At 38.4% G+C, this 144,179-nt stretch overlaps 6 protein-coding genes and 1 long non-coding RNA gene across 7 annotated transcripts; 3 read left to right on the forward strand and 4 right to left on the reverse strand.

The window, feature by feature from the left end:
* Nucleotides 1-2,341: 2,341 nt before the first annotated feature.
* LOC124155205 (cytoskeleton-associated protein 4-like) lies at nt 2,342-13,309 on the reverse strand. The gene is made up of 2 exons (XM_046528922.1): nt 13,291-13,309; nt 2,342-2,982 (listed from the first exon to the last, which is right to left on the reverse strand). Exons 1-2 carry the CDS (start codon nt 13,307-13,309, stop codon nt 2,342-2,344), a joined length of 660 nt encoding a protein of 219 aa, XP_046384878.1.
* A 21,925-nt stretch (nt 13,310-35,234) lies between these two features.
* On the reverse strand, nt 35,235-67,930 carry LOC124156039 (organic cation transporter protein-like). The gene is made up of 12 exons (XM_046530337.1): nt 67,634-67,930; nt 48,562-48,839; nt 47,417-47,539; nt 46,416-46,519; nt 45,338-45,492; nt 40,851-41,019; nt 38,909-39,143; nt 37,730-37,907; nt 37,241-37,369; nt 36,476-36,657; nt 35,872-36,011; nt 35,235-35,457 (listed from the first exon to the last, which is right to left on the reverse strand). Coding segments are annotated over exons 1-12 (1,755 nt in total). The 5' UTR covers nt 67,635-67,930; the 3' UTR covers nt 35,235-35,396.
* Nucleotides 45,452-50,144, forward strand: LOC124156041. Its single transcript, XR_006864256.1, has 2 exons — nt 45,452-45,538; nt 49,847-50,144. It is a non-coding gene; the product is annotated as an uncharacterized LOC124156041 (long non-coding RNA).
* A 6,890-nt stretch (nt 67,931-74,820) lies between the features above and the next one.
* Nucleotides 74,821-94,155, reverse strand: LOC124155042 (organic cation transporter protein-like). The gene is made up of 11 exons (XM_046528787.1): nt 94,079-94,155; nt 92,795-93,081; nt 92,233-92,364; nt 91,609-91,712; nt 90,062-90,216; nt 84,783-84,951; nt 81,909-82,140; nt 79,874-80,051; nt 76,709-76,837; nt 75,502-75,683; nt 74,821-75,082 (listed from the first exon to the last, which is right to left on the reverse strand). Exons 4-11 carry the CDS (start codon nt 91,656-91,658, stop codon nt 74,933-74,935), a joined length of 1,245 nt encoding a protein of 414 aa, XP_046384743.1. The 5' UTR covers nt 91,659-91,712; nt 92,233-92,364; nt 92,795-93,081; nt 94,079-94,155; the 3' UTR covers nt 74,821-74,932.
* Nucleotides 94,156-98,149: 3,994 nt separating this feature from the next.
* LOC124156042 (immunoglobulin-binding protein 1) lies at nt 98,150-111,408 on the forward strand. Its single transcript, XM_046530338.1, has 5 exons — nt 98,150-98,434; nt 98,516-98,798; nt 99,333-99,604; nt 99,895-100,094; nt 110,800-111,408. Exons 1-5 carry the CDS (start codon nt 98,312-98,314, stop codon nt 110,999-111,001), a joined length of 1,080 nt encoding a protein of 359 aa, XP_046386294.1. The 5' UTR covers nt 98,150-98,311; the 3' UTR covers nt 111,002-111,408.
* Nucleotides 111,409-113,422: 2,014 nt separating this feature from the next.
* LOC124155206 lies at nt 113,423-116,408 on the forward strand. The gene is made up of 3 exons (XM_046528923.1): nt 113,423-113,505; nt 113,655-114,267; nt 116,334-116,408. Exons 1-3 carry the CDS (start codon nt 113,423-113,425, stop codon nt 116,406-116,408), a joined length of 771 nt encoding a protein of 256 aa, XP_046384879.1.
* Nucleotides 116,409-120,481: 4,073 nt separating this feature from the next.
* LOC124155043 (endocuticle structural glycoprotein SgAbd-8-like) lies at nt 120,482-126,102 on the reverse strand. Its single transcript, XM_046528788.1, has 3 exons — nt 126,000-126,102; nt 124,728-124,837; nt 120,482-120,897 (listed from the first exon to the last, which is right to left on the reverse strand). The coding sequence occupies exons 1-3, from the start codon at nt 126,012-126,014 to the stop codon at nt 120,633-120,635; spliced, it is 390 nt and encodes a 129-aa protein (XP_046384744.1). The 5' UTR covers nt 126,015-126,102; the 3' UTR covers nt 120,482-120,632.
* Between the last annotated feature and the right edge of the window lie 18,077 nt (nt 126,103-144,179).

A 144,179-nucleotide genomic window follows, 5' to 3' on the forward strand; every position in this document is an offset into this window, starting at 1 on the left:
AGATAAGGCCGTCGGTTTTCCGCTGCAAAAAGATCGAGAAACAGGCACCGGATCAAAACAAAAAAAATTAAAAAGGCGGGTCTCTTTATTTTACGAACTCTATTACATGCGACCGTAAAGAAAAATTGGTGAACGAGCTAAGTTGAAGGGGAGGCAACGCCCATTACCGCTGCGAGTACAGTGGAAGAGTGGAGTAGCGATGAGGTGAGGAGAGAGAGAGGGAGGGAACAAACTAAGAAGAAGAGGAGAGGGAGGCAAACGAAGAGGAGCGAGCCGATCATAACGGGACTAAATATTTACCCAAGTATTCGGTGATATAGCATCGAACATGGGAGGGCTCGTCATGTCAAGACTTTTACGGTACGCGCGCGTTCCTCGAAGACGTATTTGCTGATCTACATCGGGCAAGTGAAAATCTACCACGAGGCTCAAACCACATTCTCAGAACGACAACTTAACTAAATATTTTACCAATGATAACAAAACGGTCCTTATCGGAGAAAAGAATTCCTACACTATGGACCGATGTTCCTCAACCACGTGAAAACAGTTCGATAATAGCCATCCTAAGTGTGACAGCGATTTTTCGAAGAAAGTAGGAATAAAATTTCAATTCGATCACTCAGACAGAATGAAGCCTCCCCTCTTCTTGAAAAATGGCAAAATCTTTCAGAAACAAAAAAATTAGGCGGTCAAAAATGATAACGAAATGATAATGAAATTAATATGTAGAAGAACAATTGGATCTCAAAGGACCTGACTAAATTGTTTCAAAATAGATAAATTCATCTCTTTCGTCAGTACTGCAAGAACAATGCATGGATTAATTTTCAGAATGGGTTTCTCTGATAAAAGTTAGGAATCGCCTCCAAAGCAAACCTATTATCTTCAATTAGGATGTTGCCGCCTCCTCTCGTTGGCGAGCCACACCTCGTTGGAGCTCTTCCATTCCAGTTAGCCCTGTGATTTCGGATAACCATGTTATCGCATTGAATACAGCACACTGAAAAGTATACTTTATAACAATTCGTAAAAGATAAGTACGTATCAATTAGTGGATTACCCCTCAAAGACAGGGGAAATCGTTACACGATCCCCGTAATTTCATAATACTTAATCCTCATGCATTCATATTTTTTAACCGAAGAAAATCTTCCATTCTTCTATAAATATTTATGCAGCCAAAAAGTGCCCTCAATTTTATAGAAAAAATAACGAATATGCATTCTGATCATCTGTTTCTCAATATGTAGATCACACGCAACGACAAGGGACTGAGTTATTCAATACAACCAAACCAACAAGAATATTGAAGTGTGTTCACTGAGCAAGAATCAGTAGCCAGTCATTTCCACATAAGTCTCGAGAATGGTTGCAAAACGTAGAGCTGTCATAAGCACCCATTTCAGGTTTACTGACAAAAAAATGTTTACTATGTACTCCGCTTAGTAACTTCAAAACTCATTCGGAAGGTAGTTTTCCCCGAAGGATTGCGGAGTAGGTATCAGAAACGATTATTCTACATTTTCGCAATCTTAATGTTCGTGATCTAAATTGTTTCGGGTTTACAAATTTATATCAAAGGAAGGAAGTAAGTAATTAAATATTTTGCACCTATTTAGGTCGTCACAGTATGTAATTTCAAATCCTTGTCTAATGTACGCAAAACACATAATCCATTATTTTGTGAGTGGTGCATTATGAATATAACATATCCATAATACGATCTGGGAGAACACATGCGCCTCCTCATTCCGATTGTATTCAACATCGTACGCAAACGAAAAAGTGGTGATTGCTCGCACGTCGTTACTTGGACAGTACTTGGACAACTTTGGATGGTCATGTTTTTAGCACCATCACTTCGTGTGCGCTTATGCGAATGGTAAAATAACTAAGGGAAACATAATTTGATGTCATTTGATTTGAACCATTCATGCGATTTTGGACTTAATAGCTGTAAAACTTACAACACCGCAAATGAGAAACTGCGATTAACACAATGTCTAAAAGTATAACGGCTGTTTAAGTTTCCACAAAAATATTTATTAACCAAACGGACTATGATTTATTGTTTTATTGTTTTTTATTGCCTTTCCTTTTATTGATTTATTGTTTTTATTGCCTTGACAATGGCGCACATAGGAGAAAGGCAGAGGTACTCGTCGGGTGTTTCATCAAATATTTAGTTCGGCTAAGTTACACCATTTTTTACTTTTTTAAATTTGTATTAAACAAATTTTCTCTAAGTGAAGCTTGATACGATTGCATACGGTGCTCAAGATTCCCTAAAAACTTCGAGACGGAACGAGGAAGGGGAGATGAGCAGAAAAATCCCGACTCACATTCTTTCCGCCTCCGGTGGGAGATTCCTGGGCACCTGTGCGAGTCCCCTGTGCGAGCAGTCGACGGAGAGATGAGAGCAGGAACAAGGCCAAGGGCAGCGGGACAGCCTCGGCATGGAGGCGACCGCGGGCGCTAAGGCGACCGCCGAGGAGGGCGGGGCCGGGGGCACGGGGACTGACGGGGCGCCGCCCCCGCCGCTGCCGCCGCCGCTCCCGCCGCGGCACAGCCAGGCGGCGACGGCCAGCCATGCTAACACGGCCGCCGCGCCCATCTCTGCCCTGCCCGACCGACGACGGCAGGTGGGTGAGGATGTCGTCCTATGCGCCGCAGCCGCCACAGCCGCCGAAGGACCGGGAACCGCCGAGACGACGGAACAGCAAGTGCACGGACCGTCCGCCCGCACCACCAAGACGCTCTGCTGATGGGACGAGGGCGCTGACGAAGGGTGCAGGGACGGATGGGGAGGTGGCGGCGGTGGTAATACGGTGGGGATGTGTTGTTGGTGGGGGGCAGGGAACGGGGTGTAAGGGGGAGGTCTGGCTGAGGAGAACTCGGCCGAGGAGGTCACCAACTCTTCTTCCCCGCCCCCCGCTGAGCCCGCGGTGGCCCTGGACAGAAGAGACCCAATCCTCGCGGCTAAGAGCCGGGTGGGGGCGCGTGGGTGAGACAGCGCGGCACTTGGACCGATGCCGCGGCCCGGCCTCCCCGCTCACAGGGGAGGCGGACGGCTTCTCGCTCAAGTCGCTCGCCGAGGGGTGGAAGGGCCGTCGGCGGCCGGGACGACTCCAGCCCGCGGAGTCGACTTTCCCGCGGCGGAGAGAACGAGGGAGGAAGGCGGTGATGATGATCTCTCTCCGCGAAAGACTGAGCGGTCGGTATCCTTTCCTCCAACTTTGATTACTTAATGGTTGGGAGGAGTAAAGGTGGACACAACCGAGTACAGATGCGAAGAAGTAAGTTATCACCACTCGAGCATTGGCCGGGGTTGCGTTTCTCACCCTCAAGTATTCAATTTAGTAAGAGGTGTCACGTGACTTTGGTCCTCCACGCAGATTATGGTTCATTTGATAAGCCTCTTACTGCGAAATTTATCTCCTTTTTTCAAATTTAAATCTAAGGAGCAAGGGTAGCTGCAGGGCGCGATCGTGTTATTTTCATCCACTTTTAAATGCCGCCAAAGTATCTCTTTACTTCTTGCAATGAAGTTACTCGATTCTATGAAAAGATTCTATGATCATCAGATGATTACTTTGATAATTGGCGTTTTTTCCTTCTCAAGAAGTGTTTTCCAAGATTAAATGGGGTGTTATTCCCTCGAGATCAAGAGTAGCGTCACAGCCTGGCGGGAGATGCCTGTTGATCGGCCGGTAGGTACTTCTCGACTCCACGCTGTTTCAAGCGCGTAATTTTCTTCTCCGATCGGAAGCTGCCTTCAGCATAGGACAGGGGAACTTACGACGTTTTATTATAAACATACGTCACCGTATCGAGATTTTTGCTCCGGAAAAAGTTTTCTCACGATGACAATGGAAATTCAGCTTCCGATTTTATTATAATTTCGATGGCAAGAAAGAGAGATTTCGTATTTAATTCAACTTCTCTTTTTTTCATCCGCTGTTTGCGGAGATTAATGAAGTTTAATCTGTTTCCTTGTCTCAAGTTTGTGTCAGTTTCAAATTAAGTTTTCGTGAATGTGTGCGTGAGTGTTTGGCTGTTTCCGATTTTGTTTTGGTTTTTGTGGCACAGGATATTCAGCATACACGTCACTTAGGTCACAAATTTCACTTTTCAGCACGGAAAATTTTCCAGCGGTCGCTTTTCACGATTTATCTTAGCACGTAAACAACTCAAATCGCGTATGCGAGAAATTATTAATCAAGCACAGGGGTGTCCTAAGAATTCCTGGAGATGTTAAGACAATGTATCCTTCTCTAGGAATAAGCACTGTAAAGAAAATTTTCAAATTCCTCTCCGACTGACACACTGTAAACACAGCAGAATTCGGGAGAAAATTTTCCTCGAATCACCACAAAGGTATCCTGCCTCTAGAATATGACGAGTCACAAAGACTTGTCAAGCATCTTGTTGACAGCTGAACAAGCTGACCACTGGACATAAACAAGGGAATATGAGACCGGGGAAGACGAGCCTAATATTCTTCCAAACAGACGTGCACCTCACAATTAAACACACACTAGACGTACAGCAAATATGCCGATTGTTTTCCGGATTAATTATTATTTTCCTGGCACGAACACGCGGGCGTTAGTACGGGCAGACATACACCCAAACACACCAGCAACACACAATCATTCACTCACGCACTCACACACAAAGCACTCGGTCTCGTGTCGACCGTCACTAATGGTTCGGCGTAATCCATCCACTGTCACCTTTGAAAAAAGATCTTACAATTTTCGATCAAACGGAGGAAAAATTCGACGTCCATCCAAAAAAAAGAGACTGAATTCTTCCTGTCACCCTAGGAGTACACTGACACACGTATTTGGAGTTTTTCCCTGAAAATCACTGCCCGGCAAAATTGGTCTTTTACAATCCAAAAGACCGCCAGTCGGAGAAAATACACGGGAGATAAGAGAGAAAGAGAAGGAAGGGTATGATAGCGGCCCGGAGAGAGATCGCGCAGACCTTGCCCCTCGCTTCGGCTTTAGGAGACTGAAGTCCACTTCAGCGTTCGCTCGCTCCGTTCCCTCGCTTGAACGTTCCCTTGCCTCCCCTTCTTTACCGCCCCTTCCTCCACAACCAAGTCGCCCACTTACCCCCACTCCAACCCCCTGTGCTTTTTTTCCTACCGACTCGGGTGTACCACGGCGGCGCGCACCGAGTTCTGAAATTCGCCGCTTGGTGGCGCAACCTACCTCGCGCCCTACAGTTCGGGAGTCCAAGAGGGAACGAAAGCCCCTTCTCGCGAGCTGGAAGGTTCAAGCTTCGGTCAATCGTCCCCGTCGCTCACGCAGACGTCGCGCCGCCTTGGGCGAACCACCACCGATGCCAGACAAAACGCGTGGCTAATTACAAACCTGCGAGTATCGATAGCATAATCAATGCTGCTTTGTATCGATGCGAACAATTGATACCCTTGCGTATATGATTCTCAATACTCATTCTGTACTTATATCATTCCAAACGGTTACATTAAAATAAACAAACGTTAATCTCGTTGTTTTTTTAATATCCATATTTTCACAATCGTTGCCAACCGGCAAACTAAAATGAAACTTTCAATCAGGTAGTTTTTTTACTCCCTATGTATTCACAAAAGTTTAGGAAATCAACACTCTTACCGCCCACCTACTTGAGCGATCTAACGGTACCACGCAATAGGGTGGTTTCCTATTATTTTTTATTGCCTAAATCGAAAGATTATTACTCCTGGAGTACGTATTTCACGCTTTTGATTTTTAAATTACGATATCTATTTTTTGCGATTAAATGAAAAGTGAAAAATTTCAAGCGCGCGAAAACGCGACGCGTAAGTATGAATGCCGGGAAAAGTCCGTGTGACGTCGTTCTGGTTCCCGCTGCCGCAAGTGAGGTGACCTTGGGGCGAGGCATTGAGCGCTGATAAGACGCAGGATGCTAGCAGGTAGCAGAGTACCCTGCTAGCTGGTAGCGCTTGACTTAAACAAGGATTATTAATACCTTATCAAACGAAGGACACTTTCCGACCATAGGCAATTTTAATAGGCGATTATTAAGAAATGTTTCCCTGAGCTCTGTGCCACATGCATGCATTGGTAATCTCAGATGATATAAAACTCCTATCTACTCGTATAGCATCTAAGTCCCTGTGACGTAACGTGGAGTGGCATCGCATGGGCGCCAATCTGGCCTTTTTCTAATGAGGATAAAATTGACCATTGCAATTCGTCTAAACTGGTATTTCTAAAACCAAATAATTTTTATATTATCAATACACTAATGGTGGGTAACGAATCGCAATCAATGCCTTTCGTTTTATTTGATGAAGGAAACTACCCTATTACACATCCATGAGTAAAGATGCGAAATCCGCAATTAATATATTTTTTTAAATCTTCTTCATAAACTGTTAACTACTCAAAATTGTCACAAAATTTGACAACAAAATTAAATTTTACCTCTATTACCGCTAAAATTAGAAAACAAAAATTATATTAACAACCCCGGCTGTCACCGAATTATCGTCATAATTAGGTTCTCATTGATTACATCTCGATTAATTTAGTACAGACAAGATACAATGAGATATTGCCTATATAATTTTGACGCTTCGCTACATTTTTAAGCATGAGAGAACCACTAAACAGTTTATAAATACATAGAACCCGATGAATATTAAACTACGAATTATTGGCGTGTACAGCCAATTTGAGGTGCAAGTGATTTTTGCCCGCATGTAATGCTTCCCAGTGCTGGAATATTTTTAAAGGGTATAATTTTAATCGTTTCGGTAACATACATAATGACATCATTGAATCGACAAAGAGATTTTTTTTCACTCATTAATAACCAATTTGCTAGGACAATAGGTCAAGCGAGTCCTATAGCGGGATTCCCTTACAGCAAGGGAATCTGAATTGCATTAAAATAAGCGACATAAAATAGGCGAATAAAAGACAGTGAGTCTTAAATTAAATTCATCACTCTAGCTAACAATAAGAGGAAAATCAATAATCCTTGATCCATTTCATTGCCCATAAGAATAATCCACCGACTCGCAGATTGCATTCATCGATGCCAATACTATATATCTAAGTCTATTTTCAGTTCCAATACCCTCCTCCGAACAATCGTGCATCGCAATCTATAGCTTATGTTATAACCCATGGAAAATGAAATTTAATCTCTATAGGTTCCTCGTGAAGTTCAAATTTTATAGGATCACTGCCAATACGAGATCGTATGCATTGTAAAAATATACGCTGAAAAAACAAAAAACTTTATTATGCAAAAAAGTGTCTTCATCTCATATTGCCGGAAATCTCTGAAAATTTTGATTTCATATGATCACCACTTCATATTCCCTTCCAAGAATCAACATTAAAATTATTTGAGTTAAAAACTTGGTGTCTTCGTGATAAATTAATTACTGGATTAGAAGATATTTTTCGCATTTAAGGAAGCCGGATGGGAAAAATAATTGTCTTGATAATACACCTTCACCCACAATTCAAAAAAGATCTTCAGGAGATAAGTTCGCGGATGTATTATTCAAGTACTTTTCACCTCCATCATTTAGAAAAATGTTTTATCATCATAGACGTCATCCATCCAGGGTAAAATTAAGGGCATAAGGGTAAAGAATTGGAAAATTTCAACCCGACTATCTATCATTTAACACATTTTCATGAAATTTGAGGCAACCTTACAGCCATTTTAATGTAACTAAAATGACTTTACTTCAATTTATGCACAAATTTGCGAACAACTCAACAAGTAGTCAAGTGACGAGCCTAAATTTCATTTTTATCATCATCCTGTGGTAATATACACCAAGGATGAAGTTTGTCATGAAAACATATTTGGCATTCCGGTATGGTATTCCGGAAGACAAATATTATTCACGGCGAAGTTTATCCTTAGTGTACATAACTTCGCACCCGTGCGCGTGAGTGCGTATAAAGTCACTTGTTTCATGCAATGCTTTGACTATCCTTAAGATAAAACACACATTATATCAGTTTTTGTGAGCACTCCAAATAAATTCCAGCATTAATAAACATTTGTCGTATGCTAAGACAAGAATTTCCATAATAACCTGTGTATAATTCTCATTTTCAAACCAATTATCCAGAAAATAAAGCTAGGAAAGCCTATTTATTGTCGTCGTCAGTCGATGAAGCTGAGTAAGTGGTGAATATGTTGACGTTTTCATGGATATGACAAACTTTGTTCCAGGAATGGGCTTCATTAAACGATGGTGATCCAACTGCTAATTACTTATCGTCATAAGCAATGGAAACCGTCGAATATTGCAAGATTATATTCATCTCGGTGTTTCGAAAGTATCGACGCCCTGGAAACGATGGCGGAATCAGCCAATGAAACGTTGGCAAAGAAGTCCAGACCCGGTTGGAAACCCGAGATGAATTCATCTCTCTCTTTCGCCGAGAAAGAACTAAATTCTATTTTTCGTTATTATTTCAGAACAGCAAATGTATGTCTTACAAACAAAAATAAATTATACATTTATTATACCATCTGGAGTAATTCAAACCTTTACCCATAGAAATAATACCAAAAACGGATGGAAAACTTGAATTTCATTTAGCAAAGAATATCAATGGGTTTTACCGCAGAGGGAGGGATTGACAGACTGGCAGGGAAAAATATGAGGCGACTGACAGCCGTCTATCTGAGTCACTGAGAAAAGGGAATAAAGGGTGGATCAAAACCAGGATAAATTAGCCTCATCTCCACGAAATTGCTAAGAAGAGCTGTAGCCTGAACCTTGACTCTTGAATCGTAACGCTGCAACGAATAAAATACCTCACTATGATGACGAATTTTGTAACTACTTATTCATTGGCCCGCCAGTTGGAGCCCAGATTAATGTCCCATCCGAAGGACATCGGTCGCATTTGTAGAGCCCTCCACATAACATTTATTCAGGCAGTAATAATTAACGCCCATCATCATCACTGATGAACAACCCTAAGATTTGTTTGACGCTCTCCAGTCAATTCTCTAAATAGCAAATCTTTTTACAACTATGTATTTCTTCTATTTCCCATCCTTCTTTACCTGTTCCATGAATTTCATTCGATGTATTCCTTTGCCGTTCTTGCCATTTACTTGTCCCTCGACGATTGTTTTCATCGGGCCATCATGTCTCGAGATGTAATTATCGTTACCAACGAAATTTTAACCGTGGCCTTCAAGATTGGAAGCACTCTTTCACGACAGACAAAAAAAGTTTCGTGACCCTGAATAGTAGACATGAACTTCTTCCGCTATGACGAAAAATAAAAATTCGAGCAGGTAATTGCAAGATACCCGGAATCATCATGGATGAATGGAATGATTTATTTTTCCAAAATTTAATCGTATCCTGGCCGGGCGGTTCGTAATATACTTCCTTCTCAATCTCTCGGCGCACGGGAATTCCTCAACTAGTTCCCCATTCCGCGCGGAGTCCCACTGCCTAATGCCCGAATCTCTGTAATCCTCTTTCAATTTCCCAGCTTCCTTTTCCGCACCACCCCCGTCATGTATTCAAAATCTCGACCCCAACTCCTCATAGTATCCCACCAACTACATCCCTCTCCCTACACCTCTTCCTCTTGCCAAGTCACTCACACTCGCTTGGACGAGATATAAAAAAATATATATGTATAAAAGCTTCGTAATCCTCCAACGGGTTTACTCGACACGCCACCGAAACCCTTTTACTCTCTCCCTCCATCCCCAGCTCTCATCTTCCAACCCCTGCCTCATACAGGGAGCAGGCCTACCCACACATGCACACGGAACCACTCTTTGTTGACCCCTCCTCCTCCCGCGTTTACCCCTTTTAACCCCCCCCCCCAAAAAAAATTCTCCTCTCCCCACCACCTCCAAGTTAATTCTCTCGCCATCCTCCCACCTGGACATCAGAATAGATGGAGGGGAGGAATTGAGAGTAGGAACGTGGAGAGGGGAGAAAGATGTGTCTTTTTTTCTAGAGAATAGTACTCGAGAGAGGAGGGGGACATGCTAAAGAGATGAAGGATGGTGAGAAAAAGTGCTCAAAACCCAAAGGAAGCCATCGCAGAGTAATATTTAGATGCATATATCCTTTTAAACTAGGTACTCATTAATGGAATTAAAAAAAAACTTCAAAACTATCAATAGGCTGTAGGACCTCAGGACACAGGACTTGCATTAAGTTACTGAACGATTCGTAATGAGTACACTTAAAGCCCTCAAAAAACAAATCACAAAATAGGGGAGTGACAATGTTAGTCGCATAAGCTCTTTCAAGCTTGCAAGAAAGAATATTTAAACGGATTCGATAAATTAAATATACTAAAAACACATGGCTTCCGAAGTCAGAAATTAATATGCACATTCAAAATGTTAAAAAAAAACTATGGCTCCCAACAAATAAATCATTAGGGGAGAGAGTTGCGATAATAAAGAAAATAAACAAAATGTACGGCACAACCGATACGTCTAACTTCTTCCCTCGAAATTCGAAAGAACATGACGCCTGTCTTGTAATAAGGACAAAAATTGAATGATTAACGGAGATAATTTAGTTTACACTAGTTTCCAACGGGGTGAAGGCGTGAAACGTTCTTCAACGCCTTCAACCAGTCGGAAACCCATGAAAAACTCATCGTCAAAATTCTCCACGAAAGTGTACGAATTTTAACGAGTGAATCGATGGAGATTTGTGAGTAACTCATGAATAAGTTCAAAAGAAAAATCATAAAATGAATGACATAACTGAAGGACATAATTTTTTTAATGAACGTTTCCACCAAGTGTTACCAAATACGGTTAGCCCCAAGATTTTATTACTGCCCTTCACATCTTCTTCCAATTCATACTCTCCGATCCCTCCCACCTCGCTGCAGGGTAAGTATAAATGGAAAGTGAAATATGACACGCCTACAAAGGGGTCGAGGAGGACTAATGTAGAGACACTACCCCGCCGGCCTCGATGGCGGTGGATTAAAGTCCCTGCCTGCCACATAAAAGGTCACGGATTCGAGTCTCATCTGGGTAGCTTGCCCCTACCCAGGGCATGGATTTTCGAGTACGTTTGATTGTTAAGTTAAAGAACAAGATGTAAAACGGCCAATGGTGTGGTATTCGGTGACAGTGGCGCAGCGAGGGGGGGTTTTGGGGGTTAAACCCCCCCCCCCCAGAGCTCAGAGAAATTTTTAAGTTTAATCCATTTTACTTATTTGGATCAGTATTACTTATAGAATAGTGTAAGGATTAATCAAATATCCATCAGAAGGCCGTAAAACTCGCCATTTTGAACCATTATTCTTAAAAATTTTCTAAAGGATGGCCTTCGCCACTCCTGCTTACCCTGGCGAGTATGCAATACCCCCACACCCTTAAGTATTATTTGTGCCTAAAACCCCTCCTAGCCTTAATACTTCGCTGCGCCCCTGCTCGGTGGTGCAGGAATAAATAAATAAATGGTCATTTGAGGCAACGGCAAGCACACAACGATGAGCATATTACTATAACGGGTATACCACAGGTTAAGGTAGGTAGAGCATGGTATATTTCCCATGTCAGCCCCGCCTGTTCCTTGTCCCACATTGAATTTCCTTCTTCGATACGGCATAACATCATATCCTATCCTTTGAATATCCATTTTATTAGTAAACAGGTGGTGTCTTGACATTGCCGCCACACGCTCATTGAGGCAGCTTGGGGGGGTAGTATGTAGATGTAAGACATGTCTACATTCTATTGATGAGCCCTGTCAGGGGCGATCTGGGGTGATTGGGGGCCCTCGACTGGGGCTCATGATGGGGCCCTCATTACGGTGGGCATTCGGAAAATTTAAGGAAATGCATGCCCAGCAATTAATGGATTTTGATGCTATTCAGTCTCTTAAAAACTAGATAAAGGTTTTTTTTAAATAGCAATTTCGTAATAAAAATAAAATTTAAAAAATTAGAATTTCGCAGCTTATTAAATTTTCATAATTTATTATGGTGCTATTATCTTTTTAGCGATTTGTTTTCCTTAAAATTTCACTGAAATCTAAAAAAAAACTCTAAAATAACCTTTTTCGAATACTTAACCCTTTTAATAAAGCATCAGCCTCTCTTTTATCTTCTGAGAGCATTATTTTGTTTATATTTTATGTGTTTTTTTACACTGAGTATGTTGTAACTAAAGCAAATTAATGAAAACGCAGAATTTTATAATTGAAAAAATACTTTGGCTTAAGTACTCTGAGTCTTCTTTTATTACACACGAGCGTGCTGCGCCCTCTCCAAGCGGGCTTCCCCCGCTCTTTTCAATGCAGATCCACAGAGGGATAGGCGCGTTTCTAATTTTAAAATGTAGAAAAAAAGGCAGGGTCTTATGTACAAATTTAATTGGAATGTTCATGTACAAATTGAGGTCAGAGGACCTCTTTAAACACAACATTGAAAGTAATTACACTATCCTCTGTTAAACGCACATGATGACTCATACTAACGTATCAACAGGAGACTTGAATGTGGAATCAGCCGCATTTTGATAAAAGTTATTTAAAGAATGCGAGATATTGTTGCAAATGAATAAATGTATCAGTTTGTGCGCCGTTAATGTCAGGAATATTTACCGGTTTTTGTTTTTTTTGTTTCTTTTTATTATTTAAAAACCAATTTTAGGAAACAATAGCAATATTTAGGAAGTAAGATGTGCGGTCGCATGTTCTCTGATAAATTCTGTGCATTTTGGTAGCTCATTTGTAGAGTTTGGTTGCGTATAAGTTGAGAAAAAGGTATCTATACAGTAGAAATAATATAGAAGATTTCACATGCGCTTCACGATAGACACGAGCGTAGTGAGGACCCTCTAAATAAGCTAGGGAATCGCAGACCAGCCGATATGGCCAGACCGCCCCTGACCCCTGCCCTCTTCTTCCTCTTCCCTCGACTATCCAACATCCTTGGCTACAATAGAGTAAACAGGAATTACGTTCGGAGAGGGGGGTTCAAAACCAGGGGGTGGAAATTTTTTAAAACCGTAATACTAACAAGAGGGTTTCAACTAATTTTAACATTCATAATCGAAAAAACTTCATTTGTCAAAGAAATGTTTTGTAAATGCATGTTTTTCAATATTTTGTTTTTTCTAATGAAGGAAACTAATTGTGCTTTTATACTCCGGGGGGGTCCGGACCCCCTCTGATCAAACTTTCTGCATTATCCGAAATTTTCTATCCTCTACCTCCATGACTAGAGCCTCCTCAACTGTCTTTATCCCCATCTTTACCTTCCTTATCCTCCTCCATACCCCCATCTCAAACGCTTCCATCCTCTTATCGTTTAGTAGTGGAAAAATTCAGCTTTAATAGACGCAGATCGAGGAAATCGAGCCATAATCATCGAATTTCGATCCATACTCGATTTTTCAACTTCGACCTTAAACATTTCGCTTCATCTCAGCAGCATCACTACCGGCCTATGAAAAATTCCCGAGTGAAAGACTTTCATCATAGGCCAGCAAAAATTGAAAAGGCACGCCCTCGATCAACAAGAGATAATCTTCATCCGTTGATCTTTCACAAAAATTTTAGTGAAGCATAATGGTTCCAAGCGTTGATCCCCAAAACTTTTATTTGCGTGTACTTGTAAATATTTATTGCTAAAAATTCAAGCATGCACTCTAGGCAGATTTTTACAAGCAGCTGAACTGTGTATTTACAGTCTTTATCTAATGAATAATATATATATTTTTACTAGCTGACCCGACAGACTTCGTCCTGTCAAAAAAATTTGTAATGTGGCAGTGTTTTGTTCCTACCTTTTTTATATTCTTTGCAAAAAATTATCCTGAACAGAACCGTCACCCTGGTAATAATTCGGTGTGAATTAAAAATAATTAAATAAAACACTATAAGCATTTAAAAGTAAGTAATTTTAATCATGTAAATCATAATTATTAACAAAAAAAATCAGTTCTATTTTCATTGTAGTGCTTTGTGATAAACGATGTTTTTTGTTTGATTACCTGGCGCATAGACAAACAAATCTGATGGTTTTCCAATACGGGAACAGGCAACATACAATTGACCATGTGAGAATCATGGGTTTTCCAAATTAATACCACAAACACTTAATGATTGCCCCTGGGACTTGTTTATGGTCATAGCAAAAGCAAGCCGCACTGGAAACTGTAGTCGTTTAAACTCAAATGGCACATCAGTCGGAATCATTGGGATGCGCGGTATGAGAACATCTTCTCCTTTATACTTTCCTTTCAATATAGTTGCTTCTATCACGTTGTTTAGTAGTTTTTTATCGCTAATCGTGTGCCGTTGCAAAGGCGCGGTTGGTTGATATTTCGCAACATTATAATTACCGATCCAACCTTTAATTGAAGATTGTGAGGTGGCAATCCTGGCAAATCCAGCGAGTTTAAAAATTCCGGTGGATAGTTAACTACATCGTCTTGGTTAGTTGCCGAATCAACTGATTTATATATCCTCGATTCGCCTGTAATTTGTTCTTGAATTTTGAAATTTAATTCATTTACATCAATGTTTTTGGCTGCCAATATAGCTCGTTCGCTTAACCAATCATGGTTTCTGTAATTTTGAGCAACATCTGGAAATACCTTCTGAATGAGTTCTTCTTTTGATTGAGTTAAATGACAAAAACTTTGAGGAAAGTTAATGCATCCAGTCAACATGTCAATAGGAAAATTGCCATTACCAATGTCAATGAGTCGTTTAGAGAATATGTTTCCAGATTGGTCATTTTGCAACTCAACACGCATATTCTTGCTTAAATGAAGTACTTTGACATATTTCCACAAATTGGATGACTTTAGACATGCGTTGAGTTCATCAGCTGGCGTTGATCGTGGAATCACTGGCAATGTTTGACGAAAATCTCCTGCTAATAAAATCATTGCACCACCAAATCGGTTCTGATTGCTCCGTAGATCTTTTAAGGTTCTGTCTAAAGCCTCCAAAAATTTTTTATGTGCCATCGTGCATTCATCCCAAATGATCAATTGACATTGCTGCAAAACCTTTGCCATTGCAGAGTTCTTCGAAATGTTGCAAGTTGGAGTTTCATTGCTTTGCATATTTAATGGCAATTTTAGTGCTGAATGGGCTGTTCGACCACCTTCAAGCAAAGTTGCTGCGATTCCCGACGAAGCGAGTGCTAGTGCAATTTTATTTTGTGAGCGAATTGTTGCTAATATTAATGAAATCAAAAACGTTTTTCCTGTACCACCAGGTGCATCTAAGAAGTAAATCCCCCCAGTTTCATCATTTGTTACTTTCATAAGAGTATCAAATACATACCTCTGTTGTTCATTCAACAGTGGAAGATTTGTTTGAATTAATTCTTTCAAAGTGTTGAGATCATACAGTTTTTCTCGGTGCAACTCTTGGTTAAAAGATTCATGCATTGGACGATTGGGCGCGGCCAGGCCTAATTGAATTAATAGTTTGTTTGACATCATCAAGCACATGTCTTCAATTGAAATCAATGCTTCGTTGTAAATTTCTTCACTGATTTGCATATTTGGATTTCCCATTCTATTCCGTATTTGACACAAAATATCATCACACATATAATCTTTGTACTTGATCCACAAATCAATTGGGTTTGATGGGAAGCATGTAGATATGATTATAGAAAACAATGTTCGTATTTGATGAGCGTGTGAAGATATTACAGCATCACTGAGAGTTTGGTCCCAATGAGCGTCATTTTCTAGCAATTGTAAACGTTGACAGGCTTCTCTGTAGGATCCACACAATTCACCATCAACAGTTCGTAAATATTGGAATGATGTTGGGCCACGTACATTGACTAATAGCAGTCGTAAATAAAAACATTCATCATTGCTTGGATGTACTGAATAAATTCGACCAATCGCATCGGTGGAATATCTGGGTATCCTGGTACTGGTTTTCCTTGTTTCCGTCGTATAAATCTCCTTGAGGATTGATTCCAAGTATAATATTTTGGCATTTCAGAGTATAGCAATGTTTGTGCAAAATTATCGTTTTGACATGTCTCAAAAAAACTTGTTAATGTAGTAGATGGTGGCTGAGCAGCTCTTTGCCCTGCGTTCTCTGCTGTAAAACACACTCTTTGTCCATTTTCTAAATGCACAGCTAAGTGAATAACAGAAGGGTGTCTCTCATGAATTGGAAAAGAAAATATTCGCCAAATTGCTTCATTACTACTAACATAGCGGCCTATTAGGTATTGAGTAACTTCATCATTGGAATTCTCTGCACCAATTCCAATCACAGCCATATCACTCCCTTTGGTTACATATTTGCAAATGTATTTAATAGATTTCACTGAATGGCAAGATTCAACATTGATGTGTGCTTTGAAGGTCTTTGATAAAATGGGTGAATATGGAACAATCTAGCGATTATCTATCTCAATATCTTGTTGATTTATTTTTACAATTGTTGATCTTCCATTGTCTGCTGTCGATCGGCGACGATACAGTGGATAACCGTCATTACCAGTAATTGTTTCCGATATTAATGTCCGTGGATATCGTTTCGAACATTTACCATCCATCATACACGGTGAATTTTGATTAAGAGTTCCACAGGGACCATGTATCATGTTTTTGATAACTACCTCATGCAATCCAGGATCTACTTGTACATTAGGGATTTCAGCTGATATCACTGCATCAACTTCATTTGGCCTTATCTTTTCAACCAACCAAATCAAAATGTGTGCATGTGGAAATCCTCGTTTCTGCCACTCCACAGAATACATCCAGCAGCGTGTCTCACCAAACACATGATGTTTTACGATGAAATCCATCAAAGATTTCAACTTTTGTCTAAAGACTCTGGCTGTAATATCATGACGATCAATGGGTGATTGCCCAGGGAATAACTCCTGCTTGATTTCTATCCAGATACCTTGAAAGTTGGCATAAAATTTTCCCGAACCACATTTGTTGCCCCAAATGAAGTCATTTGAAAGCAATTGTTATATTGTTGGATATTTTTCAAAAAGTGTATGGAATCTGTTCCTATTCCTGAAACCAATGAGTACAATGGCTCTGGTGGTGGATTCAATGGTATTAATTTCACTTTACCATTTGTGCAATACAATCCATTGGCTTCGTTTTTGTATTTTAATGCTTTACAATGTGAGCAAACCGAGTTCATAGAACCAATAACAACACATTGGTAGTTACTGTAGTCAATTGACACATCGTAACTGAAAGCAGCTCGATTCAAATTTGCGCGATTATTAGTTGAAAGTCGTGCTCGCGCTTCACGTGTTTGTGATATCCTAATTCTTTCATGTTCATTTCGGTCGTCACGTTCTTGTGCAGTACGATTAGATCGGTAATTAGCTTGGTTTGTAGCATTTCGTGTTCTTCTACTTAAATTGCCTCGTCTTATAGGAGGCATTATTAAAATATTGTGTCACATGCAATAACTTTTTTTTTCATAGGCAGATAACAAAACACTGCAAACAAAACAAAAGCACACTCAGTAGAGTATAACAGAAAATCCAAGAAAAACAACACCGGCAAAGGCGGCAAATCGACATTGACAGTTGTTTTTTTAATTTGTTTTTTTTTTTTAATCTGATATGACTTGAAGTCAAATCCTTTAAAGCCATACCAATGTTTTATTTTTTTTGTCGCCTGCCGAAAGTAAAACAAAAGAAATAATATCGCGAAGCCAACCAAGTTGTTATTATTATATTTTGTGACTATTCAATTTGGTCGGGTCCGCGATCACTTTTTTTTAGTTTCGGAACGCGACATTAAATCCTCCAACGACGTATTCTGTGCTCCAACGCACACACGCACACTGTTTTGATAGATATGATTGAATTTGAACTTTGTATAGCGGTAAGAAAGTGCAAATTTACTTTTTGACGTTAGGAACACACCTACATTTCTTAGATAACAGTGAGTGCTTGTAATTTAATATGAACTTTATATAATAGCAATAAAGCTCAAATTGATTCTACGTTTTAGTTAGAAAACGTTTGTATGTGAAAAAGAAAAGGGCTGTTTTTAGGGTTTTCCCGGCAATTATTCGATTTTTTCTCGCCGTAAGAACCATCCTTGGACTTCAACGAACATTTTAAAAAAAGAATTGGCCAAATTGGTCCAGGCGTTGTTGAGTTATGCGCTTACCAACACATTTTGCGATTCATTTTTATATATAAGAAGATGTACATACCGTATTTTTTTAATAATCGTCAGTTTTTTTCTTTAAATCGATCTTCTTGTTCGTATTTCAACTTTTTTTCAATTCGCGATTTTCATTTCGACGGAAAATCGATCACTCGAAAAATCGATTCTAACCGACACTTTTCCATCCCTATTCTCGTCATCCTCCCCCATCTCCACGTTCTTCCTCCCCGTTGGTTTAAATGTCATACACCGAGTAATCAGCGGTGGACGAAGCAAGAAACGAAAGAAATAGTCTTAGGAGATGGTCTTGCGACGGTCAAACTCTAAAAAATGAGCTATCGATTGTTAACAGGTATAAATGCATGCTTTATTGTAAGGAAACAATTCATTAGAACTAACGCCTGGCCTCTTGGCATTGAAGGAAGGGAATTTACATTAGAAGAGGAATATAGGGTGGAAGCATTCGAAATACGATGCCTAAGACGGATGATGAAGATCAAAAGGACTTACCGATTAGGTATAAAGGAATTCTTATGAAGAATGGGAGAAAATAAAAGACAGAGAGTATTCTGAAGACTTCAAAAAGTTACAACTTAATCGGCCACGGTCATGGTAGAGAGGGCGCGAGAAGGCACCGGGCTTCTCGAATTTAATTCACAAATGGGTAGATGACAGAAAAGAAATGTTCGCAGGATATGTATCCTTCCAAATACTGCCAAAAAGAATAAAATAAGAGTGTAAGTGGACTGCCATATCATATGGGATTAAACGCATATATTTCCTAATAATCAGGTCCTAAAAAGATTCACAAACCATTGAAGTTTCACGTAAAATATCACCGTTCATTAAGTAACAATAGTTTGATTAAACGCTATCATTTCATCCAGGAGATTTCATGAAATCAAGAAATAACCACGTTCTAGAAAATGCGATTTCTACGAGTACACATCTTGATTTTTCACCATACTGCTTGCAATAATGCATGCAATTTCAGACATTGGTTACTACTAACTGTGAACTGTGACAAGGTATACTTTACGTATTCCTCAAATTCGAAGTATTGGACCAACGCGAACTCGACCCCATAATACCTGTATCTTTACAAACAATCTCCTGCGGATGCCTTCAAAAATATCCTCAATACGTACGTTTTAATCTTATTTTCTCAGAAAGTTGCACTCATTTAGTTCTTCCACTAAGGCCTTCAATTATGTGGACTTTTTCCCTATATCTGGCGATTTAGAAAACTTTCTTTCGCTACTTTAGGCCCAGTAGGTACAATTGGTTTGCCGGGATAAGGTAGAAAAAAATATAATACCAAAACAAAAATTGGATACCATAAGTTTTTACTGAGAAAAACTCAATCAAAAACTCCAAAAAATATCATCCCATCCATTGTGCAATATTTACAAGGCCTTCCCCTGCCTGAGGGGAGTTTATTAGAGCACGAGCAACAGCTTTACAATTGACTGGCATTTTAGCAAACAGGAATAACGCAACAAAATTTTAGCTCCCCCTAGGAAAATTAATAATTCAAAACTTAAAGGAACTATTCTACATAGGTCGTATGAGGCCTAACTGTTTTTATCACAGCTTCTCCCTTCCCTCATACTAAAAATCAGCTTCTTCGCTAACCAAAATAGTTCAACAAAAATCTCTCCTCTTTAAAATTCACTTAATTTTTTGTTATGGCACGATGAATTCAATAAATAACAGATACTCGAGCATTAAAAAAAAGAACAGTGTGAAGCACAAAGCAAAAATGTGACGCAAAATTACAATGCCAGCGGCAGACAGCAATAATGTATCACATTTTAATTAAAATTCATCATAATGTAGGCTTCATTATTGTATCACTTAATGAAGATTTACTTACAAAAATACCTCTCGCGCCGACACATAATCGGAATTGGCGCCCAGGCGCGCCCATCGCATCTGCTACGGACACAGCCTGTCACCCTCTTTAATTATTTCAGATAATTTTAATCGGTTGAATTCCATAAGCTGGACCTTCGTTTTCCCTTAATGAAGGAAAAATTCTTTTTTCGTAATGAAAACTGAAATACTATTAAAATAACGAGTATCCGAAAAAGAATCTGCAAGGCCCAGTTCTTTATTATAATTAGAAAAATCACGGAATTAACTCACTTTAATAATACATTTAACACACTGGAATAATACATTTAGCAATACCGCACTCAAGCAATACGGTTATAGCTAGGATAAAAAATATTTCAAGTTGGGAACCATATAAAGGTAGGATTCATTTCTAGTGCAGTGCAATACAGGATATCCGGCGATGAAAATTATTAACAGACCATGAAAATTCAAACTGTTCATAAGGGAAATATACCTAGCGTGGTGGAGTAACGGGACTACGATTTATTCCCATTCAAATTTAGGATAATGGACAACTACGCCCCACTGTTGCTCCCTTTCCTTCGCTTTTATAGATTCGAGTCTCTGATGATATCAAACACACGGCAATAGTATCAAAATATGGAAGCTTGGAAACTTTATAATGGACTTACACGATTTGTTGTTTTATAACCATTAGTGCGTGTTGGACTGTAGATTTTTTGTCGCTATCTTATTCACCATTACTCCAGTTTTTTTTAGCGAATGAATTTTATAACCTAGGTCTAAAGTGAAGGGCACCATTTTAACCCCGGAAAACCATAATAACCATGGCTTATGTTAAATAATGCGTATGTAGTGGAGTCATCGAACGTAAAATATAGAAAAAATCGCGTTATAACCAAGTTTCACACAGGGGCAGGGGCCGTGGCTCACAATCAGTGAAAGGATCCCCAAATTCGCGCAGAATCCTCCAATCATCTAGGATATCAAGGCATTTTTTTCTTAGCATTAATAATGACACAAGAAGTCAAGTTACTACATGGTACCGGAAATACAATGCCATAAGGTAACAAGTGCACATGCGCATAGCGGCACAACGCCAATGCTAAAGCCGAACCTAGAACACTATCATGTCAGTAATGAAAGACAATTTGTTTCTTCCACAAGTTTACAAAAATTTCTATTTTATTACCGGTTTCGGCTATTACACGATTATCAAACACCTGCAATAATAAAAATAATAATGGTGTAATAGCCGACACCGGCAAAAAATATAAATTTTTATAAACTTGTGGAAGAAACAAAGTGTCTTTCATTATTAATTTGGAGCCCTTCCACCACGTACGTGCTTCAAGTTTCGATTTAACTATGATGTTATATGAAGAGTGAATGGTTGAAAATAACATATAATCCATGATTTCAACGGTAACATGGATATCACGGCTTCAGTTCGTTCACGAAAAACCTAAAATCACGACCGAAAAATGGCCCCTCTTAATAGTTAATACGCGCTCCCCTCGGTTTCAGGGAAGGAGCGAGAAATAGGCGTTATTTGTGAGTTGTTTATGGGGATCGGGTTGGTGCGATGGCTAGAGTGTCGGCTTCCCACTCTGTAGACACGTGCTCAAATCCAGGGGGAGGCGGAGATTTTTTCACAAATTTCCCGATCGTTGCCAGAGTGCTTTGTAGAGGACGCAAAAATCACAGCACTCCGTCCGTCAGATGAGACGTTATGCTGTGGTTACCTTTTGTTAAGAGCAGGCTCACGCCGACACTGGGTTTCTCTCCTACTTTTCCTCCAAGGCGCAAATGACCTTAGCTGTCAGTCGCCTCCTCCAAATACCTCAACATACCTTGTGGGTTATTGATCATGAGGCTCAATCATACCACTGCACAAAACTTTGCGACTACTTACACAATTTTTCCTCATTTCGGTCATTTTCGTGTTGCTCGTTGATTGAATGGACCAAAAGCGTCGGTTCCCCCTTAATTGGAATATGAACACCACCATTTGGAGACCGGGGTGGCCGTAAAAAATACCGCGGGCATATCGCAAACTCATCAAAGAACGGCAATCGCAGATGGAAAAGAAGTTCCGCCCGTATGATACAAGCGGTCATTCCACTCCAGAAGGAAGAGCAAAAAAAATAATAATAAAGCACACACCCTCAATCCGTGGGATTTCCTATGATGACTCAATCGATGAATCACACCGCGGACGCCAATTCTTTCACTTGCGTCTCCACGACGTCCGACGCCAGTAAATTACGTCACGCGCCCCGAATGATCTTTTGTGGACAAGGTATTTAATCTCCGCTGAGGACGTATTAACTTTCCCACGTCCCTAATGGCGAGCGCGCTGTTCATTCATGCAAGGCCTCATCCCCCTCATCCCGTCTCCTAAGCTTATCCTTGAGTTCCCTTTCCTGTTCCTCCTCAATGGGGATCCGCCACACACGCCGAACTCTCACATCTTGCCCCCCAACCTCTCTCATTCCCTTTCAGAAGTTTAAACACATCGCTTTCCTGTCCTTTGTTGGGTCACGTCGAGTCCACTAAGGAGAGATGCTGCTGCCCTTCTATTCCTTGGGTGACCAAGAATCCGATTCAACTCGAGCGGGAAAATATCCAGCGCGTCTTCCTGGTCTGTCTCGAACGCCAACCCGAAAGAAGACAGGAACGGGACTAGACGCACCCACACAACCAGCCCTAGAACATTCTATCAACATCTCGCGGCCTCTTTTCTATCACTTCCTCCAGGTTCTACATCTTAAAGGAAAGATCCGTCCGATACCACGGCGTGCGGATATGCTTAGAGGCCACGCATTTGCTAACATGAATAGCAAGTAGGGGATGTAAGTTAGGGGGGACTGTGGGAGGGAGATAGTGAGGCAACAGTCGGCCACCATGTCGTCTAATGAAATTATTTTTTTTAATGGCATCAGAAAAAAATCAATGTTTTGAGGGCTTGACACTTAAGTCCATTTTATTACGGCAGATTCCATTAATTTTCAAACATTGAACTATTACACAAGAATTGCCTTGAGACAAAATTCCCTGGTCCGGGAATCGAACCACGGACCTTTGGCTTCCCGGGCCAATGCGCAGACCACTACGCTATCCAGGTTCTTTATTTCTCATGGCAATTATACCGAGGCTCATGGCACTAGTTGTTAGGCCCTCGCGGTCCATCAAGGATAACAACGCGAGGGAGAAAGGACTTCCAAGAAGTGCCATCAGGATTCCCGGTCCAGGGGAATTTTTTCTCATGGCAATTCTTGTATATTTTACCGCCGTTCACGCGGCAGGGTTTGAAATATTACACATTGAACTATTAAATTACTTTATTTCGTATGAATAAGAAAACACATTCATACCGAAAAATTGGTTGGATACACACTACACGGGCGTATTTGAAGGAGGATTTATAGCACAAGAAGACGCCGAAGACATTATTTTTTTTATAAAAGAGAGTAGTAAATGTATTAACGGCAAAAGATCACGAAATATAACTTTTCTTGTATAGGAAAAATATAGCTGTAGGGATTTCCTAAGAAGTGGTCTGAAATAGTATTTTCATGAAGGAACTTGTTGAAGAGAACTCAGTCTAAACTAAAATATATAACGTATATATTACCTAAAAGTTATAAATAAATATACCGTTGAGACGCGAATTATAGCGGTGTATTGAATAGTGATGAAAACAGAAACAAAGAAAAGATTTCGAGAACGGAAAATTCAAAATTTCATATTTCACATGAGCGATAGAAGAAAATAGAATACAATTTTAGTTTACTCTCCCCCCGATTGATTATCGAATACAATGTCCTCCGAAATTACCTTCCCGAAATTTATGGATGATAGCAGTTGGGTAATGTGAACCTACCTAAGCAGCTCAAATAATCGGTGATGTAATTAAATTTAGTAGCTCACCAAATACAGCCGTCGTTCCTCCAGCGATGGATGACTGCGTTTCCTGGAGGTCGAACAGCAATAGGGTAGTTTCCTTCATCAAAGAAAACGAAAGGCATTGATTGCGATTCGTTGCCCACCATTAGTGTATTCATAACATACAAATTATTTGGTTTTAGAAATACCGGTTTAGACGAATGGCAATGGTCAATTTTATCCTCATTTGAAAAAGGCCAGATTGGCGCCCATGCGATGCCACTCCACGTTACGTCACAGGGACTTAGATGCTATACGAGTAGATAGGAGTTTTATATCATCTGAGATTACGAATGCATGCATGTGGCACAGAGCTCAGGGAAACATGTCTTAATAATCACTTATTAAAACTACCTATGGTCGGAAAGTTTCCTTCGTTTGATAAGGTATTAATAATCCTTATTTAAGCCAAGCGCTACCAGCTAGCATGGTACTCTGCTATAGAGCGTTCCACATTTAGTTGACAGTATGGGCTCTTATGGAGAATCGTTTCCCATGTTAATCTCCATAAGGCCAGGAGCGCGGTGTTGTCAATAGCAGCACGAAAATTAATGTTGCGTTATGCACTGATTAAAAATTGCATTCTTATGTAGAAAGAGATGCTGCATTCGTTGGTGCCAATAGTTTTTCGATAAAAATTATAACAAAGGCTATAAAAAACATTTCCTTAAATTTCCGTCAGAAACGTATATTTTTTTACTTTATCTTCTTCTCGCAATTTCTGCCTGACCGTTGTCCGTATTGAATTGAATCTTCTGCACAAAATTCTTCACACTATTTTCTCTTTGAAGGTCTTCACCAATTGTACAAATATTGAGTTAAAAAGTTGTTATGCCGACGTAACACCCTTTAGGACAAGAAAATTTTGATTTTTGCAAGGTAAAAAGTAGTCGCTTACTAACTTACGTTTCTTACGTGGTAGGTCCCTATATGCTGCGTATCAAATGTGAAGAAAACTAAAAAGTTACTTTTGGTGAAAAAATCATTAACTTACATCAATTCTGAAGCGAGTTACAAGGTTTTGATTTTAAGAAAAAATATTACGGCCCCGCTGGGCCGGGCTTCTTGCTTTTTCTTGCGCGCAGAGGGAAAATTCTCGGGCGGAAAAGGAGTTTTTTGTCAATGCATACTATGAAATGTATTTATCTATTCGTTTGATATCCTAAACAGAGAATACTCATACGCCGTAACAGCAGTGTTTTTATCTGAATACATTGATACACGAAAGTAAGCAAGCGGCTTGGAAATAAGACGCTTTCGCCTTGGGTGTTTCGGTCCCATCGCGGAAACCAAGAAAGAGAATATCTCATAATCTGTGCGAAACACAACCCCATCCAGTGCACGCCTTTTACAAAAGGGGGCTTGGGTTTTTTTCTGAGTTCCTTTCATAGGGTGCCATAAAACCAGCACAAGAATTGACCCTAGCCGAAGGGGGCGTTGGAAGAATTTACGAAGGCGTTCAGTTTGTCATTGCATTTTTTTGGAGTGAACAAGTGTTGTGTGGTCTGCTGAATTTGAGAATTGTGAAGTGTTTTACACTAATCTCTGCTGTAACACGCCCAATCAATATGTCCGATTCAAAGAAGAGGACAAAAGGTGAGAAGCTCATAAGCCGCGAAATACAGTTGGTGCTCAAAGTCTTCTCGTACCTACTTAAGGAAATCTCTCAGCATTAGTGAGACATGCCGAGAAGCTTCGAAGGCTACAGGGTGCTAGGAGTCCACTATTTACAGAGCGAGAAAGGAAATCTCCGTGGTCCATTGGTAACTCATTCAAAAACTAAAGAAATTAGACAGCCTTACAAAAATTCGAAGGCAGTGATTTTCGACGATTTTGTGAGATCGGGAATTAGAAGGAAGGTACATGAATCCTTCGTGAAAAATATTCCTCCGACTTTAAAATCCATCTTAAACCCGGTAAATATGGATAGTATTCTCCCATATTACAAAAGGACAACACTATATCGTCTTCTTTTGGACATAGGCTTCGTGTACGAACGCAGAGGGAAAAGATTCATCCTTATCGAAAGGGATGATATTATTCGCTGGTGGCACAATTTATTATTTAAGACAGCTAAAAAAAATATCGTCGCGAACACAGGACGAATGTATTCACAGGCGAAAGTTGGATCAATGTTGGACAAATAGTGAACATTAGTTTGCGAAACAAACAATTAGAAAATCCGTGTCAAGCTTTCCTTGCTGGACTAAATACTGGGTTTGGCCCCCACTTTCCGAGGAGGACGATTCGCAATTTACACGCAGGAACGTAAAATGGGTTCATAAAAGGAGCATCGCATGTTTATGTACAAAAAGAACTCAATGGATGATCATGAAGAAGTGGGTGGCGAGTGTTACGAGAGATGTTTTGAGCACTCACTTCTTGCAAACTTACCCGAAGGATCAATTATAGTGGTAGGTAATGCCTCTTGTTATTCAAGGAAATTCGAATCCTTGCCTACTACAAGGTGGAGGAAAGAGAACATTAAGGAAATTAGCTTTGAAGATGTCAGCTTGAAAAGAGATCTTTAATAAATCAAGTACGGGAAAATTTTGAAAAATTAAAGATTGATGATGCCTTATACATACAACATTGCCTTTCATGTAATACTAGCCAGAGCCCAAAAATATTGCGTAATATGGAAGGAATAGAAATTTTGTCTCATTCAGGAGTGGCGATAATTTTTATTATCCTTCAATTTATTGTTATTTTTTATATTACAGATTATTCATTATTCAGCTTGTGCATTGAATAAGTACATACATAAAATAACAAAAGACTTTTCCTTTTATATTGCAGCAAAGGTATTGTAATTTACGCTAAAAAATTCCTTATTTTACGCCGTCTTTCGTGCGATCCCTAACTCCTTTTTGAACTAAACCATTTTGGCGCTCTATTATGTGTGGTTGCATACGCTGTTAGGATGCCTGCCGACGGAGCGGAAGCTTGGCAACACTGTTATCCATAAGGCCCGTACTGTCAACTAAATGTGGAACGTTTTATACCTGCCAGCATCCTGCGTCGTATCAGCGCTCAGAACCTCGCCCCAAGGTCACCTCACTTGCGGCAGCGGGAACCAGAACGACGTCACACGGGAGTTTTCCCGGCATTCATACTTACCCGTCGCGTTTTCGCGCGCTTGAAATTTTTCACTTTTCATTTAATCGCGACAAATAGATATCGTCGTTTAAAAATCTAAAAGAGTGAAATACGTACTCCAGGAGTAATAATCTTTCGATTTAGGCAATAAAAAAATAATAGGAAACCACCCTATTTTTGAAGTCCTGCACATTACCCAACAACGCGCATCATCCCTGCGATACATGACTGTTTCCCGATGGTCAAAATGCAAGCTTTGAGGAGTCGCAGATATGCAATCCGTCAAAACGTAACATCTAGGTGTAAATAAGAAATCTACTGTCATGCCACTACATTCACTTAAAATACCATTTCAAAGTAGATAATACAAGTGAACGATGAACTTGAGGCATTCAACCATCACTTTTCCACCACTATCACAGAGAGGGAATTACAAAAAATTAACATTGTTTATTGCTATTTTCTAATCTAGTGAACGAGGAGACAATCGTGAGAATCCAAATCCTTAAATATCCTACCGTGACAACACCAACAAAACAGGATTTTAGATTCAAATGCATAACCATAATTATACGAAATGTACGCAGAAATATTTGAAATGCTATGCTTACTGTCAAATTAATGACCGCAGCACAGTGGCGTAGCCAGGGGGCGATCCGGGGGGTCCGGACCCCCTGCCCGTAATATAAAAACACAATTATTTTCCTTCATAAAAGAAACCAAAATATTGAAAAATCATAACTTTACAAAATATTTCTTTAAAAAATGAAGTTTTTTCGATTATGAAAAGTGTAAAATTAGTTTAAAACCAATTACTTAGTACCCTGTTCTTCAAAAAATAGCCCCCCTGGTTTTGGACCCCCCCCCCCTCGAATGAAATTCCTGGCTACGCCACTGCCGCAGCAAGAAAATTTTCAAGAACAAATGGAAATGTCGTAGGTAGGTCATAAAAAAATAAAATATTCTTCACTACTCTTCAGATCAATTATATACAAATTTCAGCAAGGAGAAACAAATCGGAATTAAATATCCATCAACCGTCGGTTACTAATAATCTATGAATGAAGAACTTGTTACGTGATACTTGAGAGAGAGTGAAATACTGTATAAAGAGTAATTGGATTGATAATTAGAACGCGATAAGTTTAAAAAAATAATATCTCTCGGAATCGGTGAACGACCGCACCTTCCCCAAACGAATACATCAACCCCAAAAAATCAACAGATCGAGTGCACCTCAGCCCGAAGACACCTTGCATCAAGGCCAAGGTCAAAACAATTTCGGGGGGACCTAATGAAGGGGATAACTCCCAAAAATTTCGGGTGGAGGTTTCCTTCTTTGCCTTTATATCGATCAGACAGCGGTTTCTATGAAATAGTGTAACATTAAAATTGCTTTGAATGACGAACCATATTTTCTGTATTTGATTTATTGGTCTAGAGTGATCTAGAAGATACCTAAATTTACTTGAGCACATTGCATCTTAAATGCAGCGTGACTAATTTTCTCCAAGAAAGTGATTGAGTACTTTGGGATAAAAATACCCGTATTCAATGACATTCCGTGGACCACATGTACCACCCTTACGGCTGATTATAATCGCCGATCAAAATCAACGAACAAACCTGATGGGACAACCGCAATGAACTATGGGAGTTGAAGAAATAAGTGAACTATTAGGAAGAACAATGTATCAATGGGTGCTTTCCAATCACCTTGCGCAGATTAGCTCACATCGCAACAGATTGAAACACATTAGCGCACAAAGAAACAGACGATTGGAACGCATCTGCGCTGATGTGTTTACAAATGGTGGACCGATCGGCGGCAAAAGTTGAATGTTCAAATGACCTGTAGCTTTTGAACTGACCTTCGCCACATGATCAATCAAGAAGGATGATAAATGTTCGTCTATATCATTTTGTATTTATATAAGCACTAGTAAGTATTAATTGAAATAAAATACTATGGAACTATCGCTACTTAATAATTACCTCTCCCGAACCGCTACTGTGCCGGCAGTTATACCAGTTATACTTCATTTCGCATTTCTGGATTGAGATACACATACAATAATAATTAATAATCCATATCACGCAGGTAAAGCCGTAAAAAATGTTAACACTGCATTATAAATCTGCCGATTCTATAGTTATTTTGCGGTACTGAATTTAAATTAATGGAATGCAATTAACGCCACATGAACGTTAAAGGAAATTTGGTATATAATACGTCCGCTATCCATGTAAGCTAATGAAATAAATCTGCTTAGAATCTAAGCAATATAACATTTTAGTTTAATAGCTTACATTCTCCATTTCTAATTTTTTTGAAAAGGACAATTTCTCTAGAAAATCGACTAGCCTCCTCTTGCTATCGTCCTTTGCTCATGTTATATCAATCATTACGTTTGACGAAGATAATATTATATTTCCCAAATTACGAGCTTAATTAAACTTATGTAAGACATATACAGATCAAATTATAGTTGATTATTCTCAAATGATCATCATACTTATCTTTGAGATGGTGGAATTCATTTTCCGTCAGCAATATATTTTCCCGCCATCATTAGTTTTGTCTGCTAGCGCAGACGAACAACGGTGCAGGATGTGTTCCCATCTGTTTAGCGCAGATGACGTCACAGGTGCGATTGGAACACGCTCTGAGCTAAACAGTTTCAAACAGATCAGCGCAGATACGTGATTGGAAAGCACCCAATATTATAAAAGTACGAACGTAATCATTGCCTGAAGCAAATATTACAATGTAGGACTATTGCCGTTGAGAAAATGCGCCTAGAATAAGCAAAAACTCTAGCTTGATTTCTAGGTACATAATATTTCAAAAAAGAGCCAAAATTCCACAACTGACATTTTACGCCATTTTGCCTTCTATACCTTGCTGACGGCATGACTCCATTAAACGATAATATTATAATTTCCCCTTCTTAAATAAGATAATACTAATCGCCGTTATCGGATGTAAATAATTTCAAATTACACCGGATAGTACATATTCCATATCTAGAATGCCACAGCCATGACAGTGGCGGATACAGATGGGGGGCGCAGGGGGCGCGCGCCCCCCCCTTGCGGGTCCGCCTGTATTACCGAACATTGCAAAACCACTATTGTAACATTTTTATATCATAAGACGGCATTGTCTTAACATGTTTATAATCACTTTAAATAAAATTTTCATATACTTTGCCTGTGATTTGATCATCTTTTATTACGATAAAAGTAAAGACAACTCAAGATATGTTGCGCCCCCCCCTTGAGTTTTTTCTGTATCCGCCACTGAGCCATGATAATACTTACTAATGCCAATGTCGACTGGTGACAGCGACGGTAGAGTCAGTCATAGAAATCTCCTTATTGGATTGAATGAATACCAGCTCTTATCCAATGCAAATTTCCGAGCAAATCTTGAGGAAAAAACAATGCTACCATTACCACAAAGAGAAAATATCAACCACGATCTTTAAACGTACCTAATATACCGTTTCCTGACTGCAAAATCAATTGCATACCCACGGAAAAATGCCTGCGCCGAAATCTCAAGTCCGTCATTCAAATACAGGACAGCCAAAGCAGTTACACAAATCTCAGAATCATATAAAAGAACGTAGCTCCAACTCTTGCGTTAGTTACCAATCAGAACTAAAAAAATTATATCCACTTAAAACAATTACTGAAGAAAAATAAGTAGCATAGTGAAATCAAGAAAAATCAAACCTTATAACAGCAGATATCAAAATCTCGTCGAATCACGATAAAAGACAATTGAAATTACTGAAACCATACACTTTAGCGATGTCGCGGTGTCCATTGCTTATAAGAGGTCCGCATGGGTCCGCATAGGGACCTCTATGGTCCATCGCATGGGTAGCAATTAACTTTTGTCACTGCGCATGCGTCCCCCGCATACCGTCGATCCGCCGTCCCGCCGTCGCGACGCGTCGAAAGCAGACAGCCTTCAAGCTGATGACGCTACGGTTGCTGATATATTTGTGAATTCTGAGGGACCTTCATTACTGTAATCCTCATTTGCCTTGGAAATCCTTTCTCCAGGTGCGTCAATACGAGGATGATGAACCGACATTTGTCTGTAATCGTAAATTTGTTATGTTTTCTTGTTACGCTTCCCGATAGAGTTAACGATTCTCGCTCTATTTGTTCTTTATTGCAAACTTTGTGCCTGCCTCTCTTCTGCAGTTTACATCTGCTTTATCTTTAATAGCAGTAGACTATATGGATGGACAGTCATGTGCCTATTAATTTACTGGAACCTCAATTAATGAACTCGGTTCCATAACGAACGTGCGAACAGTAAATTGGCAACAATTAAGGTAAATTAAGTATGTCTTAACCGATTTTTCAACTTAACAACATCTTATGTATTGAATCTAAAATGTTCCAATTAGATGGATTGTAATTACGCTGGATACGGGGGAAGAGCCACGGAAAGGGAGTACCAATAGGCACTTAAGAGATGACAGCCCTTGCACTAGGCCCTCAGGGGGTCTGCCAAACACTCATTCTTATACAAAGGCTTGCGAAAACCATATTTCATACTTTTCAAAATTTTTGTTCGATACATTTAATTCACGGCGATGTTTTTGAAATTATATTCGACATTTCTCATAATTTAAATGAATCATTGACTCTATATTCTTATAAGAGTGTATTATTAGGTATACCCTGACCAAGAACCTTACAATGGGTAGTTAAAACCTTATAGGGTTCTTGACCCTAACCATCAACCTCCCTTAGCCAAGAAATGGATTCAGTCAGGAGCTTTCCCTCAATCCCTTTGGCTCACTTTCCACTTGATTAATCTTAACATTGCTATCCCCTGTCAATATTTCCAGATGGAACCCCCTACTCAAAAAATATCCACCCCAATTTTGTTGTTATTATAATGGCCCACCTTCATCATCCCTCTCTCCAAATTGATTGTTGGGTATCTGGTGGTCAAGTGATTGTTGATTCCTTCCTAAAACCAAAAAACTAATGCCTTTGTATTACAATGGTATTATTCACCTCCACATGAACTTTACCTGTATGATTATTGTCAAATGTATAAATCATCTTGTTCTTCAATAGTTTCGTCAATTTTTAGACCGTTTGAGTTGGATTTCACATGATTCCTGTGCCGCTGTATGGTTGACCATTCCTTCGAATTTCTCCACTATCTACCTATGCTGGGTAACATGAAAAAGAGCTTATAGTGAGAAATAGCAATTCATTAATAATAAAATGGCAAATAAGGTAATGAATCTGTAGCTGACGTGAACAAATCACTTATCGGCCAAGATAATTGCTTCAGCATTCCACTTCTGAAAGAACGTTGTTAACATGCTTTAAGTATCACTCAATCCTGTGAAAAAATTTTAAGCAATGGTGAATCTTTCTCTGGGATGTTTTTGTCTTTCACTTTTGCTTGTCTTTCATTCAATTTATTCTCTTCATTCTTCATAGGGCATATCATGTTTTGGACTTATGAAAATTTGATATTTCCTCAGGACACTAATTTATGTATAACTGCTCTGAAGATCATCTGATGACAATCTAGCGAGATGTAGTGAGAAATGGCACTAGAATCATCATATTATTGGCTAATTTCGTACTTTTCTACTCCCTCGTAAGTCAGTTCAAAATTACAGAATCTAAGTATTTAATGGTGCTACAGTGCACTTCCACCACCTTTGCCTAAGATTTTATCATAAATCATGGATATATGGTGGAATCATATAAGTATTCAACTGATTACGGTAGGTTTTCTGTGGAGTACTTGAGATGCATTCTTGCAGTTTCCCTTTCCTTTATGGACTCCCCTCTTAAAATCACAATAAGGCCTACTCCCTTCCATTCCATCTAAAAAATCCTGTTCTCTCCCATCCCATCCCTCATTTACCTGGCATTCTACCTTTTCACCTTGTTTTCAACATCCCCTCCATCTCTTCTCTACTCTAAGTACTCACATCCATAACTTCTGTCTCCTCCAAATCTCATCCAGAATCTGCGACTCCTCACCCACCATATGCAAGACTTCTTTGTTCCTCCTCCTCTCCATCCACTTTCTCCATTCTTCTCTTCTCCCACATCTTGAATGCCTCCAGTCATCTCTCGACCTCCTTCCAACGATGCTTTAACAAAACAGCATGACCTTGGTCTTCTTGTGAGTAATTCTCATTCCATACTCCTCGCAACGCTTGTATAGCGAATCCACTAGAGTCTGAAACCCCCTCACAGACTGGCTAATCAACGCCTGATCATACGCTAACCTCACTGATTTTAACATCATCTCAACCACTTTAAAACAGCTTCCAACTTATGCCACGCTTCTCTTACCATCTCTTCAGCATATACATTAAAAATCAGCAGTGATAGAGGACAACCTTGCCTCTCTCCTTAGCTAATGCTTTCCCACCCAGATTCTCCTGCCACCCTCACTTGTACAGTCTGGGCAACATACCAATTATCAATGAGTCGCATATCCCTGTAATCTATGACTATTTTCTTTAGTATATTCATTTACTTCACCCAGTCCACTCTAGCAAGTGCTTTTTCAAAATCCACGAAGCAGCCAATCATGCCCTGGTCATTTTCTAGGTTCATCTCCATGAGGGACCTTATTAATGTATTCTGTACATATTTTTACTTCTGGTCTATCATTAATAATCATAGAAAATATCATTAGAAAGTTTCTATCAACTTTTTTAAATTGTAAAAACCAATATTAGACCCCTGGATTACTCATGATATAACTCCAAACTAAGGGTTAAAGTATTCATGACTACCTAACTCTATTCACACTAGGGATTCAAATCATTGAAACGTGAAAAAATTCTTTACTCATCTATTCAAATTATATAGCAAGTTTGTGTAGTGTTAGCAATGTGTGTATAAATTGATGGAGGGAGTGAATAAGTGATTATAAATAATGTTTCTGTGACAGTTTGTATTTGGAAATCATGGATAAGAACTGGCTATTTACCAATGATACTTGTGCTTTGAAGAACTGCAGCACAGTAAATATTTGAAAACAAGACACTCATGATCCTCTTGAAATGCAACCCAAGTGATTTTTTTGTATTGATCCGTTTGCTCATATGTCAAGTGTTTAGAACTCTCCTCCAGATGTGAGGTAGCACACTGCATGCCACTGTGTGTGCTAGTGGGTTTACAATTTGCATTAATTCATAGGGTGTCTCCTGAAATGATAGAAGAGTAGAATAGTTAATGTGGTTGTCATCTTGGGCATGCTGAGGTCACTGTGTGCATCACTGAACTCTACCCCTTCACTAGAGGTTTTTTATCGCTCCAGCAGACTGTGCCCCCTTCCTACAGAATATGTAGTACCATGTCACAGGAAATTTCTAAATGCACTGGCAATCCTCTCCATTGGGAAGTAGATAGTATCCAAAATTCAAGAATTCAATGCCGTGGCAATTGATAAATTCCATAGCAAGAAGGAGCAGCCAGTAGATTTCATCCTACTGTAATGAGGTAGTAAATTTTACATCTCGACACATTTAATCGTCGGGGTGGAAGTGAGTAGGGGAGGTGGTGGGTAGTAAAGGGAGGGTGATGGAAGGGGGAGAAGCTCATTAAATGATATTACCCACGTTGTTTAAAAATTTTCTATTCCTGCATCCAATATCCATAGTGAATTTAGATGACAATGGAAGGTATAGGCTATGGTATTTCAAAGGGAATAGTATAGGACCTCTAACAAGCAAGGAAAAGAATAGTTTGGGCAAGATGGGAGGTGTTGTTAATTGTCCCATCAATGAAAGAAAGTGTGGGCCATAAAAATAGGAAGGGTGTGGAAGAGCAGGTCAGAAGAGAGGGTCATAAGTTCTTGCATGTTTTTCCTACAGTTTCCAGTACACTTACACGTATACCTTTCCTACAGCTTAAAAGGTTAACTCATAGAAGAAAATATTGGGGATGACTTTGGGCTAATTTTGCTGTATTCTAATCATTTTTAGGGTGTGTTAAAAAACCTCAATTTGTCTACTGTTACTACAGATACATTGGATGCTTTATCTCAATTTCTCATTTTGTGTTCTTTCCATAATCTTTATTCATCATCTTTCTTGTTGTAAGGAGATGTTGTTTTATTGAATAAGACCCACTAGAATTTTAACGTTATATTAATAAATAATGTGTAATCACAGTTTATTACTTTACACATTTTTTGTGATATCAACTAGACTGATTCATTTCCAGTTCTGAATTTTTACATGTTTTCTTCATGTATGAGGATGGATCTCCATGTGTTAAGCCGATCAAAAATTTTACTGAAGACCATCATTTTCAATCTTTTCTGCTGGTGTTATGCTGGCTCCATTCTTATGCCTGGAAAAAGATATATGGACTTTAATTTTTATGTGGCATAATAACCTCAACAGCACCTACTCTAATTAAAACTGATTTTATTTTATACATACTTGGACCTTACTAAGTTTTAAGCACCTATATTCAATATTCTAAGGTATTATTGCTCTCATTCATTACTGAAATAGAATTCCATGTACATAATGGCTGTGAGCAAACAGGTTGTTTGAGGAACTTTCCTTTGGTACAGCTTTGAAAACCATTTCTTAATTTTCTAAGTCATTCGTAATGGTTAAATGAAAATGCATCCTTCAATGAAATACTAGTTACCTACCTTATTAGTAATTCCAGTTCACGACTGTGTTGGTTCTTTACTCTTTTTATTCTAAGTTTACTCTTAATTTAGGTATTCTTACTCCTATTTTGAAGACTTACTTTTTCCCAAATTCTTCTCCTTCCTCAATAGTGTCAGGTAAATGCTGATTAATAGTTTCAGGCAGGAGCAAAGCTAATATCCCCGCTAACAAGGGAAATATTCCATATATAATCGGTGGTATAATTGGGCTGAAAACATCCTGAAATTATGAAAAATAAATGGAAATCTATTGGCTAACTTTTTCATGGAAACAGCCTAAACCTGAAAGTTGATCTACCATTATTTTTTTTAATACTTCATGATCAACTTTAATCCTCATCGATAAAAAATATTTCAATTAGCTGAAATAATACCCTGTTGACGAAATACTTATGAAATAATGAGAATATGAATTTAATTTTTAGTACCTATGATGCTATGTTTGAGAAAACTTAGCAAAATCCAAATTTGCAGCAAAAAAAGTCCCATAGTAGTGCTTCAGTGATTACATTTTTTCCACTATGACTGGGGATGAAATTGATCAGATTCTCTTTGAAACTTCTTTTTAATTATTACCCTTAAATAAGTCATCTGGATAGCCTCTGCTTTAAGACTTTTATTGGAAGCTAAAGCTGATATTCTATTACGTCATCAGTCAAGAGATTTGACAAGAATATTACTTACTAAGGTGGTAATAAATGGAGCAATTAGTGAACCTATCCTGGCACACATTGATGCTGCTCCTACTCCTGCATTCCTCACCACAGTAGGGAAGAGCTCAGCTGAGTACAAGTAGTTTGTTGGAAAAGCACTGGACATTCCAATTAATCCTGCTGCTGAAAAGGCCACTACCAACCATTCCATTCCTAATGTTTTGGAGACAGAAAGAATAGTGAATGACGTTACAAAAAATAGACTAATATATGAGTTCAAAGGATGAGAAAAATATATTTTGCCTTTAATTTCTAGCTCATATGATTTTGTTCTTTTACTATTTTCTTTTCATTCATGTTGGTCTGTGTGAATACATGTGAATGCTATAGAACTACATTTTTCCAGTTCAATTTTTTGATGGTTAATTGATGAACTCAATGCTCATAGCACTACAAAACATGATTTAGCAAACATCTCTAGTCCCACTGACAGTAATAATTAATGAGCAGGTGTACAATGTGAATATCCTTGTGAAGAGTTTCAGTAAGCCTAAATTGACTACAGAGATGTAAGTTTTGAAATTTTTTACATATCTCAGTTTCTATAAGGTGTTTTCAGAGGAAAAAATAGAAATGTGAAAGGTCAGTGCAGCAGTACTTAGGGTGATGAAATTCCCTAACAATATGTACTAAATTTTAATAAAATCAGTGATAGGAAAAAAATGGAGACAAAATACCAACCCAGAATTTCAAAAGCACATCAAAATTACATAGACTCCAATATAAATTAAATTACCAAGTGGAGCACATGTGATGAGGAGGCAGGATATTCCTGCTAAGAACTGAGATGATGTAAGGGTGATACGACGGCCGAGGTGGAACATAGCATACATGCATCCTATTGTACCTGGTATCTGTATGGCACCTGTGATTTTAAAAAAATAATAATTTTATGACATATTCTGTCATAACATGTTGTTTCTAATTCTATGAAAGTATCATGCAAAATCTAGATCTAATGTAAAACGAGAGAGGTTAAATTAAAAATATAATTTACCTCTTAAATTTTAAAATGAAACTATGTGCAGATGCATTGCCACTTTTTATTTATTTCTAATATTCAGATTTATCTTGAGATTCTTTGCTAAAACTGAAGGTAATGCATTTTCAAAGACAATTGTTACCTTTGAAGTTAATCTTTCACTTTCAAAATTATTAGAAAGCCAAGTTTGGGTTGTTCATATGGAGTTTATTCTCATTTCGTCAGAATTGGATGATCTCTCACCTGATATAGCCACATTGATGAATATGTTTCCTGCTAGACGCCCCATATACTGAGCTATTCCAAAGAAACCCAGTCCACATACCAGCCAGTTATACATGATGACCAATGTTTTCCGTCTCAAGTTAGGCGTTTTGAATAGATGAAGCACATTTCCTCCACTTTGTTTTTCGTCTTGTTCCTTCCACACAAAATTTATTCAATACCATGGAAGTGAATTGGTCACAATGAAATTGTTTAATATTTGTAAGCATTAGATATATCTAATACTAGAATGGATATCAAAAGCATACCTAGTACTCATAAAATTGACCATTTAAAGGGTTCATTTTCTTCTCAATCTCAGAGTATTATTTTAAAAATATATTCTGTATAAATGGATAGGTTGCAAATGGAGACAAAATAAGTTGTGATACATAACTGCACAGGTATTTGGCAGGGTTGGGAAATCAATTGATTTTGTCATCCTTGGTCCTAAAATCTAAAGATCAACAAGCTAGCCAGCAGTGGCAGAATCATGAAATCTTCCATCTCATTGAGTTATTGTAATGATTTTTGGCTTGAATTCTACCATTTATATTAGATAAATATGTTCATTTGATCTTTTGAAATTTAGAGCAAAAAACTTCTGACAATGACATATAGGTACCCTCTTTCCACTAGCATTCTTCCTGGGATATAAGAGAGAAATTATGAGGGCAGTGCAATAAAAATAACATTTTAGGAAAAATTAACATTACAGAGCTATGTTTTCATATATGAAAGATTTTTTTTCACATGATTTGAGTTGAACTTTCTGATAATTATTTTAAAATTGTTGGAAAAATAAATATTAATTTTGCAATAGATACTATAAAACTTATTAATTTTGGCATAGTGAATTAGTCAGCATGCTACTTTTTTGTGAGAGATGAGAAATACAATGCATTAGCCTGCCATATGAAGAGAGTTGAATATTTTTGCAAGAGCATGTCTGTAATTTCAAAATTGCTTGGCATATTGCCTGGTACTCCAAGTACCTCAAAGAGAACTCTTACTAATAGGCTGCAGCACTCTTGAGTCCCCCTTATTTTTCCTTGTACTCACTCAAGGTAGAGAAAACCATTTGGCAATCTCACAAATTAATTCAGCTCTCACAGCTTCTGGATTTTGACACCAGCTACTTTTCTCTTTTTTACTTACTTTATTTATAATCTCGTGTACTTCTTTCGCTGATTTAATTTCTTTTGAATGCATTTCCCCTTTTTCTATGCATTTATTCTCCTTCTCTCTCTTTTTAGAATATTTTTCTTCTAAATTGGATAACGTTGAGCTATTCCATTTTCTGCCATTAGTAGCTGCAGCAGCAGTAAGTAATTTCTTAGCTTCTTTGTGGTGGCCCATTGCTAGCAGCCAACGAGGTGATTCAGGAATCAGCCTAAAAATATTAAATCAGTTGAGAAACCTAAAAGTTGAGATGATCAGCTTATTTCCACATTTTCACTATTTCATTCATTTAACAAGGAACTCCGATGAAACGAGGTGTTACCATATAGTTTAAGGTCTTCCTTAGTGGGCTGAATTAGGGGATATCGTTTTTAATTTTAATCTCAAATATTCTGTAACTGTGGCCAAGTTTAGACTATGCAAATTTTTTATAGAGCAAACAACATTAGCTAATCTAATAAATTCATAACATGCAGTATTCACACTGCATAAATACTTTTTAAAATATTGCTGCGAGAAATTTATTTAAATGCCTTTGAAGATATTTTTTTCTGAACAGATGAAAACAATCAGCAACCACCATTTACTCTGTCATTGCTGTGAGCATACTCATCTGCCCATTCATTTTAGGGAATGTATTCCTTTAGGATTGCAGTAGTTAGCTGCATTTCCCACTACCCGGAGCTTGAATTCATCCCCCTTTTTTTTCCTTTGCTTTCACTAGTGTCTCTCCTCTTCATCAACTAGAGGGTCTCAACTGGTGGTATGCAAACCAACCAAACAAGGTGGGCAATAACGTCAGTATTGGAGCGAAAATAGAAAATTTACTACGTACAATCGTACATACATAATAGGTGAATGGGAATCTTAAATGAGAAGGGGCAAATGTGAGCCTGAATATGTATTAATCTGTTCTAAAAATTATTTTCTCAATCAAATTAAATTGGGTGATGAACAAGGCACTTAGCAAGGGTTAGAACTGCATAATAGGAGGTGTAGTCTGGTATTCCTAGTGCTTGTAGGTAAAAATACATTCGTATAACCTCTATGGCCACCGGATCATGTTAAAGATTCCATGGAAGGGGATGATTTCCATATAGAATATTATTTGATGATGCTGTACCCCACTAGCTCTCTGAATTTGATATCCACAGTCAACTGATGGTTATTCCATTACATTTGTGGTAGCCAAATGTTTTTTCACTACAATTTTTGAAAAAATTTACCTTAGAACTCCATCCTCAAATTTTTCACCCTCAGAAATAGTGCAGTGAATGGGCACTTAGATAGCCCATCCTCTCAATTACCTCTAACCCTCATCAGCTCAAATTCATTGGTAGGAACAGGCGAACCCTTAGACTCTATGGGATGTTGGTAGTCTGGTAAATTCACCCCCAATAAGAATTTGAAATCACATCTCTTTGCTCCTTCACTTCCACCAGTCTCTCCCCCTCACCTTTCATCTTTGGGTCAGGGTGGCCACATGAAATCATAGCTTCATTTACATTTTGTTGTATGACTCACTGCAGACATTGTACATGTGTCTAGCCCCTTTCCTCTTTCCTTTGAGTCTCTAACAAGCTTTAAGTTACTTTTGATCATGAGTAATGGGGGAACTCAAGAGTATGTAGTGTAAATAATATTTTCCCAGAGCTGAACTAAATTTTTTTTGGACATGAAAATAGTTCTTTTACTTGTAATTATAGCTAACATTCAAATCAGATACATTCATAACTGATAATATTCATTTCTCATGTAGACTTTCCCAAACAATTTGTACATAATTGAATTTGTTTTTAAAAGTAGCCAATGCAATGTCTTGTGAGATATCATTGGCTGAATCTTTAATATCAAATAAAAAAAGTGTTTTACTAAATTCTTTTCCAAAAATTCATTACAATATTAAATTTTAACTCACCACCAATAAGACAGAAGCAGGATTGACGGAAGAGAGATAGCCAACTGAAAATGCCTCCAGTGACGAAATTTATAAGAAAATGCTGCAAGTGATGAGTGTCCAATACTGAATGGTAGGTGATAGAGTATTGGTGCTGCAGTTCTCCACCATCCTCCGACAACTTCCATACCTAAAAAGAATGCATTAAATTTTCAGATCCTTGTCTTGGACATATAAATTGCATTCTTGGAAAAGTCTACGGGGTTATACAAACAATTTCTTCCTTTTAACTTGGTTTCCTTAATCAAGTTTGCTGGCACTAAAGATAATCACTAATTGTAAGGGACAATTCCCTCCAAAGTTTCTTACGATGCTAATAGATGATGAATAGGTTAGATAACGGAAAAGTTAAGTTCTCCAACTTGTGGACCCAGACAGAACAAGGTTTGCCTGGAATAACTTCCTGTAAAGGCTGGAGCGAGGGGGGACAAAATATTCAAAGGGTCCAAAGCACTTCAGAAATTTTAAGTATAACTGCAGACTGGTGAGCAAAATACCTTCAAAGAGTCACCCACAAGTGTACATAAAGTGTAGAATTTATGCAGAGGAAAAATGGTTAGCCTTGGTTGGAATCTCCTGAAATCGTGGATGGTGTCCTACTGCTAGAACTACCGAGGCATCATAATCCTCTCTAGCAGAGTTTTTTCTGCTTTCGAGGACGAGATTGTTTATGCTGTCTGACATATAATGTCTGACAAGGTTCATGCATACAGTAATTTAGTCTGTAGAGGCTAAAGCCACAACTTTCTGCTCTAGGATATTCACAAATACATTATTCACGGAAACCACTAACTAGTCAGCAACCTACTTTTAAAGAGTCACCTGAAAGTTTACATCCGCACGAAAATTTCACGGAGGATAAATCATTCCCAAGTAACATTGACCGTTGGGCCTCGGTTGGGGAACCGTAGTCACGGTTGGCTCATTGTGGGTGGATATGCCTACCAAATTCCACTGTTGGCCCAACGCAGATATTGTTCGTCGGCCCAACGAAACGGTTTATGCTGTTGGCCCAACGGAAATCCCCAACAATGGCCCTACGAAATAGATTATCATTGGGCCACCGTTGGGACATCATACCATTTCCTCAATTTACGCCATGAGAGCTGCAAACAAAATTCCGACAAGATCTTCAACGTAGATATGGGCAAAATTCCATTGTAATCGATTTATCGTATCAAATGGTTATCGGATCGGTAGCATCTATTCATTAAAAAATAGGGATGGCATAATCGCTTGCTTTGACAGTCAGTGCTAACGACTATGTGGAGGCAGAATAATTATTTTAAGTTAATTTTTTAAGAATATATTATAAGATAATTTTTGGAAATTATGTATAACTCTTTTTTAAGTAATGTTCTGCTAATTTTCTGGTGTTTTCAGCATGGTATTTGACATAAATGGTTCCAAGAAGCGGAGGCTTCTTTAGTGCGACTTGTTGGTATATATATACCCCGGAGGGCACATGAAAAATTGTAGACTTATAAGATCTGTCTGTTTCGAGTCTAACTTAACCGATGGAAGTTCGATATGGGCCGTGAATATGCACGATGTATACCTCGATTGCATACGTTGCAGGATACGGTTCACATGTTTCCCTAGCAACCTAACAACCAAGACTTGTTTGGTTGTAAGGGCTTTGTCTTTGTGATAGCAGTTAAATAAAATAAGTCGAGTGCTTCTAACAAAAATAAGGCATTGACCTCATTTGGTAAGTCTTACAAAACTGGCATTCCTAAAATCATGTTACCTTAAACAGATAGTTTCGTGGAATTTTAAACTTTTCATCATTAATTTAGATAGATCGATATGTATATTTTTTCAGATTGTGGCATATCTAGTATAAGTGGAAGTTTTAATGAAAACAGTGTTTCAATGGACAAAGTGAGTGATTTAGTCCTCTCTGAAGAGAATGAGATTGAATTTGTAGGAGTAAACCTAAATAACAACTGCACAATTATTATTTTATGGAAAATACATCAACTATTATACTCAATCAGTGTTTCTGTGATTCCTATAAATATCCCTAAATCTTGCACTTATTAATCCAAAAAGTAAAATGGACTAAACTTAACAATTTCGTTACCGAAGACCAGAGAATAGGAATTGTGAAGGCAATTGAATCAAATAACTCAGGGGTGTACATCTTGCAGTGTGACATGTTTGAAATTAAAGAGGATTTCTTTGAATTACCTCTTAGAAGTGGTATTGGTATATTTGTAGTAAAAAAATTAGTACCTGGATGCAAATTGCAGTCCACCCAGATTTTATCTAAGTGTGTTTTGTTGCCCTACAAAGAAGATGGACAGTTTTTGTGTGTGCCATATTGTAATAGGGAAAGGTGCTGTTGAAATTTTCCTAATTTTGTCCTAATAAAAATTGTCCTAATTTGTGAAAATAAAAGTTGGGGACCTTCTGAACTGTTATTGATTTTTTGTTTTCCACTTTTAACCACTGTAACCTTACTTTGTCCTATAGCATTGATTGTTAATGTATTTAATTTCATTTTGATTTATAGGGAGTTAAAGGTAAAGATTCTATCTACCGGTATCATATCAAGTGAGAAGGTAAATTAATTTAACTCTCATTCTATAAAAATGAGAAATGCCAGTAAAATATAGCTTTTGTTGGGAAACGGATGGCAGAATTTAAAAGGGCCAACGGTGTATCGTTGGAGATTTGTTGGCGTTGGGTTGGGAATACGAAGGCCCGACTGTAATGCTCTGTTGGCCCATCGTTGGGGAATCGTTAGTTGGGATACGGTTGGCGAGGTGGCCAAATCATACCATGGGCCAACCGCTGTGTCCCACCATCTGCCAACAGAGGGCCAACCAAAAATGTTACTTGGGTTTGCCTTGGCCGGGATTCGAATCCGAATCTCCCCACTTAGTGCAAGGAATTCCACCACTTGAACTACCAAGGGCTTTTCTTCCCCTTCAGAGTTTTCTCCCTCAAGCCAGCAACACTGCAAGGAGAAGAAGATGCCTTGATGGTTCTGTGGTAGAACACCTGGCACAAATTTGGGAGATCAAAGTTTGAGCCCCATCAAAGGCAAATGATTTTCTTCTGTGAAATTTTCTCACCCCAGATTTTGTTAAGGGAACCCTCTCCCCTGGAAATACACTACCGCTCAAATTGTCTCCCACCCCCAAAAAGCAGTATCTCATCACTGCCTTGATTCCAATGCATCATTGCAAAAGAAACCATTATTCACTGAAATTTGACAGTTTTAAATTCTTTCTTGTCAAATATTATTTTAGTTTGGTTTACTATCATCGATTGATGGATTTGAAAATTTCTATGCATCATTAATGAGTCCAGCATCTCCATTTAATTCCTACAAAATTCGTGTAATGTTGCATCAACTGTCTACAAAAAAAAGCAAGGCAAGAAAAGAAGAAATAATAACAACCGGAGCTCAAAACAATGAAAAATATCAAATGATATTGAATATACGTCTGACATTTAACCTGTGTAATTTACATACCAGCATTTCTTATATCTATGGCACACAACAGTACCATTTAATTTTCAATTGAGCCATTGGTTCCGAAGTTAGCAGAGATTTGTGTTATGTTTGGTTTGGTTTAGGTTTTACAGGGGCACAAAAATGGTAGTTTTGAATAATTTGACTGGTGCGCAGAATTTTTGTGTGTGCCTCATTGACTTCAAACACTCATATCTTGGAAAATACTTGCAATGGGTCTTTAATATTTTGGATTTTTCTTAACTAAGGTTGAAACTAAAAACAGGGAAAAAATGATCAAAATCTGAGATGGTGGGCGTGGGAGCCCCCAAAAATTGGTTGAGTTGACATGGAATGACCCTAACATCAAATCAATCAATTTTAATGGTCTAAAAAAACTGTTTTCTGAAAACTGTATACAGAATACTAGATTTGGCTTTCATACATCAAAATTGCAAGTTACTGGAACAAAAACTAAGGGAATACAAAGTGCATAAAGTTGGGGAACGTGATTTTACATGCAAAAAAAAACGGGTACTTTTTTGAGAAGAAATTAAGTACAGGAAATACTATGGAGCTGAAGAGTTTTAAAATTATATGATCTAGCGTAGAAAGAAATTCTCTTTTGTATGCTTTTTGCTGCATTGAAATTGATTCGTTCAGACGCTAGAGCTCCTCAAACTTGGGTATCATGATTTTTTTTTCAGATAGTAGCAGTCTGTATCTCTTTTAATAATTAATTCTTAATTTTTTATCATCTATTGGAAGTAGAATTTAACTCTTTTATTGTTAAGCAGTGGTGTGCAATATTCAACATTTAATGTCTATTTCATCTTTTTCTAACTCATTTTTTAAACTTATGACTTTTAAATTGATCTGTCCTCCTAAGCTTAGGTCAAATGCATTGTTTTTACCCTTGTTAAGCTTTATTTCTTTTTATTTATCCATTCAGAAAGATTATATGATGAACCAGTTTACTTACAGATAACAAAGCTTGTCATCATAGTCCCTCCTGTTGCAAAGGCCAAGAGAAACCGAAGGAGAAGAAAACCTTCAAACCATGGAATGTATGCAGTCCCAATTCCTGCCACCATCTGAAGTACTATTGCTGCCAGTAAAGGCTTTTTTCGGCCAAACCTTGGAGTAATGGAAAAAGAGTATTCAGTGGTTCAAAATCAATGAGGTACAGAGATTTGATTTTTTTGCATGAAAAAAAATTCACTACAGTGTTGTATTTTGTAAAGAAGAGATCTATTTTTGCACTTTCTTTGTTCCCTGTTATAAAGGCTGTTATTTCCTGCCTGATTTATAAAAAAATGTTTTACATAGACTGCGATTTGCTATTATTGGCCCTAAAGGTCAAGATAGGTAAATAGTATTTCTGGGCAGGGAACTCTCAAGATACCTACCTATATGGTAAGCCAATGGGTTAGGTGGTTATAGATGTTCATGGTCACTTATGTGAATTCTCTGTTGGCCTTTTCACTAGGATCTGCATGAAGAACCATGACAGGAATTTCCCAGCATGGTTACAAAATTTCTGCCGAGCTATAAGATTTGACTCAGTGACAAGCCAAATTGAAATTTTTCAATTTTTATACCCAAGGAAATGCTCGTATCACTTATTTACTGCTCACAAAACTCATAAATCAAGAATCTTCTTTTAGCTCCTATGAAATGCCTGTAATGTTGTATCTGGCAGTCTGTGACACTTTTAATAATGAATTCGTAATTAATTTGTGTCAAATTCTTCTTAGTGTGGATTTGAAACAAAAATCTGCTGAAGTGATGGAGCTTCTCCAGTTACCCAGTGCAATGATTGTGAATATGATGTTTAGTTATTTATGAATTAGATAGTATTTAACTGTTGTATTTTATAAGCTCAAAATGGATTTTCTACTGTAAGCAAAAACTTTTTACACATCTTACGACTGAAAACATAGGAAAATTTTGCTGAATTGACCTGTGCTATGGTGTAATTCATGATATATATAAATTCATGATATAATAAATTGATCTCCCTTCAACAAAAGGAAATTGAGAGGCATCATAGGACTTACCTGTCAGATATCATGCCAAACAAAAAATTTCCAAGCAGAATTCCCAGCATGAAGGATGTCTGGGCAATATTAGCTGATTGAGAACGATGACAAACAAGATCCCACTATGTAAAAGAAATTTTCAATCAGTATTTTAAGTTGTAGGAAATTGAAACAAAATCTTGAGGTAATGTAGAGTTTACTTGACCATATTAGTGGTGTCTAGAGATTGAAATATGCTTTTTTTGTTGGGGAAATATTTGTTCTACCTCCTTTGAAATAAAGTTTCACTATGTACCAACTTTGAAGTAAATTATTCATTCTCAGTTACCAAAGTGGGAGACTGTATGGTACACTAAAATTTAACCTTCTCCACAGATTTATTAGTGTGCAATCCTAAAAACTGAACCAGTGTTTCTGCCATATGAAATGCAGTAACCTAAATGAGTATCATTTAAATGATCCTAAATAGCAATGGCTATTTAGGATCATTTTAATTTGCATTTGTGTCATTCAGGTAGAAGGTATCATATGGATTCACATTGCTATTTGGTACAAATTTCTTCTGTTATCAGAAAATTCTATTTTACAATTTTTCATGCCTCTCATGGTTACAATAATTTCACCTAGTGGAGAAAATATTACAAGTGTCACCCAAGGAAACAGTATCGTGAGCCAAGGAATATTTCTGTTTTCCTTCATTGATACTTCCAAAAACAATGAAATTCCCTAATTTGATTTGTATGAATTGACCAACACTCAAGAATGTATGTCAAACTCAGGTGTCAAGAGATGTGTTAATATATATAATAATTAATTGACAGTTATAAATATTTTTTAACAATGAATATCATGAAGAATCTCATTAATTTCCTTGATTAAAAACCCATTTCAGTTAAGGGAATTATTAAAATCCACAAAACTCCTACAGCTTTGCCACTGAACAGGTATTATCATTATACCTGTATTACCATGTAAAATTATGACATTTCAGTTATCATAACTGCTTAAAGAGCACTTACCTCTGATATTATAGTCTCTTCAAAAATGGAATGGTCGTAGATCCATTTCTGGCATGGAGCCTGCGTAGTAGAATTTTCTGCTCCATCCTCTACTCCCATTTTATGCCAATGGCATTTGTCTATCTATAATAATGAAATATGATATGTTCAACCTCATGAAAATTTGTCAATGCTTAAGTATTTAGAAGCCATTGATGATGCTTCTTTCCGAATTAGTTTAATATGCCCTTAATCATTACTTTTTCAGCCATTTTTATCAAAACTGCATGGTATAATAACTGACGATCAATGATAAATAAAATTAGACATAATTAAGTTTAATGGTAGGTACCGATAAATGCCTATATCAAAATATTAATTGTTCATTAAAGTTTCATCCATAACTTACCCATGGACAGAATAGAAACAAAGGTTTTCAATGCATATGATGGTAGTACAGGGGTTTTTTCTTATACAAATAACCACCAAAGCAGTAACCTGTATTTTACCAATGGCAGAGAACATTAATGTGTACAAATACTATGTTGTTTTGTCTAGCTGCAATGAGATCAATTAAAGTATCCTGGAATCTATACCACGTCTTTAATGGAGATTGATTTTCCTATTAGTCCAATTGCTCTACTAATTCATTCTTTTCTTTCCCTGTATGTCCTGCTGTTGGGACTCTTCCTATTTATTCCTACTCCCTCGTAGGCATTTGGTCTTTATACAAATGGTCTTACAATATATGTCATTTCTTTTGGCTTTTATGTGGAGTAGATACCTACCTCTCTTAATCCATTTTTAGTGGAAATATTTAGTAATGAAATGCATGAGGCACCTCTATTTTTGTTACACTCCTAGTATAGTTATCTATCCTCCCCAAAAATTTCAATTTTGTACTGTCCACCCTCTCCTCACCCATTGCCACCGTAGGCTAAGCAAATATTTATTGGTACTTTTGCTTCATTAAAATGTAGGCATTTTAATGAAGCAAAATTTTAATCGCAATGATGTCGCTGATGTCAGCTAACCCTCTGTATTTTGTAGTTGATTAATTATTTATCTCAGAGATACTCCTTAAATCCTCAGGGCTTAGAATAAACTTTAATCTCAGTAGCTGAGAAAAAGCTGTTGACGAACAATTAACTTAGTCAAGCTCTTACCTGTGATAAGGATGCATTTGATGGAAAGTGTGTATTGTTGTCATTGATGCCATCAGCACAATAGAAGTCCCCTGGGGGTGGGGCTAGAAAAACTATTGACAACTGATGCCAGGCAACTGGGAGCTTTAATAATGAAAGACAAATGCAGACACGAGCTTGCCACCACCCAAAATCTCCCAGGGCATCTCCAACTATGTCTTCCTTCTTTTTGTCATTGCATGGATCTAATGTATCAACAGGTTTTTCCTTCTTATCCGCATTTCTTGCATCATCACCCACTGAAAAAAATAAAAATCATTGTTATTTAGTCTATTCAGAATTTTTTCCGTCACAGTGATGATACCATGATTCATAGAAGTAAATTGTTTCAATGAAGGAACATTTTTCATTGTAAGTTGCTTTTTCTTGTTATTGAGTTGTTCGGGTAGGATTGAAATCACATTTAGTTTAAGAAGTTCAGTATGTATTTGGAAGGAAAAGATATGTTTACAGCAAATAATAAATTCACTCATTCAGCGATTCCTTTGAAATTTGATTATAAAAAAATCACAAAATTTGCTGCCCACTTTTCAGGAGTGGTTGATAGTTTAGGCTCATTTATTCATTTAGGCAGAACCAATGATTGAAAGAAGGCATCACTCACGAGAGTGTAAATATCAAAGAACTATGTGAGATCAATGAGCAAGGTAAAAAAGCAGCAGAGACATAGATGCAGAGCTATATAGTCAGGTCAGTCAGGTTGTCAATTCTTCTCAATAAATAGGAATTTGATGAGACATTGATTAACTGAGAAACATGGGTTTCCTTTTGTTTTTTACTCTATCGCAATTGACAATGTCAAAACTGGTGAGTCAGGCCATTAGATGTGGTGTGCTCATAATTTTTGTGATTAAACTTTTTGCCCATTGGTATTTTTAGGCCATGTTCCAAAATTTTTAAATTAATTCATTTCACTCAAAAATAATCTTAAGTCTCCTTTATTCTCTAATCTTTAATTTTTCAATAATGCACCTTAATAATCTGTTATTTCATTTAATTGAAGATTTAGTGACATAGTGATACCTTAGTGAAAGGGCTTTCACCTCATCCATTCATTTCATGGAGCACAGTGATGAAATTCATCTCTTCAGGGATCTCATGGGGATTTTAGTCGTATTAACATTAGATGTGACAATTTTCAATATCTATTTGCACCTAGATTTCAGGTTTACACTAATCATAACTAAGTAAAAAATTGTAATCTTAAAAATAATTTTTACTGGGATTTTATGTTTTTATTTTGAAGGTGTATATTTGGCAAAATACAAACAATGATGTAGCGTTCAAACCATTGTGTGCTACTGCCGAAAGGCAGCACCGCCTGGAGGGAAATAGGCGGAGGACCCTTGGCGCCAGCAGGGTAACAGTACCCTGGGAATTTGGCACCCTTCTCCAAGATTAGCGTCCCAGAGCCCACGCGAGTGAGACCTGCCCGCAGTAGTGCGACACCGTGACTGAATCCGCTGCCATCGTGATTCACCGATTCTCTGAGTGCCACTCAGTTGTATTCGTAACGCAATAAATTGATACATTGTTCATTATTATATAGGGCGTAGTTATTTTGCACGAAATAACCCTCAGAGACCCTAAAAATGACAATATGAAATCCTCTAATGGCCCAAAATTGGGATTACAATATGTTTTCTCTCCGTAAGATTTTGCCTGCAGGTTGGTTTGCCAGGTGAGGGTAGGGCTTATCCAGTGTAAATTATTTTTTAATTTTATGATAAATTTTTGCACTCTTAAGTTAAGGTCATATCTAATTATAGCCTATCATGTACTAGGCCACAAACAATTCCTCAGGAAGATTACCCTTTGAGCATTCAAGAGAGCCATATTTATGGAAGTGTTATGTAGTCACCTCGTGCTCAGATCTGGCTGCCAGGAGGCCCCCCTGCTCATTTGAAAACATAATATTATACTTGCAGTGTTTCATAAATGTTTTCTACTGCATTGAAGGTTCTTCAAAACTTTGAGGGTTATGTACAAAATCAGTCTGCAAAGGGAGTCCAACATATTTACATAGTTGGCACCTACATGTATAAGGCCCATAAAAAAATCGATTTTTTGTTCCATACCATACCTACATGATTTATTTTATAGTGTGTTATTAACCTCTCCCCAGGGCAGAATGGAAGGCTGATTAGGCCCAGGTCCTGAAGTATTATTGAACCTACTATGTCTACTAGTAAACTGACCTTTTGGTCAATATTTCAGCACGCAGCCTTCTGCTGGAATAAGACATAATGCATCACAAGTATTATCTGATGGTTAGTTTGCATTATAGTACACAAAGACTATGCCATTGGCTTGTGAATGTCATATGCATAGTTATGGATGTATGACCAGCTTCTTTCCCTAGACCGCTTTTGGCTATTTTTAAAAATGAATTTCTGGCCTCCAAAACATTTTATACTGAATTGAGAAATTTGCCAAACTCCTCAACAGAATGTATGCACTTGCAAAAGCTTTTTTGTTTAAATTTTAAAATTTTGTGTTGGGAATCACATTATTCCCCTGCAAATTTCAAATCATGCAACCCCCATTGCATTATTGGGCTTTTCTTTTAGTACAACTCATCGCCATCTGCGAAACTAGCTAATTACAAATACCAAGGTACTTATTAAATACTTTTTTTAAAGGCCTGGTTACACGGTACATTAGAATGTACAAGAATCTGTACATTTTTCTGAATGGTTTTCTGAACAGATTCTTGTACATTCTCATGGACAAGATCCACGAGTAGGTGGTTACACGGTACATTTTTTCGGACATTTTTTCGTACATTTTTAAATGCGCAACAAATTATTTCAACTTCAAATATAAACCAATGGGGAACATGCAAACTTTTTTAAATTTACTAGAATAATAAGACCCTTACCTCAAATGTACTTGCCGAAAATTTCGCGGATGAATAATGTTTTATAGCTGAGATATGAGTCTTTAAAAATAATCTTCATCGACTGTTTAAAAACACGTGACGGAGCGTGCGCGCGTTACATCACGGCCTGGAATCCACTGATGGCAGACTGAGGAAGTGGATAGAAAAACTGTCTATGTAGGGACTCAAACGCAAATTTGGCGAATATAATTGCTGCTTTAATGTCAAACTTCGGATTGTGAATATATTGGGTTGCCAAGGCGTTGTTGAAATAAATAAAGGCGATTGTTTGGGGGGCTTTGGAAAGATTAAATTAAAATAAGTTGATTGCAGATTGTGATCTACGTTACACGCCTACATCGTTTGCTTAATTCAGTAAGTATATTGCAGCAAGGACATTCAATAGAAAAACGTGTGAAAATCATATAAATCGTGTATCCCATGAAACCATATAAAGTGCCCCGACGTCTAGTACCTCTATTTACTTGCCGGAGAAGTTTTTTGCTTGTGTCCGAAGGGACAAAAATAAGAGGAATAAGTGGTTGATGATCCACAGAATGGAGTCAAATACATTATCTATATTGTCAACGGGATATCCTCAACGTAAGTACACTCTTAAATCAGGGTTACCGCAGGATTTTATCAAGTTACTTATTTCACTTTGTAAACAACTCTATAAATGTACCTATTATTCTACCCATTGTAGGATCAAATTATAAGGAAAGTGGCTGTTTACGAGAATAAATACTGATTACGATTAAACCACGGTGAAAAATAAGGAATGTAATGGGCGGCCGGCCTCTCGTCACAAGGAGCCCCTAACAAGGAATATATTCACGAAGTGTCTTTCGCCGATATCGTTAAAATTTTGTTGGATAGTAGTATTCCATAATGAAAACACATTTTCAAAATGTCTCGTGCCCTTAAGCCTTGTCATACAATAAACAGGACATAATAAAGGCAGTTGAATTTTAGACTTGAAAGCGAGTGTGTCGTGATTTCTCTCCATCCTTCTCCTGTGAATCGGCGCACGCTACAGGAATATACGAGAAATATGAGGCTTTTGGCAAGGTAAATTCAATATTTATTACTACGATGCCCATAACGTTTGCTGCATGTCAACGCAACACCTAAAATTTCGACTCGTTTTGCAGTCGGTCTCGATGCAAAAACAGGAACTCGAGTAAATACAGCGTAAATAGTACTTGAATCTTATTTCTTTGCCTATCACATGCTTTTTTATGACCTTTTAACGATCATTTGGATCTCAATCTTGGACAAATCTCGGGGTTCATACATTCAGCGCCTTTCCATCTGATCCTTCCTTTTACCCATCCCCTTTTCTTGTGTTCCATTCTTTCGCTACCCATATCCAATCAGTGAGAAATCCAAGTCAAGCAAGATCATATCAAATCGAAATAACCATCGGGGCCCTACGTAAACAAAGAAGTCGCCTATACAAGCCAGATGAAATGAATGTGTAGTTTTCGTAGTCTGCCACCAGGTGACTCTGAGTTCAAATTGTATGATTGTCTGAACGAAATTAGAGCAGGCGTTCAGAAATTCATACATTCTTACATTTTGCGTGGTTACACGGTGCATTTTCGCGTTCATTCTGAGATTCAGACATTCTCACATTTTCTTGTACATTCTCATGTACCGTGTAACCAGGCCTTAACACTACAATAGTCGGTGTTGGAAATTGGGGTGGGGGGGTTGGATGGGGCAGCACCTCCCCTCTACAATTTATCCTAGGCTCCTTCCGGTGAAGTGGTGGGCTCCTTTTGAGGCTCTTGAAGAGGATCTCACTGTATTCGCAACTTTGAAGGTATCTTAAATGACATCTTTTGTTATCTCTGTCAAATCTAGCAAACAATACTGTTTCTATGTAAGCTTACGACGACCAATTTGCTACTACGTATACTGAAGATAGAAGCTGATTTACTGATGAGGTGATTGAGAGAAATTCGCATCCCAAACTGTAAAATTTGTGGATATGGGGTTTTTAGAGGTAAATGTAAAAAAATCATCGGCAGGAAAAATCTGAAAACTCAAAAAAAAAAAAAAAAATCTGGAGGTAGGTATATCAATTTGAATTAACATGGGAGCCTTACGGAACTAAAACTTTTTCATTTAAATCGACGTTTTATAAAAATGTACGAGAAGAATAATTCTCCATTAACGGAAACTTATAATATTTACTCAATCTTTTTGGAGTTCTTACTTTAGGAAAAAATGACTCGCATATTTTATACGACTTTTCGAAAAATTTCGATGCTTTTTTCTAATGTCACTAAATTTGGAATTTTTTTCACCAACTTCAAAAAGACGTAGGACAAAAATCCTTGAAAGTCAAAGCACTAATGTTTTAGCTTGATTTTTTTTTTGTTATTTTGGAATTTCTATGGATGCGTGGAACCAATTCCGAGGAATAAACAACTTAAGATTTTTCATTGTCGATTGGTCGATTTCGGACTTGAAACTTGGGCATAATTAATATACTTGGAATCTGCAGAAAAAATAGAGGGAACTTCGTATCATCACGGTCTACCCTGATTTTCCCGAAACCCTCTTCGTTTATTCAGAACTAAATCAGAAAAATATCCTACACGTGAAAAATTCATTGTCGCCATTTATTTGTAGAGGATACGTTTCGGATGTTCTACTTAACCTTTGGAACTAGTTGATTGAAATTCTCGGGATACAACTATTATCTAGTACGGCAACTTTTATCGTGCGCGGGAGTTGCGTTTTACGTTGCATTTTCTGCGTTATAGTTCTTCAGCATTATTTGTGGATTTCTCACTTGGGAAGGTTATGGATTAAATTAACTATACATTTTTTACCAAATCGGGATAAAATTTCATATACTTATCAAGTGGCAGCGTCAAGATATTGCAGTATCACCATTGAAGCTTAATGGTGAACTAACCTCGTTGCAGCAGCTATTGCTCCTGTACGATGCTTCCGAGAGCCACTGTCCTATTATAAGCGCAAGAGATTTGACAAATAGCTTTCCTCTGACTCTTTTAGAAATAACAGGTATTGTATAATTTCAGCATTGCCAACATGTTCACGCCACTGTGTATTACCGTAAAACCAAGTTATTAAATTAAATTTAATACGTTAATTTAAAAATGTTGCTAACTAACTCGAGTATTAATGCGCGGTGTTTAAGTATTAGGCCTTTAAATTTTATCTCCTACGATTTCATCACAGTTGATATGCCATTTAATGATGTTTTAATGATGGTGGCCATCGTTCCACTGCTGAGAGCAACGTTGAAGTGCTTGTTATGTAAGGAGGAAAATTACCTGGAAGTATTGATAATAGTAGTCATTGCTCAGCATTTTTTTGTGGTCTCACTTGAGGAAATTATGGATTAAATACAGTGGTGCCATTGTACCGGAACGCCGTTCCGGCACTGGTTAACGAAATAAATAATAGTCAAATAACACTTATCAATTTTGGTGGTTCAAAATTCCTTACATACCTATGTATCCATAACCAAAACAAAAAATGTAATTAAAGTTAAACATTAACTTGTATTAAAAAACACACCGTAATATTTCACTTCTAAAAGTGTTGAGAAAAATGCGTTCCGGCACTGCTAATTTTGAAATGACGCCTCTGATTAAATAGACTACATATCAAAACAGGTATTAAGAAATCAAAACGGGATAAAATTTCCTTTCGCGCGCAGTGAAAATTTTACTCGACCGCATCCCCTTAAGAACCGCATAGTTGAGTCAAACGGAAGTCAAGTTCTCACCATGGGATGAGCCAATTGAGTCAAATGGCCAATTCCTCCCCAAGATATGCTCCTTTCGGACGCCTCCGCCAATCTTTCCACAGCCTTCGTGTTCCCCGGAGGTCGACCCAGCAACGCCGCGGATAGAAGCATTAAAAAGCAAATTCGTCCGAAGAAACGAGAGGTCTTCGGAGACATACGGGCCCCTTCATTCCTCCACAAGCCCCGTCTTACTCCTCCTCTCTGTCGGTCAAGGTCTCTTGATCCCACACGACCGAACGACGCATTGTCGAGCAGCTGAGGCAGTCACGAGATTCCTTTGTACGACTGCGAGGAGGAAATGCCTTCGGGGAACAGCATGTAATCAATATGCTCTTTCTCGGTGTATTGTGATGATAAAATTGCTTTTTCCAGTTATGGAATAGGTATCAGAGGAAACTTATTATTCTTGTTTTTTTATTCCTCTTTTCTGCCTGCGATGAACTCGTTTTAGCATCCAGTGAACTATAAGAAGCTTGTTATCTTTAATTCTAAATCAAAATAAATTCTTCGAAGAAAAGTGATCATTGAGCAACTTTTCCTTCAGTTTAGGGTGATTTCATTGTTCTATTTGTTATTTTCATGAATTGGATAGTGTGACTTCTAGAGATATGAGCGATATCTTATCTGCTTCAACGTAAAATTAATTGTATTAAATGAAAATAAGTGAGCAATATAAAAAGTAATTATTTTTTTCTTATCATAAATATCATTATTATTACCTACAATTTCAATAACGAGAGTTCTACCGTTCAATCGAATAAAAGTAAAGCTGAACTCTTCACATATTTTTTTATTTATTATCAAACTTGTTTTCCAAGTATTTTTGTCAATTTTTGCTCCACAAACCCCATCAAAATAACCTTACGTAAGCCCATAAACATAAATGACTCAAATAACCGTGGGTCTATAAGGATTGTTGACTTGACATTTACATTCGCCGCTGAAGGAGTAGAGACGATTTGTGCCCGAATTTGACCAGAAATACTTCTAGCGTTTATTATTTGGTCTAATTTATAACTGTTGTTGAGTCACAATTCCCGCAATTTCTCTTTGAGGATACTTCGTGTTTTCTATTATGGTCGAGGAAAAGCACGTTTTTTTTCTTCCATTCGTAATCTTGCGCAACTGTAGGTAGGTGGGTATATCTTAATTTGCGGAAAATATTTCCTCGTCATCTTGAAGCACGCTTCGGCTAAAGATTTTAGAAGACTTCTTTTCATTGACAACGAACTGTGAACTGTGTGTGAAATTTATGCCCCATACGGCTTGTCTATTTAAAATCCTTGGCAGGATTTCGTCGTAAGATCAAGCGACGCCGCTGTACGAGTTTCCTTGCGACAACCCGTGACCCCCCCTAGCTTAACTAACTCATAATTGGATCTATGAAGGCGGATGTAACAGATTACGGCGAAGATTATTCTCCACTCTTCTATAGATGGGCTAAAGATTAATTCTGTAGTGACTACTTTGTGAAAGTAAGATTATTTCAATCACTAGAAGAAGTGTGTGTGACTTAAGCTGGTTATGAAATATCTTCTCGTTTTCAATGGCCGTTGACAATATTTTTCACATCCATAAAGGAAAAATACTTCTTGCATGCTATGACATCGAATATTCGTGGGTGACATAAGTATCATTCGCGATTTTTCGCAGTTATGAATTTATGAGTATTTTTGGAACTTAATTTTTTCTGGAAGAAGTTAAGCGATGTTTTCCCCATACTGCAGTCTCTATTGTTGTTGTTTTCTCTCGTACCGGTCTCTATAATGAGCACTATACCGGATGCAGAATCGATAAAAAAAAGTTGGTGGCTCTTTTACCCTGAACTTCGTAATGCGACGATTTAACTAATGCTGCGTGTTGAAGTTGAATATATTTTCTTGCTTGTTATCTAAATATGGGTAATAACAGTTATTTTACGTTCCTTTTGGCAGTGTCCTTATATTGCGTTCTTTTTGCTTCTTTTGGTTCAGCAGTAATGGAGGCTTTTGCGTGTGCTCTTAGGTCGAGTCAGCAGACTAATAGTTTTGCTCGTAGTAGATACCCTCAGTCGAGATAGGCAAAAGGGTAGGAGCCTGACGAATGGTGGTTGCAGTGATGTCATGTCCATCATACTTCCTGAGATAAGCAGTTAGCAGTTTCCCATAGCTACCGTCCGATATTAAATAGAATTAAATCAATGAGTTAGAGTGGGAGACTGGAAAGGACTATGATGAGCCAAGGGACTCTGAAGGCCGTGATTGGGGTAGGGATCATGGTAGGCTAGGAAGGGGAGGAAAGAGAATACAATTTATAAATGAGGCGAATGGGATAAGGGCGTATGGTAAGCTTAGGAACTAAATCGAGTTAAGTCATAACTAAATTGTGGCTCATCATCATCACTGGTCAACAATATTAAGATTGGTTTGACGCAGTTTTACTTTCAATTTGTAAAGTTCTTTTTCATACTAAAGGAAGTTTGCATCATCTACTTTTTTCCTTTCTATGAAAATCAATGAAGTTCTCCAGGGAAATTGAAAATAATTTCACAATCATCGAGTCTTTGGATGGAAATGGGCTAGAATATTCGTCCATTGCTCAATTCTCCAATTTATTTTTTTATTATTTATATTTTACGGATTCCGGACGGACGGGCCGGATTTACCGTAAGGCAAAATAGGCACGTGCCTGGGAGCGTCGCAGTCCAAGGGGCGCCTTCTGTTACCTCATGAGAGTGGCTATGCTTTATCATAAAAATCGGGGCTCAAGTGAGGAGTGGCGCTCAATGGATAGGTGCCTATAGTGTAACTTTGGGTAAAGCCTGTCGTCTCCAATCAGCAATTCTTTTCACACTTCCGTTTTTCTCCTCTTTCATATACTTCTTTACCTGTTCCATAGCTACATTTTGTTCGATCTCATCCTTTTTCGATCTTTCCATGTACTTGTCCTTCTACGATTTTCTTCATCAAGCTATAATGTCTCAAGATATGGCCTATAAGGTTGTTCCATCTTTTTATCAAGATTTTCATGGGGCCTTTCGTCTCTCCTACTCTTCTTAGGACTTCCTCATTACTAACTAGGTTGATCCATCTAATCCTCATTATTTTTTGGTAGCACGATAAGACTGTGGTTATGGAAGAATATTAGAGCCTATTTATATCCAAAGACACAGTGATCGTGAAATTATATTCAATTACCCTGGAGAACTCAGTTGATTCTCGTTGGAAGGAGAAAGTAAAATATGCAAAGATGCAAACTTCCTTTAATGCGGGCAGGGAGCTTTAAAATTTAAATTAATTAAGTGGGAGGTAGAATGTCGATTTTCATTGTTGCCAAAACCACTAGTCCCTCTAATGGTCATTTCCTAACGGAGCCGGCTGACTGACCGGCCAAGGTTTGCACGAAAAAAGTATTACGCTGCCTAGCCGAAAGAGTAAAGTGGTAAATTATCGCATGCATCACTTAAATATTGAAATCAGAGCTTTGCACCATCAAAAACCTGGCCTCGGTGCTCGGTGGCGGCGGGGTAAAGTCCTCGCCTGCCAAACCGAAGGTCGCGGGTTCGAGTCCCGCTTGGGTAGGTTGCCCCTATCCAGGGCATGGTTGTGTGTGATAGTTGTTGTTTCATGTTATACCCTCCGATGTAAAAGGCCTTATGAGCTGTTTTCGGGGCGATGAAAATAAATAAAATAAATAAATAAAAAACGATAACACACTGATTTACTTTCTTAATTCATTGTGAAAGCGGAAATTCCGTTTTTAGAGGCCGAAACTCCACTGAAAACTTAACGCGTCCCATTGTTTATAATAACCTACTATTGTCCATACCATTTGCATATAAATAAATCTCCAAAGGTTCAGCAAAATAAATGATCCCGGGGAAAACTTGGGCCCTATTTTTTCTTTGTTATGTATTTTTTCCTGTTCGAACAATAAATTACTCTGAAGTCAATTCACCTACGGCTCATGCCTGTATTCTGTATAAATCCAATTCAGGAAATACTGCGATCACGAATATTACGAAAGACGATCCTCAAGTCGGCCTCTAAATTTGTCACACACACTTAAATGGGTTTACAAAAGTCCCCACTCGTGTCGCTGATGGACAAAGTGATCCGAGTTTCACGGGGATTTTCAGGTATAATTAGGAGTGTTAACCGAAATTTATATACATTATGATTGTGATCTATCAATTTCATAACTTTTCCATGATATTCGTCGCAACTGCAAACTCTATACTGAAAAATATTGGAAAAAAGTGGATCGCATTGCACTCATCACCGCGCCGCGGACTTTTTTGAAAACCAATTAAAATGCGACCGAAGTGGCAACAGAATCAGCCTTCTATGGGATGGAATGGGGCCTCTTCTATGCGGTCCCCTTGACCCTCTATAATACGTACTAAACCCCTTTAATATCTTTAAGGAAGTTTTCCGAGTTGTATAGAAGTACATCTCGCTATAGGATTAATTATATTTAAATTTAATTGATTAAAGTATTATGGTCAGTGTTTCATGTAGGATTGCCTCATTGATTCAAATTTTTATGTTGATGTGTGTAATTGTGGGTAGAGCTCGCCCACTCGCTAAAAACTGTGATGGCCTTGTTTTCATAGCCTTTCAAGGAAGAAAGCCATTTAGGGACGTTAAGAGTATCTTTCGCTACATTCCTCCATTCTTGTTTATCAGTCTTCCCATTCGATCACTTCCTAGAAAACAGCCTGAGGATGTTTTGTGCAATAAAAAGCGTAATAAAACATCAATTGAATATTCATCAATCTCACAGAAGTATGCAGATATTTACGGGCTAGTTATAGCCTATTTTTAGTCCAACATTTTTAGTTGTGGCAGTGGTTTACCAACGGTCCCCGTGTAAAGACTAATTTAGTTCAATGAGAGCTGCATCAATACCGTGAGACTCCTTTAATTACTCCGTATTTCCGGATATCTCATCCGAGATATGCCAGAGAAAGGAAGACGTTCCGCGAACACTGATTTTTGAAAAACCTCTACTGCTAGCGGAAACAGAACGTCTAGAATGGGTGAAAGTTGCCATGAAACATACCAAAAACGGCTACTGGTACCGATTGTGTCTCTCAAGTTATGGTGTTTTTCCCTCGGTTCAATACTGTACGCATCGTATACCAAGAACTGAAGTAGTGAAAATTTTCTCCGTCTGACCGTTCGCTTTGTTTTGTGCCTTGTGGCCGGGAAAGAACATTTTTTCGCTGAAGCAAAAACTGGACCACAAATTTCCGAACAAAAGATACAAATTTAAGAAAGAATACGGAAAGCAACAAGACTAGCTTCCGCGATGGATTTATTTCTTCGCTGAAGTAGTCTTAGGGCATTGTATATTCACTTGCGTCTCCATTTTCTCTATCTCAACTTCGAGTATTGCCCTAAGGCGGCGAAATCCGCCCCATAGCAACTAAAATTCTAGGTGAAACTAGGTGCTTAGCTTAGATAACATTTTTCCCAAAGCTCATTAACGATAGCAATATTTTTACGTTCAAGCCCTTCGAATTCCAAAAATAACTATGTATTTCTTCGGTGTAATTGTCAAACAAGATATTTATTAAATTGTTAAAAACTTTTCCAATTAGTCCTAATTGCTCTTATTAGTTTCAAGTAATCTGTAATCATCGAATGAACGAAACTCGCTATTAGACCATCATAGCTGAACCATTTCATGTATCTTCAAAACAGCATAGTATAGTACTCGCAGTTCCATTGATGCTATGCATACAATTTGCATGTATTAACCACACGATCGAAACGAGTTGAGCCGTATATGTACGCTACTCAATATTCGCATTTCGGGCAGTTGTTCTTCAATTATATTTTTCTTGCCCAAGGTTGTCAAGTCGGGCAGTATGAGACAACTTGATATTTTTGTTTACCTCATGACGTAGCTATTTCAGCTCCTAATACATTCCTTTTTTATTTCAGTTTTTTTGATGGACACATTTTACTTGGTTATTGGGCACGGTGATGGTTATTCTTCGAGATATCTGTACCTACGGTATTAAAATAAATCTCGATGGCATTCTGTGGAAGTGTTGCATCTAAAAGCTATATTTTTAGCCCCTCCCAATCGTGGAAGGACCAAGGAAATCCAAACGTCATTGAGCTCCTACAGCTTGAAAGAATATGAAACTATATTTTCAATTAATTAATTACATTTAAATATGAGATGAAACTTGTTCTTATACACTCTCACAATATGGCATGTTGAATTTCCGTTCACAATGAAAAAAACATTCTGTAATTACGAAGGGCAATGACTTGATATTCAACTTGGTAACACGTAATAAAGTGGCTGAATCTAATTAATTTCCTCCATAGGGATTTCGTTTGGTGTTTCAAATTTAAACTTTAGAATTTCTTTTTGGAAACCTAAAATAACATCCTCAAATAAAAGTAAGGATTAATGGAAATCGATTTTTGGGAAATTGTTATCTTTCTGAATGTGCCGTCGACTAAGAACAGCAATGGAAGGACTTATCGCGGCCGAAATATAAGGCCGAAAATAAAATTTTCATTTGAAAAATACCAGGAACCCACGTGCTGCACAGGAAAGATGAAAAATTCGTGTAAGAAAAATGCTCGTCATTCTCTTCACAATGGTGGTGGAAGAATGCCCGTTCGGTCGACATTTACCACCCGTCATTTCCTCTTGTGTCGCCCGCAGTTCAATTGTTCGTATCCAGTGGCAGCGTGAAGATGAATGGAAACCAGTGTCGGCATTGAAGCTTAATAGTCGACTAACCTCGTTGCAGCAGCTACTGCTCCTGTACGAGGCTTCCGAAAGGCACTGTCCTATTATACGCGTTAGAGATTTGAGGAATAGCTTCCTTCCGACTCTTACCAGTATAAATGCCATTAGTTTATGTATAATTTCGACATTGCTAACGAGTTCACGCTACTGTGCATAATCGTAAATTCAAGCAATTAACTTTAAAATAATACGCTACTCTATTATTTTTGGAATTTTACCAGAGTATTTTCGTATTCGTGGTATTTACTTGATGCGGCGATAAGGTGTTAGAACTTAAGAAGAGCTTCAATTTTATCTCCTACGATTTCATCTCAGAATCAGGTGTTAAGTCAGTATATTTATTTAATGATGCTTTAATGATTGTTGCCATAGTTCTGTTGATGAGAGCATCGTTGAACTTACCGTTATGTAAGGAGGAAAATTGCCTCGAAATGTTGGTTGTTAGAGTCATTTCTCACGTCGTTACTCTCCTGACCCGATAAACTATTGTTATTACATAAGTAGAATGGCTATGTGATAGATTTACCTTCGTCTTAAATTCTTACTGCCAGAAAGCAAGCCATGGACAAATGGCCTCCCATTACCAAAAGGCATATGATTGATAGACGCAAGAAATCTTTACCAGGTGCGCGGCTACGAATTAAGGCTTGGGGGGTTTTAGGGGCAACTATTACTGGGGGGGTATTGAATGCGGAAGGTGCGGGTGCCCACCCCAGAAATTTTTTAAGATAAATGGTTCAAAATGATGAGTTTTACAGCTATGGGATATTTTATTAATCCTTACTCTGTTCTATAAGTCATATTTATCAAATTAAGTAAAATTGGTTACATTTTAAAATTTCTCTGAATTACGAGGGGGGTTTTATCCCCCAAAACCCCCCTCCCTCGCTGCGCCTCTGTCCGGTACTATTGCTTTTTGTTTATGACCATATTTTTTATTTCTAAATTCACATGGAGAACGGTTAGTTTTATCAGAGTGAGGTTTCTAAGGAGCTAGCCAACTGGACATGATTCTAAAGTTTCCTGAGTGTAAAAATGGCAGTTCACCCATAATCTAAGGCTCAAGTTTATTTTCCTATCGCGGAATAATATGAAATCAAGGATTCTACTCTACGGTCTATTTTCGTCTACACTTTCTTCCCGTAAATAAAATTTCTTACATGCATACTTCCTTCGTATTGCAGCTATCATAATTGAAGGACAATCGAATGTCCCCCTCGCCCATTAGAAGGCGAGAGTGTAAAAGGGCTTATTCTACATATTATGTAATTTTTAACGAATTGACTGAATTGACAATTAGTTTTAATGAATAATACGCTACAAAAAAGAGAAAACACGACCGAACGGGTGGGAGTAATGAGTTTCCGGAAAAACCCCATGGATTGGTCATTAATTATATATTTTAATTATTAATCAAAATTATGGCAAAAATCTACATACCGATGGAGGTATGTCATGGAATGGGGCCCTAAATCACACAGGGGAGTTGTACAATGGAAACATTCTAAGAACGATAGCTATTGAAAACGAAGGGGAAGTGCAATATAAGGAAAACATAGGAGCCCAATTTCAAGACCACAATTTGATGCGGTAGTAAGAGACCTGCGGATAAATAAAGCATCTAGGATTGAAGATAATTAAACAGAGCTAATAATAATGCCGGAAAAAAGACTGGGAACCAGATGTACAAAAACAGATGTGAAAGTTACTTAACAGGTTAGATACGATAGAAGTGCGAGAGGAACATCCTAATCCCGATCCCCACGAGAAAAATAGCTGGGAATTGTGAACTTATTTTGGACCTAACCTAAGCATAACCTGACCGTAGCGGTGGTAAAATCAAACAAGAAGCGGTGGTAAAATCAGGACTCAGCTGTGAAGGAGGAGGAGTTACGAATGGAGTGAGATAAGGCAGTACCTACTTTTTCACGCATCATTTTCAACGTTTTAATCACGAAAGCCGTTTACATAAAGAAAAATTATTAAGAGTAATTATTCATGAAGAAAAAATTATCGTTCTATGATTTTTCGCTGACATGGCAGTCATAGTTAAGTCAGAGATGTATTCGAAGAAGATTTTGGTAAATATAAGTTAAGTTTTGGGTAAGTATCAGCTTAAAATAAGCTGAAGAAAACCAAGATATGCAGAAGAAGAGAAAAAGTGCGGACTAAAATTAAAATAGGGAAACAAACACTGGTAGAGGTGGATGAATTCTGTTATTTGGGAAGCAGAATAACTAGCGAAGGGGGAAGCAAGAAAGAAAATATCAGCAGAATAGCCCATTCGAATTTCGTATTCCACCAAAATCAATGTCTACTTACAGCGGGAAATTCAAGCAAGTAAGGAAGCATTTAATCATAACTTAACTTTGAGCATGCTTCTTTGAGGAAGCGAGACATGGACAATGATATCAGCAGATAAATTAAGGGTGGAGGCTTTCGAAATGTGGTGCTACAGAAAAATGATGAGGATCAAATGGATCGTCCGAGTAAGTAACGAGGAAGTCCTTAGAAGAGTAGGAGAGACGAGAAGCCCCGTAAAAACCTTGATAAGAAGACGAAACAGCCTAACGTAACGACGTACCTTGAGGAATGATGAGAGCAATCGTCGGCGGAAGAAATACGTAAGGATGAAAAGATTTGGTGACATGAGAATTGATAGAGCTGCATCACACCAATATTAAGATTTTTGACCAGGAATGATGAAATCACGTAGAAACTGAAAACAATTATTAAACACTTATCCGCCTGCCCTGCCTTAATGGCGCAAATGACCTGTCCTTCGTTCCTTCCCTTCACCGACAAAAAAAATAGAAGGCCATAACAGGCTGAGGAGCCGAAATGAGTTGTCTGCAGGACTAATGCACTGCATATCAATGGGTCCGGTTGGAATTACGTTCTGAACCTAACCATGAATAATTCCAGAAATGCGTTTCATTTTCCCACCTGGGTGATATTTTTTCGTCGCATCATTTTAGAAATAATGGTGTCGACCGTTGGCATTGAGCGGGCGTTTCATTTCAGCTTTCTATGGCCAGTGCCATGCTCGCATCGTATTTGCTAGTGGACTTGATACGCAATACGTAATCACGCTCAGCTTTAAGACTTTCTTTTTCCTCTATATTCATGAAAGCATTGCTCTAGGCTAATCGTTTGTGGAGACATGCAAAGGAATCTAATTGTAAGATTGACGCTGTTGAAACGATCTCAATGAATATAAGTCTTTGAATATGCCAATATATATACACTCTCCAAGATAAAAACTCTCTTCGAGCGATATCCCTTATGAGAATGTAATCATGATTTAGCCACCTCAACTTGACCCTCTGTTTCACCGATGGAAGTTAATGGGAAGTCACGCTATGGTCTCAATCGTCGAGTGCATAATTAGCGAGTAAACTAAAGGACCATTTGTAAACAGACCACCCGCTGATTATATTGTCAAACTTCGATTTTTTCCTTGTGGTACAAGCATATTTCCTGATTAAACCATTTCATTCCAATCTTTATATAATCATAGCAAATTTCCAGATCGGAATTGAACCCAAAGATTAAGATAGAGTAATTTCTACGCTTTGCCACCTAGTCCTCTTAAATTAGTTCATAACTTCTGCCAAATGCCATTAAAAAAAGGAGGGAATTTTGGGGGATAGAGAGCCAAGAACGTCCTTGTAATGATCCATCAGTTACGTGAGTGTATCATGAGTTACCACGAGGTTGATGGAGGAAAAATGGACCCCTCCTCTTACTCTATTTATTGGTAATAAGTTCTGTCGAAATTATTTTGAGAGCACTCTATAAGACCTCTTTACACGGTAAATAAACACTTACGAGTAAATGTGTGAATGGATGAATGATTTTTGTGGAAAGGATCATGTACGAATACATGGACTAAATTGGAGCATGTTATATTTTCTGTACATGGATTCGCACAAGTTGAGTGGTTACGCGGTGCATTTTCTTGTCCATTCATGCGTTCATACACTTAGTTATATACTCGTCCGGGCTCATATACCGTGTAAACAGGCCATTAGAAACGGTCGATGTCGATGTTTAATAACATTTGCCATCTTTCTCTCTACCTTCCCGTGCACACGTTTAAGACGAGTGCTTGAACTGCATATTTCGTTTATGACGTTTTTATCTATAATTAGACGCCTGCGGTAATTGATGGTTTGTCGTGGGAAACACTGGCATATCTCAGCAACTCTCTCTCGTTCTCTATTTCAGCGAAGAAAATAAATAGCATTCTACATTCGTGTCGGTAATCAGAAGCTTCAACTCGCAGTCTTTTGAGTTTCTTTGACGGCTCCACAAACGCTCGTTAAGTAGTATTCACAATGTTACAGTTCCTATTTGCCTTTTCATGAAAGTGTGCGAATCTCAAAGCTAGCCTCAAAACTTCTATCACTTGCAGACTCATGTTTTAGATGATGCAGAAATCAGCTGATTTTTTTCCAAGTGCCAACTTTTGTAATTGAGATCACTCCAAGAGCTGCGTGAAACTGTAATTTACCCCTAATTATCGTTTACCCGCACGGAAAACACCATAAGATCGAAAACTGCACCCAAAACCGTCGAATGAAGCTGGCATATTGCCCAATCTACAATGCTGCCTTCCGTGATTGCTCCAGGGAGTGGAGAAGAAAAACCCTCTTATTCAAGGGAGAAACAGTTTCTAGAGCTTATAATGTAGCACTTTCAATTAATGGAAAAAACACTGCGGCCAGTTTTCGATGCTAGCCATTTCAATTTCTACCACTTTTTCACCACAGTGATAGCGTAGTTGCTACAGCACAGGGCTAAAAACCGTGGGATATCGTATTTGAACCAGTGCAAAGCCGTTGCTAACACAATAAAATCATCCCAGCTGGTGCTTTGAACTCTTAGTACGTAATCGTTGGTCGGGGATGATTATATGAAGTTCGCTTGTAAATAATTACTGGATGATTTCTACCCTCGCCTATCAGCGCAGTTTTAAATATTGAGCGATACACGGAAATTTATGTTTATGGATATAGGTCTGGGTTTGAATCGGTGTCTTATTCAGAACACCCTGATAGCCCCTCTATGAATATAATATTCAATTTACCGCTGCACACTGCTTGCATTGGCCAAACCAAATCAATGGATCACCTATGTGCCAAAACAGCGTAAGTATACGCAATTATTTTAGGGGAAACTTTAAGAATTACATTCCAGTTGGTGAAAACAGACTGAAAGGTTTATTTACATTTCTCGCCTATAAGGGAAGAGTAACTTCTAACTATAGATCAATCAGCTTTTGAGAGGCCCCAGAAATATTTTTAGAAAAATGTAATAACACCGCGAAAGATGTTTATGCTCCAATGCCCTTAACTGGAGGTGTGCACACGGTAATTTGTCATTTAAAATATATATATAAAGTATGATACTTCGTTGACATTCTGTCATTGAAGAAAAATACTAAATTAAAACAAAAGAATTTTGCAAACCGTACTGTGGTCCGTACGATTCATATAGTCGTCTCCCAAGGTCCCTCATACAAAATATATCAAATATAACACATGCGTTTACACTCTCTTATTGAATAAAAACAAAAACAATCTCGCAAACCGTACTGTGGTCCGTGCGATTCCCGTCGGCGTCTCCCTTGGTCCCTCTCAGTCCGACGGTGGTTGTCTCCTCGTCGATCCCCCACGGGCAAGTGCTGATCCTCTGATGCGTCGCCTGATGGTGGAGGTGGCGCTCGCTAGGACCCTGAGCGCGCGGCTAATATCCGATGGATGGATAGACGTCCTTCGGCGGCGACTAACTCTTGCTGGCGGCTGTCCGTTCTTGTGTGAGTGCGCGCTTATGCTTTTGGTGGGCTGTGTTTGCGCGGTCAAGTCGCCACCGACGCCGCCGCGGCCGTAATCGAGAGGGACTGACAGGCACAAGTCCCATTTCCGTTCAGACACTCTTTTCCCTCCCTCCCTCCCCCATCCCATCGTCCACTTAATATCGCCGTCAACCCCATCCCCTCTCGCACCATACCTCCTCCCTCCGCTTTCTCCCCACCTCCTCCGCGGGAGCTCGCATCTCCTTCTTGAGTCCCGCCACGACGTCGGAGACTCACCGCTCTCATAGTGTCCTTACACTTGTTAGGGGGAGGGGGGCGTGGCGGTGGTGGTATTTGCAGAGGTGGGGCAAGAATTAAAATTGCGCCCATGGTCGAAGCGTGATCACCTTGGACGCAATCTCTCGATGAGTTAAAGTTTTAATCAGGACCTCAACGCCGGGGTGGATTCAGTATCAAATTTTGAGGGGGAGGGGGCATGACCTAGGTCCGGGGATTATGGAATACCCCCCGAGAGAGAGGGGCGTTCTCCCATGTAAAATATTTTGTAGGAAGTGCTACGCTCTAAGATAAATGCGACTCAAACTTCTATCACGTTTGGGTGTTGGCATTTGCATATGCTCTCCCTTTATTCCTTTGCAAGGATAAAAAACGATTAAACTAATAAAAATTTAAAATTGGGGGGGGGATCATGGCCCCTGTAACCCGTCTCCTAAATTCGCTCCTGGCCTCAACATGGGGGTGCCCGAAGCCCCCCAATGTAGATGGCGCCTTACTCCCCTCAAAAAAACATCGGTTACAACAACAAGGATTAACGCCGTCATTATTTCCTAATAGAGTGAAACTTACACCTTCATTTCGCAAAGTAAACTAACTCATAATTCACAAACAATTTTCCTGGATAAGGTCTCACGGAGGAAAAGTCGGGAGCGATGACTCGTACGATTGAACACCACTGTTCACCGTTGCATGACTCCCCTTTATTCTCACATCGTCAAGGAGAATTGTTACAAGAGGACCTCCGCCCGGGAGTAAAATCACGTTTATTGTATTGAACAAAGTGCTAGATCGAAGGAGTTCATTAAATTTGCAGCGAAAACGAAGATCAATTATGGAACAATGGGCGAATTCTTAAATATGAAAGAAGCAACCCTAATATTAAGGGAAGTAATGGAAATAAATTTGGGTTGATTATAGTGACGATTTTCGGTTGCTCGTTCTCTCTTGAAATAAAGGTGTCACTCACGTCAGCAAGGTATCGTCTCCAAAATTTCGGAATTGATCGATTTACTCGTGCGTGCTGCTAGCTTTTCCATTAAAATGATAAGAATTGAGAGAGAATTTTTCAGCTCCTCCGATTGAACGAGTTCGTGCTCCAGCCATGTCTTCATTCATTACTGCTCATATTCCTATTAATATGTCGTGCAAATACGAAGAAAACCACTCAAATAATGATTTAATGCCTTTAAAAAATATCGCAGAATCTGATATATCTAGCCATGATCGCAAGTAAATATCTTGAAAACCAACCATCTTTCCCATGGGAGCAAATATTGAAGGTAATTCACCATCTAAAGACAGACAAATAATTACCACAGTGAGTGAAAATGATTTTAATTGAAAAATTCCGTTTGCATCCACTTGCTTTCCCGTTATCTGAAATGTAAGTGCAATTATTATCACAGTCATGTCTGCGATCGAATTTGGCCGTTCTTTTAATTTCTTTTGTTTTCATCGATGGATAGAATTTGTAGCTACTGCAAGATTGCATATGATGGAAATTGCACGAATGGGGGCCCGAGTCAATAAGGACTCAGCTTAGTCGAGACCCAATGGGGATGTTACTTTCATTTCAGGACCGTGGAAATTGCAATGGGTGCTATTCTTTGAATTTGAAACGGCAAGTTCTCATAAATTTCGAGTTTCCGTCACATCAAATCCGTACTGAATACGGCCTTGGTTGACGAGCACACGGAAATTGCAATTCGATATGAAAATTTTACGCGGGGTGTCGAGTGAAATGACAAAAAAAAAACACCGTTATAAATTTAATGGAAGTCGATTTAAATAAAGGTCAAAGGATGTTTTCATATACGAAGGGCCTAACGTTGCAGTCAAGAGCTTTGTGAAGTGGGGGACTTCTGAATGGAATTATGCTCCCCCCGGCCTGGCCAAGTGGCGCTTCGGACATCAATCGGCTAACAAGGCTCAAGGGGGAATGGTTGCGTGGAGGGTCCTTTTATGAAAAACGGTGAGGAACAACGGCTGAACAAAGCCCGATCTCCTCTATCTCCCATTGGCGTATGCTGAAGTCAGTGCCCTAGGGTCCGACTTGTGTTGACCGTGATCGTAAGACATGATTTCTGAGAAATGAGTAATTGATCTGGTCGAAGTCAACCCGCAGCCCGTGAAACAGTGATGTTATTCTTTTATAATTGCATTAGCTGCCTAGTATTATTAAAGTGCTTCACGAGGCCTTAGCAAGAGAAAAAAATCTGAGGTTGGTGTAGGGGTGGGGGTTCTTATGGAGAGGGGGTTAATTTCGGGGGTTGTTCACTTGGGTTTACTTATACTACCTTATCTCCCAAACATTTTGTAGGGAGTTTGAAGCCCCTTGGAGCCCACCTATTCGCCTCGGCCTGGGTGATTCTTACTACAGTTAGCTAAAATTTATCATGTATACATTTAAGAAAATATCTTACGAAAGCACTAGTATTTGCGTTTAATCATGTTTTATTTATCCATGCCTGTGGCAGATGAAGGAGAGATTAAGAGAGGCGACTGCGTATTTCCAGTCATTTCTGGCAAAATAAAAAAATAAAACAATGGCGTGCGGCTTTCAAGCGTAAGTTTTTATTTGACTTGTTCAGCATGTAATTACCTTCCGTTTCATGTATATAAATGTCCCAAGGGAGATCTTTGTTAATCTCCGTTTTGATAAGAGTCATTGCGTGCCCCCAAGATGGACCTCAGTCTGCTCAGCGCAGCGTACCGTCCACCCCCTCACAGCGAGCTTAATTCGTCCATGAGTAATGCCAATTTCATTTCGTGGCCCGCAGGTGTGAGCAGGTTGCAAACCCCTGATAAATAACTTTGCATTGCCTTTAGATGAGAATTTTTCATTTCATAAAAGGAAGTGTCGATCCAATTCCACTGGTATATTGTCATGATGTTTTTATTCGTGTAAAACTCACTCTATCCTCTTGAAATTTTCTGGATACATTATGGAATAGTGAGTATTTGTCTGCCAACCAAATTTGAAAAAAATCACCTCTGCATTTTCTCGCGTTTAAAATTTTCTTATTCGAGTAACGGGAAAATGTTTACAACTGTCTATCCTGTAGGGGCATTTTGAGGGGGAGTCACAGGGGTCATGACCCTTCCCCCCAAATGTTATCAAAAATTTATAATTTTTATTAGTTAATTTTTATTTTTATTTTGTAACTTTGTAAGGGAGTAAAGGGAGTATGTATGCAAATGCTTTGATACAAGTGTGAAACGCGAAAGAAGTTCTATTAGTATTTATCGCAGAGTACGTAGCACTCCCTACTGTAAAAACGTCCCTCTCTCCCGCGGGTATTCCATTCTCTCCGAGCTCAGGGTCACGACCAGTGGTATCATGGAACCCGAACGCCGTTCCAGCACAACAAAAGACATAATAGTCAAATAACACTTTTATCGATTTTGTTGCCACAAAATTTCTTATACATTCATTCGTAACCAAAGCAAAAAGATTTGTAATAAAATTTAAATAACAACTTCTAAAAAAAAACATTCAGAGTAATATTTCACTTCTAAAAAAGTTAAGGAAAGTGCGTTCCAGCTCTGCTAATTTTACCATGATATCAATGGTCATGACCTTCCGCCCAAACATTTGTCGCTGAATCCGCCCCTGCTACTCCACACACCCACCACAACAATTTCGAGAGGATATCGTAAATATTAAATGAGCAATACGAAGCAAAAAAGGCACATTACAAAGGTAAATGATGGAAAGATCTACCATATTTCCCAGGAATATTTCAAGATGATAACGTCAGTTTAAAACGAGTAATTCACCGCGAAAAAAGAAAAAAATACGACCGATCGAACGGGTCTAGTGCATATAGTCTTTGAACGGGAGTGAACGGGATAAGTTATGGAATTGTGAGCATTTTTCTGCTGATCAGATTTGAAAAAATCACATCGGCATTTTGTCATAGTGAAACTTAGAGGGATCCAAGAACCGCTCAAGGTTCTTGGATCCTTCAAATAACAAAATGTTAGCTTTTTTGTGAGGGGGAGGTAGTGGCGTCGTGATTCTCGTGTGAACTTCGTTCATCTGGAAAGTAGGCAATATTCTTGAGCCCTATTAAACAAAAGGCATAAACGGAGAGAATTTTTTTTTACCAAAGGCCTTAAACTTTCATTGATTTTCTGACTATGGCCTCCAAGAAACATTTGGGGTCCTAGGCTCTCTTCTTCTTTGGGATCCTTTCCTTCTCTAACTCTCCTACCTTTAAGAACGCTGAGAGCAATAGGGTGGTCTCTTATTTTTTTTGATTGCCTAAATTAAAAGATTATTACTCCTGGAGTACGTATTTCACGTTTTCAGATTTTTAAATGACGATATCTTTTTTTCGCAATTAAATGAAAAGTGAGAATTTTCAAGCGCGCAAAAACGCGACGGCTAATTATGAATGCAGGGAAAATCCCGTGTGACGTCATTCTGCTTCCAGCTTCTGCCGTGTGAGGCCACCTTGGTGAGAGGCTATGAGCGCCGATACGATGCAGGCTGCTAGCAGGTAGCAGACTACCCTGCTAGCTGGTAGTGGTTGGCTTAAATAAGGATTATAATACCCTATCAAACAAAGGAAACTTTCCGACCATAGGCAATTTTAATAGGTGATTATTAAGACATGTTTCCCTGAGCTCTGTGCCACATGCATGCATTGGTAATCTCAGATGATGTAAAACTCCTGTCTACTCGTATAGCATCTAGGTCCCTGTGACGTCATGTGGAGTGGCATCGCATGGGCGCCAATCTGGCCTTTTTCAATGAGTTTAAAATTGACCATTAACATTCTTCTAAACTGGGATTTCTAAAACCAAATAATTTGTATAGCATGAATGCACTAATGTTGGGTAACGAATCGCAATCAATGCCTTTTGTTGTCTTTGATGAAGGAAACTACCCTATTGGTGGTCCCTCTATAACTCCTCTGGGCCTGAGTAGTATTTTCTGGAAACATCAAGGTTGAATCAAGTTAATACTTTCTTATAACTCGCTCGTTAATGACCTTATAATTGTTTTTTTATATATCAATTTTTTTAATTGTTTGTAGGTACTGTAGCGTTACGTCATTAATCTTGGAGATTGTTCCCGTAAGCCCAGACATAGGGAAACTCTAATCGTCAGTCACAAGCTGGTTCAGGGAAAGACTCCACAAACAAGAAATCAGCACACAAGAAAAAAATTGTCAAAAATATTTACGAGTTATTTTCAATCAATATCTATTTGAAGTAGAAGTATTCAAAATCAGAATTATTACAGAAAACAACGATGATAACTAATGATCCCATAGGAAACATTACCAAACTAAATACCAGCAATTTAATTTTTCTAAAATCAGCCATGTCTGTCAAACCATCCGTCCACCACCGGTGCCCGAGCAAAAGAGAGCTTGGGTATTCCACGACGAGACAGGGTGGAGGGGAGGGATTTTTCCAAGGAGTGGAGGAGTAGAAAGGGCGATGTTCAATAAGCTGCAAATCTGCCCCAAAAATCGCCCCTGTTGACTCTCAGCTCCGCCAAACATCATCCCGGGGTAGGAGGGAACAGCGTGCAGGGCCGGAATTTTCCCCTCAAACTTCTGGGTTGGATACATCAGTCGAATCAGAGGGAAATTCATTGGAAAACATGGAGGGCGGAGGCATAGTGGGGTGAGGTGTTGGAGGGAGAGAGAGTTGTGATAGGACTATGGTAATACTTCTCGCTCCAAACTGCATACTAGGGCCTCAGCACCCATTTCCCCTTGATTGCCAAGGAGTAGGTATTCCTCCGCAGTAGTCCTATGTAAGTCTTGCTCTGCAGGTATGGCTGGTTCTGGGCTGTTTCCGGAGGCAGAGTTCCGGAGGCAGAGATTCGGAGACAAGAGTTTCCGAGACTTAGAGTCTCCGAGCCTTTTAGTCGAAGGGCCTTAGCGCGAAAAACCTTAAGTTCTGCGGATAAGTTCCGAGGAAGTTCGGAGGAATTTCTGGGGGGGGGGACATTAAAAAATGCCACAGTACGTTGGACACCTCTCTCAAAAACCCTCTGAGTACGCGGTGGCCCAGGGAAAGTAACTGCCTCTCCTGAATGTGAAAATTAACATGCCTTTGTTTAAGTCCAGTGTGAGCTCCACCCTCACCTGCTCAAACCAATCATCAAGTTAAATCTAAGAGAACATGTTGTTGTTGCCCTATAAGTGGTAGAACATTTGGATACCAATGTAACGGCCACGGGTGAAGCCATTGGATATCCCTGAATAAAAATCCTCAGAGTCTATGGTGGCCCAGGGAAAGGTAATGCATCCCCTACCCTGAATGTCTCAGTTCAATTCTGGGTTTAGCTTTATCCTCACTGATCAAAACTAACTTTTGGATGAAATAACTGAGTGAGAGAGTAGGTTTATGTGGTAGATGGGTATTGAGGAGGTACCTGTATGGTGCTGGGTGGCTTGCCCTTGTGTTCCATTAAAGATGGTAACTCATGGAATGTTTGGTTTCAAGAAATGCATTACTAGCGCTAAATAAAATTTAATGCATTCACTAATATACAATGGATTATTTAAAAAAAAGTTAGCCATGGTCATTCAGGTTGTGGCATTTCAGCACCGAAAAGGTGAATGAAATCAAAATTTAAGAAAATCACATAATTATATTTTTAGCAGTTTCATTATTTATTACAATTATTTCATCAAATTTTAAAAAAATTATCCAGTGCTAATATACAAGTAGTAATACTCTTAGTATATGTAATATTTGCAGTTTTTCTGGGGTTTAAAGAAAATTTGATAAAAACTTTAAAACTTTTTTTTTCCATTAGTAAAAAATGTTTTACCTAATTTTTCTTTTTTCCAAAGTCTTCTCCTTCTTGGATTGTGTCTGGCAAATGTTGGTTGCTAGTTTCTGGTAACAGAAGTACCAATATCCCTGCTACCAATGGGAAGATCCCAAAGGTTATTGGTGGTATAAGAGGATGGATGGTATCCTGCAACATGTCCAAAGTTTCTTCATTACATTGAGGAAAAAGAGAAAAAGATGCCCTGTTTCTATTTAATGTGATTTGCTGATGTTTTAAAAACCTATTCTCTTTGTTAGAATGTCAGAACTTGTTGGTTCACAAAGTGGAATGTCATATATTTTTTTATACCCCACTGTAGTAGCCTCATTGCATTAAAATTTCTTTGGTTCAATCTAGAAATTTTAGCTTCTAAACCAGGATATGTAGTGAAGACTAATAAGTAATCTCCAAGAATTTTCCCAGGATTTTTACTGTCACAATGCCCAAATGTTCTCCAATAGGCCCTTACAATTAGTATTTAATTTTCTCTTCAGTAGAGCTGAAATGAATTTAGTTATACACTTTCGAGCAAAAGTCTAGATACAATGCAAGAGAATATTACTTACTAAAGTAGCTATGAAAGGTGCTGTCAGCGAACCAATCCTTGCACACATTGATGCAACACCAATCCCGGCATTCCTCACCACAGTAGGGAAGAGTTCACATGAGTATAAGTAGTTCGTTGAAAGAACGACTGCCAATCCTATCAGTCCATTTGCTGCTAATGCCACTGGTAACCATTTCCAGCCTATGTAGGTGACAACAATATGTAGGGTATTTTATTTAAACAGCAATTATATATCACCATTTTATCGATGATCCCAATTAATTGTTGTGTTGCTTCATAATAGCTTTGGAATTGGTCAACAGTAATTATTTGGGACAATTTTGATTTTTTTCATAAAAATGTCAGAAAATTTCACACAAATATCTGTTTTCATATTTTTTTAAATTGTCAAATAAAAATCAATACACTTTTGTATGAACGTTTTTCACCTCATGATTTAAAGGTTTAATAGAGTAAACTTCTTCTCTCATGTACAGTTAAGGACCTCAAATCTGGAAAGCATGGGAACAAAGTGTTTCTGGATTTCTGGTCTTCAGCACGTGGAAATAGTGGTACATTTTTTTGAGAATTTTAATGCAATAAAATTATAACTCAGAAATAATACATGACAGGGATTTTAACATTACAATACCTCCACTGCACAAATATTTGTATCCTAAACAAATTTGCTGGACAAATAAATGATTATGATTATGTTCAAAGCGTGTGCTCAGTGGCGTAACTATGGGGGGATGAGGGGATGTATCCCCCCCCCCCCAAAGCCTCAGCAAAATCAAAAAATAATTTAAATTTCTTGTCTGGATTTGATATCTACTAAATGTATCTGCTTAAAGTTAAATTTCATGTGCCAAAATTATGTAAAATGCATTTTCAGGCATGTTATTTTTCAAAATTTTTCCTTAATTCCCTGTTTCCGAGGGGGGTTGCCTCCACTAACCCCCCAAAGCCCCCACATCCCCCCCAAATCATATTCCTAGTTACACCACTGCGTGTGCTAACTTCTTACTCATCCCAGAACAAGGCTCGGAGAGTGGTGCCACAAGGTGCCAAGTCGAAACACTACGCAGAGGAATTTTCCAACGTTCCGGATGTCTGGTTTTCTGGGTTTTAGGATTACGGATTTGAGGTCCTCAACTGTACTAGTGGTAAACCTGCTAGTTGCTTATATTTATATGTACCATTATATAAATGTTGTAGCTACTTACCTTTCAGAACACAAGCAATCAGAAGGCAGGACACTCCTGAAAATAGGTGTGATACCAGGAGTGTATTTCGTCGTCCAAATGTATGCATCAAATACCAACTAAGCAGTGTACCTACAACTTGTGTTGCGCCTGAAAAGGTAAAAATATCTTTAAAGTTTCTCAGCAGCAGCAGAATGATGTAGTTTCCCTTGTTTTTGCCCTCTTTTTTAAGTAAAAATTTTAATATTTGACTTAGCTTTCTACTTAGCATTTAAACTTTCATAGATATTATTATTAATTCCCCACCAAAATTCAATGGTATTATTTTGCATTTTGCTTTATGGAACAACTGTGAACAAAGAAATTTTTACTGATGCACAAAATAAACATACAGAAAATTAAATTTTTGACCTCAAGGGAAGGAGTGGTATTATTAAGTATTACACCATGGATGTCAGGGACAAATTCAACTGATCCAAATAACCATCATTCAATTTTAGGGCAACAATTACAGTTTAAGAGGATGGGAGTGAGTATGGAAGGGGTAGACTAGCTGAGAACAGAAGTAGTGGCGCCGCCTCCATGGGGCCTGAGGGGGCCCGAGCACCCCAAAAATTCGTTATGTGGGAGGAAAAGACGTGTCAGGTTTGTCAATTTTCCCTGGGGTGTTGAGTTATCGAGAGTCAAGTTTTCTGGGTTCTAATGTTGATCATATGTTTTCTAAAATGCTTTAAAAAAACTTTAAAACTCACTATTTATAAAGTTTCCTGGGGCAAGACACCAGTATGGGTCCCCCAATATTTTTTATAAGTCGGCAGCCCTGAACAGAAGGGAAGGAGAACAATGGAATAGGGGAGGGTCATATCTTAAAAACAAATCCAGAGCCCCATGAATCTTTGCTGCCTTGGGGAACCTAACCAGTTTTTTTGTCTGTACTAAACCTTTACGTCTTCTCTGGTCATCTCCAGCCCCCAAGATTTCTGCTAGCTGTGGCCATATTGTGTCAATAAAGTCTAAGAACATCCACTAGATTGCCTAGATCCACTTTGGGCAGTATATCTTTAAACTTAACAATATTAATTGATGCCTTCAAAAAAAGATTTATGCACTTGAGAGTATGCATCAGGTAAAATTCCCAAAGTTTTTTCTACTCTCTATATTTTATAACTTTGGATGGTTTTATTCGCTATAGGGGTAGGGAAAGTTGAGCTTGGAGCTGAGAGCAACTCCAAATCAGCTGTGCAACCTGGCCAGGTCCCTGTGGCCTGAAAATTGATTATTTGCTACAATTATATCTTGTGAATAGGATGAAGACTAAATCTAGACTTCAATTCATTCTTGTATTTGAATTTAGAGTCGAATATACCCAAGCAAAAAATGCCTTTTTTTTGGGTATGTTTGATATAGTTTTCATCCAATATGGTTTACATATGGTGGTTTTAAAACCAATGCTACATGTTTGAAGCACCAAATTGAAAACAGGATCTTGTTATCTGCAGGATTGCCAGCCTGACGATGATATTCCCTAAGTTCTGAAGAAGCATTCTCTGACACATTCCTTTACACCCTTTAAGAAATTGGTATCAGTAATCATTATAGACTCCACCTTGTGAGTCTTTTAACCCTTCCCCTGCCGGTTGTAGGAGATAATGCGGAAAAACCACAATTAAAAGGGGCTACCGTCTTTCACAAAGTACAGATCTGAATGTTTATGGCAATAATTTGCAAATTCTTATTTCATATGACCAGTATGTGAGGCTGGGGCAAGTAAAGGTAATTTTTTGTGGTGGTGGTTGACTACTTTCCTTGGCATCAAGGAGGTATCAAACACCTCAAAGAGATAAATCATCAGTGGCGCCGACTCCATTAGGCCTGAGGGGGCCTGAGCCCCCTCAAAGATTCGTTTGGGGGGGTGGAGCCCCCTCAATGTTTCAAGAAAATAATTAAATTATATTATGCTTTGTGAAATCACAAAAATTTATTGGTAATTTTTATTTCCCATGTTTGACAATAGTTACCTTTTAAAATAAATTCAACTATGTGTTAAAACAAATAACTATAAGGTTAAGCAGGTTAACTGTATCAGGTGGTGTGAATCATGATAGTGTTTCGGTGCTGCGACACACTTTGAATTTAACCTCTTCCCGGGGTAAGACCTCGAATATGGGCCCCCCCAATATTTTTTATAAGTCGGCGCCCCTGTAATGCATCTGCTTGCTGACAGGTGGCTTGTAAATACTCTCCAATTATCTATAGACTTAATTCATTAGAGAGGTGAAATGAAAGCCTGCATTGAAGAACCACCCTAAAGATACCCACTTTTCATGTTTCTCCAGGAATTAATGGACGGAAAGGGAAATTGTCCCTTAATCCAACACTGGTATCAGAAGTGGAGAAATATTCTAGAAAAGCCTGGTCTGTCCATTTCCTATCAACTTTGGTGTTGGCAGAGTACATTTCTGCTATCCCAAAGGTAATATGCTCATAAAGGATATTGTGTTTGTGTGGAAAACTAGGAGATTACAATAGACTTGGGAAATAAAGATAAAATTTTCATAATTTGTCAAGGAAGGCTCTTCGTAGGCTATAAAATCAGCATGAAAGACAAAATCATGAAAATATTGAAAAACAAACTAATTACATTGATGCATCAATCGATAGTGAATCAAGACACTATCGATATATGTATATCGTTTTTGGTTCTAGTGTAATGTGGGTTTTTCACCATGTGCTCTGTCTGCTCAGTAGTCAATTCTGTTTCCTTAGAAGTAGTTCTCATTGTATTTCTTTTGTGTTTCCTGTTCAATCCAATATTAAAACGTTATCACTATCTGGTCGTCAATAATTTCAACAATAATTTGTCAAGGAAGGCTCTTCCTAGGCTATAAAATCAGCATGAAAGAGTTATCATAAAGTTATTTAGGGCAGCGAATGTGGGACTCATTCTGCCAGAGATAGATTATCAACCAAATACAAGGGAAGGGAGGCAGTGCACAATATCTGCTAATTAACTATGTATTTGGAGTATTTGGATTTATTTCAGGTATTTCTTATTTCAATTTATTTGTAAAATGTAAATGAAAAAGAATCATTAAAAATTGGTAAATCACTTTGTATTCCAATACACAAATATAAATCTATGCATATTTAATGTCTATGCAGAAAATTTTTCCGATGTTGTCTCACCTGATATGGCCACATTGATGAAAATATTTCCTCCTAAACGGCTCATGTACTGTGCAGCTCCAAAGAATGCCAATCCTGATGCAAGCCAGCTGTAGCTAATGGCTAATGTTTTTCGTCTTAAGTTAGGCGTTTTTAGTAGATCAAAAATATGTCCCTTTTGTCGCTTCCTGTAATTTGCCTAGTAATGAAATGCAAAAAAGATAGTTTTCAATCATATTCAACTTGATTAAATTAAAGCAATATGTTTCCAGCAGCAATTTCACTTATAATAATAAGGGCAAGCTAGCCTAGGTCAGCCATAGGTAACCTACGGCTCACAAGCCGCATGTGGCCCTTTTGATATCAAGTTGTGGCTCTGTCGATTTAAAATTGCGGTCTTCCAGTTCAATGCACAAAAAATATTTAATATATTATTTGATATTAAAAACTCATAAAAGTATTGAAAACAGGAGAAAAACTATGGATGTAGGAATGAGAGAGGATAAAGTGTCCCTATAATAAGTACATTGCCGGTTGTCAAATAAAGCACTGTCATAATGTGTATGTGCGGCTGGTTGCATAACTTTTGGCTTTTCCATCTCAAAAGGATGCCAACCCCTGGCCTTGGTGGTAGTGGGTGAGGGTCTGCATACTTAACTGTTGAATTATGTAGTGTAATGCTCAAAAACTTGGAATTTATTTCTTGCATACATGTTAAATGAAATGCCATTCAAAGTACATACTACATACTAACAAAATCTGGATTAATTTTTCAATAATTTTCACGACTTCCAAATTACATCACACCATTCACAACAGTAATGAATCTGCATGTTGATCGATTAGTTACACTGCTGGCATGTCAAAACCATGCTGATGTACATACATTCTCTGCTGTCTCTTTTTTGGGACTTGGCAGTAAATATGTATGTTGAGTAACTTAAGGGCAGGGTTGCCGACTTACAAAAATATTGGGGGGGCCCAAACCGGTGACCTTGCCCCGGGAAATTTTATAAGTAGTGAGTTTCAAGTTTTTAAGCATTTTAGAAGAGTCATATGATCAACATTAGAACCCTGATAACTCGAATCTCGATATCTGGGCGCTCCGGGGAAAATTGACAAGCCTGACACATTTTTTCCTCACGCACCCATAACAAAATTTTTAGGGGGCTCGTGGCACCTCAGGCCCCATGGAGTCGGCGCCGCTGCTTAGGGGGCCAACGTATTTGAGTGTAATAAGAATACTATGTATTCATTTCACAGCAAGGTATGAGTGGAATTAGCAAATTAGTTTGTATGGTAAAGAAGCTCCTATTACAGTAGGATATTTATCCTTGTATCCTTTGGGAATTCACTCTTGTGGCCAGGCTCATAAGTCAAAGACTTTTATGCCCCACACCACAAGATGGGTAGGAAAGAAAAAGTTGTCTGCATAAGTTGTTGACACAGTTGCATAAAAACTGGTTGAGAAATACTTCCATGGGATTTAGATTCATCCATCAATCAGCAACCTTTGAGTCTCATTGGTTGGTTGGGGAGAGCTCTAGCTCTTTTCTTGGGATTTCAAACAGGTACATTGGTCCATGATTTCTGTCTGCAGGTTTGATATATTTCTTGCCGTGAGGGTGAAATATTTCTTTCTGTGCAGTTCATGGTTTTAGGCTGATTAGGAAGGGAAGGGGAATAATTCTAGTTTCTATATTTAATGTGTACATTATATTTTGTTGGTTTAAAATTTTCCAAAATGCAAAATAAACATTATAGAGGAATCACCAATAATTATTACCTTGTAACCATTATTTGATAAACCTGTAAGATTGAGGGAGGAAGGGGATGCACTATGGGGAAGGGTAGTCATTCTAGTGCTTCACCCCTACCAAATATTTTGAGCTGCCATTTTACATAAGGGCCTCTGAAATGGTAATGTTAATGAAGTAGATGATTCATCGTGATCTTCCCATTTCAATTTGAAGAACAAGGAATCATCAGTTTTTTGCTAACTTAATTTTGGTGAGTGGGGAAAGTACTGTTTGACTTAATCAGCATATAAACTTACATTACGTGGTTTCCTCTTGAAGGTTTCCTTTGAATCATTGTTATGGATTATGTTTGGCTCTCTGAATTTGATTGATACAATACTGACTCTATTTTCCTTATGTCTTCTTAGGTTCATGAGGTGAGCATTATTCCATACCCTTCCGTTAACCTTGGCTGCTGTTCCAAGGACTTTTTCTGCCTCATTGTGATGATCCATTGCCAATAGCCAACGAGGTGATTCAGGGATCAACCTAAAAGTGATAAATAGGAGCTTTTATATATGTAAAAAGTGATGCTTGTACATGTGGTATGTGATATTTAATCAAATAGCCTGAGTATGGCAGTCATAAATTTTCTCTTCTGAATATTTTGTGGTATTTTTTAGTGTACCCCCCCCCAAAAATTTCTGGTACCCCTTCCCAGAAATTCCTCCGATTTTCTTCCAAACTTATCCGCAGAACTTCTCCCGCTAAGGACTTTTCCCCCTAAGGTTTTTTGCACAAAGGATTTGTGCGCAAAGGCCCTTCGACTCAAATGCTCCGAGACTCTAAGTCTTGTATCTCTTGTCTCCGAACTCTGCCCTACGAACGCTGTCCTACAACGCTGCCCTAGGACGCTGCTCTAGGATGCTAGCCCTCCGACACAAGCCCTCCGATGCCAGCCCTCCGACGAGATCAAGACTTATATAGGTAGTACGGCGGAGGAATACCTACTCCTTGGCAATCAAGGGGAAATGGGTGCTGAGGCATAAGAATGCAGTTTGGAGTGAGAAGTACTCCACTTGTCCTATCACAATTCTCTCTCCCTCCTACACACCTCATCCCACTCTGTCTCTCCCCTCCATGGATTCCAATGACTTGCCTCTACCAGCAATCACCCCACTTAGTTATGTTTCCAACCCAGAAGATAGAGGAGAGAAAATCCAGCAGTACGCGGTTCTCCCCCCCAACCCCGGCTTGGATGACGGACGTTTTGCAGTGGTGCCAGTCAGCAGGGGCGCCTACACGGCAGATTTGCAGCTGACTTGAACATTGCCCTATTACCCCTCCACTCCTTTGCAAATTCCCTCCCCTCCACCCTGACACGTTCCGGAGCTTGCAAGCGCTCTCTTGCTCAGGCGCTCGCTTTGGATTGATGACTTGGCTGAGATGGGTGATTTCTGCAAACTTATACAGATTGTACTTAGTTTTTGGTAATGTTTCATATGGGATCATTAGTTATCATTGTTGTTTTCTGTAATAATTCTTATTTTGAATATTTCTTCTTCTAATAGATATTGATTGAAAATAACTCGTAAATTTGTGGCAATTGTTTCTTGAGTGCTGATTTCTTGTTTGTGGAGTCTTTCCCTTAACCAGCTTGTGACTGATGATTGGAGTTCCCTGTGTCTGGGGCTTATGTTCACAATCTTGAAGATTAACGACGTAATACCACAATTTAATGGTATAAATTATTTTAATTATAGTTGTGAATGGTTCTTGATTCAATAATTATTACTGCTGAAGGGAAATTACCCATTTAAAATGTGGAAACAACATATCACATGGATTTGATTTTATAGCCCACTTCCTTTTTCATTATGCATTACACCAGTGACATAAAAATTGACTCAGTACGTTGATCAACCTGTTTTCCCTATGGCAGAAGATCGAGACCTCATTAATCTCATTCATAGATATGATCCTCATAGTAAATATGTTAATTTTATATTTTTTTCCAGCAGAGCGAGCCTTTACCTGGGAGTAAATTTCCTTCAAAATTCAAGAGAGATAGTATTTTCTTTGGCCAATTGAACACCACACAAATATACCCATATCATGATGCTGTTAAAAAAGTAACACTTCATATTGAGCTATTGATTGGTCTTGAAACTTTTGATAGAAATCACTGGCATGATATTCACCACTAGTAGAGATAATTTGAAACATCTTATTTGAGTTGTGTGAATTTAGGAACTTAACACTTCGCGTGCCATGGACGTAATATTACGTCCTGCTAATCCTTCTGAGGATTGCCATGGACGTAATATTACGTCTTTCCATTTAATTGGCTTTGTATGCGTGAAGCCGTAATATTTCGCCCGTGGTACTTTCCCAGTTTACTGCTTAGGGGTTCTTTTTTTTTCAAAAATCAACTGCTCGATGGAAAAAGAGTTCAATTTATGTCTTGAGGACGAGTAGTCCTCTGTAGCTACCGGCATCCTCATCTTAGGCCACTTGGTGTGAAAATTCTTTGGGCCAATGGACCGTTCGTTGAGGGTGCATTGACCCTTTCTTTCGTCCAGGATTTATAAAGCTTTGCTTGGAACAATGCTTTTTTATGATTTCCATGCTTTAAATAGTTCAAATTGAGCGTACTAAAAAAATTATTATGCATGCTATGGTGGTACATCATATGTTGCAACTTTTTTATTTTTCAAAAACAGTAGGTTTTCATTATATATTTAAAAATTAGCAATAAATGTTATTCAACTCATTCATATAGAAGAGCAAAGTCCATTTTTATTGAAATGCACATCGATAAATATATTTTTGATGCTAATGTTTTAAAAAATACACGAATATAATAAAAAATGGCTGGATTTTTCAGTAGGGCTTTAAATTTAGCAGCCGGCACTCAAAGTGTTAAGTAATGCACCTTTCACTTATAATGGTAATTATCAGGTGATAACTAATGGAAAGGCAAAATGAGAACATGAACATAAGCATGCTTTTGGAATCACATGCTATTCAAGAATAAAACTTGGAACCCCAGAAGTACATGCAGAGAGAAATCCCAGCTTTGCCACATCTGATAAAAGGCATATAAAAAAAACAGTCGATAAGAGGTTTAAAACAGCTACGGCGGAATGAAAGAGGTAGGAGCACAAGCATTATCAATTCCAACAACTTACCACCAGTAAGATAACAGGAGGGTGCATGGTACAGAGATAACCAATTGTAGTTGCCTCCAGCTTCGGAAATAGTAGGAAATTCCTCCAAGTGCTGAATATCCTAATCCAAAAGGGAGATGATACAGAATTGGCACTGCTGTTCTCCACCATCCTCCAACTATCTCCATGCCTGCAACATTACGTATCAATTACATATTTCCTGGACCTCAGCCCTGTTTTATAACACATGTGGTAAACTAATTGATTGGAGGTTAAATGTAGTGGAATTTACCAACAATAGGAATTAAGTCATGAGGTGATTTCACACATTTTTCTATGTGATTTTTTTTCTGTGCTCATAACTATCTATTAATCCTTAAGTCTCCCTACATTTTTGTTGTAAATAGTTACTGGGGGGACGATGGTTTTAGATTCAGGAGGAGTGGTAAATGAACACGACCACACGTGTTGAATAACATGGCGAAACTGCAATTTATTAAAAGAACAAACTTCCGGTGAAGAACAAAAAAACAAATGAATACAGTAATACGATAGTTGGGAGATTACCAGCCATATTCAAACAAAAACAATCACAACACTCTCCCTTAATCTACCAACTTTACATTGCATTTTTACAATTAACCATACCCAGAGGAATAATGCACTTGCGGTGTGCAGTCACATTAAGTGCCTTAGTAAACACATCGGCAATCATTTTTTCAGATTCCATGTAATTGAGGACAACCTTCTTATGCTTAACAAGTTCCCTGATGTGATGAAACTTCACTTCTATATGCTGAGTGCGAGCATGCAATCCATTGTCAGAGGCTAATTTTAGTGCACTCTGGTTATCATTCCATAAAAGAATTGGCCCCTTCCTACCACATAACTCAGAGAGTAACCCCTTCAAGTAAGTGGCCTTCCTACCTGCAGAGTCAATGGCAATATACTCTGCCTCGGTTGAAGACAAGGCAGTTACACTTTGTTTTTTACTCTCCCAGCAGATTGGTCCACCAGCAGACACAAAAACATACCCAGTCACTGATTTTCTGTTGACGTCATTAGCAAATGACGCATCAACAAAACCACAAACATCCGGATTATTCTCAGTCCTTCGGAATTCTATTCCTGCATCAATTGTTCCTTTTAAATACCTTAACACTCTTTTCACACACTGCCAGTGTTCATTTCCATAGCAGTTGTTGAACTGGCTGAGGTAATTGGTAGCATAGGATATATCAGGCCTGGTACACACTGATAAATACAGTAAACTTCCAATCACTTGTTGGTAAGGTACACTATCACACGTTATCGATTCACCCTTGGTCAGTCGAGTGCCAGGAACCATAGGGGTTGACACAGATTTACATTCTGCCATCCCCACCTTACTCAGCAAGTTCAAAATTACCTGTTTTTGGTTCAACTTTACTTTACCATTACCCATTTCTACCCTCATTCCCAGGCAATCCACGACTGATCCTAAGTCTTTTACCTTAAAACAAGAGTGGAGCTTTTGTTTCAGTTTCTCAGCTTGAACTTCATCATTAAAGAATACAAAAAAGTCATCAACATAAACACATATTATAACCATGGATGCACCATCTCTCCAAAAATAAACACAAGGCTCATGTTGAGATTTCTTAAAACCAACACTTAATACGACTTCATCCATTCTCTCATACCAGGAACGCGAAGCCTGTTTCAGGCCATAAATGGCCTTCTTTAACTTATACACTTTACTTGCATCTGAAACAAAACCTTCCGGTTGGTACATGAAAATGTCTTCACTTAGTGAACCATTCAAAAAGGCTGTGGAAACATCCAAGTGATGTACATGCAAACCATGAGCAACAGCAATTGAAAAACACAATCGTAAGGTATCATGTCTCACCACAGGAGCAAAAGTGTCAAGATAATCAATACCATAACGCTGAGAGAAACCCTTAGCTACCAGGCGAGCCTTATACTTGTCCACTTCTCCCTCCCCATTCCGCTTCAATTTAAAAACCCATTTGCATTGCACTATATTTCCACCCTTAGGTCTGTCTACAAGATCCCACACATCGTTTTCCTGAAAAGAACTGATCTCTCTTTCCATAGCTTCTTTCCAATGAATTTTATCAGTACCATTTAATGCCTCGGTAACTGATGTAGGTTCTACCTTTTCATCACATGCTAAATATAACTCAAAACCAGGAAATTCCTTCCTTTGCCTTTCCCTCATAGGATACCTCCTTTCACCTTCATCGACATTATTTCCAGGATTTATTTGCACCTCATTTGCATCCGCAAAAGACAGATTTTCAATATCATTCTCTGCTCCATGAATGTGATTGACATTGGCATTTGTTTCACTCTGACAATGAACATCATCACTGACATTACACACTGAAGTAAATGGCAAATCATCATCTAAGTTTACAGGCACAGGCATACTGAAAGAACCCTTCTTCCCTTTACCAATAGCCTTAATTGCAGTGAAACTATTTTCAATGAATTTAACATCACGAGCAACAAGAATTTCTCTCGGGTTTTCAGGATTAAGCAAACGATACCCCTTGGAAGCTGAAGAGTAACCCACAAAGACCATTTTCTTGCTCCTAGGATTTAGTTTATCCCCCCTTATTTCCTCAGGGATTAGAGCATATGCATCAGAACCAAACACCCTGAGCTGATCATAGCTGACTTTCTTACCTGACCACAGGACCTCAGGGACATTGTCAGGGACACTCCTGTGGGGGCTTCTGTTTAATAAGTACACAGCAGTGTTAGCTGCTTCTGCCCACATCTCCTTAGGACTTCCTGCGTGAAAGAGCATGCATCGCACTTTCTCCAGAATGGTGCGATTCAGTCTCTCTGCTACACCATTTTGCTGTGGAGTATACCTTACAGTTCTCTGATGTGTGATTCCTCTGCTTTTAAAGAAATTCTGTAACTCATCACTCAAGAACTCAGTTCCATTATCAGACCTGAAAATTTTCAACCTTTTACCAGTTACATTTTCAGCCATATTGACAAAATCAATCACTCTCTGCTTGGTTTCAGACTTGCTCTTTAAGAAATAAACAGTCGTTCTGCGGGAGAAATCATCTATCAAAGTAAGAATGTACCTTGACCCACTCCATGACTTTACATTAGAACCAAAATCACACAGATCAGAGTGAACAAGACCTAGTACCTCATCTGCCCTAGTACCTCCTTCCTTGGGAAAAGGATTTCTGTGCTGTTTTCCAAGAACACAAGCATTACAATCATCAGCAGGTTCATACTTGAAATCAATGCAATCACTTAATTTGTCCCGCAACAATATCATATTTTGCATACCCAAATGACCCATTCTTTGATGCCACAATTCATAATCATTAATATTGCACACAAATGCCTGCTTTGATTTAACATCCAAACGGTATAACCCATTACTCGTTCTACTTGCAGTAGCTAGTTCTGTACCATTACAGACAAAGTCATCATCATACATTTTACAACCCTTTTTATCATAAACAACAGTGATCCCTTTGTCGGCAACTTGACTTACAGAAATCAAATTTTCTTTCAATCCAGGAACATGCACAACATGTTTAAGTTCACAAATGTGATCACTTACATTTAGGTTCACAGATCCAACACCTCTGCTTTTAAGCTTACCGTTATTTCCGACAGTAATCTCAATATGACCGTCAACGTCACGACAATAATCATGCATACGGTCTTCATGGGGTGACATATGCACGGATGCTCCGGAATCTACAAACCAATCTGAGTCACACGATGCAGCCGACAGGGCACACAGAAGACTTCTCAGCGGTTTCCTATTTTCTCCTTTCTTCTCTCCCTTAACCTCGGCTCTGTTCTCGTTCGGATCCCTCTTCTTCTGCGACTGCGGGCATTGTGTTTTAAGATGCCCCTTTTCACCACAGTTCCAGCACTTCCACGCCTTCACAACTGATGAACTCCCAGCCATGGTCGAAGAGTTGTACTTCTTGCCCTTGGAATACAGGGCAGTGGTTTCGGGAACACTCGCATTTTGACCGGCACTCACGCTCTTCCGGTAGCTTTCGTCTAACAAAATCGTCTTCACACGATCCAAATTTAAGACATTCTCCCCACTCGTGATGGCCATGACAAGATTGTCATACGAATTTGGCAGCCCCTGAAGCAACATTGCTGCAACAAAGTTTTCCGCCATCGGCTCACCGATACCCTCGAGCTTGTGTGCCAACATTATCACCTCGCTGATATAAGTGTCCATGGTTTCGAACTTTTCTAGCCTCATTTGGCACATAGAACGAAGCAGGGATACATACCGCCACTTGCCTTTATCCTCATATGCCTTGGATAAAGCATTCCAGGCATCCTTTGCCGTTTTAGCTGGCCTTACATGGGGATATACCACAGGCTGCACCATAAGGCAAATGTCTGCTAAAGCTTTCTCGTCCCTACGTTCTTTACCTTCGCCATTATCACTTCCCTGGACACAACTCCACAATCCATTACGACGTAAATAGTTCGTCATCGCGAACGACCAGTCATAATAGTTTTCCCGCCCAACGAGTTTTTCGAAACCATACGCCTGCGAAGTGACCTGAGATTCTTGCATCTTTGCTACCACACGGTTTACCACAAAAATAAAGAAATCTGAATTCAGCAGCGCAGTGGAAAGTGCGATGGGCCCATAACCTGTTGTAAATAGTTACTGGGGGGACGATGGTTTTAGATTCAGGAGGAGTGGTAAATGAACACGACCACACGTGTTGAATAACATGGCGAAACTGCAATTTATTAAAAGAACAAACTTCCGGTGAAGAACAAAAAAACAAATGAATACAGTAATACGATAGTTGGGAGATTACCAGCCATATTCAAACAAAAACAATCACAACAATTTTTGTTGTCTAGTTTGACAGACTTCTGCTATCCCCACTTAGTCCGCCATTGCCATTACCGTGGTTGTTCCCTCTTCTTAGGAATCTGCACATCAAAGATGTTTAATTTTGGTTATCAGATCTTAATTGAAAACATTTCAATCAGTGCAAAGAAAGGCATACAATTCAAACTGATGAATTATGCCTTGATAAATGGTGAAAAATATTTTTTTAACTATGCATTCATGAACTGTGAGAGTCAAAATGAGCATTCCCACAAGTTCTACCTTCAAAGATCTCTTTGATTAAAAATGTTGGCTACTAATAAAATTCATTTCACTAAAGAGTGGGGTTAACTATAGATGCTGAATTGCTGTTCAATTGTATTGGTTTCTTTGTGTTTTTTTAATACTTAAAAATCTTCAGCTTTATGCTTACAAATTACAAAACTTGTCATCATCATCCCTCCTGTAGCAAAGGCTATCAAAAATCTGAGGACGAGGAATCCTTCAAATGACTGAATGCATGCAGCAGCTATGCCAGCTGTTGTCTGCAGAGCAATGGAGGCCAAAAGAGGAATTTTACGACCAAATCTGAAAGAAAAATAACACTTAATTTACTTTCTTTACTATTTAAGTAAAATCTGTGCTTGAGAAAAGAAAGACATTTATTTATAAACTTCCTGTTTACTACAATAGATTTGGGGAACATGAAAAATTTAAAGGTTACACTTAAAGAGAAATACCAGGAGCCATAGGCAGAGATAGATGAGGTGGGGGCACGTGGCCCCCCCCAGACTCTTAAAAAATATGCAAGATTTTCAATACGGTTCCATTATCATTGCGTTCATTTTTATTACGTGGTATCCTTGTGCCTCCCTCAGAACAAAATCCTGAATACGGCCTTGCTTGTGCTCCCCCCGCCCCCCGGAAAGATATCCTGGATCAGCCCCTGCCAGGAGCATTTGAATTAATTCATTATAAATTAAAATAAATATAAATGAAATGAAAGGATAACGTATAGGATAATTGTGGCGGAGCCCTTCGTTTCGAGCGCCATCACCAAGGTCAGCCACCTGGCTGAGGTCGTTGCCCTGGGACCCTGAGGTCCCTGCCGCTGCCGCCAGGGTGCGCGGGACATAGCGCCAGTAAGGCGCCGCGAGATTGAGTCACCAGGAGACGCTCACGGAACGGCAAGGGAGAAGGGCTTGAGACATAGACGAACTATATCGCTAACCATCCAAATAAATGTGGTCGGATTTACTTCCGTTTAATTTATTCAAGTGAGGTTAATCACCTACATATCCCTAACCCCTTCAATAATTTTTATCAATGAGCTATTAAGAAGTGGGTATAAATTTTGTGGGCATTTCACTGGAGGAGTAGGTAAAATTCAGTAAATAATCGGCAGGTAATGATTTTTCTAGGTCCTCGAGGACCTAGAAAAATAATGGTTGTCAATTCTGGTCGACAATTTTTGTATTTTTTAATAAATCTGTTTCAGTAAACCCCTGTTCATCAATCGCTGTGACATGCAATAGATTCAGCTCATTATCTGTGCGTTTTTGCATAGGTTGTTAAAAGTTTCAAAGTTCTACTTCACTCATGAAATATGTTATCCACGATATAACTGTACATTTTTTTGTTAAGGAAACACTATTTAAAGCAGAAACATTTACATTTTCCAAATTTCTTTGCACCGCTTATTTGTTTGGAAATAATGCAGATTCAACATAAGTCATGAATTCGCCTTAAGCTTGGCTGATTGATATTGTAAGTTCAGTGTCCACTTTTTGTATATGTTTCCTCTACCTGAATGCAAATTAAGTCTTTTATCTTTTGATGAAATACGTTTTAGAAGTCTCATATTATTGACCCCAGAAAAAGCTTTTCTCTTGGGATAATGAATGTAGGAAATTTTCCATCCCTGTCCCCCTGAATCCACTATGTTAACTATATTTGACCCCATCATAATTTGTTACTCACTTGTCTGCCATTATTCCAAAGAAAACACTGCCCACCAGAATTCCAAGCATGAATATGGATTGGGCTACATTTGCCAGCTGAGAATGAGAACACACCAAGTTCCACTGTAAAAGAGCCATTATTAATTTTGATTTATGTACTCCTTAACCCATAAATATTTAGCTTGATTTTGTAACATCAGTGGATGAATTTGTAATGCATGATTAGCTGTGAAGCTGAGACAACTGAAATTTGAATTACATATTACGCAATGCATGTGATGATTTTCCCAAGTTCGTAGGGAGCAGGGATTGTGATTAAGGGGTTCAAACCCCCTGAAATGTTCAACAAAGGAGGTAAAATTGAGGTCGGGTTCAGTTGGAGGGGTTACATCTTAGACTATCTCTCAAGCATTTCTGCAGTCATGTGAGCCCTTCTAGATCTCACTTGCTATGGCCTTGATGATAATTTTAATTTAGCTAATGTATAAATTGGTGATGGAATGAAAGTTTAAACATTTATCCTGCTCTGCTGCAAACAGTGTAACAGTGTTGAGAGACATGGGGTTGCATATTTGAAAACATGATCGCTCAATCTTAGACAAATTTTCTCATATTTTGCGGAATCAACAGATTTGAATTTCACCTCTGAAATGATTGTGTCCTCAAAGATGGAATGATCAAAGGTCCAACTTTTACATGGTACAGAAATTGTTGAATTTTCCAGGCCATTCTCTTCCTTCAGAAAGATGGTTTTATTGTAGTGGCATTTATCCCCCTAAAAATCAGAAAAGGATGGTGTATTCCATTTTAGAATTTAGATAGGATAGATTTGTTATCTTATCAGATTTTAATAAATCATGCCCATAAAAATTCATCATATTTTTGGTGTCCCTTAATATAAATCTAACTTGCAGAATTTTTTATGAGAGCAAAAAAGCTAAAGCTAAATTTATCTATAAAATCATGCATTTTTGGGTTGTGAATTCTTTAATTTGGTAAAACTAAGTGAGAAAGTTAACACTTTCCAAAGGAGTCATTAGAATATCATCAAATCACGGTTGGAAATTTTGCTTCGGATAGCTGAATGTCATTTGTGTAGCTTTATTTTATCTTTCATTGGATGTTATTTGGGCTCAATTTCAATAGTATTAAGAAGATGTGAATCTGCATTTCATGTTACTTTTTTGTGAAACAAAAGTTCATACCTCAATGGAAGATATGTTTTGCAAAATGCCATGATCAGTAGCAGTTGCATTCCACTCGTTGCAAAAGTAGTTGCCAGGAGGAGGGGCAAGAAACACTATTGACAATTCCTGCCAGGCAATTGGAATCCTTAGTAATGAGAGGCAAAAGGATACACGCACTTGCCACCATCCAAAGTCACCTAGAGCCTCTCTTACTATGACCTCTACTTCCTTTGTGTCATTGAAGTCAGTTCTCTCATCGATAGTAATTTCGTCTGTTATCTTTGATTTTCCATCTTCATTATCACCTGAAAGTGAATAAGTATATACTTACTTGTTAAGTATATACTTAACAATACCAGTGAATTTGATGGAGAATTTTCCTCTGTGAGAAATCCTTGGCTCACAATTAGGTGTATACATAGTGATATCAGAAAATAAAAAAATTCCATAGCTTTCCCTAAACCTTTTCACTGCCATGGCTTTCATTAATGTGTCTCCAAAAATACTAGAGATATTATTTTAAAATCCTGTCAAGAAGTGGGTTATACATTTAACCACCAATTTGGATTTTTTTCACCAGAATAATTTTTGCCATTGTATTGGATGTTTGTGAGAATAAAAGGTTAGAAAGAAGTGCTGGGATCGTAAAATTTTTACGTTCAACCAAATTAGGTGTCACTTTGCAAAATTATCTTATATTAATTAGTGTCAGGATCTTTAATATGCCTGCAAAATATTTAATTTCTCCTAGTTTTACTTCACCTATAGATACCAAAAAGAAACAAAGCTACCACACAGGATACAATTTATTAAAACTTTTATTATGGAATTATATAATTTGTTATCATGATTATTGAATAATTTGGTTGAATCGAATCCAAAGATTTTAGATCTGTTATATGGATTGGGTTGGCTCCATTTTTTAGTGGTGGAGCAAAGAAATATTATCACCAGTTGAAAGAAATCAGTAACTTCTTCCAAATTTGAAATCCTGGTTAATATTTTACTGTTACATAATCCAGGCAACACCTCATTGTCAGTAATGCGTAGAGCTGGTAGCCTAAACACGAGGATGCATCTCTCCCAACAGACGATTTCTCTTAGAAAGTCTAGTAATTTTCTAAGATTAAGAGCAAAATTCACCGGACTCATGCAAACTAAGAAAGCCATTCCAGCGTACGTATTCAAGACTGAACTTGAGGTAACCTTAATGATATCATTTAGTGAAAAATATCTCATCAGCTGAGAGACGCCAATAGATTAATACGACTCTCATTTCTAAATCTCTTGCCATAGACTCACTCGAGATGTCGAAAATATCCGGAAATGAGTGGTTACGTTCAGCTACTTTTTCCGTCGCCGTCCTCGACTTCGCACCCTCTTGCTCAGATACCTCTATGCGTCGTGCATCATCAATTCGCACCTCGTCGCCTGAGAATGATGCTGCTTAATTGCGTAGTTCTTCGAGGGGGACAGTGGCTCTTTTCAGCTCAGTGACCGACGAATCTAACCAGTTAAGTTTTGAGGAGTTCGATTTTGCCTGGTTTCGGAAAAATGTATTCGCTTCTCTGCTAATTAGCACACAATTTAAAATAAAATCCAGAAGTGGCGGGTACGTGGAGGGAGGTCGGCCCTGAGTTTAATTTAACCTTAATTATTGGATGCAGTAAGGCATCTGAAAAGGCGAGGGACAGTCTGCTAAAATCTAAATGTCACCGTATTGAAAATATGATGTAATAAAAATGTGACAGCAGCTTTGACGAATCAATTATTACAGAGATTTGCTGAGTCCATCAATGAAATGTCTTAGCATTAAAATAAGAAAATAAATTAATTTGACAATAACCCATCTGATAGTCGACGGTAGAAAATTATTTATTTACATTGGGAAATATTTTAGAGCTAATTATGATAACTATTTCGGTTAAAATTATGCTTATAAAATTGATAAGATTGCCTGTGATATTTTTTTCTACTCGCACTATAACGAAAAATATCGGCGCGAAAATGTTGATATTTGTCAGAATATGGCAAGAGGGCTGTACTCACTCGGAATTGAGCTTTCCGATAGAGAAATTTCTCCCTTAGATAACGTCCCTAGTCTAAATGAAGCCATGAATACGATACAGCGACTCATTTTCGTCCGTCGCGCGGTCGTCTCGGCGTATTCCCTTACTCGTTAATCATGAAGCCGATTCCTCTTTCGAATCTTCCTCCTGCACACATAAATCCCTCTCTTGTTCATTTCGCCTCGTCTTCTTGCTAATTCCTGGAATCTTTTTGTCTGGAAGGGACAATATTCCGTGGAGCGTCTATAAATAGGACGGTAGGTTGGTGCTTAGTTAGCACTACCTACGTTTTTAGCAACAGTGACTGTATCGAAAGTAAGATAGACGGAGAGGCGGAGGCTAAAGGCGCCCCTTCGCCAATGTAAAAAGTTCTGTTTAAACTTTTTCGTGTTGAGTGTATTATAAAAAGTGGAAAATGCTTGCGAGAGATTTTTCAAAAATCGGCAAAATGGCAACCAAAAATTACTCCTCGAAAAAGCCTGAATAGAACTTTTTACATCACCGAAAAATGATGAACGCAGTACTTCAACGAGCGCCAGAGCGCAAGTATTAATGAATTTGAGAGTGAAATAGGAATAACTGAGACTCATGCTTTTGTTACATTCCATCACACTCAATGCTTCAACAAAAAAAGAGAACTTTCGCAAAACTTACCCGCTCCGCTTTTTGCGGCTTCCGCCGAAGCCATTCTCCTCAGTGTTTTTTTTTCTAATGGTGTACGACACTATCGTATCTGAAGACTTCTTCTTCGAAAGCCCCTAAAACATTTCCCAGTTTCGTCGGTAAGTCAGTAGTTCCATCAACGGTCGGGAGGCTTGTGATGTAAATATATTTTCTCAATCTCTCTCCGATCGCCCCCCTCAACTCCCGTCTCATCGTTTCTAACCGGACGGTCTCGCACACTCTTTCCTCCCACACTTGAGCGGGAAATTTAGGTGATGGGGTCACGCTATAGATCACTCTACATTATACTATTGATCAATGTACGCCCAAAAAGAATCCGGTGGATTGGCTTCTATGTGACACGTGACAGTTAAGTGGAAACATAATGGATGCAAAAATTAATGGAAGTCCTCAGAGGAAGACCACAGGACAATAGGGTAGTTTCCTTCATCAAAGAAAACGAAAGGCATTGATTGCGATTCGTTACCCACCATTAGTGTATTCATAATATACAAATTATTTTGTTTTCGAAATACCGGTTTTGACGAATGGCAAGGGTCAATTTTAACCGCATTTGAAAAAGGCCAGATTGGCGCCCATGCGATGCCACTCCACGCGACGTCACAGGGACCTAGTTTCAGACCGAGTGGATAGGAGTTTTACATCGTCTGAGATTACCAATGCATGCATGAGGCACAGAGCTCAGGGAAACATGTCTTAATAATCACCTATTAAAACTGGCTAAGGTCGGAAAGTTTCCTTCGTTTGATGGGGGAATAATAATCCTTATTTAAGCCAAGCGCTACCAGTTAGCAGGGTACTCGGCTACCTGCTAGCATCCTGCGTCGTATCAGCGCTCAAAGCCTCGCCCCAAGGTCACCTCACTTGCGGCAGCGGGAACCAAAACGACATCACATGAAGATTTCATACTTATTGTTAGCATTCATACTTACCGTCGCGTTTTCGCGCGTTTGAAAATTTTCACTTTTCATATAATCGCGAAAAATAGATATCGTCATTTAAAAATCTAAAAGCGTGAAATACGTACTCAAGGAGTAATAATCGTTCGATTTAGGCAATAAAAAATAATAGGAACCCACCCTATTCCTCGGAATCGATCAAGAAGGATAAGGAGAAGAAGAGCCTCAGGTGGTAAAATAACGGGATAAATGGAGGGCAGGTGTATATCAATCTTAGGATATCACTGCTATGTATTTTGGTGTCACGCAAACCGCTCTTGAAATTATTACATTTTAGCTACCTATAGTTTTCTTTGATTGGTAATCCAATGTATAGTTGAATATAACCGCAAATGTAATTTATATTAAAAAGCTCTTCTCGGGATACCGCGCGGGTAAGATTATATGAGATTCTCACGGCTACTGACAGAAAAAAAGAAGAATATCAAAGGTATTATTTTTCAGTAAGGTATCCCGAGAAGAGTTTTTACACGTTGTTCGCCGGGAAAATGTAAAACCTTACATAATTTATATTACATTAATAACGGTAGTTGTTGATCTGTTTACTGCTATGCTTCTTAATTATTTTCTTTTTATGAAGCTATTCCTGACTGATAATATAGTTCGACAGTCAGTTTGGTATATTTAACTTTTCACCCGTGCGTGTGACTGCGTACAGAGTCACTGGTTTCTGCAGTGCTTTGATAATATCGGTTGATGACAACAGACATTTGATAGCGTCCAAATTACCTGCTCGTTGACCTAGCGCTAAATGTCTTCCAAATATGAAATTCATATATTCATCTTATGAGCTCATTTAGTTTCATCACCCCACCCAAGTGACTCATGTTCGTATTGCTGAAATGGAACGTGTGGATTACAATGGGTAAAGGAAAAGGGCCGTGAAAAACGAATTCAAAATGGCGCATGCCTTTATACCAATTGATAATTTTTTGCTGATAATAATATATGTGAATTTTACTGATAAATTATTCCTGTGTTGTATCCAGAATCTTAATTATTATTTGAAATAATAATTTTCCTGGAAAAATTGCGAGCTGATGCTGCCACGATGAGAGTTTGTGCAGCGTACAAATTATTTAAGCGATCTACAGCTTTTAGCGAAATAGCTGCTTTGAATTTCGTCTCAGCTTCTTCCGATGATAAAGATCACTAATAACTATTATTTTAACTCCACGAAAGTAAATATAGTAAACATAAATATGAAATTTTCCTCCATTTGGATCTTAAGCGTTTTTATATGCGTAATTGCAGATTTTTTTAAAACTCGAAGTAAAAAAAGGCTTCCGGCTATAAATCAGGATAAAACTATAGTTTAGCCTTCCCGGATAGTTTTTGAAATTCTTTATAATGATTGGAAATGATTAACAGTAAGCCGAAGCTATGGATTCGCACATTCATTCATCTCACAAGATTAGCCATGTAGCGACTTGGGGTTTAGAGAGTTCCTGTACCATTATTACGGTACTTTAACGAAATATTATGCATAAAAATATAAATAATATTTATAATATTAATTTAAGATGGTAATAAACAAGAGAAAACACTCTATAATAAGCCAATGTATACCCATATCACTATCAAGATTTTCATGTTGCCTTTCGATGCTTGTTTGAATATTCCGCCCTCCGCCCCATTACAACTAAAACAAATGAAGCACTTTGGCCGGTGTGTTTTAGACAGGAGAAATTCGAGCTGTTGCTTGCCGGTATTTTTGTCTGTTTTTTCCATTAATTTTTCGGTTGCAAATTAGTATCATTGGAATCACAGTCTGTCAGTCTTATATATTATCGAATTTAATTCTGTGTTAAGTGAATTAGTGCATGAAAATGGACGAAAGTAGTGTTTCTGACGATTCTAAGATCTCGGATACCTTTGAAGACGCTTTCAAACTTTTCCAGTCGATCGAGAAAAGTGAAGAGTCTAGTAGTAGTCCAGAACTTAACGTGAGTAAATATTCTTTTCAAATATCATGGAAACATTTTTATGTGTATAGTTTCAGCTGATATTTGTCCAATTTTCCATAGGCCAAAACAAAAAATGCCATCCACCTCTTTGAGGAAGCTACTAGAACAGTATCTATGTTGGGACTTTTTAGTTCCAATGAAGGTGTGGAAGAAATAGCGACGGAAGATTTGAAGTTTCTACTGTTACCTGCATTTTTAGGAGCATTGACTATACGCCTCGAGCAGAAAGATAGATTGCGTCACCTCGATGCAGCAGAAATCTATTTCAAGGATTATTTACAAAGATGCAAAGAATATGGAATTGCGAATGTCAGAATACCTGGGAAAGACACCGATGGAGATGGTTTGTACTACTTTAATTTTAAATTCAAGTTTAATTTCTTATGTGTTTTCGTTATAGATGACCTAACAGCGTTATCTTACTGATGGTATTCATGCATATTCAAATGTTGATGACAAGGTTTACACCAAGATTGTGTATGTTAAATCAAGTAATATGATGAATTAATGAGAATACGGTGGAAGGATCTATGATCAACAAAATATGGTTTAAGTTAAACTGCATCTATCGTAGAAGTAAATTGGAGAGAATTTTACGAATATTTGCCTTACAAAATAATTTCATTACTGTGAATGGTAGCATAGCATTTGGATATATACCATAATTTTTCTTAAAACCCTTTTGTAATGTCAATTTCATGATTTGACTTGGTGGTTTATTTTTAGCTTTCGCACCCTATCGCAGAAATGGGAAATTCATTTTTGTGTCTGTGTTCTTTGGATGTTATTTGCATTTTATGTGCTACTTTTATCTATCATTCCTTTAATGAGGTAAATGTTTAGATTTTATGGTGTTCAATCCTTAATAATTTTACAGATTCAACTTCATCTGTTACTCCATCCGGAGTACCTCCAAACTTAATGTCCATGGTTATGAGTAGAAATGAAAAAATTCGCAGATTTAAAGAGATGAAAGAATTAGAAGAACACATGGGTCAATTAATCAAAACTACCAATGCTGATTGGTCTTCAAATGAGGAACAGAGAAGAGATTATTTACTCACACTCATCCACTATTGGGTTAATCGGGCTGTTGAGGAACTCATTAGTATTGAAAATGAAAAACCAATTCTTAAACATATGGAGGAGGTATTGTTATATCATGTCTAAAGCATATTTTTTCTGTTTGTCAATATTTGATCTAATTATATTATACATCATAGTTACATGTCTATTATTTTGATATATTTCTTTAAAAATTTGATTCTGATAAATACATAGTAGTGAATTAAGTCCTTAAACTTTATTGTCTGTGGTTGTGTTTCCATTAAAATGAAAAATTATTTTTTTATTTTTCCTAATTAGTTTACTGCAAATTTTTAATATAAATGTTAGTTTGTCGAATGGGATGAAATAGAACCTTTTTTTTTTAATTTTAGATGAAGTTGAAAGGAAAGAAGGTCCCTGATGACGATGATGATGATGAAAGTGGCCCTAGTCAGAGAAGAAAACCTCCCCCTTTGCAGACTGTCATCATCACAAAAGATAAAGTGCAGAAAGCTGTTTTCGGTGCAGGGTATCCAAGCATCCCTACTTATACTGTGGATGAATTTTATGAACAAAGGATGAAGTCTGGAGAGTAAGTAGCCATGTTTTCAATTTCTGAACTTTGATTCAGTTCACACATTCCGTGCTGACAGTTTTTTGGAGAAAATGCCCTTTGGCTGACTTTTTGCAAAAATTTCTATATTTTAATTATTGTTTAAATGACGTGATCTTATGATTTGTGATGCTGGGTACATGTTTTCACACTTTTTTTTCCAAAATAACGCTTCAACTGTTAAAAATTTGAAGTTAAAATTTTCTAAGTATCCTGTCAAACTTGTGAAACCTTCCCGCAACACACATACATGTTTCCGATATTTCTTTGACCTTTGTCAGTACTGCACCGAAAACCCGTTCAGACTTTATCACTTTCTGTAAAAAACTAATGAAAATAGCAATGCAGCTAATATTAATTTTTTAATCTGGAAATGATTCATTTAAATACGATTTTAAATGTTTTATTGCACTAAAGTGAATATTGCGAGTATTCGAGAATCCAGACAAGGGAGACGCCAACTATCGGCCGAATTCGAAAGTAGAGCTTCGAGGGAACCTTTGGTGGCTAGGCATTTACCGCAGTAAGCCACGTTGATCAAGCATTGGAATTGTTCGGTATTCTCTGATTTCTGTAGTTATTTTGTTGACATGAAGCTATCATTACGTCGTAAGCAATATATTTTATCCATTGATATTGTGCTTGAGGCTTTTAGTTTGGTTTTATTGCTACCATTCGTCACTGAACTACACAACGTTGGTAATATAGAAACACGTTGCGAAATCATAGGCATTGTAGGGTAGGTAGTCAGTTTTCTCTGGATAAATTGTTAGTGTTAAGCTTCGATAACTTCGTTAGTAATGTATTTTATGCATTTATATAAATGTGTTTGAGGTCTTTTAATTGATTTTGATCACTGCAATTCATCATTGCCCTTAACGGTAAACCCCGACGGTGGGAAACCACGTTGAGAAATCTTTGGCATTGTTGGGTATATTGTGTTTTCTCTAATTACACTCGACGGCAAAAACAATTTTTTTGAGACCTGATACCATTCCTGTTAATTCTTATGCAAAATGACCTCCTGAATCCGAACATGACATCCGCTTTCCTCCATCACCCACCATTTACAGGGGGAAGCCCCCACTCTAATTTTCATCACTTTCATATGTCTTGGAGGAATGAAAATTATTATATTATAATTTATATTTCTTATTAGGTTTTTTAGAGGTGAAAAGTTCTAAAACATGATAATTAATGGTAAGGTTGTAGATTTGGGGGGATTGATTTCCGTTAATGATTTAAAAAACCCATTAAAATGATGAACCTTTCCTTTTTTCGCAATTGTTTTACTTATTTTCTTCATTTTTCAGCTCCTATTTTATTTTCCCCTACCCCAAATATCCTACAATGATGGAAAAATATACATATCAACAGATTATATCAGCAATAATAAAAATATTTAGGTACACGGCATAGAAAAAATAATGAAAATGTGTGCCAACAGTTGAGAAGGTACGCTACCATGCTGGTGCCCTCAATACCACACGCGCATCAACAAAGAAAAAAATAACCAGTGTGAAGTGAAGTAGAAGTTTCTCATGCAAAAACAGCAGTAGGCCTAATATATCAACATGCCCGCATTCAATTTCCCTGAAAATCTCCTCACAAATTTGATGATGTCTTTATAGAACCTTTCCCTGTGTTAATCTGAAACTGCTCCTAAATATTCTATGAAAATATCCAGGTGTGAATGAAGGAAATGCATTTTTAGTGACACGTTAAACCCCGTGGCCTAATACGCTGACAGCAGTTCACACGTTTCTGAGCTCATTCTCACAGCTAACACACGTTTCAGAATCCAAGCCAAGCTCGATTTTATTTATAATTCAGGTGTTTCATGTACGTCGAATCTTTGAAAAGTTTCCTAATCTGGGGGTCCACGAGTTCCTTCCTTGGTTTTAGCCTCACTAATTGTAAGACGAGGAAATTAAGTTAGAAATTGAAATTCAGCTCCTGTCTTTTCGATTGCCTTCACAAAGTATTTCATCTGTCTTAATTTGATGTGCAATGGTGGCAAGTGAATATTATCTGTCGAAACCAGGGAAACATAAGCAACATTTTTATAACCATGAGTAAAGCTTTCTCGCAGAGGCCAATTCCGTACTATGTAATGAATTTTCACGGGCGCGGCTGTTGTATTCACAAAGAAAGCAGCACTATTTCGTGAAGCCTGATTGCAGTCCCATGAGTAGAGTGACAACTTTCAGATCAGCGCAAACTTACCAATTATAATCACGATAATTAATTCTTTCAAGGATTCAACAGAAATATCTGTACGTCTCCTTCATATCAGCTGAGTATGCAGACAGGACAGAAGGTAACTCATTCCCATTGGCCTACAGGTCCACTTTAAAGCTTGTCTTTGACGAATCCATAAACAGTCTCCATTTTTTGGGTCACATGGCATCATCAGTTCTATCAATAATGCATTTAATTACAGAAAAAAACAAGCCTTTACCTTCCATAAAAAGTAATTTCAGTGCTGACTGACAGGAAAAGATTTTTATGCCCTTTTCTAAGGGATTGTCATTCATTTACGCGAAACTATGTGCCATATGCTACAGTGGTTTGACCAAATATTTGTTTAAATTACTGTAACAAAAGGTGCAACAAACACTTGGAGCTTAATTCTAGTCCTGACCGCCAACTTGACCGCCAAAGTAAAATTTATAAGCAGTTTTAAAAATTATTAGAAGAGGTAATTGTTGCGATGCTTAAGTCAATTCACCGCAAACATAGTAGAAGCGATGAGGATGATTTTTACACATTTAATCTCGGTAATGATCACAACTCAAGCCCATATACTGACATTCACTTGGAAAAAGCCGGAGTGAAACAACTTCTACTGTAATCCTTGTGTAGGCTTTCGCGGTGTGGTGAGGATTCAGCGTGGAGGTTTTCGGGGTTACTACCGCGTAGATTCTGTAGATTGATTTGCGATCAGATTTGTCTGCAGAGATGAATCTATGTAACCCCGAAAACCTCCACGCTGAACTTCTACTGTTTCGCACAATTTTAACTACTTGGAAAAAAACGATCATCCTTGTCCGAAACAGCGAAAAATGTTGACTCTGCGATTGCTAGAGATACCGAGGGAAGATTACGACAACTTCAATACACACAATTGATTAGAGAGGCTGATACTTTGTGCAACTCCATTCTTAAGGAGAAAGAATACTTTTTAACTGAAATGAGAATATAAAATCTTAGTCTTATATTTTTCGTGGAATAAGGAAGTATTACTTTTCCTTTTTGGCTGCGAAAGCTAAGAGTATTGCCGTCCAAGGCTAAGCGGGCGAGGCATTGTGAGGGCCAGCGTAGTAAAGTGAACCTTCCGAGGTATTGATACAAATTTTAATCATTGTTGCTATGCAGCAAAATATTTTTATTATTGCTGCTGTTTCTTGTTTTATATATATTTTTATCATTCGGTGGAGGAAGACGTGAAATGGCAGCTTGAAAATTTAAAAAATACGTGAAAATTTGCGAAAAAATGGCAAAATTGATAATTCTTAATGCGTTTTCACACAATTTACGGAGACTTATTCCCCCCGAATCTACCTCCTTGCCATATTTGCACCCCTCAAAACCCTTAGAAAAAATTTAAATGCTAAAGTAATCGTTTTAATTCCTCCAAATGACTGAAAAGTGATAAAAATGGAGGGGGAGCTCCCCGAAAATGGTGGGGTGATGGGAAAAAACGGAGTTCATATTCGGATTTAGGAGGTCATTTTACAGTAGAAGCAGCAGGAATGGTGTCAGGGCCGATAATCATGCCGTCCAGTGTTATTTTGTTAGTATTGTGATAACGTTGTAAGTAATATACAGTGGAACCTCGTTAAAGCGAGTACGGGCTATAGCGACACCCCCGCTATAACGAGAGATAGCCGATGCACCGTCAATTGATCCTATAATAAGCGTGTTAAAAAATTCGTTTTTACGGGACCCTTTCGGCGTTGGCTCTCGCCATAGCGAGGGTTTCACCGCCGGAAAACTTTCATCAAGACTCCTTAACCTCTGTAACTGCTAGCGATCTGTTAGAAATGAAGTTAATGGAGTGCTCAGTCTCAAATTTATATGGTAAACTGTCGTTCGATAAATATAATGATTGACGAAACAATGCATTCCATAATTTTTATTCAGTGCGGCGCTTATAAATTGTTTGAATAGTTAGTCGTTATTTGTGTAAGGAAATTTAGTGATGCAAAAAAACATCGCCTTTCATCTGGATTTATGCTTACGTTTATCGGATAGATGTTTATCTGTCGCCGCACCACTCCTGTTCCTGTATATCTGTTCGCAACAGGTATATTGGCTATTATTTGCTCCACCTCCGGTAAAGCGACAATTCGCTATAGCGAGTGTTTATTAGTGCACCGTGGGGTGTCGTTATATCGAGGTTTCACTGTATGTTATGCGTTACCAATAGCCAATACTTTCCAAAGCCAATACTTTCAATTCACCGCCTTGCTGGCTTAGGCAACCAACGGAAATTAACAATTCCCTAATTTAAAATACACTCTCCCTGCGTGGCACAGCCGCCATTCTTTGTTGCCCCTAGGTATCTATATACCTCTTCATAACCAAGAAAAATCTTCCTCGACATATTTCAATTGATACAGCGGGATGCCTCGACGATACTTAATACCACAGAGTTGTGCTCCTACTACGCCTATGCTATTATCAGAACCCTAACCTCGCTGCGTCGGCCATATTGTCAGCGCCTGCAGCGCCGCCATCGGTGATTTGAGTCTCGAATTACCAATATTTCCTGCAAAAGTGTTGTTCCCTGTGATGGAAAATGCGACTGAACTATATGATATCCTCTGGAAAATATTTTATAATGATATACATTGGTTTATAAATGAAAAGGAAAATTTGTATGAACGAAGAATTATTGCAACGAAAGATATTGTTTTGCAAATCAGAAATTGACTAGCATGCGATGAATAATTTTTCATTTACTATTTACTATGCATCAAATAATATCATTTTTAAAAAGAAACATTTAAATAGAAAGTATAAAAGGTATACATTAAAAAAATAATTTTTTCCCTCTGGGTAAATAATTTTCTGCATAACAAATTCTTGTGATACTTCTGGAAATAGTCAAGACACAATCGAGGCTCAGGCAGGCAGGTGGGGCTATAATATGATGTGTCCTGGTGGACATTCTTCGTGAAGCACTGCCTACATCTCTTCTGTTTTCATCTTTTCTGTCTTTCGTGTTTTTCATATAATCAGGGAAATGTCCTGATAAGCCCTTGGTTTTGGATGAGGCGGGCTAGGATGATGGTCTCTTCATAGGAGTCGAAGGTCAAGGAAGCACAGATATTGCCATAAGAGATTCTATAATTAGAATTTGAAAGTTGATCAGAATAACTTTCCAAAAATTTTCTCTGAATAAAAAGTAATGGTTCAGTAACAGTAAGTTCAGTAGGTGGATTCCCAATTTTTTGTACCATTTGATGGATTTCCTTTCAATGTGAAAGTAAGACAACATTTGATCCCAATGATTGATGCCACAAATATAATTGCTGTATTCAACCACCACCTGAGGCTTTCTTGGCGTGCACCCTCGTCTTTTCGTGAATTCAATCACTTTTTTGCACTGAATTCAGCACTGATCATCCGCACTTTCCTCTTATCCTTCCACCTTAGGATACAGATTTCATCCTCAGAAAAGGCCTCCACCACCTCACCTTTCTTTAATTCCTGGCAGAGCACCACAAGAGGAATAACTTTCTTGCCTCTACTCAGTGTCCCCGTCACAATAGTTTTCCCATTTGGATGGAATCTAGAACTGGCTACACTGTTATAAAAGTTATCCATATTAAAGGATTGGCCGCAGTCAAAATGATCCTCCATCATTTGTTTACCATCTTCTCCGAATGCCCTTTTCCAGACACTTCTGAGTTGGAAGATGCTTGGTATTCGAGGACTTGCTGCGTCAAACCCTTTGCTTCTGTCAACATATATGTACAACTTTATTGAGTACCTGTAGCGCTTTCCCCTCATATATTCACTATATCCCAGCCTAGCTCTCTATGGAACCATAGACTCTTCCAAACTCAGGTCACGTGAGGGGGTCACTACTTTGTCCATTACTTCTTTGAATATCCTATAATGGGGCTAATTTTTAATAATTAGTTGGTCAGAGGGGTGTTAGAGTCAGAGAACATAGACAGGTTCTCTTTGATTTGAAGGGCTTGGAGAATTGACATGAATTGATCACGCGACTTCTCTCCTGAAGCAATGCAAGTCATATAAAGGATGAGCTTTTCAATAATCGGAGATACAGGAAATTTTGATAATTCTTGTATGAAAAATAAGGCCAAAAAGTGGGGAAATTCTTCTATGGTAAAATATTTCCTTCTAGTAATTTTCCTTCAGGACACGCATTGCCCATTTTATATCCTCGGATGTATAAATCCTCGGGCCGGATCAGTTTCTCCAAGTTCGGTGGCATGAGACTGGGTTAAGGGAAGTTGATCTATTAGGCATTTTTTTTGTTAGGGAGGATGCCAAATAAAATGCTTGTAAGGATTTCGAATATTATGGAAAAGATCAAGTAATGAGTCTCAAATACAAATTTTAGTGAACGTAAGGATGGGGAAGTCTAGCTATTGTGCATGAAATGTAAATAGTAACAAATAAATTGCAATGTGGAACCACGACTTCACTGAAGATATTGTTAAATTTATGCAAATATGGTTATTATTTCAAGCGTACCAGCAAATAAACATAGTGATAAAAACAAATTTTGCTATGATGAAATCATAGCAACTGAAATTCACTTGGAAACTTTAAGGGTATAGGAAAAGAAGAATTTATTATTTATCCCAAGGATTGAATTACGCATATCTGGAGTATGTCTGAAATTAGGCAACCAGCCAAGCAATTTATTACGATAGCGTTAATTGGCACTAAAAATAAAAATAACAACAAGGGAAAAATATTTCCATTCCTAATCGTAAAACCAATTAAATAGACACATGTTAATCATTGCGTGAAAAGTCATAAAGAAAGATAAAATACCTTGTATTAAAGTATCTTACCTATCCTCGTCAACTGCAAAAGGATCATTTTTTTTATTGTGCTTTAAATATTTGTAAAATTTTTTTTTTTTAAGGTATAAGAACAATTGTGAGAATATATTACTGTTTTCTGCATTATAAAATGAAAGTAATAATGAAATAGATTGTAAAAACCCACCCCAGAGCAGAGCAATACCGGGTAAAATGGAAAAATAAAAAAAAAAATTTCGGAGCTTTCTGCACGGTAAACAGGCGAAGAGTGGTGACTGACCCTCCAATACCCTAACACCAGTGGCTGGTGCTCAGGGCGGAATATAACGTAAAAGGAAATCATGACGTAACCCTTATGTCATCAGCCACTCGGTAGCGACTGCCATGACGTAGACGTTACGTCATGAGCACAGAACGTGTTAACACATTCACTGTAGAGTTGAATCTCCCCTCCCACATTCTGACTATGGTGGAACATAAATACATACATGTAGTCCATTCTGTGGAGTATAACCCACCAGTGGGTCATGCGTAGGATTATCTCATAGCCATTGCGTAGAGGAAGGAACTACCTGATAGCACCTCTACTCTCTCTCTCTACTCTTAACAACCATTTCATTAAGACATCTAGATAGCTGCCGAGTTCCATCTTTTCACATTATTGAATTTCCTATTATGGCTTTAAAACTTGCATTTATTTTTGTTATACATACTACAGAAATGCTCATTACTCTAAATAATCTCTTTGAGCATGCATGCTAAGTATTGATTGATTTTCAATTGGATATAATTTATTTTACTGTGATAGTCGATCGGGGTATTGTTAAATTTTTCTGAGTCTTGACATCATCATGCCACTTCTGAACAGGGTAATTGGTATAAAGAGATGTGTATTTTTTCACATTTATTGGAGAAGACCTTATGTAAATACTTAGAAATGTGAAAGAAATTGGAGTGCTCTATACCCTATACTCTAGACCCCCAGAACATAAGAACACAATTACTTTGCTTCATAAAAGAGGACAAAATATAGAAAAATCATGAATAGGGTGGTTTCCTATTATTTTTTTATTGCCTAAATCGAAAGATTATTACTCCTGGAGTACGTATTTCACGCTTTTAGATTTTTAAATGACGATATCTATTTTTTGCGATTAATTGAAAAGTGAAAATTTTCAAGCGTGCGAAAACGCGACGGCTAAGTATGAATCAGTGTGACGTCGTTCTGGTTCCCGGTGCCGCAAGTGAGGTGACCTTGGGGCGAGGCTTTGAGCGCTGATACGACGCAGGATGCTAGCAGGTAGCCGAGTACCCTGCTAACTGGTAGCGCTTGGCTTAAATAAGGATTATTAATACCTTATCAAACGAAGGAAACTTGCCGACCATAGCCAGTTTTAATTGGTGATTATTAAGACATGTTTCCCTGAGCTCTGTGCCTCATGCATGCATTGGTAATCTCAGACGATGTAAACCTCCTATCTACTCGTATAGAAACTAGGTCTCTGTGACGTCACGTGGAGTGGCATCGTATGGGCGCCAATCTGGCCTTTTTCAAATGCGGTTAAAATTGACCATAGCCATTCATCTAAACCGGTATTTCTAAAACCAAATAATTTGTATATTATGAATACACTAATGGTGGGTAACGAATCACAATCAATGCCTTTTGTTTTCTTTGATGAAGGAAACTACCCTCTTTGCAGAAGATTTCTTTGAAAAGTGAAATTTTTCGATTATAAAAGTGTTAAAATTGGTTTAAAACCCTCTACTTTGTACCCTATTTTTAAAAAATTTCCCCCTCCAATTTTGGACCACCCCGAACAAAATTCCTTGTTACGCCACTGTATAAAAGTAAGGAAACAATTTGTCATCGGTACTTATGGAGCATGTTTCTGTATGGCAGCAAAGCTTGGTTGTTGACAACTTCAGAGAAGTCAAGTGTGGAAGCATTTGAAATGTGGTGCTAGCAAAGGATAATAGAGATATATAACATGGATCTGCTGATCCAAATATGTCATGAGGAAGTGCTAAGAAGAGTGGGAGAAAAGAAGGTCTTCTAAAAACCTTAAGGATAAGATGAAAAAAATTATTTGGTCACATTATGAGGTATGTTGGCCTGATGAAAACAATCGTAGAAGGACAGGTGGAGGAGAAGAAGGGAGAGCAAATACCCTAAATGAGTTGGCATGGGCATTCCCATCTAGGGCAGGAGGGGGCAGCTGCCCCCCCTAGAAGCAAAATTGCTAATATCATCAAGGAAAATAATATTTTTTCAAGCAAATAATTTTAAAAACTAATGAAGAGCTGTTACAGTTTCCTTAAAATGTTGATTTCATTCACCTTTTCCATGCTTAAATCTTACCTACAACTTAAACGACCATGGCTTGTCCCCCCTAGTTTTGATCCTGGGTACGCCCTTGTGAGTTGGAATACATTGGACAGGCTAGTAAGGATATAAAAGAAGAGGAATATGTTACTATGAAAAGGCTACCTTATAGGAGAGTGGAATGGGATAGCTGCATCAAACCAATCTTAGTATTGTTGACTTATGATGATGATGAACCTTAATTGGCTTTCTGATATTCTTTCGACATTTTCACAATGAGTAGCACAACTCTACTACTCTAGGGGATCCGGTTTGTATGGTGGCTAGAGTGTTGGCTTCCCACCCTATGGGCTTGGGTTCAAATTCTGGTGGTGGCAGAGAATTTTAGGGCAAGTCAGCTTGATGCTCTAATCTGTTCAGTGAGAGTGAGGAAAGGAAGTTACTGCAAATGAATCCTCTACCTCTGAGGTTTTATCGCCTTCCTAAAATTCATAAAGTTGTACTAGTGAATGAAGTCATTCAATGAACATGTGTTTGCCGCCCACTCTCCTCAAGATGCCCTCCCCGAAAGCAAATGGTCGAATTACTTCTTCATTCACACTTTAACCAACTTGAGCCTCCAAAGTTTTTTTTCAGTTCACCCACAAACTCCCTCTGTTTTGAGTTGACCATTTTTTCTGCCTGCAATTCCTTCCCCTAACTCCTGCTATTTCTATCCTCACTCCTTTCTCTGTTACCCTTTCAGAGACTTCTCTCCCACATCTCTTCCTAGACTCACTACTTTCTCCCACTGCTATATTTCTAAAGATATTCTCTTTCACCCTGTTATTCTTATTTTTCTTCCCCTCCTCCTCTGCCCCCTGTGGCCTTCAGTGGTTCTTTCCCAGTGTTGTTCTTCTACGGTTTGTACAAGAGTCCTCCTTATACCATGGGTTTTTCCGTATCCCTTAAGTTTTCACTCTCTCCCCACTCTATGTCTGTTTCCCACCCTTCCTTGTACTTGTCAAATCCTCCCACCTCCTCTTCCTCAAATGTATAAGTATGAAGTTCTTACGTATTGTGATATCTTGTACCAGGTGATTGCTCTGTGAGCTGAAACACTTTTTATTTCAATAGAAAAAGAATTTTATTCATCAGCAGTATAAGATGATATTTGCACCAGGATCTTTACTTGTCATGTTTATCATACCAGTCATAATTCACCCATGTAATATTGTAAGTTTCTTTCTTGTATAAGTTCGGATGAATTTTACCCCTTATAGACTAAAAACTGCAAAATTAGGCCAAGGAATTGTTCACCAAGCTCCCATATTCATCTTTTTTTTAGGTTTCCTGATCCTTGCTGCAGGCCTAGTCAGGCATTTAAGAATCCAGCTGGTCACAATGCTCATCAGGATGAGGGTTCAGATGATGAAGATAGGCCTAAAACCGAGCAGGAAGAGGCTGAGGAGCTAAGGAGAGCAAGAGACTTTGATGACTACAAAGACTCTCACCGCCGAGGAGAGGGCAACCGGCACAACCGAAGTTGAAATGTTTTCGCTATTCACGCTCTGTCCTGGATGAACAGAACTCTCTCGTGTACTTGTGTAACAATCTTGCATAACAATCATTTTTTGCAGAGTTGATAATAACTATTTTATTATGCTCTTTTGAGTGTAGAGTGTACCCTGATCATGCTGTATTCTAATAAATTTAATTTTAGATAAAAGACTGATTGCATAATGTACATATTGTTTGTCCTGTCTGATTTTTATGCTTTTCACTACTCCTGAAGTTTGTGATCAGGAATTACTTCCAAGTATTAGTTTCTCTGGTAAAATGTTTTCTGATGCCAAGTCATTGGAAGCTTTTTCTGGATGCTCACATTTTCTGGGCAAAAATATTTCATTCTTACGTGTACTCTGTTTTCAGAAAAAAATAAAATTACCTCAACCAATGGAAAATTTGTGATTTTGCATGTGTTTTTGTAATTTGGGTTATAATGAAATTGTTATCTCATATTAATATGGTACTTATGCTTCTGGTAAAATTTAATGTTTTGGTTATACCTGTAACTCTTTGGCATTCATCTGGATATCTTTATCAGAGACCAAGAGAAGCTCAAGCCAGGAGGACTGAGCTCACGCTGCACTCTTCATTACAATTTATTCATCCCTCAAAAACAAGACCTTCAGTTGGTAGGACTACATATTTCCAAACTCAAGTGAGATGAACATTTTTTTCCCAAAATTCAATAGTCTATCCCAGGAAGGGCATATGCATTTTAAATTCCAGCAGTTGGGAAGCTTAATCTATAATTAATTAATCATGAAATGGCTGGCTACTTGATTATCCTGGGTAACAAGCAAGTTTTTGGACATTCGTAAATGCCGGAGATAAATAATGAGGTTTTCCTTTTTTTTATTTGGCTGAACCTTGATACCAATAATAATTACATAAATTTTTTTACTCTAGGTTGCCAGGCAGAGCCAAAAATAAATGGTGTGCAAAAAACTTATTTTGCAACACTTTTCCATCCTTTTAGTGTTTTTATGTCTCTTCTTACCCATACTTCTATTCTTTAATTCCTGGTATCTCCTTCTCTTACACCCTTTCACTTCACCATTTTGTGTGTAAAAACAGCCACAAGTTGTGATCTGAAACTACATCTGCCTTAGGGTAACTTTGGGGTTTTCACTATGCCAAAGCTTTTTGTAACAATAATAATAATGTCTATTTTATACATACCTTAATCCCTTATGCTCTTCTATACATACCTTAGGCAGTGATGTGGTGAAAACCATGTGTTTTTAATTAAAAACTTATTCCTCCTAAAAAACGCAACTTCTATCCTAGCTCACTCTTTTTTCCATTCCATTCCATACTGAATTTCCTGATTTCACTTCCATCCTTCCCATACTGCCACATACCAATCCTCCATCCCAACTACACTTTTCATTCCAGCATTTTCCCATATTTATTCCCTCCTGTTGCTCATTCTTACTAAGTATGTATCTACTTCCTCTTCCTTAAGATTGTTAGTGAGAAACTCCAGTAGTTGCCCGTCTCCATCCATCTCACGTTGAACATCCCCTACATTCAACTCCCCTTTTCACAGGTTTGGAGTGCATTGAATTTTCAAGAGGTGAGGAGGCAATTGACCCCCTAACACTCTTAACCATCACCATTATTCTTAAGACAGCATGGTGCATATTTTGTGACATATATAAGATGTCACCCAAACTGACAGTGTTGGATTCCAACCTTTTATGCTCAGAGCTTAATCGTTTTTGAAATCTTAATTCTTTCAGTGATAGGGGGTTATTTGTGGAGAAAACATTTTTTCCCATTGCCAAAAAAAATTCTCTCAATCCTCCTGCTCTGAATGTAAAGTGCTATCTTATCAAATTGTTTTCTGTTAGGTAAGGAATGGCCATATTTTAAAATGTATTTAGTTTAGTTAGCCATAGAGAGATTTTTCTCTGGAATCCAGTTTGTTTCGGGTTTCAAATGGTTACCATTGCTATAAGAAATTGTATGTGTACCATTTAGAAATAGTTTCTCAGACCTTCAGACAGTTTTTAGGGGACACTGGATAAATAGAAGTTTATTCTTGAATCTATTGCAAAATATCTGCCACCTTGATGGTCCTAACTTTCGAGATGGTGAAAAAGTTTTCCAAAGGAGTGACTCTGCATGCAGATAGAGGCTACAATGAGGAGTGCATTAAGGCTGTTGTAGTTGAGGAACAGTTCATTACCTTCTGTAGCACCTTGGTGGTGTGCAATACCTCTCTTTGATAATGCAGTTGAGTTGTGATAAGAATAGAGATGTGGCTTTCAGATATTAACCCTACCTCGGGCACAGCTGGCTTGAGAGGCCAGCCAAACTTTTTTGAATGTCACTCCTACCCCTGCCGTCTGAGCGGGGCGCCCATAACGATAGTTTCCTCAATCTTGGCAACAGTCAGCATGCCTCAGTTCAGTCTGTCATCAACCCTCACCCGGCTGGCCCAGACCCCTCCTGGCTCGAGAGGCCGAGTGCACCTGATAGTGTCATACTTTTCAAAGGTGAGTTTTTTAAAGATATTTTATTGGAATCATTCAGTATACAAGTGCTATTCCAGTTCTGGCCTCTCAGGCCGACAGCGCCCGGTTATGTTATGTCAATAAGTAATTTCCTCTTTCCTGTCTTTGATTCCAGATTTGCTGTTGAAATGGATAAGGTATTGTTCGATCCCTCCAACCCTAATGATATTTCAGAAATAAGACTCATCCTTCTCGATGATGATGCTAACAAAGATCCGGCTTTGGTTGAGGATTTGGGTGAAGAAAGCGACCTTGATTCCCAGGACGAGGTAGAGCAACATGAAGATGAATCAGCAACTGAACAGGAAGAAGGAACAACTGAGGAGGAGGAAGAAGACATCCGTACAGGTAATTTTATTGTAAGAGATAAACAGACAAAGTGGACTAGGAAGCCATCTCCGGCTGCTGCTTGTCGGATACAGTGTCACAGCATAATTACGCACCTTCCAGGTGTAAGAGGAGAAGCTGAAAATGCAAAAACCACATTGCAATGTTGGGAATGTTTATTTAATACAGAAATGTTGGAATTGTTAGTCGAAAACACTAATAAGTACATAGACTCAGTGAAAGCCAAATTTGCCAGAGAAAGGGATGCAAAAGGAACAGGCGTCATTGAAATCAAGGCATTAATTGGTTTGCTGTACCTGGCTGGTGCTTATAGAGGTAATTGGCAGAGTCAGGAGGAGCTGTGGGGAATAGAAGGAGACTGGGTTGAAAAATTTGGACTGGTAATGAGCATAAAATGGTTCAAGTTCCTCATACACTGTATCTGTTTTGATGATTGGATGAGCAGAGGACAACGGAAAGTATATGATCGACTTTGCCCAATCCGTGAGTTGTTTGATCGTTTTGTTCATAGCTGTCGAAAGAACTACATCCCATGAGAAAATGTTACAGTTGACGAGATGTTACCACGATTCCGTGGGGGGTCCATTCAGACAATATATACGTACCCTCAAAGCCCTCCAAGTATGGTATTAAGTTATTTGCCCTTGTGGATGCCAAAATGATATACACACATAATATTAAAATTTACGCAGGAAAGCAGCCAGAAGGGCCATTTTCGGTCAGCAACAAGCCAAGTGAGGTGGTGAAATGACTAGCTGAGACTCTTTTTAAGACAGGACGTAACATAACCGCTGATAATTAGTTTACAGACATAGGTCTTATTAATGATTTGAAGAAAAAGAAATTGTCATACGTTGGGACAATTAAGAAAAATAAAAGACAGTTACCAGCCAGTTTCGTCAATACCAGAGGAAGGGCTTGGGACAGCAGTTTGTTTGGATTTAACTATAACAACACTTTGGTTACATATGCACCAAAAAAGGAAAAAACATGATTCTCTTGTCTTCAATCCACAAACTGATGCCATTGTGGAAATACTGGAGAGCTGCAGAAGCCAGAAGTAACTACTTTTTATAATATGAGTAAAGGTGGAGTTGATACTGCTGATCAAATGTGCTCTACATTCAGTGTGAGCCGAAACATAAGACGCTGGCCAATGGTCATTTTTTTTTGCCTGTCTCAACCTTGACGGAATAAATTTCCAAGTAATTTCAATTGCGAATGGCCTGGAACCACAAAAAAGAAGAATCTTTCTAAAAACTTTGTCTCATCAACTTGTTATTGGACAACTAGCAAGGTGAAGTCTGAATACAAGTGGAATGCCGACTCAGCTGCAGGGCTGCTTGAAAAGGTTTTTACCCCCAAGTGAACGTGAAGTCTCCTTCCCCACCTCCTAAAAGACGCTAGTGTGGGACGTGCATGGCTGAAACAGGATTTAGGAGAGTGAAAAATTACGAATGTCAACATAATCATGAGCCAATATGTCTAAGCCACGAATAACCGCTCTGTCAGATCTGTTATTCAGTTGGTTCTTTGAAAGACTAAGTGCCAGACTGCGACCATGACTACGGTGTAGAGTAAAGCTTTCACATCTAGATAAGTTGTACGTTACTTTTGTTTCCAGTTTTTTCACTTCTTGTATACTTTGCTTGTTCATTTTTCAATTTCAAGTTGTGTCAAATTAGCGATTTTGGATGTTTCAGTTTAACCTTCATTTTAGTAATTAAACTCGTTCTTTTTTTTATAATTTGGTATATTTTTTCTCCAAAGACCCTAACCCAGGTGGTCCTTCTAGTGTTTTAAAATAAAATTGATTAGGGGAGGGGAGGATGGGGAAAATACGTGATTGGCCTCTTAGGCCGAGTGCGTCTGATCTTGTGTCGTTTTGAGGTGTGCCCGACAGAGGGTTAATCAATTATTTTTAAATGTGGTTCTCCAATCCGGTGAAATAAGATATTTCATTGGGGAGCCACCTTGAAGGTTACATCTTTTCAATATTTTCAGATATTAAAATCCCCTTCAATCCATCACTGATTACAATTTGGGTTAAGACCTGATATGTATACCTCAATTCAGGCTGCATGCTGGTTCATCTGTGGCCCTTGTCGGTATGCCTATTGTTTTCTTGAGGTACTTTATAGAAATGTATTACTCCTCCCTAACGAGGGCTGATTGGTGGTTAGCTTTTCATGTTGTCTCTTAATTATATTATCAAAAATAATGTAGACCTATCTGCCTTAGTGCCTTTTGTCTGTTTTGAGAACATGAAACGTTGGATTGGGAATCAGTTACGTTGGACAGTCGACTTATGCCCCACTGATGAAGTATGAAGGTTTCAACGTCATCAGTGGGGCATCCCTTCAGGCTGATTCTCTTGGTGGTGGAAATACTCACATCATTTCAGGTTTAGCAACCTCTGGCTCTCCTTAATTCTCTTGGTAACCAGGCAAACAGTCCTTGCAGGGAGGTGGTGGTGTTCCTGACTGAACTCTACATAAATACCAATGCACTGAATGGATAATGATGAACTAATGAAGAAGCAGTGTGGTGGGAGATGGATTACTAAATGAGGATTTTTTTTAAGTTTCCAAGTAGGCTTCCATGGAGATTATGATGGTAGGCAGCAATGCAGTCAGTGGCACCGACTCCATGGGGCCTGAGGGGGCCCGAGCCCCCTCAAAAATTCGTTATGGGTGTGTATGAAAAAAATGTGTAAGGCTTGCCGATTTTCCCCGGAGTGCCCAGATATCTAGATTAAAGTTATCAGGGTTCTAATGTTGATCATATGACTCTTCTAAAATGATTAAAAAACTTAAAACTCAATACTTATAAAATTTCCCGGGGCAAGATCCCTGGTTTGGGGCCCCCCAATATTTTTTCTGAGTTGGCACCCCTGAATTCAGTGGACCTGAGGAAGCCAACTGGAATGTTGGTGAAATATTGTCCAGTAAAATGGATAAACACAGAAGGAACCCCAGGACAATCTCTGGCAACTACCAAATGAGGACTTAAGTAAAATGCTAAATTCATCATTATGCTCTAAAGACTATCTTTGCAATAAGTAAAGTCCTAGTTACATGATATATTTACCTATTTGAATAAATGTGTAAATGTATGAACGTGTTAATGGACATGGAAATGCACAGTGTGCCCACCCAATTTTTATAAGTTTATGAGCAAAGTTTAGAACTTGTTCTAATTTGGTTAATGTATTTATATGTTTTCCGTTCATATGCACCAAATTGTTGATTCACTCACACATCCACTGGTACATGTTGACATAACGTGTAACCAGGCAGATATTTTGACACCAAAAGTCTTCTATTAACTGGATTTGTGGAAACACACAATGCAAAAGATATACTCGCATCAAAGCCATATGACATTGCCTTTAGGTAGGTATGGTTTAAAGAAGATTGAAGGGGTATAAAATCTGCCTAAATAAGGTATGAATTTTCACTGTAAAAATAGCTTGACATTCTCAAACCGTTTCTTTTGCAATCATTCAATCATTTAGAGTAGACTTCTTCTTCTTGATAAGCTTTGAGACCAGTGGAATGGGACTGGCAATTTGTCAACCTCAGGTTGTCCAATTGGGTCCTTGGGTTTGGTCTGCAGTATTAATAAAAATCTCTCCAATAAATGGAAATCTTGCAACAAAATATATTCAATGTGATGACATGGGCGTACCCAGCGAGGGGCAGGAGGGGGCAGCTGCCCCCCCAGAAGCAAAAATCGCAAATATCTTTAAGGAAAAAAATATTTTTTCAAGCAAATAATTTTACAAACTAATAATTATATTATAGGAAATATATATTGTATTATAATGTGTAATAATGTATTATATGTAATATAATTTTGTTTCATTCACCTTTTCCACGCTTAAGCCTTTCCTATAACCAGTGGCGCAGCCAGGTGGGGGTTCCGGGGGGTCCGAACCCCCCCAAAATATAAAAGCACAATTATTTTCCTTAATAAAAGAATACAAATTATTGAAAAATTATGTATTTACAAAGTATTTTTTTAACAAATGAAGTTTTTTCGACAGCGATAAGTGTTAAAATTAGTTAAAAACCCGTTACTTAGTACTCTATTTTTCAAAAATTTTCCCCCCTGGTTTTGGACCCCCCCCCCTCAAACGATATTCCTGGCTACGCCAATACCTATAACTTGAACAAACATGGCTTGCCCCCCCATCCTTGTTTTGATCCTGGGTATGCCCTTGTGTGATGATGATAATATAATTCTTAAAAATTCATAAATGTGTTCCAAACCATTACATTAGTTACTAAGGAAGGGTTGTGTCTGATAAGGGGTGAAAAGGGTGGATACATACCTAATTTTATTTGGTGATGATGAGTAGTCTGCAGACATCTCTGGTTTCAGAGCCACTGCTGTGGAGCCGCCACTATCTGCTCATGATTTATAGATACCCATTTCATTGACGATCACTCTCATGCTCCTTATTTGTTCCCTTGCAATTAGTGCATTAGTTTTGCAATATTAGGAGTAGCGCGCATGGGTGTGTCTCATCTCTCAATACCACTCTGCCATGCAACCTGTCACTGAACGGTGATAAAGATCACTACAAAATTTTACTTATTCCATGACAAACTATTGGTAGTAGTAGGAGAGGTCGCTACGGTGATTTGATAGACACTCGTCACTGGTAACATCCCATAAATATCAGCTAGGACTCCGCCTAGAAGTATTCTTACTGTCACAATGTTACTCTGACGGTTGCCATATCGAAAATTTTCATTAACGGCCTTAGTCTTCGGGCTGTTCACCTCGCAAGTTAAACTGGCACTCCACGAAATAGCAGGTAATAACTTTCTCATTGCTGATTATGCCGAGAAAAAAAAATTGTTTCCGGTCTCTACGATTTTCCGAGTAAGAGTTTAATTTATTATCATTATTTTGTTGTTTAATTTCCTGAAAATATGCTTAGTGAGATGAAAGAAAAAAACAGTGAAAATTTGGCAGAATTGTCTGCAAGCTGCTCTTTGGAATATATAAGTAATCGTATTACGTTGTGTAATTTGTACCCTGCAGAAGTACGCGGTGTTTGAACACTTGAACGTCGAATAAGTAATGCGTAGTGAAAGTGGTAGTTAGATGGTGCATTAATAGTTTAGTGATCAGAAAACTATTGTTCTGTTCAATTCTTAAAATTTATCTGCGTCCCAAGATCACAGTCTGGTTAGTTTGGATATTTTATGCGTCTGCCGGCGGAGTATTGAAAGGAAGCGACGACGATTTTTTATCTTTCGCTCGTCATCGTTATTGCCGTCCGAGGTTACCTTTGTAGACAATCAGCATTTTGTCTACGCGCCTGAATGATTCTTCGGAAAAGGAGGTTTTATTTGGAGTGAATTAATGTGGGAATGGATTCAGTTAGCTCTGGCAAAATGAAAATGGCGCCAAATCTGCTACGCAAGTGAAATAAACGATGGTCATCGCTTTGGACATTTGGAAGACGTTAGAGGCAAGAGGAATGGTACGTTGTTATTTAATTACTCATTATGAATATCCAATTGCCGCATTAGTTGAGTTTTGAGCATGGGTCTCTGAACATGTTTACTTTTAAATGATTTGTTTATGCCAATCATGCCAAAGTTGAACGCCGTGAAAACGCGATGCCGTTTTCATGTGTGGACGAATGGCCGAGTGCTTTTGAAAGTGGTATGTAGTAAAAAGATGTGCTTAGAGTTAAAGTGAGCTAATTTGGAAATGTGCTCACGAAAGCGCACATTGCTTTATCGAGGGATATCTTATTCGCGAGCGTTGTGCGGAGGTACGTATGTTGTGTATTATAATGAAGGGAAGATGGGAGATGACTGATGTTCAGTGAGGGCATGTTTGACAAGGTAATGCCCTGCACTACGCGAGATGCGTCATGTAAGTGCCATGGCTCGATCCTCTCCAGAAATGCTTGCATGCCAGCTTTGATAACTCATCTGTCTGTAATTTTTATCATAATGTTAAAGTATGACATGAGAGGATAGAAAGTAAGATTATGATAAATATAGGCTGAAAAACTAATTATATAAGTTGTCATGGCAATGTCAATATTTTCTGTGAAATCTGTTATCCTCAAGAAAGTCTTCTTTCCAATAGACAAGATCCCACCATCATTCAAGTTGTCATGTCATGCATTTTCTGCAAGATATACGGGTCGTTGTCTTAAATTAGAGTTAATATTGTGAAGGCAAGGGTTGTAGCGAGCGGGGGTGCGGGGGGTTTCAAACCCCTTTGAAGTGTTTTGGAGGTACGGACATAAGTGCCTCCCCTTCAAGTGAACCAAATGTATCCTTCTCTAAATTATCCCCATATATTATTTTTCTGGCTGCGGCCCTTGTAAAGCTGCCGTATTCCAACGATACATATGTTTTCGATACCCTACAGAGAATGTTGCATTGCTGTAATAATATCATTTTTGTTAAGCCGGCGATGGATATTTTTCTGGCCCAAAACCCATATTTCGATTGTAAAGCTGCTGCGTGGAAACCTGTGGAGATGTAGGGTGTCTGTTTTACATTCGGACGTATTATTAAAGTCTGGTATTTTGGAGCACGGAATGATTGCACGTAATTTTATTTTTATTATGAAAACTTAAAATTTATTAATCACAGTGGAAGGGTATGTACAACAGATGCATCACGGTCTTCCGGAAAAAAGGAAGATTCTCCAGGTTGTGGATGCGTGAGGAGGGTTGCGCGGCGATTATCCTAATGTTTACTCATTACTGCTCATCTGGGAGGGGTGGTCGGGTCGCGAGGAAGTCGAGGGCTTTCTGGATGGCCTCCGGGATGGGTGGTGCTACTGGGAGGTGGGCGCCTTGCGGCTGGAATCCGTTCTCGTCGGCGATGTACTGGAGGGTGATCGGCGTGCCGTCTGGAGCCGTGTAGGAGAAGGATCCTTGGGCCACCTGCGCCTCTTGGTCGGGCACTCCAGCGTTCTTCAGGAAACCGGCCTCCTCGGCCACTATTCCATTACCAGTTTCGTAGCTGTGGAAAGAGGGAGGCGGTTACTATGACGCAAGCGGGAAGTCACTCGCAGTCATCCCCGGAGTTTTTTTGTATCAAATATTGATGACAAAATTCAACTCCAGGACCTTGTTTGCCGTTAAACATACCAGGAATTTCGTGTGGTCGAACTTTACTTCGTTCAACGATCCCGTAAATATGCTGTAAAATTTAGTTGCCTTGCAATCAGCATCTAGGCGAAATTTGCCTTCAGGATTTACTGCCAAAGTTTTGTTGTGTACCAAAATTTACTTCGCTCAACGACACTGTATATATGCTGTAAAATTTGGTTGAGAGCGTTGAATTTAATCCAGGTTTTTATTAATTAGAAGCAAATAGCCCTTTGATGAGGTCGTGTCGTTTATCAACTTAAATAAAAAATTTATCCATATTATTTTAATCACATACCCAAAGAAAATTGAAGGGTTCTACAATGGCAGTATTTTACGGTGAGTATATCTGGTGAAAAAATACGGAAGTACTCAGTTGTCATAGGTAAAGCGTTGGTCCCTTAATCGAAGGGTCTCGGTTACGAGTGATATCTTTGGACTCTCACAAAGCCCCACTACCTTCTTTGCTTAATGACTTAGATTGGGGTGAGCTCTACCTTCAATTATCCTGATCAACTCTCTGGGGCTGAGGATGCATACCTTCATTGTTGTCGTTATCTGTGCCTCACACCATGAATGGAAGATTATATAATGGGTCCACTAAAATATTTATTGGAGACGCGACATGTTTCAATGTTTCTGCAAATTTTTTTTGAGAAACGTAATCGGGCATATTTTATTCGTGTTGGAACGGCTTCACCTCATCTCACTTGAAACAACCGGTTTTGCACGTCTAATGCTTCGCATGGGTAAATGATAACTCTGCAAAGCTTTTTATTAGAGTGAAATTATTATTATAAAGTTTTAAGCTTCTGGGGTATCTTTTTTATCCCAAAAGTGACTAAGCTTGAGATGAGCTAACATGGTTTTACTGCAAAAGTAATGTAGTCCACCAAGAACTTTCTAAGGCATAGCGAATAAACTAGGTATTTCGTCTATCCTAACTTATTTTAACATCGTATACTCTCCCCCTTACATTTCCTAACACTGTCAGTAATATTTCAATGGCTTTGATTAGGATTAAGGGTTGAATTTACGAAAATTAGTGGGTCAAATATGGTTTGTACTCATTGCAGTAAAAAAAGATCAGAACCATCAATCATAAGATAAAATAAAAATATTCTCCCGCTTCAATATTTTCGAGCTTATGAATTCTGTTTATTTATTTATGTATACATTTTTTCAAGTTCCGGAAGGTATTGGATGCATCAAGTGAAGGCTGAGAGATAAGTGTTTATCATTTTTTTGGCGGAAGAGATGATAATCTTGACGTAGCAAGGAAGGCATGAAATTCGGAAACGGTGCTCGTCGTGCGTTGAATTCTCCCTTATTCTACGTTAGCGTGTCATCTTATCTCCCCTCATTAAATTTAAGGAAAATATGCCAGTTTTAAGGTTAAAGCCTGCTTTAATATCTCTCGCCTTCTATGGGAACGCATCGTCTTATCATTCGTCATTAAATTTGAGTGAAATTTTCCGTTTTTAGGATTGTCGCTGATTTTATAATACCCTAGTTCCTGTTTCTTGGATTTAATCAGTGGGAATCTAATGGCTTGTTGGTTCCACTCTCGACCAGTAGGAAGTAGCTGTACATGGCGTGATTGATGAGCTTGGAGTTTATATGTGTGCGCTAGGGTTACGATGACTTCAATGATTGGTATTTTTCTTTAGAGAGGCGTTTGTATTTGTGGTGGTTGTGTATTTTGTATAATGATGGTCATGGTTGTGTTTGAAAAATTTTTTTCATCTGGAGTGCCGAAAAGCTAAAAACTTCAAAAAAAATTTTTTTTTGCCCCTGAAAATCATTTATTTATTTTTTGTTCTGCAGTTAATTTTAATTAAATTTAAACGTACAATTTGCACACAAATTAAAATTCCGTCCTACGTTTAAAGGTAGTTGATATTAAGGACTCATGATAAGTAAGCATGTCTAGAGACAGCGTCCCGCTATTGAGGAATCTGAGAGAAAAGAAACTATGGGAGGGAGAGGGAAACGCATACGATATATTGTTCAAATACTACCTTCTCTCTTTGCTTGAAAAAAAAAAAAGATTTCAAATTGTCCAGTGTTGATCATCGCGTCTTCAGATAGAGTTCTGACCTTGAAATGTCATCGGGCAGGCAAACAAATTAGGCCTAGGAGTGACTGCCCCGCTGTTTCCTGTCTATTGTTGATTTAGGGGATGAGTACAAGGCCACTTTCTCTGGCAAGCTGTTGGGAAACTTATGTTATGTGTAAGCTCTAAAGGAACAGGGAATGATATAACAGAACATCATCCAACATGCTTTGAGTGATTTCAATGAACGAAGTAAAGAGTGGAGGGATGTCGATATCGAAGGGATGGGTGAACTAGCAAGGAGTCACTACCGTTCATAATGCACTGTTTTATGGGTGGTTTTACATGTAGAGACGCCGAAAGCTATCGCTGCATATTTTCATGAAACCTGACGCCGGAATTCCGGGAAAGAAATCGGAAAAATCAAATATCGGTATCATGCAACGGATTTAATTACAGAAATAGAAAATTAATTCTATGATGAGATTTTTAGCCAGCACAAAATTAATTTTTCTGTTTGAAAATTCTGCCTGTCTTTCTGATGTCGACTTTGTTTTTTTCATATATTTTGTCAGTCTTATATATTTTAGTTGAATATTTGCGTTCAAAAATAGCAAATTGTAATCGAGCCGTAGAATGCTTGCCTGGCACGATACTTGTCCGATTTTTGCGGTTGGCTGTGGTGTATTATTGTTATTTTTCCTGTGTTTACTCGGCAGAAATTTTTTTGCAACAGTAAAGTAATTATGTCGTGGTCAATGTTTGTAAACTTTCAATTAACAGATTTTATTTGTAATTTTGCATTTCCGATTATGTACAATTTTATGGAGAAAGTGAATGATGATTCGTAATATTAATTTCTTGCTAGTTTTTGTAAATTAATATTCGTAAACCGCAATCGATCTTTTAAATTTCTTAACATATTAGTGGCGATACAATAATAGGAATAATTAATTTTCATATCGGTATCAGTGGTTTACTTTTCATTATTTTCACTGGTAATTTTACGATTCATAAATTTTTCACATTTGGAGGTGTTAAAATCTGAGGCACTGCCAGTTGTCAATAAACCGTATAAAAATTAAGCAAAATTAGTTTTGAATGGAGGTCTTATTAAATTAACGTTCTTTCAGTATAATCATCGATGTGCTTATGGAAAATCACGTCTAAAGGGATTTAGGTGAGGTCGCGTCATGGATGAGTGGGTGGAGGGTTGTGGACAAGGACCTTCCCATTCTTTGGGGCCCATCTGTTGGGGACCTTCCTATCAATATACTCGGAAGGGTCGGGCCTTTCAGAATATGACGGTCCCTGCCAACGTTCCATGGTTTGAATAAATTTGATTCCTTTGGAGCACTACCGCAAAAAAAACGGTAGTGTTAAGGGTTCCAATGCCCCTGAAATGTTAAGGGGATGAAATTTTAAGTGTACACCCTTTTATTGATCTTCTATCCCCTACTATGACCCCTCTCCAATTGAACCCTCACAGAGATATTTTTCAAGTTACTGCCTTGCTTAGGAGTCAAGTGCAAATGCAGAGTACTTATAAGCCTTACCAATGTTAATAATTTAATGGAATCGGAAGAAAAGCTCCATTTAATTTTTTTGGGCTGCGTATTAATATGTTCCCTTAAGATTGCCTTTACCTGTATTTGTAGGTTCCGTCGAATCCGACGTCAGTCTCCTGGCGGACGATGGGGATCTCCTCCTGGGGACGTGCTGCGGCGACGGCCAGGGTGGCGAGCAGGATGAATGCCTGAGGAGAAGAGGTAAGTTTAGAGTTAACTATTGCATCTCATGCCAGGGATTCTGTAAATGGCTGCATAACACATTTATAATGTGTAAAACATCTCCAAACGCTTATTGAGGCGGCATGCGAGGAAATATGTCGATGTAGGTTAAGGAGTGGCTACATCTCTAGATATTTTGTGTGAATATTTCTCCGAGGAATTTCTTCTTGCTCTTATTAAAATATGGCATTAGATATGGAAATATAAAGTTTTCCTAGAAAAGGTCGTGGATTATTTAATTTTCTGCTCTCTGCAAACAGTAAAATGCCGTTCACCGTAAGAATTTGAACTGAGTACGTTTAGCGGGAGCGATTTTATACGGTCGTTTTGGGGATGAAATACACTCTGCTGATAATAATGGGCTATGTTGTCATTTGGTCTCTATAAATGGCAAAATGTACCGCAGTACTTTTGTAAGCGTAAATACAAAACTATGAATACCTACTATGGTGTGCTCATGTAATTGTTTGTCAGGTAATTGTGAGACTATTTTTTCTCAATTCAGTTTCACGTTATTCAAGTTTTCTTCTGTGATTTCTTCTCCATTGTAAAGCTATCGTAACTTCAGAAATTTTTGCTGAAACTTAAAGGCTAAGAATCATAGAGCTTGATGAAAGATGCCAGTGAGATTTTTCCATATAACCATTGGTAATAAAGTGATCTCGTAAAGTTTACATCTACGGCGTATCTGCATCATCGTTTGGACTTTGACAGATACTAAATGACTAAAGCAAGGGGGTGGGTAGAATGCGGTCTACCCAGTTATACAACTAACAATACTTCGAAGAAAGTCTAGGCCTACGAAAAGAGACGTTTATCAGTGCACTTATCTCAGTGTTCATTTGATTGTTAAAATTTGGAGCCTGAACTGAATTTTAGTAAACAAACTTTGTTTAAATAGTGTAACTAGGACTTTTGCAGACATATCCAAATGGCGTTCGTGCACGGCACATCCAAGCAAGGAATAAAAAAAAAACTTTGCCCGGTTTTTTCAAATGACGAGGCGTCGGCACACATTTTAGAGACAAGCGATCGTAGGACTATCCAGTGAATCCTATTGTTACGCCCTCAGTGGCGGTGAGCAAGGGGCCCTATTGAACTCGCTGAAATAATCCGTTTCGTAGGCACCTTAATGTGTCCCATGGCTGCTGTCTGCTTTTCTTCTTCGAACGTTGTCGGGCTGGTTGGCTGGCTTTTCGGATGGTGGATCCTCCTTGTTCGGCTTCCTCCTCTGGTCTGTGTTGCTCCGATGGGATCTTTTGGCGTATTTATACCCGTGCGAAAGCCCACGGAGGAACGCATCTCCTGCTGGAGTGTACGTCTTGAGAGCTCCCCCACCCACTTTCCCTCCCACTACGAAAGTCCCCTTTCCTCTTCTCTGAACCACTCCACGTCTCGCGGGGTCCCCTACCTCCTCCCTCGATCCCCATGGAGAGACCCCCTTCGCAGCCTGAGAAGGGTTAGGGAGGAGGAAGAAAAAAACAACGTGGATTCTATCATCCCACCCACATCGCGGATGACTTGACTTGAGAGTTGTGTCGTTCATGAATGAATCGTTCGAAGTGAACGATTCATGGGAACTGGCCGAAATACTTGAATCATATTCTTTCAAAGCGAACAATTTGTGGGTTGATGGGTGAATGATTCGGGCGTTGAGTAGAACATTTTATAATAAGTAATAAAGCCAATAAGTTCTCGAACTTATTAATAGTGCCTACACTTTATAAGGTAGAGGATGGTTTATTATTTGGATAAACATTAAGACAGTCGATGTATACGTTAAATTTGTATTTTATCATAATTATAATTCAGATTCAACTGTGACTGGAAGAAAATACATATCTATTTTTTGTCACAGTTATGCGCAATAACAAATAACCATTCATTGAAAACCTGGTCACATTAAATTATACTATTTTAATTTCCCAATTCATAATGGATAAGCGACCGATATGCGTATCGAAATATTTGGGGGCATCAAATAGGTTTTTGTGTCCTGAAATTAATTGATTTAATGGTTCATAATGCGGGGAAAATTCATTCCATTATTGAGTTAGTAAATCGTGCGGAATTTTAGTATGTCAGTCGACGAAACATAATGCATTTAAGACATTCGGTCGTTATGGCGGCCTTGGTTCAATCCCTTGAATCGTGATTTGTCATACTTTCGTTCCTTATGAACGATTTGAGGAGCCGAATCACTTCCTTAAAACAAATCACTCGAACCGAGTCTTCGGAATGAGCCGAAATTCCCTTCACTGCTGTCTTCAAACCCTCCACCGTGTTGCGAGGGAGGGGAGGGGGTAGGGAGACGCCTATCTTCCCACCCACTCCCAACCCCCACCCCTCTCCACACGAAATTCCCCCATCCCCGCCTCCACAACCCCTTTTTCTTTCTCAACCCCCTTACCCCCCTCCACTCAAGAATCTGAGAATCTTTCTTTCACTCTCGGCAGCCGTGGCGTGGATGGCTTGATGGTCCATCTCTTTCTCTCTCTCCCGCCATCCTCCACTTCCCTTACCTCCGCGTCGGCGGTGTCGTCGTCTTCCACACGAAAAGGTCAACGTCGGAAAGATTTTCACATTGATCGAGCGTTGCAGTCTCCATTGTGTCGTCAGTGGCGATGGGAAATACGGAGCGAAGCGATCGTTTTTGAAATTAAGGTTACGCGAATTGCGGCTCTTTTTATTTCGAATCGAGCTAAATCGGAGGTGGTGTTCGGTGAGGAATATTCGTTGGACAGCCTCGAAATTTTAAAGAGCTGAACATCTTGAAGTTAATTTTTCCTGTAAATTTTCGTTTTTCTGGCGTGTTAATTTTGTCACTTATTTAGAAGAATCATTGAATAGGGCCAAAAAGGTAAAAAAAGGGGAAAAAATTCGCTTAAAAATCTATTATTCTAACGAATCACGTAAAATTTCTGAAACGAACATCAGTTGCTGATGCGGAGTTCAGTAAATTACCTCTAGTAAATTACTTACTTATTATGATAAAGTAGCTTGAAATAAGAAAATATTGAATTGATTTTATTTTAATTAAATACTTTAAAGTCCTAGGTGCAATATCGTGAAATCGGTTCATATTGGAAATGAAGCATATACAATTTGTGTGCTCCAGTTTTTGATCGTTTGTTTACAGATTTATAAGATTAATTTTTTACCTTATTGGCAGCAGTTTATCCTCTCCCCCGGATTGTGTATCTTTTAAAATAAGAGGTTATTCTTGAAATAGCCGACGGAAAGAACATGAGTGATTGGGGAAGGAGGATTCTTTAGATGATATCAAAGGAGGTTGGGATTCAAGTGCAAAACTGGATTAAAAGATAATAAGTAATGTTCATCGATGAGTTGTGGGATGTAATTAATATTTGCATTGGAGTCTTCCTCAATCAAGGAGATTACTAAGAATGAAAATGAATGGAAACATCCTTTTCAGGATTGTGTGTCAGGGCTGAATGAGACCGGACCCTGCCTGACAAAAAGTAGTGTGTTGGAGAGTGTAAATTTGATTGTCTCCATACATTGCAATGCAAGATCAATTTAAAAAAGGGATGAACGCTTCTCGGGTTTAAAACCGGTTCAGGGTCTGCAAGGTGTTGGCCGACGTTTCGTTGAGAGACTCTCCCAACATCCTCAGGGCAGATGATGAGGAAGAATGGGTTCAGAATTCGGAACTGCTTGAACTGCTATATAAGGCACCAGTAATATTTTTAAATAAGTTGTCAAGATACGAAAGCCTTTAGTATTACAATTGTGGAATGGGCGGATTGTATGTACCCTGGGTTGGCTCATCACCCTTAAAACCTTAATTTTCCCCGTTATCACTTATTCTCTTCAGGTTTGAAATCCAACCTGTCGGTATTCGAACTGTCAGAGTCAAGATAATTGGTGAGAACTTGGCTCGACTGATGCCAATGCTGATCTTGTCATAGAAAAAGTTCTCACGACGACTAAACAGGGCGCATCATTTCCTCTCGACCGGTTTTTTATCGTGACGTGTTACTATTTAGCCAATCTCGCTATCATCTTGAAATATTCAGGTTTTATCATTGTCAAAAGTTTCCTCCCCCTCGAGTTTGAGACTTTGGCCTCGGTATTTTCTCGTGTGTAAAATTTTATATTTGATACAGGCAAATTTAGACTATGCGAGTACTTTATGTACGATGTATAACTCTGCAATAAGCGCACTTCATGTGTAAAAGTTTTAGTGTACACCATAAACCATGAAAAAGTCCATCCAAGATGATAACACGGGAATTGGAGTAATGTGTTATGAAAAAAACAAAAAACGACCAGTCTAGAGACCCCTTAATACAGCCGTTCAAAAAATAAAATAGTTTTTCACATTAGTCATCTTTTCTCCCTCCATCTCCTTCTCCTTCCCGTGGAAGTGCCTATGGTCGGTTGTCTCTCTCCTGGACAGCACCGCATCGGCTGTCGTAACTTGGTCCCACGTAGAGAGAAGCGTAGCGTCGTTAATCGGTTAGGAGCTTTTGACGGTGAAAATTGCTGCTTGCGAGCATTTTGGGGAAGCCGCGGATGATCATTACAATGGGGCGCATATATGTGTGTGAGTTATACGCGAAGCTGTGAAACTCCGTGGGCGAAGGAAAGGGAGGGTGAGTGTTTTATTTATTCGAATGCATCTGCCGCTTTCACTCCGGAGGCACAATACAACCCGTGTAAGCGCAGTGGGACATATGAGTGTAAGCTAAGTTCTCCGAGGCGCTCTGGGGTCTCCTAGGAGTATTTTTATGTATCTTTTTCTTTGACGTGGATAGCTTCTAAAAATTATGCGCATCATATATTCACTTTTATGCATAATTTATACTAACTCCTTGCATTTATTCCGAAATTATTTCTCCTTGTAGCCGTAAATCCCAGACTTATATTGGGTGCGTTCACTCCAAAGAACAGTCTAGTCTTAAACATCGTTTTTCTGAGAGCTTTTTTCAAGGTCAATTATCGATGGTCAGGGAAATGAAACTCAGACTTAATTTCAAATTACAGGCATTCAAAATGCTACTCTGACCAATAATTGATTTAAGGAATACATTGTAGGCGTATTGTCATTGTGTGGGACCCTTATTATGGAATAAAAACTGTAGCTAAAGTCATCATTAGGATCTTTCCTCTTTTCAAAGTGGTAAGAGTAAGGAACTAGGAGGATAATAAACCACTGGGTTCCTCGCTGAAAAGGATATCTCTTCTTCCGAAATCTGCCAAAAAGCCTTATATATATCCCACGCTTCGTGAGCCTCGGCAATGTCAATTACAAAACCTTCTTAAGTATGGAAACTTTTTTCCGTGCAGTTTGAATCGACTGAGTTTAATATGTCATGGTCGATTTTCAATGAGGACGTAAAGCTGTAGAAAGGAGTAAAGACCAAAAAACCTTCAAGAACTTAGGAAGAGATATCATCGACTTTTTGGCAGAGCTATTGAGAATTGTTTTGCGATATGAATCGTCCTTATCTGTCATCCTATTATAGGCTGATGATGTATAGCATGTATACTAGTGGTTTAGTTAATTATTTGAAATCAATGCTACAAGATTATTATGCCACAATTTTGTGTTCGTCAGCTCAAAGTGTTACAGAAAAAGTATAAATTATTACTGGCTCACCTTTTTTGTTTACGTTGGGGAAATATTGTTCCTTTTCTGGGAAATGAATCGTACAAATTATGCCGGTCAAAATTTAAATTTCCCCGGTCTTTTTCTTCGAGGAAATCTTCATTTAATTTTGCCGGTCAAAATTAAATGAAGATTTTCTGTCATTGAAGTTGCTTATTGGTCTCTGTTCCCGAATATCTTCCACAACCTTCATTTGCTTACGTTATGCTTGATTTCTTTTTGTTTACTCAACACCGTTTTCAAAAATTTGGTTTGGTTGTGAGAGATGACCGATTAATAATTAAGTTATTTATTTGAACTTTCGCATGGCTAATTCATTATGATTTCTAGTCAGGCGGAAGAAATGTTTACGGCACGACTTTACTATCATACCGCATTATGAATATACAACTCTTGGAAAATAGTCATTTTTATCTATAAATCAAATTAACGAATTCTATTCCGTCGTGTTATGAGTCACTGTGTAATCACATTCCCTGATGCATTATTTGACACTGAAGTTCTTTTATTAATGGCAGTATATTCAAGCCTATGGCAATTGTCGCGAATGATTGGCACAAATTTCACGTACACGTAGATGCTCCATGTCTATTGTGGTGCATTTGAGTTTGGTCTGCGTAATGTATTAATGAGGAGTGTAAATATTTATGATGCATCGGCGCAGTTTTCATGAATACAACTTGTCGTTAGCTTTGAGGATGAAGGAAATCGGACGGAATGCGTGTGTATGCATGCCTGTCTTTCATAAGAATCCTCACGGGAGCATTCGGCAGAAAAGTTTGTGTCTTTAACCCTCAAGCTTCTCAGTTGGTAGGAAACAGGCTATTCCGGGTAACTGATGATGCAATAAAAAATAAGCGTTAAAAAATTCGGGAACGTTTTGATGAGTCAGCATTTGTATCATAATTATATAATATTTCTCGCCATCATCTGCATCTGAAAATAAAATTTTGGAAGGGAACCAGGAAATCTGGGATAATGTAGCCGGAACAAAATGAGGCAAACTTTCTTATATTTTCCAAGCAGATTTTACGTTCGTGGGGAATGCTGAACTGAGGCTTCTTGTTAATGGCAGTGTTCTCTTTGTTATGAAATATCTGTGCTGTATTCCTTATCCTCAAATTTAGGCTCTTGAACTGTTTAGTTGTGTACCTACTTTGAATGTTATTTTTTGCTGTCCAAGGATCGCACTTTTTCCAAGGATTGCAGTACCTAGGTGACTAATACACGTACTTACCAAAGTGTTCAGATAGTCATTTGCAGCTAAGGTCGTAATTTCCCTTTAAAATATCATAGGTGTCTCCTCAAGTTTGTTGTGAGTAGCGATGACTCAACAGTCTAATAGACTGGGGATTATGAAAGATACTTACAAAACTTAATCAAATCATAGCACTTTTTGTTTTGGTTTAAACGATTACACAATTGTAGTTTTAGAATACACCAGTTGTTTAGTCGATATTAAGCGGTATAAAAGCATCATTCAGCGTTTTTCAGCTTTAAAATGTTATTATTTTCGTTAAAAAATAACCATGTATTGAGTGATATTATGATGAAATAATAATTTTTTTATAGATTTTTTATCCTGTTTACATCATACTTTAAAGTATTTTGAGCAAAAATTCTTTCCCATATGACCCGGTGCTGTTCCCATTAGTCTCGGGCCGGAGGTTTCCACGTTAGGGAATCGCATCATTCATTTTCATCAATGGAGAAAAGTTCGTGCGACCTTTATTACACGGCTCCGGCAATCGATGCTTTCGAATTAATGATATGAGCGCGTGGTGGATATAACGTCTTTAGGCGTACGTTAAAAATGATTCAGGCGTTCGCGTGCCGAGAGTTCCGCCGTCGCCTATTGCCATTGCAAGTAACCCTTTCGCCTTCTCTTCCCACCTAGCTCGAAGACTTCTACCACCTTCTTTTTTTCGTCTCATCACGATTCACTTTCCCTTTCTCTGCGAGGGAGTCGATTCTACTGGCTCAAGCAGGATATTTTTCCCGTGGTGTTTTCTCTTGAGTTGTGCCCTGTGTTGTTACCTTGGGATAAGGGTCAATATTAGCGGAATGTCTAAGTGGACCGAATCTCACCCTAATATGAGGAAAGTAAAGAAAATGTCAAGTATCGTAGTCTTAATTTGTTTAATGAATCACGTGCTAGTGTACGGCCGTGACATGTAGTTCGTACGTTTTGAGTCTCCAAAAGTTCCCTGCAGTAAGTATCGCGCAATGTATTCGAGAAAGTTTTTGTGTCGTAGGACAAGTGGGAACCGGCACCACCTTAACTTGGATGCAACACAGCAGCAAAAGAGGAAAGTGATAATCGTTTTGTGCTGGTTAACTCGAAAAGCATGTCTCAAAAATGAGATTGATCAGTGCTCCGTACTTGGGCTCAGTGCTCTGGACAATTCATAACTTGGAGTGCTTTTCCTGGCGGAGATCGCGATGTATCCAATGCATCCTACAACAGGGCAAACTTGCGGCCAATGGGAGCGCTTAGCTAAAAGTTAATGTAGTTTAAAAACGATGCGTTTTCAACCGAAACATCATAGGCAATTTTGGTTCCTTCTGGCACCAGCTATCTAGGGTTAAAATTTCGTGGCATAAATTTTCTCCACCCTCTATGTATAGTTTTGGTTATGTAAATTGAATCGGGGCCCAGAGAGCACGATCTCTTCTTTCTCTACTGCCACGGTCAATGAAAGGGTCACTTTCCTTACCTTGTCGGAAGAGTGCGCTGCTTCTTGATAATACCACCCACAATCTCACCCCATTTCCTTCACGTATGTACTCCCGTTGCTAACAGAGCGTTTTTTGCCAAGTAAAAACCCTAAAAACAACAGAATCCTATATACACCCCATTTTATAGTATTTACTGGTGGAAATTTGTTTAAGGACGACAGAATTTCTTCGATGAATTCACGTAAGTTTTTCCTTTCGTCGTTTTGAAAATAAACTCTTATCAAATGCTTTAACTTTTGCATGTTGCCGATGAACAAATATGTATTTATTGAGTAATTATTTGTAACGTATACTGCGAAATGAATAAATGTGATACAAACAGCTGTAGTGATTTTTCACACTATTATAAGCACCTTGGAAAATTAATGTGCTGTTAATGTCTTATTACAACGAATTTCCATAAAGTGAACTCGTCAACAATTGATCTGAATGAATAAATACTCGACTCGACTGTAATGCGAAAAAATAAGAAAAAGTACTCGGTGAATTACTGGAAGAAAATCCGAAATCTTTTCGGCCGTATGCTAGAGAACTTCAGGGAAAATCTTCAACCGTAGATTCGGTATTTGATGAGGATGGTAAACTTGTCACTGAAAATATTGACAATGCTAACACGTTAAATTCCCGCTTCGAAATTAGGATTCTTTAAGGGTATTGCGGGAAGATTTTCGGATGAGAAAGATAAATAAAGGTGGTATTTCGCACTCGTCCGACCTCACTTGGAATGTGCAGCGAGCGAATGGGATCCGATGCAGAAAGACTTTATCCGCGAACTGAATAAAATACAAAGGAAGGCTGCGTGGTTCGTCAAAAACTGCTACGGGCTTACAGATAGCGTTACTAAGATGTTAAGCGAATTAGGCTGGGAGCCGCTGGTGACTCAGAGGCTGCGCGCTAGGCTTAGATTCCTTGAACAATTGAGAATAGATATCTTTAAGAGCGACATGGAGAACATAATATTAGAGCCCCACTATATTTTCAGGCCCGAAAGAAGCGATAAATTAAGAGAGATGTTTTGCCGAACTGATAGATATGGGAATTCGTTTTTCCTCTGAATCATAAAGGACTTCAATAAATGCTAGTCGTATTTTTTTTTAGAATTAGCTTTTTATTTGCAAAAGACTGGTGTCCTAACACCACCTGTCACACCATTTTATGGGGCTTGCGGGGAAGCATGTTTACCTAGAATTGGAAAAGTGTATCAGAAAAGGCTTGAAACGTTCGAGATCTGGTGCTGGCAGTCGGTGTTGAATATCAAATGGTCGGATAGGGTGAGAAGCGGTAGTAGTATGTAGATGTAGTTGATTTAATTTTTTTCGCCGGCTCCTAACGTTCCAGCGAATGGTTTAAGTGCTCAATTTTTAACGGTTACCGGGAGGCTAGGGCTCAGAGGGTGTTAATTCATTAGGTATGCGTAGTGAATAGGGTGGTTTCCTTTTATTTTTTTATTGCCTAAATCGAAAGATTATTACTCCTGGAGTACGTATTTTACACTTTTAGATTTTTAAATGACGGTATCTATTTTTCTCGATTGAATGGAAAGTGAAAAATTTCAAGCGTGCGAAAACGCGACGGATAAGTATGAATGCCGGGAAAAGCCCGTGTGACGTCATTCTGGTTCCCGCTTCCGCAAAGTGAGGTGATATTGGGGCGAGGACATGTGCGCCGATAGGCGCAGGTTGCTAGCAGGTAGCAGAGTACCCTGCTAACTGGTTGCGCTTGGCTTAAATGAGGATTATTATTACCTTATCAAACGAAGGAACATTTCCGATCATAGGCAGTTTTAATAGGTGATTATTAAGACATGTTTCCTGAGCTCTGTGCCCCATGCATGTATTGGTAATCTCAGACGATGTAAAACTCCTATCTACTCGTATAGAAACTAGGTCCCTGTGACGTCACGTGGAGTGGCATCACATGGGCGCCAATCTGGCTTTTTCAAGTGAGGTTAAAATTGACCATTACCATTCGCCTAAACTGGGATTTCTAAAACCAAATAATTTGTATATTATGAATACACTAATGGTGGGTAACGAATCGTAATCAATGCCTTTCGTTTTCTTTGATGAAGGAAACTACCCTATTTAAACGGGGTCCCGGCAGCATAACCCTTTCTTCCACCACAGTCGCGTAACCGTTAAAGGGTCACTTTCCTTTTCTCTATCGCAGACGGATGGTGCTTCTTGAAATCAGCACGCACGGACTCACGAGTTCAACCCCTTCTCCGAACACCCCCGGCCTCCCTCCCTGTCTACACGCCTAGCATATTTCCCTCCCTGTCTCCACCATCTCTCCCTCGTCACTGGACCGCTCTCACCGGTAAAGCACGCCCAACCTCTCACTGAGTCTCCTCTCCAAAGTGCTCTCATCCTTCCCCCGGAGTCATTTCCTCATACGGCGCGCACAAAATGTATTGTGAGGTGGAAGTTCCTGCGCCACTTGACTGCGGTAGCGTGGGCCCATTGAGTGAGTGGATGTTTTTGTCGGTGGACATCATCTTCGTGCGAAGAGATTTGTCGTCACGACTGTCGTCGTCTGTCACTTGTGTATTCCACGCATTCAATCTTGCCCGAAGAGGATTTCCGTTTTTCCTGTTTTGCGATCGATCAAATTTTTCATCATAAATCCTAATTATTTTCGTTTTGATGGTACTGCACAAGTGTAACAGTCCAAAAAAGATAATTACCTCGGTTTTTCATGTTAAGTGTTCTTAGAGTGAGGGCCGAAAATGGAATCTTGTTTTCAGTTACACACAATTTTTTCTCACAGTTTTAGGTCTTTACTTTTAATGAGCGCAGGTCTTTCCTAAGTGAAAGGATCCCTAAAAATAATTCTATTCATTATTTCTGTTTCCAATTGAGCCTATATTGTACTCATGCGAAGACGATTTAGCACACTTATAATTACAAACTTGAGTAGAACTCGCCGATCAGGCGGACGAATTATTCTCTTCATAGGCTGGAACAGTAAATCTGGTATTTGCATTTAAGTTATTTTCTATGTATTTGAAATAATTTTATTGCTTTATCGGCCGCCACTGCGGCGTCTCCTCACTCCATTTTCCTTCTCCCGTAAGGTACGAGGTGGGAAGTTACAGACTTATGACCCCGACCTCGAGGGTATATCCTCGGTGGACCCCTGCAGGGTATCAATCCAACCGTACCAGTGGTGATCTATAGAAAATCTCAGGGTAATTCTTCTCGTTGAATGATCTTCCATTTCTCTAGGAACATCAAATCTAGTTCCGCTGGTGGTAGCTCGCGTCGCCTTGCTTACGGCGAGGAATTTTCCTATTCCCTTATTCCCTTATTTCCTATCCTTGAAATGATTCAGGGCCCATTCCAGGGCCTCATGGGACCTGTAGAACAATGAAAAATAGTTTACGTCATATTCTCGGGCCTACTGAATGTACACACAAAATTTCGTAAGAATCGGTCCAGCTGTTTCGGAGGAGTTTGGCAACAAAAACTGTGACACGATAATTTTATATATCTATTAGATAATATTCATCCAGGTATAACGATAACGATGGTACTCTCGGAATAATGATAACGATGGTACTCTGTGCTCGGTAATACGATAAATAATTAAATTTGGTACACTTTCATGCAATCTATACTTAGTACGTACATTCCTACCAACTTAATTGGAGGTCCTCGCATTGTTTTGGAAGCCCTCAATCATTTCATAAATCCTCTTTTCTAGTATTTTTATCTTCTCCGTCCCTTTGATTTAGCAGTTTCTTGCCTTGTTTCCTCATGATATCTCAGATTTAAAAAAATCATTTATACCCTACCAGAAACGGTATGTTTTTGAAGGTATTCCAGGGGTGAACAATTCTTTGGGCTCGAGGGCCACTTTGTATGAGCGGAGGTTATCGGAGGACCGCGCCGTTTACAAGGGTTGTATTAATCAGTTAACATTATCTTTAATTTCAGAAAAATATAAATTCTACAATAAAAATTAAACAACATTGGTAGTTATATTCTACTTATTTATATGATTAATTTTATATTAGTTAGATTTCTAGCTGCTAGCACATTTAATTATACTCGTGTAATCAATTTAATCAGACAATTGTACCCTATCACTTTTTTAAAATTATTTTGCGGGCCATCACAAACTCTGTGGCGGGCCGCATGTGGCCTGCGGTCCTCAATTTGCCCAACTCTGGTCTATACTCTTGTTCAGCTGTGAATGAGAGGATAGACGCTTGAAAGATATGGAGACCTTGGCGGTTGGAGTTCTCGTCCTCAATTTTTTTCTGGTAATCACTACGCTTCTTCAATCGGGTCAAATGGCCTTCGTAAGTATGTAACCATCATGCAAAGGTTGCACTTGTTATCTGCCTGGTCTGCGAGTTATTCTCTAGCTTGCATTTATAAGTGAGCCGAACGGTCTTCGCATGCGTACAATCTCTTACGGTCTTCGCTCAATTGAAAGCCAAAATGAGTAGAATTATTTTTAGGCATTCTTTCACATATGAAAGATCTGCGTTCATGCATATGATGGTCTAAAATTCGGAGAAAAAATTGCATGTTGCGCTGTAGCTGGAAATAAGATTCCGTTTTTGGTCCCCTCTCTCTCTCTGTGAAAAGGCTTACCTTGAAAAGCCATGAATTTGCTGACCTGATTTAACGTGGATTTCTCAACGGTCTTCATGGATATTCACAATCTGCTTGGAAAATGAAAAAAACAGCGTTCCATGCTGAAATTCTAAGCAGGCACTCCACCACCCATCAACCTAAAAAGTTCATCAGGCATTTTCAAATCGATTCGGCTCCTAGGTAGGTTAAAATTAATGTGATCCTATTGACGTATTCTGCAGTATCTGAAATAACGTTAGGGATGGAAAAGCAAAGTTATCGTCGTATTGATTGATATTATTGTTATTTTAATTTTATTTTCCTAAGAGAATTACATATTTTACCCTCACTGCCTGTATGTTGTACGACGTAGCGGTATTATTATTTGAAGGCTAATTGACATCTAACTTCCTAGTTTTTAACTGAAATCTACGTTGGCGGTCAGTTAGGAGCATTTCTCCAACGTGCCTTCTACTTCCAACAAATCTAGATTAAATAAATCCTTAATCTTTGTGTTGGACGTGGTAAATTTTACAATATTTTTTAGGCTTACCAGATTAAAAGGGCATGGTGTGCAACAGCAGCCACCCTTGGGAAGTTTAGCGTTTTGTTTCATAAAGTTTTTGTTTACGTAAAGTTATGTGGAATTCCATTTTTGGCGGGCTAGGTTAACGCCATTTCCTTTGGCAATGGCGTTTTTCATTTATCTGTTAAAAGTCACTCATAAACTTCTCCTGTAGGATATCAATGAGTAAATGATTGATATTCTACTTGGGTTGCTATAATTTGCTATTTTATGAGGTATAAATATAATCACCGAGAAAAAAATATGCGAGAGCTTTCTTTTCTGTCCTAATACTTCAGTGCAAGTGGGTGGTTGGCATGAAGAATTTTGAAATATCATGTAGAAAGCAATACTAAGCCTTTCGATTTACTTCAAGATATTACAATATTATGAATGGAGATATACAACCTTCGTAAATTTACTCAGATTTTTTATTTGGTGTAAGATGTCATTCTCAAGTACAGGTACAGCTGGCACAGGCACTTTACACATTCTCGAGAATGATGCATTCGCGTCGGAACGCGTCGAGCCAAGTAAAAAATCTGTGAAAATTTACAAAGGCCGTATATATTTCTATTCAACAGGAATTTTCACCAAGTGAAAGCCGAGTCGATCGATTTATTCCATTTTCATAATGATCTTCAAAATACTGGAATTGTTGCTGCAAATTGAATTCGTTGGTGCCCAGGAGGTTACTTAATGAAACTGATTAAATATTTGAAGCGTAAATCATTTCTTATGAAAATAAAATGTATTTATAAACTTAATTCCTTAATGGATTGGCAGAAATAAGGTATGGATTGGACATTTTGGGATGGAGACCACCAGTTACATCGTGAAAGCTAGGCAACAGGGTAAAGAAAGGCGAAGCTCTTCGCCGAAATTTTCCTTATGAAGAGGATCACAGCTTAATGACTCATCCAAAGAACGGAGCGCTGTACTTGAAAATACCGTCTAACTATTACCCAAGCAAGGCTTGCGCTCGCCCTCCAACACCACAGAGATTTGAACTCTAGTCCAAAGTGGAAGCCCATACTAAAGCCATCACACCAATCCGATCCCTTGGACTAAAGTGCTTTGTAAAGTTATGTTTACGTTAGGCTTCGTTGCAGAGGTAATATTCTTTATTTCTCTTTTCTGCCACTTTCACTTCTCATAAAATACACCAGCGTATGGCATTAAATTTGTACGTTAGGCTAGGATCGCGGACTACTGCCCAAGTTTTTAAATGTAATGACAATTTATTTTTACTAGGTAGGCCTATTCATTTTATACCCATTTCCTCTCAGAAAAATGTTTGAAGTTCCGATTTCGTCTCTTTAAGAAACTGGGATTATATACACCAGCTTAAAAAATAAACTAATAGGTGTACTATTTCAATAAAAGTATTTAGCAGCACATTTGCAGCAATTTGAAAACAAAATAGAGCATAGTATTTAATTACGAGCTTCACAAACTCAAAATGGGTGTAGTGTGGCTACGGTGGGCGGAGATGGGTCTATGAATTGGAATAAAAAATTTATGTTATTACAGCTGCATTTAATGTATTTCAAATTGGCATTTGAAATAAATTATTGAGGGACTCATGCGCCGCGAATTAATGATGAATAAGCTCTCCTTATTCCAATCATGGCAATCATATTGAAAGTGAAGTGATACAGTCTTATTATATATAATTGAATTCTGATAGCTTTTGGCCCAAGGGAAAAGTTTGGTACGAGATTCATGCTGATGAGGTTAAAGAATGACTTTTGTGTCAACCAGAATCTTGAGTCATTTCTCAGTGAACGATGTTCAAAGCTTGAAATTACCTTTATACAGTATCTGTTAGGAGCGAGGATGTGGTGAAAGTTTGAAATTTAGTTTCTGTTCTGTTTTTGTGTTTGTAAGGTACAAAAGTGACGTTTTATCTGGAGGCAGAGAAATCTTCCGCGAATGAATTTTTTGATCAAAGAATTGGGAAAAGTTCTTTCAAACACTAAGTGTGGTCTTACAAGTACTTATAGTCAAGCCTTTTGGTGGGTAATTAAAACCTTAGAGACAATGGTATGTCATTCTCAAAAAATGATTACTCTTACTTTCGCTCCGTTTTAATCCGCGCATAAGGCACTATGAAGTTGGCCTTGGAAGTGTAAATTGCCAGAGGTGATAATATCAATCATGCTTTCAGTCGTTGATAATATCGTGCGCAGTTGTGTGGATGGATTGCAGCTAGGGAATTCCTTTCTATTATCAAACGGATGCACGCAATAGTCCGCAAACATATGAATACTATCCAAAAAAGGCTATTTGGGCTTCCAGCCGGGTGGTCTCCCTCCATTCTGCCGACTATTAAAAAAAACATATTATAAAAAACCACATGTTGGGCAGAATCACAGTGCACAAAAAAAGGATAAAAAAACACAGTAAGTAGTAAATTTTCGGTGGCGCATTACCACCTTCCTCAGATTTAGGTAGGAAAATACTTATTCGTGCATACTGATTTATTTTTAATTTTTCGTTTAACTACCGTCGAATTACATTGAATTATATCTCTTTTACGTATTTTCTACTTCGTGCAATGGATTCATAAGTTTTGAAAATTTACCTAAGGTTGAATATCAAGTGTCGTTTGTCGTCATAATTCCTTGTCCAAATCAAATTCTGACTTTTATCTCCTTCGGTCTTGCCCTTCCACTCCATGACTTAGAAAAGAGGAGTACAGGTCATTTCATCCAATCGTATCGTCCATCGCTCTCGATCCTCAGTCGAGTTAAATTTTCCGGATATCCTTTTACAATTATTACTTGGCAGTGTTCAATAGATGTTCAGCAATGTGGTTTGAGGCAGCAGCTAATAAATCTGCGCCGGCCTGAGCCTTTAAAAAAACTGTGGTTGATGAGCTTTTTTCTCAACTTCTTAAACTTCCTGTTGAGTGATGTAACATTATTTCTTATAACTGACACAGTGAAAGAAAATTCCTCCTCATCCCTCCGTCTATACACGTTGAGGTAACTGTTTTTCTCGAGTGGGAAGATTAGGGAAGTGCCGTAGGGCTCTTCATTGTGACTTAGACGAAAATTAATTAGTTTTTCATTTCTTGACACGTGGTTGCTCAAAGGTCTCTGATGTGCGTGAGGGGAAAAGGAAATCTAATTCTGGTGCTGCCCTATAGACTTTAAAAGGGAATCCGTGATGATATGGCGATTCTACCGAGAAAAGTTGTAGAAAAAATATAACTCTTCGGGCGTTTATGCGGAATGAAGAACGCGATCGGTGGCGCACATTATGAATGTGTTGAAATCTTTGAATTTTTGGTATAAAATCTGGATAAAGTTATGGTTTCCCACGAGGCATGAAAGAGCTATCGATTGAAACAACTCTATTCGTGCTGAAACGGTGAGGTATCTTGCGAAGACGAACTAAAGTAGAAACTGCTAAGGATGAATTGTCGGGTGGGAGAGTTAGGGTGGATTCATCCATCCAATTTTTTTTAAAGATTGTTTTTTATGGAAATCATTCTTTCTCGAGAAATAAATAGTGAATTAGAACAGATCCTTGAAGCGTCCGTTTAATTTCTTAGAATTACCGAACGTGAAAAGTTCTTTAACACAGTTGAAAGTAATATTGGCTTTATGCTTAGATATTCGCAATTTCCTGCATTTGTTGTGCTTTCGAATGCCAAGGCTATGAGCAGAAGTTGTAGTCTACAGGGAGGATGAATTGATTTGGGGAAGGGTGAAGGAGAGGGCCTTAGTATTTGTGAGCAAGTGATAGAAATGTGATATGATAAATGTGATATGACTAAAATTGATTGTGAATGATTCTATTTGTTAAAAAAAGCGATATTGCAATACCAGAAGAATTGTATCTGCCAAAAGAAATACAATAAAAACAATACAGACATTAATAATGGCAAAGCAAGGGCATGGAAATCGGACCCTGGTCCATTTTTGCTATTCGCACTGCCACTATCTCGCTTTGTTAAGTGGTTAGTCGTAAGTAATTTTCAACCTATTTTTTTATTTCACATGCACGAAAATTAATAAATAGAGTGGAAACAACATTGTCACTGTGATTGGGTTTTAAAATTGTTACCGTTTCTTCCGGTGCTTTGGGTGTTCCCGAGAAAGCTTCACCGCGTGAGCGACCGCGCTGGTTTGTTATTTCGTAACATTATCGCGTTTCCTTAAGTTGGATTCCTGTAAATGGGTTATTATTGGTTTTCCAGTATTCTTCATCGTTACATATTTCTTTATGCATGGGTAAAGAAGATGTATATTTGCATATCACAAATTACAGCCATGAAAATCATTCGCTAGGAAATGAAAATAGACTTTATATTTCTTTAATTGGGCTTTATATGATTGGCTAATTGGACATTAGATATGCTCGAAAATTTCTTTAATTTGTGTTTAAAAAATCTTTTTGAGTACCTAAATTTACTATATTTTTGGAAATTGGTACATCCATCTCATAAATATTTCCCCGTATCATTAAAGTTATGAATGTTCTTTAGGTTACGTGAAATTACTTGTAAAACTGAGGGGCGAGTCTCAAAAACTTGTTTTATATGCTTAATTCCTCATTTTACTTAAATAATCACTTACTATTTTTCTAGCTAAGGTTATATTTGTGTCCTTTTTTTTGGCTCAATGTCTGCGTGTAATCTTATACATCTCACCATTGATTGAAATATTGGATTCAGGGGCTCATTGCTGGCCCATATGAGTTTAGGCTGAATTGCTTTCAATGCCCTATTGGCGGCTGGAATTCCCGCGACATGGTGACATTTGAAGAAGAAAGCAAAATAGAAATGTAATCCACCGTAGGCTTTCCAAATGTTGTCCCACTCAGGGTAGGTTAGAGCTTCTTATGAAATGGGCGTAGCCTCCACAAGGAACAAATGCCGGGTCTCAGTGTCGTGTTTCCTTCTACTGTGCCTACGGTGGAAGTTGGCTTCTTGATCATGATAAAGCCATTAAATTGGGCGATAGATGCTGCTCGTAGGCGCTTATTTCGCATAAATATCCTATTCTGACCCTCTGGATACGGATGATGTTTCTTTTCCCGTGCAATTTATTCTTGCATTAATTCATTATTGATTTGTTCTAAAACAAATTCTTCGTAGGCTTAGGATAGCACATTACTATTAATGCATTGACCTTTAAGTGCCTCTTCATTGAATTTTATATTAGGATCGTAATTATTTGTATACCTGAGATTAGTTAATTTTTCTTGCTCTGTTCCGCCACTCAAGCAAACCAGTAAGTTTTAACCCTCAAGTATCGCTTTTTAGACCACCGGAAAAATGGATACTCGTTTACTGCTTACAATATGGTACTCCAAATTTTCTTTAAGGTTTTGAGGCCTCCCCATGCTTTGCGTCAGAGAATGGCAAAATTTTAACCTATCTCAGAGGTAAAGATATGTCATTCAATTTTATATTCTTCGTCTTCTGTTCTCAGTGATCGCGGCTATCTTTATCTTTTATCTGAATTCAGCGCACAGTGGAAAGGTAATTATTATTACTTAATAGGAATCCTAAGATAAATTTTAGGAACTAACCAATGTTGAGCATTTAGCGAGCTTGGGAAATATTTTTCCTCTTTACATATTCTCTCATTTTCCTGTGTTATGAATCAATTGATCTTGGACACCTTCTAGCATTCTGTTTTCTTTGATTTTTAGTCATAGTTGTGTTAGGAAAAGCGCCAGTTTCCTAAGTGGTAAATATACGAAAATAATTTTCATAGTTTATACGCTAAATTCAAATGAAGGAGGTTATGTACTACGTGATCCAA

The sequence above is a fragment of the Ischnura elegans genome, chromosome 3 (genome assembly GCF_921293095.1).
Source record: "Ischnura elegans chromosome 3, ioIscEleg1.1, whole genome shotgun sequence".
Lineage (NCBI taxonomy): Eukaryota > Metazoa > Arthropoda > Insecta > Odonata > Coenagrionidae > Ischnura > Ischnura elegans.

Coding starts and splice junctions, on each gene's coding strand:
- LOC124155043 (XM_046528788.1), bottom strand. Junction 120,898..124,727: donor GACGGAACCTACAAATACAG/GTAAAGGCAATC, acceptor CTCTTTCCACAG/CTACGAAACTGGTAATGGAA.
- LOC124155042 (XM_046528787.1), bottom strand. CDS start 91,658: ATGCTTGGAATTCTGGTGGGCAGTGTTTTCTTTGGAATAATGGCAGAC. Junction 80,052..81,908: donor TCAAGAGGAAACCACGTAAT/GTAAGTTTATAT, acceptor TTTCATTACTAG/GCAAATTACAGGAAGCGACA. Junction 76,838..79,873: donor CATCAATGTGGCCATATCAG/GTGAGACAACAT, acceptor TTACCTTTTCAG/GCGCAACACAAGTTGTAGGT.
- LOC124156039 (XM_046530337.1), bottom strand. Junction 41,020..45,337: donor GATGACAAGCTTTGTTATCT/GTAAGTAAACTG, acceptor CATTCTTTTTAG/GTATGGAAGTTGTCGGAGGA. Junction 37,370..37,729: donor CATCAATGTGGCTATATCAG/GTGAGAGATCAT, acceptor TTAAAATCACAG/GTGCCATACAGATACCAGGT.
- LOC124156042 (XM_046530338.1), top strand. CDS start 98,312: ATGAAAATGGACGAAAGTAGTGTTTCTGACGATTCTAAGATCTCGGAT. Junction 98,435..98,515: donor GTAGTAGTCCAGAACTTAAC/GTGAGTAAATAT, acceptor AATTTTCCATAG/GCCAAAACAAAAAATGCCAT. Junction 100,095..110,799: donor CAAAGGATGAAGTCTGGAGA/GTAAGTAGCCAT, acceptor TCTTTTTTTTAG/GTTTCCTGATCCTTGCTGCA.
- LOC124155206 (XM_046528923.1), top strand. CDS start 113,423: ATGCCTCAGTTCAGTCTGTCATCAACCCTCACCCGGCTGGCCCAGACC. Junction 113,506..113,654: donor GGCCGAGTGCACCTGATAGT/GTCATACTTTTC, acceptor CTTTGATTCCAG/ATTTGCTGTTGAAATGGATA. Junction 114,268..116,333: donor GGGTTGAAAAATTTGGACTG/GTAATGAGCATA, acceptor CTTGGTAACCAG/GCAAACAGTCCTTGCAGGGA.